The 142,237-nt window shown below is 47.3% G+C and overlaps 4 protein-coding genes and 1 pseudogene across 7 annotated transcripts; 1 reads left to right on the forward strand and 4 right to left on the reverse strand.

Moving 5' to 3' along the window:
* Positions 1–3,438: 3,438 nt before the first annotated feature.
* Positions 3,439–24,384, reverse strand: POLR1E (RNA polymerase I subunit E). 2 transcript variants are annotated; one of them, XM_004048040.5, is made up of 12 exons: positions 24,194–24,384; positions 23,523–23,626; positions 22,390–22,466; positions 20,935–21,020; positions 17,609–17,667; positions 16,620–16,764; positions 15,047–15,154; positions 14,332–14,428; positions 12,083–12,216; positions 9,416–9,497; positions 8,493–8,624; positions 3,439–7,294 (listed from the first exon to the last, which is right to left on the reverse strand). In XM_004048040.5, the coding sequence occupies exons 1-12, from the start codon at positions 24,267–24,269 to the stop codon at positions 7,135–7,137; spliced, it is 1,260 nt and encodes a 419-aa protein (XP_004048088.3). In that variant the 5' UTR covers positions 24,270–24,384; the 3' UTR covers positions 3,439–7,134. The 2 variants fall into 2 exon arrangements, with proteins under 2 accessions (XP_004048088.3, XP_018889643.3); XM_019034098.4 differs by lacking the exon at positions 24,194–24,384 and having other exon boundaries at positions 23,523–23,891.
* A 7,553-nt stretch (positions 24,385–31,937) lies between these two features.
* On the reverse strand, positions 31,938–45,804 carry LOC101135809 (BTB/POZ domain-containing protein KCTD9-like). Its single transcript, XM_055350952.2, is given in 6 exon segments — positions 31,938–32,358; positions 32,508–33,206; positions 43,423–43,508; positions 44,671–44,841; positions 45,196–45,356; positions 45,580–45,804. Coding segments are annotated over 6 exon segments (1,683 nt in total). The 3' UTR covers positions 31,938–32,017.
* ZBTB5 (zinc finger and BTB domain containing 5) lies at positions 45,178–72,566 on the forward strand. 2 transcript variants are annotated; one of them, XM_004048039.5, is made up of 2 exons: positions 45,178–45,426; positions 68,119–72,566. In XM_004048039.5, the coding sequence occupies exon 2, from the start codon at positions 68,123–68,125 to the stop codon at positions 70,154–70,156; it is 2,034 nt and encodes a 677-aa protein (XP_004048087.3). In that variant the 5' UTR covers positions 45,178–45,426; positions 68,119–68,122; the 3' UTR covers positions 70,157–72,566. The 2 variants fall into 2 exon arrangements, with proteins under 2 accessions (XP_004048087.3, XP_018889244.2); XM_019033699.4 differs by having other exon boundaries at positions 45,186–46,716.
* A 1,115-nt stretch (positions 72,567–73,681) lies between these two features.
* GRHPR (glyoxylate and hydroxypyruvate reductase) lies at positions 73,682–88,017 on the reverse strand. Of its 2 annotated transcripts, none has more exons than XM_004048038.5 (9): positions 87,833–88,017; positions 85,685–85,815; positions 84,665–84,737; positions 84,002–84,118; positions 82,087–82,175; positions 80,823–80,927; positions 80,023–80,158; positions 78,530–78,660; positions 73,682–74,011 (listed from the first exon to the last, which is right to left on the reverse strand). In XM_004048038.5, the coding sequence occupies exons 1-9, from the start codon at positions 87,913–87,915 to the stop codon at positions 73,890–73,892; spliced, it is 987 nt and encodes a 328-aa protein (XP_004048086.4). In that variant the 5' UTR covers positions 87,916–88,017; the 3' UTR covers positions 73,682–73,889. The 2 variants fall into 2 exon arrangements, 1 of the variants encoding a protein (XP_004048086.4); XR_010130151.1 differs by having other exon boundaries at positions 73,986–74,011; positions 79,935–80,158; positions 87,833–88,000.
* LOC129524735 (mitochondrial intermembrane space import and assembly protein 40-like) lies at positions 74,018–78,523 on the reverse strand (annotated as a pseudogene).
* Positions 88,018–142,237: the final 54,220 nt, after the last annotated feature.

Genomic DNA, 142,237 nt, shown 5'->3' on the forward strand with positions numbered 1-142,237 from the left:
CACACACTGAAAAGACTTTTTATATTACTATAAACATACATTAAAATATTAAAATGAAAATATTCACTGGTTTTGGTAGTTACTAATGTTTGCTGCCCCTCAGGGAGAGTAACATGCCCTCTCACGTTGCCATGGGACCTGATTTGCCCAGTGAATGTAGGCAGAAGTGGTTAATGGTCACTTCTGGGTAAAAGCTTTAAGGGCCAGCAGAACTTGCCCCGATCGTGTGTCCCTCTGCCAGTGGACCACCACGTGTCAGACATGGCAGCCCGAGTCCCGGGGTGAAGCTAACCCGGAGCAGGGTCCCAGGTGCCTGCTGGCTGACAGACATGTGCCACAAGCAAATGAACTTTTGTTGAAACCAGACATTTGAGGGCCACTTGTCACTTCAGCTTAGCCTAACCAGCAGAACACAAGTACTTTACTACATCCCTGAGCCACCTAAAATCATCGTAAGTTCTGTCAATAATGTATTAAACATTGACTTGGTGAGCTCATTGTCCCCATTTTGGAGGCTGGGAGTGCTGATGCTCCTGAGATCCGGCAGGGGAAAGTTCCCTATCAGATGTTAAGAGCTTGTAGGTGGAGAGGTGTGGGGAGGGCTATTACCTGGAGCAAAGGTGGCAGGGAAGGGAACAGCTGGGACACAATTTCCCTCCAGGTCATTTGGAGGCAGAAGTGGGAGGAACAGAACACCCACCTTAGCTCTTGTGTTTGGGGAAGAATCAGGGAGTGCGGGTGCTTTGCACAACAGGCCAGACTTGCCCAAGAAAACTGAGCCCATCTAACTTTTTACTTAATTGAGCCAAAGCCTCTCTCCCTGGCTAAATTCTACCCCTCCTTCAGAAGCTCCTTAGTCACTACTTCTATGGAACACCTTCCCCTGTCTCTGCAAATAACAGTTAACTGAGCCTTCTCCATGCTCCTGTGCCCACTCAGCCACATGCCACCTGCAGATGGCACTGAATCCTCTCTCTTTTCAGTCTGTTGGTTGAGGGCAGGAACTTTGCCCATCTTGTTCACTGTTGATTCTCTATGCCCAGCACAGAGCAAAGCTCACTAAGTGTTGGATGGATGGTGGACAGACAGGCAGACAAATGAGGAAACAAACCCAACCTCATTCCCAGAATCTCTACCTCCTGGGGCCCCCAAAGGACATCTCTTCACTCTGTTCTGTGACAACTCTTCAGAGATTTGCAGGCAGCACCCTCATCCCCCTGGGGTCTGCTGCCCTCCTGGGTTCCTCTCGTATGTGCCAGTTTGCAGGGTGTCTCTTCACCACCCTGGTCATTTCTCTAGACTCACTCCAGTGGCCTGGGTAGGTCTGGGAGAGCCCAAAGAAGCAGAGTTGAGGAGTCCTGTCCTGTATCTCAGGAGGAATGGCCCAGCTCCATGGGCAGCACTCACAGATCTAAAGAGAATTCTCTAAAGTACTGTGTTTCCTTGGAATCATTTGCTTTCAGTCTGCAGTAGCTTCCCTCCCACCCACAGGAATACTGCCATGGGTGAAGGCTTCACTCTGGTGCAGAGTTCACAAGAGGTTCCAGCTGACCTCTACCCAAGCAGCTTATACTGTGTCCTCCCTGGACTTCCCTGTTGGCCAGTCAGGCCCAAACATGGATGTCTGCTGATGGGAATGTACAAGCACAGCAAACACCAGTATAATTTCATCATCTAGGCCTCCAGGTCTTGGTGAGGCCACTGCCCTGGTGCCCAGAGGAAGTCCTAAGTACAGCGGATGTGGACATGGTATGGCCAGACCAGGCAAGAGCCAGAGTTGAGCCTTGGAACAGCACATGAGCCTATACTGTCAACAGCACCCCTGGGCCCACCTTCTTCAATCTCCCTTCTGACAACACAGAGCAAGCTTTCTCTCCAAATGCTTCCTCATGGTGGGCTCACGTGGGGCATGCTGGGCTTATTCCTACCCGGATCAGCCTCCCGACACAGGCATGCTCGCCCCATTGGTACCCTCTCACTACCCTCCAGACCTCTGCAGGGTGCCCTTCATGGCACTCCTGAGCCCGTCAGCTGTGGTTAGTGTGCTTTTTAAATGAAGTCAAACCTAGCATGGCCTCCTGGTGCAGCCTGAGCTCCCCATCGCAGAGCTGTCACCTCTACTCCGAGCCCAGTTCTTGCCTGAGTGCAGCTGAAGATCCCATCTGTCTGGTAGTCAGGATTGCATTTCACTTCCTGCTTCAGGCCCATCATTCATGTCATCCGCTATTCTCCGCTAAAAGGCCAGAGCTCCTTGGATAAAAGACGGATTCAAAGCTGGGCGTGGTGGTGCATGCCTATAGTCCTAGCTACTCAGGAGGCTGAGGCAGGAGGATGGCTTGAGCCCAGGAGTGGAGTGAGCTGACTGCACCACCGCTCTCCAGCCTGAGCGACAGAGCAAGACCCTGTCTCTAAAAAGCAAAACCACAACAAAAGACTGACTCCGGGGCTGCAGCAGGGAAAGTACAAGGTAGGCCTGGACATCTTATGCCAGAAAGTAAGGAAGCACCCTTAAAATGATGGGATCCAGGAGGTTTCCTGAAGGAACTCAAGATTGGCCAAATACATACAATCCGGACATCACAAGGAATCACAGTAACAGACTCCACATAGAACACAAGACTCTTGAGTCTATGCCAATAACTAAATGAACACAAAACTTCTAAGGTCGAGAAAACAAACTCTGCCGTATAAGAGCATGCCAATAATTAGAAGGAATGATAATGCTGCAAAATCACCATTTTGCAACCACCTTGGTAATTGATTCAGCAAGAATCATCAATTGAGGCTGAAACTAGTAGGTGAAAGTTTGATGAAGAACAGGATACTTAGTTTCAAAGTATCCCTCCACAAATTACTTATTAAAAGGAAAAACAGTATCTTCACAATGGGGAAAACACAACCTTAATAAAAGTTAACAGCAACAAGGAAAGCGCAGTCCCACATCATGTCCCACATCATGGGCCCCTAATGTGATGCACGTGGGTCTCAGCATCACTTCTGTGCTGTTCCTGCCAAAAATGTAAATCCTGAATCCGATCACGGGAAAGCCCCAAATGTAAACTGACAGACACCCTACAGAATAACACCTCTCTCTCCAAAATGTCAAAGCTGAGAAAGTCCAATAAAAATCTGAACTGTTTCAGATTAAGCAAGACCAAAGAGGCATGGTAATCGGTAAGATTTGAACATGAACTGCGGGCTAAGTCATAGTATTGTATTATTGTCTTATTTCCTGCATCTGATGGACTGTGGTTATGGAAGAGAAAGTCCTGATTCTTAGGATGTACACACTGAAAAAGTACTTATGGGTAGAAGGGTAGGATGTTTTCCTCAAATGGTTCAAAAACAGATCTCAAAATGTCTAAAGCAAATAGTAAATGGGACAAAGTATTAATAGTGGGAGAATCTGGGTAAAGGATATACAAGAGTTCTTGCAAGTTTTATCTGTGTGAAACTATATCAAAATACTTTATTTATTTATTATTATACTTTAAGTTTTAGGGTACATGTGCACATTGTGCAGGTTAGTTACATATGTATACATGTGCCATGCTGGTGTGCTGCACCCACTAACTCATCATCTAGCATTAGGTATATCTCCCAGTGCTATCCCTCCCCCCTCCCCCCACCCCACAACAGTCCCCAGAGTGTGATGTTCCCCTTCCTGTGTCCATGTGTTCTCATTGTTCAATTCCCACCTATGAGTGAGAATATGCGGTGTTTGGTTTTTTGTTCTTGCGATAGTTTACTGAGAATGACGGTTTCCAATTTCATCCATGTCCCTACTCAAAATACTTTTTTAAAAGAGGAGACACTTGAAAGAATGTTATGTAATTCACTATTTCCAGGTTAGGGTCTCCTGCAAATGTGGTAACTGCCTTCTTTGACCTCATCCCAATTAACAGGGTCCAACAGGTCAGGGCAGCAAGCAGAGACTTCCCTCCAAGGAACAGACTTCATTCTGTTAATCAAACCCTGCCAAGTTAAGACTATCCCACAAACTACAAATCTTCAGGGTACCAGCATCTGGCTCATAGTCCCCCTTTCTTCAATGAGGCCATCAGGAGACATTGTGGCAAATAGCTTGGTGAGATCAAGGTATCCTCTGGGAATTATTAGTAAACAAATGGGTTTCTACACCCAGAAGACACCCTAGTACAATCCCATTATTCTGCAGGTATTTACTACCTAATAACCCTGCCAAGGAAAGTACGGTTCATGCCGACTCATTCTGCAGACACTGACCACTTCTATGTCAGGTATTGTGCTAGGTGGAGCCCTCTTCTGAGCCTTTCCTAAGGACTCACAAATCTCCTAATGTACAGAAATTTGCTGTTTAGCCTCTTGGAATGTGTCCCCGACATTTAGCAAAATATACCTGTTGACACACATGACAAGTATTTGCCCACCTAGTCTTTCCCTATCCATACCTAGTCATTACCACCTGCTTCTCCACTAGGTCAGAGGTTGTTCAGAGGGTCCCAGCCACATGCTGTGTCCAGTCATTCCCAGAAATTAAGCCTCCAAGTGTCAAACCCATCTGAATTTTAAAAGTAATCACAAAAGGCCGGGCGTGGTGGCTCACGCCTATAATTCCAGCACTTTGGGAGGCCGAGGCGGGCGGATCACCTGAGGTCAGGAGATTGAGACCAGCCTAACATGGAGAAATGCTGTCTCTACTAAAAATACAAAATTAGCCGGGCATGGTGGTGCATGCCTGTAATCGGGAGGCTGAGGCAGGAGAAACACTTGAACCCGGGAGGCGGAGGTTGCAGTGAGCCGAGATCACGCCATTGCACTCCAGCCTGGGCAACAAGAGCGAAAGTCCGTCTCAAAAAAAAAAAAAAAAAAAAAGTAATCACGAAAACACATTCTATCCTGAGGACGTATTAGAAGTCCTTTTCTGAGAGATTATTTTTTCCAAGGAAGAGTCACATACTTGATTTTCACAATGGCTTAAAGAAAAACAAGAGACAAGTAGATTCCCTGCCCACACCTCTGCTGAAGGAAGACAAAGTATGCTCCAACTGCCTCCTACCCAGGGCCAGAGGCAGATGGGGACAAAGCAGAGGAGCACAGCTCTGAGGGCATCCCAGAGCACAAAGAAAATAAGGTGCACCTGCCCCAAAGCTCAGCCAAGACTCCTTTCCACCGTGACTCCCAAATGGAGGGCCCCAGGTGCTGTGTAAACTTCTCCTCTCAGAGGAGCTGAGTTCTGTCTCCCTCCCTTCACTGACCCGGCCTCCCAGGTGCTGAGTGTCACAGATCTCAACTGCTCCCACTTGAAGCAGGACCCTGAGATCTGAGACTGGGCCCAGGCCACGTACCTAAGGCTTCCTGTCACACTCCTGTCCTTATAGCACCCCTCTGGACACAGCTTCTCCATCTCCTCAGTGGCACATACAATTGGTTGGCAGTTATAATCCACTCATGTCCTTCTAGAATGCCTCCTGTAACTAGAGGCTGGTGAGCTGAAACCTATTTCAAAGACTCCCTTTCTGCTAGGATTCTACATGCAAATCAGGCTCCTATATATGCACACCAGAAGGAAGCAAGGTGGAGGCCAGCTGCTTGACCTTTTGGCTGTCTGTGGTGACAAGGTGGTGGAAATACAGGACCTTTGAAAGCACGGGTAGGCTGGGCACGGTGGCTCACACCTGTAATCCCAGCACCTTGGGAGGCCAAGGCGGGTGAATCATGAGGTCAGGAGTCCAAGACCAGCCTGGCCAACACAGTGAAACCCTGTCTCTACTAAAAATACAAAAAAATTAGCTGGGCATGGTGGCGCATGCCTGTAATCCCAGCTACTCGGGAGGCTGAGGCAGGAGGATTGCTTGAACCAGGCCATGGGAGGCGGAGGTAGCAGTGAGCAAGATCGTGCCACTGCACTCCAGCCTGGGCTATAGAGCAAGACTCTGTCTCAAAAAAATAAAAAAAAAAAGAAGAAAGCATGGGTAGCTGAAATCAGCAGCCCAGTGTTGAATCTTCAGCTTCATGAATTCCAGGAGCAGTTATGGAGCAGAAGTGGCTTCTGAGTCCCCGATGGCAACCCCGGCAGTGTGTTCTTGAATTCAGCAGTCCTGACGGCAACCTTCTGATTCCCAGTCCTCTGGCCCTTGTCACAGTTCTACGGCACCTTATCCATACATTAAAATCCTTTCTTCTTAAGATACCTAGAGCAATTGATTTTCTGAACTGAACACTGACTGATTCATCCTCTTCAAAGTGTGGCTTTCATAGCTGACCCCTGCCTTCTATGTGGCCTCCGCCAGACAGAGAAATTGGGTCACCACTTCCTCTGACTTGGCTCCACCCCATTACAACAGGCTGTATCCTACTGGCCTGTGGCAGCCCCCATCACACTGGTGACCCAGTTAGTTTCTGATAAAGCCTGAAGTGTCATTTCCCAGGTGTACTGGGCCAGATCCTCCTTCCTCACTGCGTACTCCACTGGCCCTTCCAGACCTAAGCACGCCACTTCACATTTCTCTTTGGAAACCTTCACCCATTAGATTTGACTCAGCCTGGTGAGTCAAATTTGGGAGGCAGGACCCATCCTCCCAAATCCCCACAGGTGAACCAACATGAGAAACATCTGCCATTTATAATCACAGCAATAATACCAAAGGAGAGAGATGAAGTCCAACCTGGCCATCGCTTTATATTTCTGCATAAGACAAGCACAATTGAGATGCTGGCTTCTGGCTTCATACCTGTGCTAAAGCAAGGCTTCTTTTTTCCTTATGTTACTTTTTTGAGACAAGGTCTCACTCTGTGACCCAAGATGGAGTGTGGCCACACAATCATAGCTCACTGCAACCTTGATTTCCCAAGCTCAAGTAATCGTCCTGCCTCAGCCTCCCAAGTAGCTGGGATTACAGGCGCACACCACCAGGCCTGACTCTTTTTTTTTTTTTCCTCCGGTAGAGATGGGGTCTCCCTATGTTGCCCAGACTGGTTTCAAACTCCTGAGCTCAATGATCTTCCTGCCTCGGCCTCCCAAAGTGCTGGGATTTCAGGTGTGAGCCACCATCCCTGGACCTTTTCTTTCCAAAACATACATAAAAATGGAAATGAATAGGACCAGCCAGTGGCTGTGATGCAGCCAAAATGCCCTGTCTGGAAAGCACGCGTCTAGGTAATCTTCCTCCGCTTTGCCAGGCGGTCTGAGGTCTGGGCTGGAGGCAGCGGGAGGGACAGGGTGCCCAGTTTGTGATCTTCTTCACTGCCGGCGGCCACAGACACCCTTCTTTTGGAGATCTTCAGCCTCATGGCTTTGGCTATCTCCATCATCCTAAGGAAGACATAAACAGAAGAACTGGAGAGACCCCTCAACATGACTGTTCAGGGAGGTTTGGCAAAACGTAGCAGCACATTCATGCTCCAGGCCATGAATACAGAATCCCAAAGGTTGCCAGCAGGCACAAAGCCCCTGGCAGAGAGGCAGGCAAGGTCCCCTCACCCGCTGGGAACCATCAGACAGCCAATTTCATTTTAATGCCCTTCAAAAGATCCATATGGGTGATGAAAAACCAGGGTATCTACAGCCCCGTGAGCAACTTTCTTTACCTCCCATAACCAAACTTTTAGCAACCAGGATTGAGCACTTGCTAGAATCTGACAGGTTCCAAGTACCTGTTCTCTTTTTTTCAGCCTCACTGCCTGTGGGAACACAGTTTGTGGACAGCCCTCAGAACAGTCCCTCCACGGACTGCTAGAGAGTCCAGACAGAGGTGTGTTCACAGGCTCTCCTAGACACCCTCTGGGCCCCTGGATGTCAGATGCCCCTAAATCACTGACAAAGATCAGCTGACCTCACAGTTCAGGTTCCTGGGCAGCTCTGCCCCTACTGTCTGAATCTCCTCTACAAGGCTAGGTGGAGCCTAAAAGGTCACCTCCACCACCAGCTCTCCCAGTCGGGTCAGAGAAGTGCAAACATAAAATCCCTGCCAAACAGCAGTTCCACCTGGCCTTGGAACCAGCGGTTCCCCTGGCAAACTCTTCCATCTGATGTGAGGAAGCTCTTCTTACTAAGCTCAAATTGGGTTGTCCTACAACTTCCACCCTGGGCTGCACTCCTCAGAACCATACAGAATCCCTCTCCCCTGTGACAGCAATTCAGAGAATGGAGGCTGCCTGGTTATTCAGGAACAGAATGTTATGGAAAGGCTCAGGTCTCAAGGCCAACTACTCCCCTCTTGGTTGTGTAACCTTGAGAATGTCATGTACTTTTCTGAGCCTGATTCTTCAATTGTTTTCTAGGAAAATCAGTGAGATAATGACATAATTTATCTAGCACAGAGAAGGCACTCAGTAATGTCTAGTTGCTCATTCAGTCAATGATTAATTCATTGAAAACAGTCCTTTAGTTCCAAGTTGTTCCCACATTTAAACATCCTCAGTTCCCTTGGTGGTGTCTCATGCTTTCCAGTGGTACCAGAAATAAGACATCGAGACACCCTGCAGGGAGCTCTTTATTCTGTTGTGCTCACCTTTTCTCACTGAGCTTCAAGTCCCTCTGTAACACTGTCAGGTCAATTTGGAAGTCATGTATGTGCAAGGCAAGTATGATCACATATGCAGTAATCTTCGCCTTCATAGAATCCGAAATTAAGTTCCGTAATCTAGAAAATCAGTGGCAATAAAGGAGAAACAAAATTAAACTCTCAGACAATTTCTCCAAAAGCAAAATAAGAACATCCAATCCTATTCTCATATGCACGGAATGTCTTCCCAACTTCAGGAAAGGAAAAGGAATGTGGGTGACTTTGCCCTTCCAAGGTTCCTGGGCCTCACACACAGTGGAGCAGTGTGCCAGTCCATGTTTCCCTCTGAGGCAGATAGAGAAAGCTGGGCCTACACTCTACCTGGGCACTGCTAGCGCTTTGAGCTGGTGAGGGCCCTGTGAGCCTGTCCCCGCCTGCCCAGCAGGGCTGCTGGGAAAACAATCATCCCGAAATCAGCTGTGCTGATTCTTCCAAGCACACTCAAGAGCAGAAAACATACTCCATGCAAATGGCAGGAAGGAAGCCCAGGGGCAGGGCTTGCGGGTCTTTCCCCAGAGTCACCGAGTTGGGCTGCCCTTTTCTGCAACGCTGCCTTTCCGCAGAACACCAGCTCTGTGAGACATCGGGAAGGGCTATTCAAAAGTATGTGAAGTAAAACAAGTCTTTATTGTAGGACTTCCCAGAGCTTCTAAGGTTCCCAAAAGGTAATACTTTTCTAAGAAGGGCAGAGTATGTCATATTTAGCATTTGCTAAACTTACTGGGGCCCCAGGAGCCTTCCAAATGGCAGCAGTCTTTTCAGCACTGCATCTCCGTGGACATGGAATTGAGTCCAAGCCCCTGCTCCTCACTCCCAACCCCCACCTACTTTCTCCTGCACAAGAAAAATCCCAGCAACCACCCACTGACCTGCCATTGTTGTAGGTCAAGCAGGTAAAGTGCTTCAGCAGTTTGGTGTTGATGATGTGGGGAACTCCAGGTCCCAGAGCACCTACAACACAAAGTTGAGTTTGATCATTTTCTCTCAAAACCCTCAGGCCACACCTCAACCATGAGCTAAGAGAAAAGGCCAACAGCTGGGCCACTGCAATGACCAGAACCAGGTGGTAAGAGAAGCAGGGCCCACACAAAGCAGAACAGCCACATCAAAATGAAAACATGCTTGGTGTGCTGCAGCCTGCAGTTTGCCCTGCACGAGAGATGCTGGTGATGGGGCAGTGACAAGAAAACACAGCCTGAGGCCTAAGGACCCAGAGTTAACATGACCTTAGAAAACAAAAATTGTGCTGAAAGCTCAGGGAGAGACGGGGAAAGGTGGAATTGGAATATGAAAATAAGAACTAAGTGGCCAGGCGCGGTGGCTCATGCCTGTAATCCCAACACTTTGGGAGGCCGAGGCAGGCAGAACACCTGAGGTCAGGAGTTCAAGACCAGCCTGACCAACATGGTGAAACCCCATCTCTACTAAAAATACAAAAATTAGCCAGGTATGGTGGCACAAACCTCTAATCCCAGCTACTTGGGAGGCTGAGGCAGGACAATTGCTTGAACCTGGGAGGCAGAGATTGCAGTGGGCGAAGATTGCGCCACTGCACCCTAGCCTGGGCAATAGAGTGAGACTCCATCTCAAAAAAAAAAAAAAAAAGAAAAAGAAAAAAACAACTGGCTGGGCATAGTGGCTCACGCTTGTAAACCCAGCACTTTAGGAGACCAAGGCGGGCAGATCATGAGGTTAGGAGTTCAAGACCAGCCTGACCAACATGGTGAAACCTCGTCTCTACTAAAAATACAAAAATTAGCCGGGTGTGGTGGCGGGCGCCTATAATCCCAGCTACTCAGGAGGCTGAGGCAGGAGAATCCCTTGAACCCAGTAGGCGGAGGTTGCAGGCAGCCGAGATCGAGCCACTGCACTCCAGCCTGGGCGACAGAGCGAGACTCTGTCTCAAAAAAAGAAAAAAAAAAAGAACTAAGCAAATACAAGCTGGGTGCAGTAGCTCACGCCTGTAATTCCAGCCAGCACTGTGGGAGGCCAAGGAGGGTGGATCACCTGAGGTCAGGTGTTCGAGACCAGCCTGGCCAACATGGAAAAACCCCGTCTCTACTAAAAACACAAAAATTAGCTGGGCGTGGTGGTGCCCGCCTGTAATCCCAGCTACTCGGGAGGCTGAGGCAGAATTGCTTGAACCCAGGAGACGGAGGTTGTAGTGAGCCAAGATCATGGGACTGCACTCCAGTCTGGGTGACAGAGCGAGATACTGTCTCAAAAAAAAAAAAACAAAACAAAAAAACAACAAAAAAAGCATGACTAAGCAAATACAGTCATGTCCCACATTACAGTGTTTTGGTCAGTGACAGGCCACATATGTGACAGTGGTCCCATAAGATTTTTTTCCCACAGGGTCTTGCTGTCACCAAGGCAGTGGTGCAATCATAGCTCACTGTAACCTTGAACTCCTAGGCTCAAACACTCTTCCTGCCTCAGCCTCCCAAACAGCTGGGAATACAGGCGTGCACCACCCCAGCTAATATTTTTATTTTTGTGTAGAGACAGTGTCTTGGTATGTTGCCCAGGCTGGTCTCAAACTCCTGCCCTGAAGTGATCCTCTCACCTTGGCGTCTCAAAGTGCTGAGATATAGGCATGACCCACCATGCCCAGCCAGTCCCATAAGATTATAATATCATAGTTTTACTGTTCCTTTTCTGTTTAGATATATTTAGATACACAAATACCATTGTGTTACAATTGCCTATAATATTCAGTATAGTAACATGCTGTATAGGTTTGCAGCCTAGGAACAGCAGCTTATAGCATATAGCCTAGGTGTGTGGTAGGCTATACCATCTAGGTTTATGTAAATATACTCTATGATGTTTGTACAATGACAAAATTGCCTAAGGATACATTTCTCAGAACATATCCCCATCACTAAGCGACACATGACTATACTGAAAAACAGGAGTATAGACTACTGGATGCCCAATCACAGTAACAACAACTAAACACACCTTGTGCCTAAAACAGACATCTTCTGGGTTTCCAACTCTGGGTAGGTATGAGGGTGTGACCCGCAAAGGGTCCTAGCTACAGGTGACACTGGGTTACCATCAGATTGACTCTCTCCTGTTAGAAATAAGCTGACACAACACAAACCTGCCACAAGCCTTCAAGATACATCTGTGTAACTCATAAGCTCTCTCTATACATACACACACACACACACACGTGGCTGATGTTTGTTCTAACAGTCCCTTAAAGTTTTCCTTTTATTTGACCTGGATATTCTACTTTGCCTCATGCAGAATAGAAGTAGCAAATGTTAGCTCTGGAAGGACCCTGAACTATCATATAATCCAACGTGGCCCCAATTTTCAGATGAGAAAATGGGAGATCCAGAGAGAAAAAGGGGCCTGGCAAGTCCCCTCGACATGTCAGCAGTACCAGCAGGAATCTCACAGTTGACAATAAAGACTTGGACAGACATATCCATTTTCTTCTCTCATTAGAACTCATCTAAGAATTACAGACAAATAATATACTGGAAACAATCAGAATAAAATGTTTATCATAGACTTACTTTTCCGCTTAACTACCCTATGAGCTCGAAATTTGATGAGGGTATCCAGAAACCATATGCATCGGGCCTGGCGGTCTCGGCTCTCCACATCTGATGGCAAAGACTTCAATGCTTCTATGACAAAGGTGCAATGGCTAAAACAAGGAAAAGAAAAGGAGGCCTGTGTCAGGGTAAGATGGGCTCTGTCAGGAACTACTTCCCTCTTACAACGAGAACAGCAGGCGCCTCTCACCCCGACGCACTCAACAGCTGATGAAACCCTGGGCAACAAGGCAAGACCCCATCTCTACAAAAACGTAGCCGGCATGGTGGCACACGCGTGTGGTCCCAGCTACTCGGAAGGCTGAGGCGGGAGGATCACTTGAGCCCAGGAGGTTGAGGCTCCAGTGAGCTGTCTGCGCCACCGTACTCCAGCCTAGGTGACAGAGCAAGACCCTGTCTCAGAAACAAACAAAAAAAAAGGAACAAAAGCAGCTGATGAAGGGCCAGTACACTCAACACTCCTTATAATAGGAGAACATGGTTCAGTGCAGGGATCAATAAAGGGCTAGACAGTAAATATTTTAGGCTTTGGAGGCCATACAACCTCTGTTGCAACTACTTGACTCTGCCATCGTAGTGCGAAAGCAGGCACAGATATTACTTACGTAAATGAACAGGGCTGTGCTCCAATAAAACTTTATTTATACTTTACTTACTCACAGGCAGCAGGCCAGACTTGGCATGTGGGCTGTAGTTTGCTGACCTCTGTTTTTGTAGTCAGGAGCATAGACTCTGTAGTCAGCCTGCCTGGGTTTCAATCCTTTCTCTGCCATTTAATGGTTTAGGCAAGTTTCTTTTTTGTTTGTTTGTTTGTTTGTTTGTTTGTTTGTGACTGAGTCTCACTCTGTTGCCCAGGCTGGAGTGCAATGGCGCAATCTTGGCTCACTGCAACCTCCGCTTCCTGGGTTCAAGCAATTCTCCTGCCTCAGTCTCCTGAGTAGCTGGGATTACAGGCATGCGCCACCACGCCCAGCTAACTTTGTATTTTTAGTAGAGATGAGGTTTCTCCACGTTGGTCACGCTCGTCTTGAACCCCCGACCTCAGGTGATCTGCCCGACTCAGTCTCCCAAAGTGCTGGGATTACAGGTGTGAGCCACCGTGCCCAGCCGGGCAAGTTTCTTGACATCTGGTGCCCTGGTTTCTCCATCTATAAATTGGGGCCAATGATAGTACAGGTATTCTCCTCCTAAGGATTTTTTCTGGATTAAAAGATGATGCCAGTAAAGCTGTTAGAACAGTGCTTGGCAAAAATGTTAAGGCTCAGTCAATGCTAACTATTATTTTCAGGCACTGCTCTACTGCTAGCAAGACCCTGGACTCACAGAGATAAAAAGGCTCTTCAAGATCATCTCATAGATGCCTCATTTTACAGATAGAAAAACTGAGGCTTCAAGAAGGGAAGGTAAGGGCAGAGTTCGGGGACTCAGTTTTCAGACTCCCCGCTCAGAGTTCGTTCCTACACCTGCCCCTGAGTCACAATCACATTGAGACAACTATGAACTAGTAATGAGCTCTTTTTTGGAAATAAATCTTTGAAGCAAAAAAAAAAAAAAAGTAATAATAATAATAATAATTCCAAGGCACTGGAAAGGCACTGGATTTCAATGACCAGTAAAATTTTAAAACAAAAACTGGAGGAACAAACCTCAGATTGACAACTCTTTATCAAAATAAAATTATTAAAAGAAAAAACTCAAAAGCAAAAAAAATCTCACTATCATAAAAGAAGCTGTTTTAATGGGAAAGGGGAGGGAGAAGGAAATAATCTCTGAATTATTTAAAGTATACAATATTTTAAATACATAAATTTAATGTTAGAAAAGTTTGCCTACCATATCATCACAGAGAAACCATCACTTTGGCCAGCACCCATTCCCAGGCCAGCATTTGGGCCCTGCCAGTGACAATCAGCACCAGCATGACACTGGGTGACACAGGCCAGCTCTAGTTCCCAGCCTAGAGTAGAAGGCCTCACCACCCTCTGCCCTGTCGCAGGTCCCACGGACTCAGAGACCAGCCCTCTCCCTTGAATGTGACCCACAGCTCCTGAAAGCCCAAACATTCAAGAAAACACTGGCTCATTCATGTTCAAATGCTCCAGACACACCTCCTCACTGACTGACGCCCAGAGGACCTGCACAGTGTCTGACTACTGTTGGGTCCCAACAGCACTCCCCAGAATCCCCATCTGCTTAAGTCGGGGTACCTGTTCTCCTCAATCATCTTCAGTATTTCTTCTGACGTGACGTTCCTGAAAGCTTCAGATGGGCTCTGAAGAGCTTCATACTCCGCAGGGGAAAGAACTAGTTACAGGTCAAGAATATAATCCAACCAAAACAGAAACATCCAACTAGCTAGATCATCTCATAGCAGGGGCATTTCACAGACAGGGAAACAGGCTCAGAGAGCCGAAGATCACACAGGGCAGATCACATAGGGGCAGAGCTTGGTGACTCAGTTCTCCGACTCCCAGCCCAGAGCCCCGTTCCCTGCCTAGGCTTTTCTGCCTTTTCTCATCACAAAGCCACTGCAGGCATTTTCCTTCTGACCGGACCCCTTGGGTGGTAAAATTCTAAGCTCCAACCCTTCCTTCAACAAAAGTGGTCTGCCCTAGACTTTGGGCATTTGGCTGGTTCAAAAGTCTTATTTTGACTCTACATGGAGAGTGAGCCCCACAGGTCTAAGCTGTGGGCATTTGGCATTTTGCTGAGGAATGGATTTGAATCCCAGGGGCCGGTCCCTCAGCTAGTGAGGAAGCCAAGTTAACCTCCTGGCAAGAGCACTGAGCAACTGCAAAGGTTTGGATGGAGCTCTTGTGAATGTCACAGAACACAGACACCCTCAGAGAACCTGACTGTGCACACACGTGCAAACATCTCAACTTGTGAAATAAGGCAGCTTTTCTACTGCAAGAAGGATACGATCTTCAAATTTATACACATCTTCAGGCTTGGCTGCATCATCATAGCAGGGAGGAAGGTAGAGGGAGTCATCTTGCAAGTCATTGTGGATAGCATCGCTGACCAGAGCTTTTCAATAAAGAAACAATCCATGTATCACCCTGTTTGTTTCCAGTTTCCCAACATTCTTTTCAGTCTGTGCACTTCAGACCACCAATGGTCCAGAAACCCCAAGTCTAAATGCTTCTGCCAAAATGACCTGGCCTCCCCATCAGGCTGACTGCTTCAGGACTGCCATGTTCACTCATGAACAAACACAAGATAGGCACTGGAGAAGGTGGAGGTGACAAGATTCCCCTCAGGTAACTTACAATAGAGTTGGGATAGACAGCTGTGCTAATACATAAACATTTACAATATAAAATTAGAGAAACTAAAAGTGAGGGATGTCCAAAATAGCCTTTAATGGCTTAACTTCTAGAAAAATTTGCCACACATTGTAGATGGAACAAAACTTTCAGAATATAACACTGTAACTGCCCTACAAGAATAACTCCGCAGCCAGGTGTGGTGGCTGACACCTGTAACCTCAACATTTTGGAAGGCCAAGGCGGGAGGATGGCTTGAGCCCAGAAGTTTGAGACCAGCCCAGGCAACATGGCAAGACCCTGTCTCTCCAAAAAACTAAAAAAATTAGCTGAGCATGGTGGCACACATCTGTCGTCCCAGCCACTTGGGAGGCTGAAGTAGGAGGATCACTTGAGCCCAGGAGGTTATGGCTGCAGTGAGCCATGTCTGCACCACTGCACTCTAGTCTGGGTGACAGAGCAAGACCCCATCTCCAATCAATCAATAAATAAATTTGTGAAAGTGTTGAAATCTATATAATCATAGGGTATGGAAAGATTTTCCAAAAATTACTAGAATTTCATTCTTAATAGAAAAACTGCTCTGCCCAGGGCACAGTGGTGTGCACCTATAATCCTAGCTACCTGGGAGGCTGAGGCGGGAGGACTGCTTGAAGCCAAGAGTTCAAGATCAGCCTGGGCAACATAGCAAGACCTCATCTCCAAAATCGGTAAAAAGAAAAGCTACTCTTACACAAACTTGCTCTTATGTTCTTATAATGTATTTGAACAATAGATACATTTTAAAATAATACAATTAAATACTCCAGCTGCTGAATACCGGAAACAGAGCCACTGATCCCAAAGTGAAATGCCACCTCTGGAGGCTCATTTTCATCAACGCATCAGCCTTTTTGACCAAAGCTTCCCTGCAACGCACAAGGAGAGACCTGAGGCCTTCTCCCTCCTCTGTGCCCTGCAGGCCATAACCCCAGCACCATGAGCACGGCAGGCATGTATCCATTGCATGCGTGTCCCTGTACTTGACTGTGGATCACTAGAAGACAAAGCCATGTCGGATGTTTCTTACTACTTCCAGAGCCTGTCCGTGAGAAGGCCTTCAGCAAGAGGCTGAAAGGAATCCAGCCCTAGCTCCCAGCATTCCATCTGTGGGTGGGTAAAAGATCTCAAGAGAAGACAAAGCTGTCATTATGGGCAGACTCTTAGCCCAAGTTCCAACTTCTTACCAGTCACACCCTTCGTATCAATGATCGTCTCTGCAGCTTTAGCCACTGCACGATTCAAAGATTCATTGCCAACTCTGTTCATTCTCCTGGTGTTCAGAGCTCGCTTCTGTTTGGTGGTACCAAAGGCTTCAATACAAGAATCCATCTGTTTACGAGATAAACCTGGTTACTGGGGACAGGACAGGTAGGTGCTGCCCCTCCTAGCTGTGTCACTATGGGGATACTCTCAGCATCCCAGAGTGATCACTACCTCACCTGTGAATAAGGCTGAATCGCACCTATTTACCTCACAGGACTGCTGTAAGCACCAAATGATATTAACAGATTGATCAATCAACAGCATCTCCATCAGTAAGATATAAAGACTTGACTAGGATTAGGGCTGGCAAATCTGTAGCACACAGCTTACCATTCTCCCATCCTATGCCCGTAACAGACAGGAATAGTAGAATGGTAATTCTCCCATCTTACACCCGTAACAGACAGGGCTAATAGATCACTGACTCCTTCCCCGCTGAATCAAAAAGTAGCCTCACAACCCTTCTCAATACAGTGCTCCACACAGCACCAGAGATTCAATCAGTTTGCCATCTTGGGGTGAGATGACCTTTGTAGGGACCTTCTACATTGAAAATCCCCAAGTTTACTTTGTTTTAACGTGAATGTTTTCAGGCTACAACCAATATATTCTAAAACTTGGACTAAATCCTAAAAACAAGCATTATGCTACACTTGTATCAGCCCAGAGAACCGACTCCAAACGTCGGCACACAGCTGTGTTCAGCTGCCCCAGATGGGAGCCAGACTGTTCTCTGTGGGACCAAGGAGGCTTCTGCAGGTACAAACTAATTGTCCAGAGAAACAGACTGAATGAGCGGGGAGCAGCCAGGGAGACCCCTGAGTTCAACAAGCTCATTTCACTGATGGAGAAACCCGAGGTGTAGAAGGAACTTGCTTAAGGTCCCACATCTTAATTCTATCACACTCACCTTTTCTCTGTAAGTTTTGGTCTGACTCTCTAGCGCTAGTTCACTCTCAACTGATACATCTATCAAAACACACAAAAATAGAGAGAAAGAAAAGTCAATTGGGAGGCCTACAAATAGTAATAGTGTTTAATATTCATTTGTCTATCTAAGGATAATAGATTTCTTTACTATAGGACTTCCCTGAGCCTAACATGAGTGTATACTGTGAATATTTAATATGTAGCTTTAGTATACAGTTAAAGAACTTGCAGAATAAATTAGCCAAGTCAAGCGGTCATCCAGCCCAACCTCTTCATTTTAGAAATTAAAAAACAGAAGGCCCACAGATGAAATGACTTGCCCCAGGTCAGTTCACCAGGTAGTGGCAGAGACAGGATTAGAAAACAAGTCCTTGGCTCTTTCCAGAAAATAATTTTGCTTTCTTGGTGAAAGACCTAAAAGCAGGCATAAACATGAGGTATGTGCTACTTACACGATGCTCTCCAGTCATCTACAAAGTACTCAAATAAGGGCAGTATAACTTAGTACACAACAGTACAAGCTCTGGAGTGGCCTTGCCTGTTATCTCAGACATCACCCCTGATAAGGTCATCTAACCTCTGTGCCAGTTTCATCACTGGTAAAAAAAAGAACAACAGTACTTACTCCAGAAGGTTGGTATATGCATGGAAAGTGCTTAGAACAGTGACTAGCAGATAGTAAGGACTTAACTGTTATCTCTGTGTGTGTGCTAGCTAGAATAAACTCATATTTACAAACTTCTTACATATAACAACAAAAATATGTTTAATCAACACGTTAAATTACAATTTTCCTTGCCTCCTTGGATTTTACAAGAACAGTTGGAAGATGATTTAAATATAGTTATATATGTTTGCAAAGCAGGGGGACACCTAGGAAATTCACAGATGGGTGTCCGGACTCAAGAGACCTTTAAAATTACGTGTAAAATTTGGCCAGGCACGGTGGCTCACACCTGTAATACTAGCACTTTGAGAGACCAAGGTGGGTGAATCACTTGAGGCCACGAGTTTGAGACCAGCCTGGCCAACATGGTGAAACCCCATCTCTCCTAAAAATACAAAAATTAGCCGAGTGTGGTAGCGCACACCTATAACCCCAGCTACTCAAGAGGCTGAGGCAGGAAAATCGCTTGAACCCGGGAGGCAGAGTCTTCTGTGAGCCCAGATTGCACCACTACACTCCAGCCTGGGTGATAAAGCGAGACTGGGTCTCAAAAAAAAAAAAATTATGTATAAAATCCCATATTAAAAAAAATCCCATATATATGTATTTGTGTATCATATATGTTTCTCAGAAGTAGGTGCAGGTCCTTAGCAGATTCTCAAAAGGGATGGAAGCACTGCTTTGAGGGAATAAAGCTGGAACTAATGCCTCTGAGGTATCAGGCAGATTCACAATGCTCCCAGTGGTTCTTTCTTGTCTACCGCCCTATCCTGCCATGGTTCCCAGTGTTTAAGGGCATCACTAAGGATTCAAGTTCTGAGATTTAAGGAACAGAAGCCCCTTGAGTGTGACCCTCTTATTTATTATTTTGGAAGATCTCACTCTAGCCCTGAGCATTCTAAGATGACAAAGCAGAGAAACAATGTAAATTCTTCCACTGGATTAGGGAAAAAAAACAGATCTTCCTCAAATTAGTGTAGAGACTTGTCCTCAACATGAAAGTTACTATACAACTTAATAAGCAATTTCCTTTGTCTACCAGAAATTCTAAAACCTCTTTACCCCAACTGTAACAGTTAAGAATTAAGAAAGAACCCTTTCGGCCACAACTGCCATCTTGCAGTAATTCATCAAAATGACAAACACAAAGGGAAAGAAGAGAGGCACCCAATATATGTTCTCTAGACCTTTTAGAAAACATGGAGTTGTTCCTTTGGCCACATATATGTGAATCCATAAGAAAGGTGATATCGTAGACATCAAGGGAATGGGTACTGTTCAAAAAGGAATGCCCCTCAAGTATTACCATGGCTAAACTGGAAGAGTCTACAGTTTAGCATGCTGCTGGCATTGCTGTAAACAAACAAGGGCAAGATTCTTGCCAAGAGAATTAATGTGCGTATTGAGCACATCAAGCACTCTAAGAGCCGAGAAAGCTTCCTGAAACGCGTGAAGAAAGATGATTAGAAAAAGAAAGAAGCAAAAGAGAAAGGTACCTGGGTCCAACTGAAGCACCAGCCTGCTCCACCCAGAGAAGCACACTTTGTGAGAAGCAATGGGAAGCAGCCTGAGCTGCTGGAACCTATTCCCTATGAATTCATGGCGTGACAGGTGTTTAAAAAATGAAAGACCTCTGGACTGTAAAAATGTTTCTCTTCATTGAGTAGAAGTGTGGTGTCCTCTCCCCCAAAGAAATATTTAAAGCAAATTTTAATCATGTCCTAGTTCATTATGTAATGTCTTTACTCTTCAAATTTAATGTATTTCTTGCTGAAAGACGTGAGGTAGCTTATTGTGCAACAAACTCCTCGATTGTTTAGAAAATGGCCAGGTATTACGTGTGAAATATTTGTACTGGTTTGAAGATAGTCCCTCGAAATGATCAAGGAAGAAATAAAGTAATTTACAAAAATAAAAAATAAAAATAAAAAGAATGAAGGAAGTTCTTTTATGGAAAAGATTTTATATCAGACATGTCCTCTAATATTCTGCTCTGATCATTGCTCAGATTGCTTTTATGAACCTCTGACCTCAAGTCTCTAAACACTATGGGGACAAGATCTGTGTCTGTCTTGCTTACTGCCACATCCACAGCCCCAGCTTGGTGCCTGGTACATTAGGTTATCAATAAGTGTGTGCTGAATAAAAAACTCTAGGCCGGGCGCAGTGGCTAGCGCCTGTAATCCTAGCACTTTGGGAGGCCGAGGCAGGTGGATCACCTGAGGTCAAGAGTTTGAGACCAGCCTGGCCAACATGGTAAAATGCTGTCTCTATTAAAAATACAAAAATTAGCCGGGTGTGGTGATGTGCACCTGTAATCCCAGCTACTCGGGAGGCTGAGGTAGGAGAATCACTTGAACCCGGGAGGTGGAAGTTGCAGTGAGCCAATATCACACCACTGCACTCTAGCCTGGGTGACAGAGTGGGACTCCATCTCAAAAAAAAAAAAAAACAAAAAAACAAAAAAAAACAGTATGTATATAAAAAACCATTTTCTCAACACAGACAAAGCAGAAAAAACAGAATAAATAAATTAAAATAACTACAAAATGTGTTTTATAAATCGAAAACTCAAGCCAACTCATCCAGCAAACCCAAACTATGCATTATTTCTGTCAGCTTTCATGACTGGGACCTACCTGAAAATAGTGGCTGCATGTTGAACAATTCAGCATCATATACTTCCATTTGGCCAGAGGTCTTGTTCAAAATTCCCACAAAGTGCCTGAATAAAGAAGGAATAATACAAATAACAATGGATTATTCAAAAGCATTATTTGTACAGCTTTCTTTTTTTTTTTTGAAACAGAGTCTTGCTGTCACCCAGGCTGGAGTGGAGTGGCATGATCTCGGCTCACTGCAACCTCCACCTCCCGGATTCAAGCAATTCTCCTGTCTCAGCCTGCTGAGTAGCTGGGGTTACAGGCGCACACCACCATCCCCGGCTAATTTTTGTATTTTTAATAGAGACGGCTTTCACCATGTTGTCCAGGCTGGTCTCAAACTCCTGACCTCAGGTGATCTGCCCCTATCAGCCTCCCAAAGTGCTGGGATTACAGGCGTGAGCCACTGCGCCTGGCCCTGTTTCCTGTTCAAAAGTTCTCAACCTTCTCTCTGCCCACACACCTGAGGAATGCATCATCTACTCATGGGTAACAATAATCTCCCCTACCCCTACCCCACAGCAATTCTCTGCATAGAGAGGGAAAAGGAAAGGATAGGATGGGATGGGAGGATATGAGGTGGTTCTGGGAAAAAAAAAAAAAGCTACTAGGTGATTCTGATAGTTGATCACATTTGGGCTCACTGCTGTAGTGTAATGGAAAACTCTTTTGGGGTGTATGAACCTAGAATTACATTACAATTTATGGCACAACAGTTTTATGGAGGCAAAATCAAGTAAACGGGGAGGAGACCAATTGGAACTAGGGCATCTTTGAGAGGGGACAGTGCAGGGTTAAAAGTTCTCAGCACCTATACACCAATCTGACCTCTATCCGAGTATGGTCCACCAGGGCTCAGAAAGGGCCTAGTTTGTAGTTCATTGTTGGGTACCATCACAGGGCCCTGTCTGCATCATGCCAGCCCCCGAGAGTGATACAGTTCAGGCTGGACAATCTTCACTGTACAGAGGGGGAGGCTGGGGGTCAGTGATGCGCAGAGTTACCCAGCCACTCAGTCAATCAGCAACACAGCTGGATGGGAATCCCAGGCTCCTCTTTCCCAGTCCAGAGCCTTCAACACTACCAAGTTCTTTACCTGTCGTTAGTTCCCAGGTAAACTTCATGCAAGCTTTGACCTACTAGTCACACATTCCAAATTAATGGAGAGAGCTGCCTTTTGGAATAAGACAGCTATAAATAAACAAGATTATAAATGAATGACGTTTTTAGGAAATTCAAGTTATCTTTCCTTTCCAGCAATGTCTACACGTGCAGGGAAGGGCTCTGGGTCTAATAGGAACACAGGGATCACCTAGTAAACCTCTCTAGATGGCTCCTGCTACCCTTAAAACAGATAGGAAACAGCAGTGCCAGTGCTGCCACCACTCCCAACCCCATCACACTTCCCACTGTCCCTTCCCCTGCCATTACCTGCACAAAGTGTTGCATTTGAGGGCTCCAGTCCCAAAATTGTTTCCCACATAGGAGAGCCTATCTGTTTCAGCTGCCTAAAATGCAGAGAGGGGAAACTCCATTTACAACCAATGTTGAAAGGTATTAAGCATCATTTCTCTTTTCTACATTTGCTGAGGCTTTTGAATCCAGACTCACAATGGATTAGAACTAGTTCATCTCTGGCAGATGATCCAGCCCCACTATCTCTAAGGGAATATGGGGTGTCCCTGCGGGGGAAGCAAGACAACTTCTGGAAGAGAAGCCTCAGATGGTGCTAGCTTCTAAATGGTATGAAAAGCTCTTGGGGGAATTCTGCCACAAGACTTGAGAGAGAGGCCCTGAGCTTCTGGCACTTAAAGGTATGCAACAAAGTGATTCTGTAAGCACTCTCTCTTTGGCCTGTTCTTTGTATACTCTCAGGACCATGGCTGATTCACTCCCCAATCATAAGCAAGCTTTCCTGCTTCTCTGCATTTGTCCTCACTATCCTTTTCACTCGAAACACCAAACGTTGACTGCCAAACCCTCATTCCAGCCTTCAAGGCTCAGCTCCAACATGACCTCACCAAGGAAGGCATTCTGGCAGAGACCTCTCCTCCCACTGAGCTCACTCTGTCCTGTACTCTTCCCCACGTGGCCTCAGAGCTTTGTGTAAAAGTGTCCCTCACAGCCAGTTCTCATCTCTCTAGAGCAGAGGTTCTCAATCCAGGGAAATCCACTCTGGTGCTACTGGCATCTAATGAGTAGAGACTAGGGATGCTGCCCCCACAGCAAAGAATTATTGGCCCGAGAAGTCAATAGTCCTGAGGTTGAGAAACCCTGCTCTAGAGTATGAACTCTGAGTGGGGCTAGGCCTGATTTGGCTGTTTTCCTAGAAGCTTGCAGCCCAGGGATGCAGAGGGGCAGGTTCCATAAATGCTTGTTGAAAGAACAAATGAATGAAAGATGGAGCCTGTCCCCACATTCCAAGCTGCTGGGCATCAGAGTTCTTCAAAGGTCCATTTGCTACTACTCCCCTTTTTCTCCCCTCACTCCCTCCCACATCCACCCACTCCCAGGGGCCTTCTGAGCCCTGCAGAGTGGAGACAGCTGGCAACTGCTTCACTTACCAGGATCCGTTGATTCCTCTTCCTGGGGTTGGTGGAATCTTTGTTCTCATACAAGGTAAAGCTCATGTTGCCTGGACTCTGTAGCTTCCCGTTGGAGAACTGGACTGTAAGAGTGCAGCCCAAGAATGAGATGAGAGCAGAAGGCCACACAATGTACGGTGGGACTAGACTGTCACTGGGAGGGAGTGTCAGAACGGGGACGGCAAGGAAGCTCGGGTCCTGACCCAAAGGGAACTGGAGGAGATCCGGGGCCATCTGAGAAGAGGAGGTAGGGAGGTTGGAGAACCCTGGGGAGGGGCTGTGACAGGAGGGAATGTCTCGCGGAAGCAGACTGACAGCAGAGGCCTGGTACATATCTAAAGTGACAGAAGGAACCCCTGCCCAGTGAAGAGAGGGAAATGGGGGAGGTGGGAGACCTGGTGGGTGAGGGGGTCAGCAGGGTCCTGGACACAGCCCTGGGGAGCGGGTGAGTGGGATGTCCCAATCTGGCTGGGAGGTAGTGACAGAAAGACGGACAGGGGAGCCCTGACCGAGCCCAGGGGAGTGGTGGAGACTAGAGGGGTCCCGGCCCCGCTGGGGAGAAGCCTAACGGAGGGCGAGAGGACAGCTGAGGTACCGAGACGGAAGGGGAGAGGGTTAGAGGAGCACTGCTCCAGCTCCGCAGTCTTTACCCAGTACAGCTCTCTGGCTCCCGTCGGGCGCCCCACAATACTGCCACCTCGCACTCGGCAACATCTCCGCCGCCATCTCGCCTGTCTGTCCGCCAAGCACAGGAGTTAAGACAGCAGCAGCCACAAGCGCACTTTTAAACACGCGGGAGCCCAGGCCGAGCCGCCGGCCGGAAAAGGCGTGGCCCCGCCGGGCACCGCCCGCAGCGCGCGAGCCGCGTGTCCCCGCCCCCCCGCGTAGAGAGGCGTGGTCTCCGCCCACAAGGTGCCACACACCCGCTTGACTGGCCGAGGCGCAGCACCTGATTGGCTCAGCGCTCGCGTGCACTCTGGGTTTTGTAGGTCCAGAGCCCGAGGCGCCAAAGGGTCCTACAGTTTCAGCCTAAGCTTGCTATGAGCCTTCTTCCGGCTCAGCACCTTCTAGAGAGAGTGTCGTCTCTCTCTCCTACCGTGACAAACTCATCTTCCCAAGACCTGAAAGACCAAGTTCAAATTTAGAATTCTCTGACAGGAACTGCTTGAGCCCCAACTAAATGTGGCCGCTGGCGAAGAGCCGCCCCTCTCTAGGACTTCCTACCCACCCACGTGGACATCCAGCTCTAGGTACAAACTTTGTCCACAGTCCGACAAACAGCTCCCCGCCATGGGCTGTGGCGTGCACAACTGTGGCCCAATCAACCCTGAGGTGATGGAACAGAAGCCCAGCCAACCCCGGAGCCTTTGGGCAGGAGATTCTGGACTGGAATAGAAGAGGGAGTCCGAGCTGATGGACATGTCCCTTTTTCACTGCGGATTCAACCCTTCTTCTGCACGGGGAGTTTTCAGAGCAGAAAGAAGGCGAAAGCAGGGCCTTTAAGCATGGACGCTGGCCGAGGCCCCCTTTGCCCAAAGATGCGTACTATTGAAGGGCAAGAACTCCGGTTGACTCCCCTCTGTCTTCCAAATCACCTTCTTTCAAGACTCTTTTCCTTCCACACACCCTCAACACCCGCCTCCAACACCCAGGATCCTAGGAATAACCCTAAAGCCTGCATGCCCCTTTGCCTGAGCACTTGTCACGCTTTTCTAATTACCCAATCTCAAACGTAAAGAAACACTGCAAGAAATGTTTTTGCCCTGAACCATTTAGAGTAAGTTGTCAACCTGATACCCTTTCAACCCTGAAGACTATAGTATTTCCTGCAGACAAGGACATTCCCTAAATAACAACACAGCCATCAGAATCAGCAAATTGCCGGGCGCAGTGGTTCACGCCTGTAATCCCAGCACTTTGGGAGGGAGAGGCAGTTCTATCCCTTGATTCCAGGAGTTTGAGACCAGGCTGGGCAACATAACAAGACCCTGTCTCTACAAAAAATAATATTAGCCATGTGTGGTGGCGCACGCGTGTCGTCCCAGCTACTCGGGAGGCTGAGGTGGGAGGATTGCTTGAGCCTAGGAGGCAGAGGCTGCAGTGAGCTGTGATGGTGCCACTGCACTCTAGCCTGGGCGACAAAAAAAAAAAAAAAAAAAAAATTAAACAGAAAAGAATCAGGAAATTAGCACTGGTACATTACCACCATGTAATCCTCACATCCCATTTAAGTTCACCCATTGTCCCAACGTTTGTTGTTAGTTTGTTTTTTGAGACAGGGTCTCACTCTGTCACCCAGGCTGGAGTGCAGTGTTGCAAACAGGGCTCACTGCAGCCTTGACCTTCCAGGCTCAAGTGATCCTCTCACCACAACCTGGGAATACAAGTGTGTGCCACCACACTCAGTTTTGTTTGTTTTTTTTTTCTTAATTAAAAAAATTTTTTGTAGAGACTAGGTCTCACTGTGTTGCCAGGGCTGGTCTCAGACTCCTGGGCTCAAGTGATCCTCCCACCTTGGCATCCCAAAGTTCTGGGATTACAGGCGTGAGCCATTGCAGCTGGCCCAATCATGTTTTTATAGCAAAAATGTCCTGTCAAGAATCATGTGTTGCATTTAGCTCTCATAGCCCTTCCTCCCTTGGAAGGCTACCTTGCTTGACCCCACCTCATGATTTTGGATTGAATTGTTCAGGAAAGGAAAAGGGAAGAAGAAGAAAGAAGAAAGAAGGATGAAGAAAGAACAGCTTAATTGTGTGATTGTCTCACCCATTGATTGTTTTCTCACTAAACTTATTTGGGGTTCACAATAAACACTTTGGAGGTTAATAAACAAATTTATGTTTGTTTTGATCACTGCTTTATCTCCAACTCCTGAACATAGTAGACCCTCAATAAATATGGAATGAATTAATGAATGACAGGGCAAAGAATGGGACTGAATTATCACTAATCTTGGAAGCCTAGCACAGGGACTGGAACTCAAAGATGTTTGGTAATATTGGTTGAAATCAACTAGCGTAGGGTTTACACATAACAGACTCTATAAATGTTTTTTGGTTGAGTGAAAATATGAACAGTGAAATCAAAGTTAAAGGTGACCAAGATAACAGTGGCTACAATGAGCCAAGTATAGTTCTTAAGAGAAGTATCTTGTGATATAGGAACACATTATATGGCCTTGTTACTCGTGATATAGGAACACATTATATGGCCTTGTTACTCAAAGTGTGGTCCATGGAAACAGCAGCCTCGACAGCATCTGGGAACTTGTTAGAAATATAGGATCTCCAACCCTATCAAATCTTCTGCAACAGGATCTGCAGGTGATTCATGTGCACTTGAAGTTTAGGAATCACTGTTATACCGGACTGATTCCCCTTTAAGGCACATATTTGCCAGTCAGACAAATTATGTGCAAGTCCCCTGGATTGACTGTTTTGTAGCGAGGACAAAGAGTGAAGAGTACAACACACCCACTGAAACAAAAACTCCTAGAATTACCAACAGGCAAGAATTCCAAATGACAGAGATTCTATCCATGGAAGCAAAGTGTTGATGGTCAGGCAGCTGGGAAGGGGATCATAGTATACCCCTGTGTTGTTTAATTATTTAACAGTTATTCAAAAGACACACCTATACACACCATGTACATATACATACGTGCCTGTGTAACTGGGATGGGGCAGGATGGAGGTGGGATGGGGCAGGATGGAGGGAGCGCTACATAGGCATTAACCAAAATGCAGAAACCTATAGTGGCCTCTTTTATTTTTTTATTTTATTTAATTATTTATTTATTTTTTTGAGACGGAGTCTCACTCTTGTCGCCCAGGCTGGAGTGCAGTGGTGTGATCTGGGCTCACTGCAACCTCCGCCTCCTGGGTCCAAGCAGTTCTCCTGCCTCAGCCTCCTGAGTAGCCGGGATTACAGGTGCCCACCACCACGCCCGGCTAATTTTTGTAGTTTTGTTAGAGACAGGGTTTCACCATGTTGGCCAGGCTGGTCTCGAACTCCTGACCTCAAGTGATCCACCCGCCTCAGCCTCCCTAGGTGTTGGGATTACAGGCGTGAGCCACCACACCTGGCCAGGTGGCCTCTTTTATATTCAAATCGTGGATAATCACAGGCAAAATTTACTACATAATTTTTTTTGAAAATTTAGTTTGGAAATAATTCAGAGACACCTGGAGTTCTCTTTTAGTATCATTTTTCAGAGAAGGAAAATGGTTTTCCAGAGGGCGAAAGGACAGGGAGAAAAGCAAAGTCCTCCTTTCCTGGGGTAATAGCTCCATCTGCTGGTGTTTCAGGATAACAGTAATAAAGACCTGAAAAGGCGAGTCAGATTCCATACTGTTTGCAGTGACTCGCCTTGTACTCTGGGGAATGGCTTCTCTCTTTTTTTTTTTTTTTTTTTTTTTTTTTTTTTTTGAGACAGAGTCTCGCTCTGTCATCCAGGCTGGAGTGTAGTGGCGCGATCTCAGCTAACTACAACCTCTGCCTCCCGGATTCAAGCAATTCTCCTGCCTCAGCCTCCTGAGTAGCTGGGATTACAGGCGTGCATCATCATGCCCGGCTAATTTTTGTATTTTTAGTAGAGACGGGGCTTCACCATGTTGGTCGGGCTGCTCTTGAACTCCTGACCTCGTGATCCCCTGCCTCAGCTTCCCAAAGTGTTGGTATTACAGGCGTGAGCCACCGCGCCCAGCCGAGAATAGCTTCTTCTGTCTCACCTCTTCTCTTCCTTTCTTGTCCCTCTGCTTCTCTTTTTCCTCCCTTCCTTTCTTCTGTGTTTGTCTCACTCTCCTGTTCTCTCCTCTGGTCATTCCCATTCCCTTCCTTCATATCCCTGATGCAGACTCTCTTTGCATACCTACACACATGGATGACTCACTCCTTATAAGGTGGACTTCTCACCTTGAACAGGTTTTTTCCTTACATAGAGCTGACTCTACCTTCTGTAGCTTCTCCCTATAGCTCCAGTTCTTCACTCCAGGGTCATGCAGAACACAACCAGCTCTTCTTGCCTGCGCCCTTCAAAAGCCTGGAGATGTCTATCATGCTTTCCATGTATCTGTTCCTCTCCTCTCCCAGCCAAAATTATCCCTCACGTACCAAAGTTTCTAGGTCCCTCCTCTTCCTGGTCACCTCTGCTAGACATATGCCAGTATATCTGGATCCTTCAGGGTCCCATACAGATCAGTACTTCAGCACTGGGCTGGGTAGCACAGAACAAGGAGAATTCATCACATCCCCTGTGCATTTGTTGTAAACATCTATACTGCTCAGTTAACTTACTGGGGTTAAGAATAAACAAAAGTTCTTAGCTTTGCTTCTGCTAAGTTATATCATCCTTGTAACTTTTTTGAAAAACAAAAATTCAGAGCTTTGTATTAAGGGCTGTTAAATTTACTCAGCCTGTTTATATATTTAAAATTTTCTGAATATGTATTAGATAAAAAACTTATCAAAGAAATACATATTTGATGTTGAAAATACAGAAACATATTAATAAAATTACAGTAATCTATGATATCTTCCCCACAAAAAGGCAAAAATTATTCAATTTGGTTGTATTTCTTTCTAGTTTTTTTCTCTGTGCATATGCACATTTATACAATTGATATAATACTGTATTCAATTTTGTACCTCCCTTTAAAAAAATTTCACCCAGCGCTTTGGGAGGCCAAGGTGAGCGGATTGCTTGAGGCTGGGAGCTCAAGATCAGCCTGGGCAACATAGACTCTGCCTCCACAAAAAATAAAAATATTAGCTGGGTGTGGTACATGTGCCTGTGGTCCCAGCTACTGGGGGGCTTAGGCAAGGCAATTGCTTGAGCCCAGGAGTTCAAGGATGCAGTGAGCTATGACTGCACCACTGCAGTCCAGTCTGGGCAACAGAGCGAGACCCTGTCCCAAGGGAAAACAAACAAACAAACAAACACTGTGCCTGCTATTTTGGATGAAACTCTAGGATTTGAATTGAACATGAACATTTTTAAAAGATTATTTTTTGTTTTAAGTTCAGGGGTACATGTGTAGGTTTGTTACATAGGCAAACTCATCTCATGGGGGTTTGTTGTACAGATTATTTCATCACCCACATATTAAGCCTAATATCCATTAGTTATTTTTCCTGACCCTCTCTCTCCTCCCACCCTCCACCCTTCGATAGGCCCCAGTGTGTGTTGTTCCCCTCTGTGTGTCCCTGTGTTCTCATCATTTAGCTCCCACTTATAAGTGAGAACAGTATTTCATTTTCTGTTCCTGTGTTAGTTTGCTAAGGATAATGGCCTCCAGCTTCATCCATGTCCCTGAAAAGGACATGATCTTGTTCTTTTAAAAATATTCTTTTTTTAAAACACTTTATATCATTTATACATTGGATCTAAAATCTGCAGTTTCTAAGCACAACATGTTTAGATCTTTCAGATCCTTCTGCAGTTTTAGGTTATTTCTACAGAAGTACCTTTAAGTGAATGAATAACACATTCTATAATTCCTAAAAATATAGTACAGAGTGAAATGATTTAAATATAATTTAGGCACATATTGATTATGAAAATAGATTATCTCCCCATACAATACTTCACTGTCTTGGTAAAAATAGTAAAGCAAAGAAAATAATTCATTTCTGAAGTTGCTTTCCTTCACTCGTAAAGGTCTGATCTTCTCCCACTATGCATATGTACCCTTTACTGTTAAGGAAAGCTTTGCATATGTAGATATAGAAGAATAAGCTACATAAATACTAAAGATATGTCATTCTCCCAAAGGAGACAAAAGTGGTTTTCAATGACTTCTTGCCTCGTGTTGATGAGTCCGTAGAATTTAGAACCCATTTGGACACAGCTAATATCCCTGCTCTTGGGGTAGACATAAGGACACCAGGCCATTGGTAGGGAATACAGGCCCTTCCTCTGCTGCTGCGGAGAGATAATGACTCAAGAAAATTGGGCTAAAATTTGTTTTTAAAAAAGTAAAAAATATAAGTGAAAGAATCACAGGTACTGACTGATTGGTATTACATCTTGGACCAGCCAAATGCCTTTATTTTTACTTTATATATATATTTTTGGTGGCTGTAATCAAATGTCTGTTTAAAATTCCTCATTCCCCACTGTAGGATTCTAGCTGCAATTATATTACATTGCCTTTTAACAGGCAACTCTACCATCTTCATTCATATAGTATAAGCTTTGATTGCAGTAGATCTGGATTTAATGTCTATTTCTAAGCTGGCCCTATGTAAACTATTTGGTATTTGAATTAAACGAATATTAATGATGTACCTTGGATTTTTGGTTTTGAAGTATCTTCCTATGCTTGTGATGATTGTATTAGAAAACTAGGGTAAGGCCAGGTACAGTGGCTCAGGCCTGTAATCCCAGCACTTTGGGAAGCTGAGGTGGGCAGATCACGAGGTCAGGAGATCAAGACCATCCTGGCTAACACGGTGAAACCCCGTCTCTACTAAAAATACAAAAAAAATTAGCCAGGCGTGGTGGTAGGCGCCTGTAGTCCCAGCTACTTGGGAGGCTGAGGCAGGAGAATGGCGTGAACCCAGGAGGCGGAGCTTGCAGTGAGCTGAGATCGCGCCACTGCACTCCAGCCTGAGTGACAGAGCGAGACTCCGTCTCAAAAAAAAAGAAAGAAAACTAGGCTAATAGTATAAATAGATAGAATTTCTTGGTCTGGTGTTGAGTGGAACTTCCCTAGAATGAAATTCTGAGAAATGCTCATTTACAAGTGTTGTAGTGATAGGTAAGTTCTTCCTCCATCTGGAGTTCCACTGTACCTTTGGAATGACAGTGATGTACAACGATGTCTTTCTTTCCACTCTGTCTCAATCAGTAAGAACTGGATATTACTTTAATTTAGCTACATTTTGTTCTAAAAAGTAAACATAAAAATGAACCTGAAAAGAGTTTTAGGGAGTCTGATCTCACCATATTCATACGATGTGACAGGTATGTAAAGAGGGGAGGCATCACTGAAGCTATTTATAAACCTGAGCAACCTTTTCCAAGTTTTCATAAAGTTTTCACAATTTAAATATCCATACTGCATCTAGGTATTCAATAAATATAATTGCATATGTTGTGCTTTCCATAAATTAAAATCCTCAAATGCGTCTCAAACCAAGAGGGCATTTCCACATCATGCCTATTTAAAAGCAAATACAATAGATACTATTCGTGGTCATAAAACCAGGCGAACTCCCCTGCCCCATTCAAAAGGCAGCAATATCTAGTTTCCCTACATCTATTGAATGAGTGCTTTTGTGTTAAAAATCAGAATATGGAAAAAAAGTCAGTTTTTTCCCTTATGCATGCTGAGAACAAGCATAATCCTCTAAATGATTTTTTAAAATTTCCTGACAGTGTTATTTCTTCTAGACAACTGAGTGGGTGGAGAAAGAAAAGTGATAAGGAAAACATTTTCATCTTGCACATCTTCATTCAGCCCCTAAAATTCTCATCTGACACTTTGTGTCATGTGTAGTGGTGTCAGCATCTCTTCAAATATAGCTCCCCTCACGTTGGACCCTCTCAGGTTGGCTTCTTGAAGATCACACCCAGACAGATCACAATTCTCTAAATCAGTTCCTGTCAGAGTTGCTCCTCTGAGGTTACAGTTCTTCAACTTTGCATTCTCTAAGGTAGCCACTCTCAGGTTAATTCCTGTCATCTGACTTCCTTCCATATCCACACCTTTCAGATTAGCACCTTCTAAATTGGCTTTAAGACCAGAAGGATCCTCAAAATTACACAGTTTCAGAGATGCTCCTTCTGCATTAGAACAGAGCATTTGACTCCCTGGAGATTTGCACAGTCAAGCACTGATCCAGAGAGATCAGCTCATTCAAGATTTGCACAGCAAAGATTTGCATGTGCAAGATTGCAGCAGTTTAAATTGGTGATTTTGAAGTTAATGTATCGAAGATCCAAATGAGAAAGATCAGCACCACTGAAGTTCAAACCCTGGCATCACATTTCTGACTTGGTTGGAGTTGCTAGCAAACATCAGACAAATTCCTTTCGGGATATTGGTAAATGATCCTCTGGTAGTTGAGAATTCTTTATTGCCACTTTTAGGTGTTCAATCAATGAGTCAGTACCAAAAAATCTTGCTTCTTCTAACACACCCAATAAATCAATGCCATCATTTACAATGAGCTGTCCATGACACAAGTAGTTCAAAATGGGTTCAAAGTACTCAGGACTTTGGTCAATTAAGAAAGCTCCTCTATGATCTTGCTTATTTCCCCAGACACCTTTGTCCTTAGACATGTGGGCCAGCATAATGTCAGGTTCTTTATTCACTAAAGTGCTCCAGGTAGTTGTAAAGTACTGCCCTCCAACATTTAATGTTAGCCAGTCTGTGTGGAATCCTAGCAATCCTTCAGGAGGCTTAGAATCTGTCTGAGGATCAATAAATGGCTCTCCCTCACACACAAATAAAACATCATCATCCCTGATCAAAACAGTATCATCATTCAGTCCACCTTTCCCATTATACACACTGGTGGCTTTTATGCCGAATTTACTGCTGGCCACAGACAGCAAATCAGATAAAGTTCCATATGCAGCAACCACCTTTCCGTTCTTGGGGCTGCCATTCAGGAACAGGGTCACCCACCTCACTGCGCTGCCCCCGCGGGTTCCTGAGTGAGCCGCCACCCTCCCACCTGGTCCTCTTCTCACCTTTTTCTCCTCCCACCCTTCCCCTCCCTCCACCCACTCTGATTCACCTCACTTTGCCAAATTCCTGCCCTTGGGGACACACCACACATGCACTCTGTCCCACACGAGGGTTCGGCTGGTCCTTCTTCCCACCCCTAAAAAGGATTCTTAATACACAGTCAAATTTATCGCTGAACAATTTTCAGATGTTTTAAAATCCTCATGCTGTCTTCTAACATTGTACAAGACATTTCAAAAGATATAAGAATTAAAATATACGATCCTTGGCTTCAGGAACTAACTTCCTAGGAAGAACACAGAAAATGGAAAAAGCATACTATAGGGTGGATACTGCTGAGTCTCTAGAATTGCCCTTTTAGGTTCTGTCAGGTTTTTTTGTTTTTGTTTCTTTGGAGGCAGGGTCTCACTCTGTCACCCAGGCTGGAGTGCAATGGTGCGATCTCAGCTCACTGCAACCTCCGTCTCCCGGGTTCAAGCGATTCTCCTGCCTCAGCCTCCTGAGTAGCTGGGATTACAGGCACCTGCCACCACGCTTGGCTAATTTTTTTGTATTTTTAGTAGAGATGAGGTTTCACCATGTTGGCCAGGCTGGTCTTGAACTCCTGACCTCAAGTGATCTGCCTGCCTTGGCCTCCCAAAGTGCTGGGATTACAGGTGTGAGCCACCGCACCCGGCCTGGTTCTGTCAGTTTTGTTGGCTTCACATATTGCTGTGGTTTGAATGTCCCCTCCAAAATTCATGTTGAAATGTAATTGCCATTGTGATAGTATTAAGAGGTGGGGCCTTTAATAAGTGACTAGGAGTGGGGCATGGTGGTTCACACCTGTAATCCTAGCACTTTGGGAGGCTGAGGTGAAAGAATTGCTCAGGAATTCGAGACCAGCCTGGGCAACATAGTGAGACCTTGTCTCTACCAAAAAATAAACAAGGCTGGGTGCAGTGGCTCACGCCTGTAATCTTGGCACTTTGGGAGGCTGAGGCGGTTGGATCACCTGAGGTTGGGAGTTCCAGACCAGCCTGGCCAACATGGTGAAAACCCTGTCTCTACTAAAAATACAAAAAAAATAGCTGGGCGTGGTGGCAGGTGCCTGTATCCCAGCTACTTGGGAGGCTGAGGCAGGAGAATCGCTTGAACATGGGGGCAGAGGTTGCAGTGAGCTGAAATTGTGCCACTTCACTCCAGCCTGGGCAAAAGAGCAAGACTCCGTCTCAATATAAACAAACAAACAAACAAAATTAGCTGGGTGTGATGGCATTCACCTGTGCTCCCAACTACATGGGAAGCTGGGGTGGGAGGAATGCTTGAGTTGGTGAGGCTGAGGCTGCAGTGAGCTGAGATCTTGCTACTGCACTCCAGGATGGGCAACAGAGTAAGACTCTCTCTCTCACACACACACATACATGCGCGTGCACACACACACACGAAGTAATTAGGTCATAAGGGCTCTGCCTTCATGAATTAATTAATGCCATTATCATGGGAGTGGGTTAGTTATCAGAGTAGTGGTTTTCTGATTTTAAAAAAGACTAGTTCAGCCCAATTTCTCTCTCCCTTTGTCTCATACACTGGCTTGCCTTTTCAGGCTGGAATCACCAGATTCCAATGCCATGCTCTTTGATTTCCTGGACTCCAGAACCATGAGCCAACTAATTCCCTGTCTTTATGAGTTACCCAGTGATATGGTTTGGCTCTGTGTCCTTACCCAAATCTCATGTTGAATTGTAATCCCCAGTGTTGGAGGTGGGGCCTGGTGGGAGGTGATTGGATCATGGTGGTGGTTTCTGATGGTTTAGCACCATTCCCCTAGTGCTATCTCATGATAGAGCTCCCATGAGATCTGGTTGTTTGAAAGTGTATAGCACCTCCCCCTTCAGTTTCTTCTTCTTGCACCCACCATGTAAGATATGCCTGCTTTCCCTTCACCATCCGCAATGATTGTAAGTTTTCTGAGGCCTCCCCAGCCATGCTTCCTGTAGAGCCTATGGAACTGTGAGCCAATTAAATTTCTTTTATTTATAAATTACCCAAGTTTCAGGTATTTCTTTATACCAGTGTGAGAATGGGCTAATACACCCAGCCTGTGCTGGTGATCTGTTATAGCAACAGATAATGGGCTAAGATGTGTTTTGAAGCTTTGTTACTAGAAACATGTTCATTCAGGGGAATTATCTCTTCTTGATTAATTCACCCTTTTATCATTAGAATTGTCTTTCTTAATCTCTTGCAGTATAACTTATCCTAAAATCCACTTTACCAAATATTAATATAGTCACTCCGGTTTTCTTATGATTGTCGTTTATATGATATATCTTTTTCCATATTTTTTACTCTCAACCTATTTATGTCTTTATATTTAAAACAGGTTTTCTATGCACTGCATATAGTTGGGTCTTATTTTTTTATTCAGTCTAACAATCACTGCCTTTTAATTGAAGCTTTTAGAGCATTTACATTTAGTGTAATTATCAACATGGTTGGGTTTAAATCTACCATTCAGTTACTGTTTTCTATTTGTCCCATTCCTTTTTTATTCCTTTTTCCTGCATTCTTTTGGATTATTAGAATTTTTTTAGTATTTATTTTATTTCCACTATTGGTTATTAGATATACCTCTTTAGTGTTTTCAGTGGTTGATCTAGAGAAGGGGGTGGCAAATATGACTGTCTTAGTCAGCTTGGGTTGCTATAACAAAATACCACAGAGCGAGTGACTTAAACAACAGACCTTTATTTTTCACAGTTCTTGAGGCTGTAATGTCCAAGATCAAGGTGCCAGCAGATTCAGTTCCTGGTGAGGGCCCCCTTTCTGCCTTGTAGACAGCCACCTTCTTGCTGTATCCTCACATGACAGAGAGAGAAGCTCTAGTGTCTCTTTCTCTTATTTACTTATTTTATTTTATTTTTTTTTGAGGCAGAGTCTTGCTCTGTTGCCCAGGCTGGAGTGCAGTGGCACTATCTCAGCTCACTGCAACCTCCACATCCCGGGTTCAAGTGATTCTCTTGCCTCAGCCTCCTGAGTAGCTGGGATTACAGGTGTGCACCACCACACCTGGCTAATTTTTGGGTTTTTAGCAGAGACGGGGTTTCACAATGTTGGTCAGGCTGGTCTTAAACTCCTGACCTCATGATCTGCCCGCCTCAGCCTCCCAAAGTGCTGGGATTACAGGTGTGAGGCACCACTCCATCTTCCTCTTCTTTTACAGCTACCAATCCCATCCTGGGTGCTCTACCCTCAAGATCTCATTTAAAGCTAATTACCTCCCAAAGGTCCCACCTCCTAATACCATCACATTGGGGGTTAGGGCTGCAACACATCAATCCAGGTGGAGGAGACACAAACATTCAGTTTGTAACAATGTCCCAATGGCTAAATTTGGCCTATTTTTATATAATCCTTGGGCTAAGAATGTTTATACATTTCTTAAGAGTTGCAAAAACAAAACAAAACAAAAACAAAAGGAGGAAGAAAAATATGTGATGAATATGCAACAGAGACCACTTGCAGTTTGCAAAGCCCAAAATATTTACTGTCTGTCCCTTTATAGAAAATATTTGCTGACCCCTGCTCTAGGGTTTATAACATGCATCTTTGGCCAGGCATGGTGGCTCATGCCTGCAATCCCAGCACTTTGGGAGGCCGAGGTGGGTGGATCATCTGAGGTCAGGAGTTTGAGACCAGCCTGACCAACGTGGTGAAACCCCATCTCTACTAAAAATACAAAATTAGCTGGGCATGGTGGCCCACGCCTGTAATCCCAGCTACTAGGGAGGCTGAGGCAGGAGAATCGCTTGAACCTGGGAGGCGGAGGTTGCAGTGAGCCGAGATTGAGCCATTGCACTCCAGCCTGGGCAACAAGAGTGAAACTCCATCTCAAAAAAAAAAAAAAAAAGAAAGAAATGCATCTTTAAAATATCCGTGTACATAGAGATAATATTACAGCGTTTCACATACAATGTAAAAGCCTTCCTTTTTTTTTTTTTTTTTTTTTTTTTGAGACGGAGTCTCGCCCTGTTGCCCAGACTGGGGTGCAGTGGCACAATCTCGGCTCACCACGGCCTCTGCCTCCCAGGTTCAAGTGATTCTCTTGCCTCAGCCTCCTGAGTAGCTGGGACTACAGGTGCCTGCCACCACTCCTGGCTAATTTTTTTGTATTTTTAGTAGAGACGGGGTTTCGCCACATTCGCCAGGCTGGTCTTGAACTCCTGACCTTGTGATCCGCCCACCTCAGCCTCCCAAAGGACTGGGATTACAGGCGTGAGTCACCGTGCCCGGCCAAAAGCCTTTCTTTTAAAGAAATTGAAAAACAAACAAAATCTTATTTTTATTATTCAGCTTTAGTCAGAATTTGAATGTTTCCCATCTCTGTGTGATTTTTCAGAATTGTTCTTTGCCTGGTCTTTTAGAGTTTCATCTTACTCATACACAGTTTGGTAATCAATAACAGACTGTGGAAGGCTCCTAGGAAGAATTTCTGGAAGGCTTTTTATGCCTAGGTGCCTCTTCTCCAGTAATTTACCCTGCAAATTCCTGCTGACTCACTCTCTTGGAATTCCAATCTCTCTCCTCAAATCAGTGGGGGACTACCACGCTCTGTTTGAACTCTCCCTCCTGTTTTGTTGTCCAGAAAGTGTCTCCGGGAAGAAAACTGGAACAATTGTAAGGCTCCCTTGCTTTTGTTCCCCCCTCTCTCAGGAATCACTTGTTTTGTGCTGCCTATTGTCCAATGTCTAAAAACATTATTTCACCTTTTTTTTTTTTTTCTAGTTTTCTAGGTGTTTACTCACGGAGGACAAGTACGGGAGCAGTTAGTTACTCTGTTATAGCAAAAGTGAAAGTCTCCTCATTCTTTTTTTTTTTTTTCTTTCCTCAATTTTTTTTTTTCTTTTTGAGACAGGATCTCACTTTGTCGCCCAGGCTGGAGTGCAGTGGCATGATCATGGCTCACTGCACCCTTGATGTCCCAGGCTTAAGTGATCCTTGCACCCCAGGCTCCCAAGTAGCTTGGACTACAGGGGCACGCCACCAAACCTGGCTAATTTCTGTATTTTTTGCAGAGATGGGGCCTCCCTATGTTGCCCAGGGTGGTCTTGAACACTTGGACTCCAGTGATCCTTCTGCCTTGGCCTCCAAAAGTGCTGGAATTACAGGCGTGAGCCACTGCGCCCAGCCTCCCTCAATATTTTAACGACTTCATAGATTCAATTGTATGGATGTACTCTAATTTATTTAGTTAGTCCTCACTGATGAATTGTTTGTTTTGGATTGTTTTTTAATACAAATAATGCTGCAATAAATAACTGTGCATATGTGATTTTATACTTGTGTATATGTGTGGGATAAAATTCTAAAAGTGTGATCTCACTGAGTATGAGGTTATTTGTAGATGAATTTTTACCCACTTAAGATTCAATGATTGGAGCCCTACAGATTAACTGAAAAAAGACAGATTGACAGAAGAAAAGACAAGTTTATTCATGTATGTGGAAGTGTACAGAAAAAGTGACGCTCCCTACAGTTAGAGTTAAGGATTTATGTATCATCTTAATAAGGAGAGACAGGACCTTCAAGGAAGAGAGTTCGGACTTCAAGGGAAAGCAAATGGTGAGAAACTAGTGAGAAACAAGTGAGAGCAAAGAAGTGGAAGGTACAGACAATTCTGATAACCTTTTGTTTATGTAATTTCTCATCCAGGTGCAAATGAGCTATCTCCTTTCTGGTTGTAAACCACCTGGAAAGGGGATTTGTGATGGTTGTATTTTCAGGAAGCTTTGGATAAATCAAGGAGAAGCTTAGATAAGATTTTTTCTTTATGGCTGCTGTTTGTTAGATGTTTTCAGCTTAAAATAATCTCCATAGCACATCAGTAGTTCTGAGTGGATTCCATTAGTAGATACTGCCAAATTGACTTCTGTAGAATCTGTACCAATTTCTACTCCCACTAGCTATGAATAAGAATGGCTGCTTATACCTAAACCCTTGCAAACATGACGTGTTATAAAATATTTTGATTTTTTTCTGATCCAGATAGTTGAATAATGATATCTCATTGTATTATATTTAGTATTTCTTTTGTATGAGGTAGATTGAGAATCTTTTCATGTTTATCAGCCATTTTCTTTTTTCTTTTTCTTTTTTTTTTTTTAAGACGGAGTCTTGCTCTGTCACCCAGGCTGGTGTGCAGTGGCGCCATCTGGGCTCACCACAACCTCTGCCTCTGGGGTTCAAGCAATTCTCCTGCCTCAGCCTCCTGAGTAGCTGGGATTACAGGCGCGTGCCACCACGCCTGGCTGATTTTTCCATTTTTAGTCAAGACGGGGTTTCACCATGTGTGTCAGGCTGGTCTCGAACTCCTGACCTCATGATCCGCCAGCCTCGGCCTCCTAAAGTGCTGGGATTACAGGCGTGAGCCATTTTTATGTCTTGTTCTATGAATTCTCTATTTGTGTCCTTTGCTTATTTTTACAGTTGGTTGTTGGTCTTACTGAGATACAGGAACTCTTTATATGTTAAGGAACCTAGCCTTTTAAATCTATGTTATGGCCGGGCACATTGGCTCATGCCTGTGATCCTAGCACTTTGGGAGGCTGAGGCAGGAGGACTGCTTGAGGCCAGGAATTTGAGACCATCCTGGGCAACACAGTGAGACCCCATCTCTACAAAAAATAAAAACTTGCCAGGCATGATGGCACATGCCTGTAATCCCAACTACTAGGGAGGCTGAGGCAGGAGGATTGCTTAAGCCCAGAAGGTTCAGACTGTAGTGAGTTGATCATGCCACCGTACTCCAGATTGGATGACAGAGTGAGACTCTGTCTCTAAAAAATTTTTTTAGAATCTATGTTATGTGTTGCAAATAGTTTTCTCTATTCTTTGTCTTTCAATTATGGAATTTTTTGCACAATAGAAAAATGTAAATTATTATTTAGCTTCATTTATCAGACTCACTCTCTACCTCTCAGGCTTTGTATTTTGTTTAAAAAGGTCTACTTTACTTCAAGATTATAAAATATATTGTTTGGCCAAGTGCAGTGGCTCATGCCTGTAATCCCAGCTCTTTGGGAGGCCAAGGTGGGCAGATCACCTGAGGTCAGGAGTTCAAGACTAGCCTGGTCAAAATAGCAAAACCCCATCTCTACGAAAAAATACAAAAATTATCCGGACACGGTGGTGTGAGCCTGTAGTTCCAGCTCCTTGGGAGGCTGAGGCAGGAAAATTCCTTGAACCTGGGAGGTGGAGGTTGCAGCGAGCTGAGATCGTGCCACTGCCCTAGCCTGGGCGACAGAGCAAGACTCTATCTTAAAAAAAAAAAAAAAAAAAAAAAAAAAAAAAAAATTCTTTCCAGGTTTTCTTCTTTTGCTATTATAGTTTGGTTTAAAAATATTATATTTGATTAAACTGATAATAAATTTGTTGTAAAAAGTCAGGTATTACCACTTGAAGGTAGTTGTCCATGTTCTCTGGCATTTTGAAGAATTGGACAAAACACACAAACAAAGCAAGGAAGTGAAAGCAGAAATTTATTTATTTATCTATTTATCGAGACGGAGTTTTGCTCTTGTTGCCCAACCTGTAGCACCATGGCGCGATCTCGGCTCACCGCAGCCTCCGCCTCCTGGGTTCAAGCGATTCTCCTGCCTCAGCCTCCCGAGTAGCTGGGATCACAGGCGTGTGCCACCATGCCTGGCTAATTTTTTTTTGTTTTGTTTTGAGACAGAGTCTCGCTCTGTCACCCAGGCTGGAGTGCAGTGGCTCGATCTCGGCTCACTGCAAGCTCCGCTTTCTGGGTTCACGCCATTCTCCTGCCTCAGCTTCCCAAGTAGGTGGGACTACAGGCGCCCGACACCATGCCTGGCTAATTTTTTTGTATTTTTAGTAGAGACGGGGTTTCACCGTGTTAGCCAGGATGACCTCGATCTCCTGACCTCGTGATCTGCCCGCCTCTGCCTCCCAAAGTGCTGGGATTACAGGCGTGAGCCACAGCGCCCAGCCGCAGAAATTTATTTTAAACAAAAGTACACGCCACAGGGTGGGAGCAGGGTTGAACAAGCCTCAAAAGCGTGGGATACAGAATTTTTTGGAGTTTAAATACCTCTAGAGGTTTCCCATTGGCCCTCTATCAGTCTGATTGGTTGCGGGAGGGGACCAGTCAGAATGAAGAGTAGGCCAGTAACCAGTCTGATTGGTTGCAGGAAGGGACCAATCAGCATGAAGAGTGGGCCCATGATCAGTCTGATTGTTTGCAGGAGAGGAGCTATCAGAGGCCTTGCCCTGCCCTGCCCCTGCCCCTGCCCCTGCCCTGCCTTTCTTTCTTTCTTTTTTTTTTTTTTTTTTTGAGACCAAGTCTCGCTCTTGTCGCCCAGGCTGGAGTGCAGTGGCGTGCGATCTCGGCTCACTGCAACCTCCGCCTCCCAGGTTGAAGCTATTCTCCTGCCTCAGCCTCCTGAGTAGCTGGGATTACAGGCGCCCACCACCTCGCCCGGCTAATTTTTGTCCTTTTAGTAGAGACGGGGTTTCACCATGTTGGCCAGGCTGGTCTCGAACTCCTGATCTCAGGGATCCGCCCGCCTCGGCCTCCCAAAGTGCTAGGATTACAGGCGTGAGCCACTGCGCCCGGCCGATATTTTCATTTTTCAACTGCCAGACAGAAAAAGGAGGGCTTGCAACTGCCACGGAGCAACTGCCACGCAGAAAAAGGCGTGGGTGAAAAGAGAGTGGCTTCTGATATCCAGTCAGCAGGAGTCGGCCTGAGGGTCCCCGCCTCCAGACCTTGTTATCCTGCCTCACAGGTAGATATCCAACTTATTTTTTCCATGACTGTCTTGCCTATTCTTTCAATATTATCTCCCCTTATGAATCTTAGAACTTATTTGTCTAATTTCAGGAAGTATCTAATTGATACATTTTTGGGGAAATGTATAGGTTACTTTAGGAATAATTTTGTCAGTGATTAGAAAATCTAAGCAACCTGAAATTCCAGGTTTTCCTAAATACTATTAAAGTAACAACACCTGTCTGTAAAAGTAAAAATTAAGGAGACCCGCTCTTTTTATTTTTTTGAAACGGAGTCTCTCTCTGTCACCCAGGCTGGAGTGAAGTGGCGCAATCTCGGCTCACTGCAACCTCCGCCTCCCGGGTTCAAGCGATTCTCCTGCCTCAGCCTCCTGAGAAGCTGGGATTACAGGCATGCGCCACCAAGCCCGGCTAATTGTTTGTATTTTTAGTAGAGACCGGGTTTCGCCATATTGTTCAGGCTGGTCTCGAACTCCTGACCTCTGGCAATCCACCGGCCTCGACCTCCCAAAATGCTGGAATTACAGGCGTGAGCCACCGCGCCCGGCCTAATGACACCCCCACTCTCCTTCCCTGAATGACATTATGAATATTTGATAGTAACCTTTCACACTCAGTCATACATTCACAAACTTTTACGTGTACCTCCGCATGTAGGTATGCATGTATGTATTTTTCTGAGACGGAGTCTTGCTCTGTCGCCCAGGCTGGAGTGCAATGGCGAGATCTCGGCTCACTGCAACCTCTTTCTCCCGAGTTCAAGCGATTCTCCTGCCTCAGCCTCCCGAGTAGCTGGGGTTACAGGCGCCCGCCACTATGCCCAGCTAATTTTTGTACTTTTTTAATATAGATGGGGTTTCGCCATGTTGGACAGGCTGGCCTCGAACTCCTGACCTCGTGATCCACTCTCCTCGGCCTCCGAAAGTGTTGGGATTACAGGCGTGAGCCACCGCGCCTGGCCGCAGGGTTTTATTACTTTCGTTTTGTATCTATAGGAGCCTTAGTCATGAAGGAGCCATGATACATATTTATCAAATTTTTGTAATCTTCTTTAGTTACACATTTAGGTTTGTTGTCCACTCACCCCCCCTCCCCCCGCCCCTTGTACTAACAAAGGTGTGGTAAACAGCCTTGGGTTTATTATTCCACATCTTTGTATTTCGGTAGCATATATTTCTAGAAAGGAATTACCATCTAGAAGGGAACAAATGCATATTTTAAATTTTGATAGATACTACGAAGTGAGCGTCAAACAGGGCATCAGTGACACTCCCGTCCACAATATAGCGGGTGTCCACTTCCACACACTCCTAAATTCTGAATATACAATTTTTAAAACTTTTGCCAGCCTGTAAATCTGAGGCAATCTAGGTCATGGCATTTACCGTTGAGAGACAGATACGCAAAAGAATCTCTCCTATTGCCTGGCTTACTGTCATCATTCCATATTTTCCTTATTTTACCGATCAATCTGGCAGTAAAATATGTGTGATGGCTATAGTGTCAGCGAATCTTAAGGAAAAGAATTAAACATCAGACTCCACCGAGCCCTTAAAGAAATCCACGCAAACAGGTTGCTTTTTGAAATCAACACTTCCGACCAGTAACTGAAGGGATGGAATCTGCTGTAGGGGTATTCGGTGTGTTCCATTCTTAAAGCGGGGAGTTCCTTTTTTTCCCCCCCAGACGAAATCTCACTCTGTTGCCTAGGCTGGAGTGCAGCAGCACGATCTCGGCTCACTGCAACCTCCGCCTCCCGGGTTCAAGCGATTCTCCTGCCTCAGCCTCCCGAGTAGTTATTACAGGCGCCCGCCACCACGCCCGGCTAATTTTTGTATTTTTAGTAGAGACAGGGTTTCACCATGTTGGCCAGGCTGGTCTCGAACTCTTGATCTCGGGCGATCTGCCCGCCTCAGCCTTCCCAATTGCTGCGATTATAGGCGTGAGCCATCGCGCCCGGCTGGGAATTCCATTTTTATGGGAGCTCCTCCAAGACCCTTACCCCCACCCCCAGAAGAACCCAGCTGAGATCGCGGGCCTGCCTTTGTCTCCAGAGCCACGCAGCGCTCCCAGACACGCTGCGCCGGAGAAGGCAGCTTTCTTCTGCCGTCCTCACCCTAGGAAAGGGGCTTTCTTCCCTAGCCCCAGTGTCCGATGCTCAGGGATCGGGTTCTCCCTCCGAGGGTGCACCTGGAAACCCGAGCGTCGCCCCAGGGCTCGCTTTTTTCAGACCGCGTCCCATACAAGTCCGCGACCCTTCCACGTTTGGGACATGAGTGGGAGAGCTTAGCGCTTCTTATTTTTGGGGGGTGGGGGTGTGCAGGTGATTATAAATCTGGACATGCAGACTACAGGCTTATTTGACCTGCAGCCGAGTGCGGGGCCAAGCGCCGGGCTCCTGGGGCGCCACCGTTTCCAGACGCGCAGCCACCCGGACTGGACGAGGGGAGGGGTCCGACCTAACTGCCATCCGATGGACAGCGTTTTTTATTCGCGGTTTTTACCCTGGACTTTGGCTTAGTTAAACCTAAAGAGCTTCTTGGAATCTTATCTTTCCCAACGTCTATGAAGTGGGAACTCAATCTCCAACCCTCTACGTGTGTGTGTGTGTGTGTTCAGCGAAGGGAATTCACCCCGGAGAAGAGCCCTGGGTCACTAAAGGGCCGAGCACCACGAGGGTGGAAAAATCCTTCAGGACCAGCCAATGGCGGTACGGCCTGCCCTGAGGGCCCGCCTCTCCGGCGCCCTCAGACCTCACGCAGTCGTTGTTGTGATTGGCGGATTTAGGCGGAAAGCCCGCTAGCCTAAACCACAGAGGGTTTTGATTGGTTGCAGCGAACAGCTGCATTTCTGTAGTCCAAACCTGGAGCAGTTTAGTGATAAATCCCACCCTAAAAGGCATTTGATAACCGTTTTACGTATTGTAAGGCAAAGGGTGATTGGTCAGGGAGCTCACGGATTCGGTCGGTAGTAAACACAACCAGACTCCAGGGACCGTGGATTGGTCAGTTTTTCCGGGGGCTAAGTAAATTCCTCCAGGTTCCGCGCGCCGGTTGGCTGCACTCCTACCCCGGCCCCGCCCTTCCCATTGCTGATTGGTTGCAGCCCAACTGGGGGAGGAGGAATGGGGCGGAGTAGGCGCTCTTGCATTACGTCACTTCCGTTTATCCTCGGGCGCCGCCGCCGTGTTCTCAGAGTGCCGCGGCGAACTGGCTGGAGGAGCTAGGGGACTAGAGGCGGGGTGGGAGGGGGGCGGGTGGAAGGGGGAGGAAGTCCTGTAACGGAGACACTGGTCTGGACGTTCCCACCTCCTCTGACACTGCCGAGTCCGATCGGAGAGGGGTCACCGCCTCCTTCAGCGAGGAAGAGGGGGGCGGAGCCCGACTCAGGTGAGGAGACCCCGTCAGCGAGTATCGTGATGGCGGGCGCGCTCACGTAGGGAAGGTTCAGCACCAGGGGCGCGCCAAGGCGTCGGGGAGCGCGCAGACGTGTACTGGTGCCCCCGGACTACCCTGGCTGTCTTTCGGAGGGAGCATTGTTACCGTTGGAGCCAAGGGGCCAGGCGGGTTCTTCTGCGCAGGCGTCCCCGGTGTCCCGACGCCAGGCTGTCTGCGGGGTGGGGCGGGGGCTGGTACCCCTGCGGATCCCCGGCTGGCGACGTAGGTTCTCGAATGGGGTGAGAAAGGCCTCAGGCCCAGCGGCCTGGCGGGATGAAGAGAGGATCTGCTGCCCTGCGGGATGTGGTCGGACGGCTCCCTTGCCCCCATCCTGGGTCTTGAGCGACGAGGTTTCATTTCACCAGAGCAAGGCCATAGGCAGACTGCCGTCGGGAGCCAGCGGCCGACCCTGGAGGGGTGGAGCCAGTGTTTCGGAATGCCCCAACTTGTTGTGAGAGGACTGAAGTGTTTAATAGGCATTTATTGAATGCCCACTACTGCCAGGCTTCGTGCGAGGAGCTGTGGGGGATGCGGTGGTAAGACACTGCCGTCCCATCTTCTCCTGTTTGGAGGACAGATTTGTATGTAAATAATAAAAGGCAGTGAATTAAGGGGAGTTGAAGGTTAGTTTTTTCCTTTCATAATGGTCATTTTTTTTTAAGTCAGTCAGCATTCTGGCATAGTGAAGGATATTGTGGAAACTAATTTTCTGAACAGAAGGCAAATCCTAAATAATTTGGAGGAAAAATTTTAGGTGAAAGCACAGTAAAGTTGATTACTAAGTAGTATCTTCTGACTCTAGTTAACTTGAATTAATAGAAGAAACTCTTCACCTTGAAAAATTGAAGCAAAAATATTCCAAAACATGTTCTCACATTTTTCACTTGTATTAAGTAGAAGACATTACGGGCTTTTCTTTAGAGGTTGAAGAGAATGCTGTGCCTTAGTCATTAAGTCATTGGTAATTTGTTGTCCTAGTATGGGCTGTTGTGCTTAGATGTAAAAGGCTGGGCAGAACGTGCTTTTCATTTGCCTAAACTCTTGTGATTTCTGTGGGGACGGTGGTTGGCAGTAAGCTAATAGTTCAGAGGGAAAAGACCAGATGGGAAGAAGACAAGGAATTTTAGAGAAAAGCCCCTAAGCCAAAGGAAACCGTTCACTCTTCCTTTTAACCCTCCTGGAAATCTCATCAAATTTGGGAAGATTGACCTGGCCACCACAGCCAGCTTGGTGACCTTTCAGGTAAGACTACTTGGGTGGGGACCTGTTCTGGGCCCTTGGGTTTTGCTGAATAAACAGACTCTTTTTTTTGAAGAGTCCTGAAGTCAACTCGTTTACTAGAGATTTGCCCCTTTTCCCTAAAAGTTGTGTCAAAACATAACTTTTAGTTAGCTGAGGATGCTGGCAAGCTGGATTTTGGTTAATTGATATGTCTCTAGCAGAATTCTGAAAATGGTAAGATTTGGAGGAAAGGCATCTTACAAACTTAGGAGCGAACGCTCTCAAAAGAGACTCACAAGACTGTCCCCAAAGTGGAAGTAATAAAAAATCACTGGGATATCAAATAGTCCTTAAAGAACTCAGCATGAATTATATCGAATTGGAGACTTTAAAATATCTTGTGTTCAGTGAAATTGACAAAACCTGGTGTAGTGCTGACAGAGAATCTTGAATCTGGCTCACATTCGTTTTGGAAATGGAAAAAAGAACCCAAGGTATTGATTCTATGTTAGCTTTCAACTTTTTTTTTTTAATATAAATTAATTTTAAATACTTTCCCCCTCTGTCAGTTTTAAGCGTGTGATTTTTCTTTTACTGTACGTAATATTTCTCAAATATGGATGTTGTCTAGTAGAGCCAGTTTTGTTTGTGTAGCAGGTGGGATGGAATGTAGCACTACACTATGCCTTTTGTCTAAGTATGAAGTGAACTTCTCATCTCCTAAAAGACCAGCTGTTGCTGAGTGAACTATTGCTCTTTGCATATGTTCTCATCATTTTCACTACTGAATAGTAGCTTTTAATTTCAAGATCCAGTTTTAGAGGTGCCTTTCATTTTATTAGTTATACATGTATTTCCTAAAAGCTTTGATTTATCTTGACATCCCAAACAGATTAGGTTACTCTGACAATTCGAAGGGTGAGGAGGGCAGAGAAGAATTTTATTGAGTGATGGAACAGCTCTCAGAGAAGAGGGCATGCAGGGGGTGGTCTCTTTCCCAGTGTGGCTGGTTCCGGAGCTTCTTAGGGACTCAGAATGGGGAGTGTGTGCTGATTGGTTTCTGATGCAAAAAGTTTAAAGGGAAGGCCGGGTGTGGTGGCTCACGCCTGTAATTACTGCAATTGGGGAGGCTGAGGCGGGCAGATTGCCTGAGCTCAGGAGTTCAAGACCAATCTGGCCAACATGGTGAAACCCTGTCTCTACTAAAAATACAAAAATTAACCCGGCATGGTGACGTGCGCCTGTAATCCCAGCTACTCAGGAGGCTGAGGCGGAAGAATCGCTTGAGCCTGGGAGGCAGAAGTTGCATTGAGCTGAGAGCGTGCCACTGCACACTTGGAGTTTTGGAGACAGAGTGAGACCCTGTCTCAAAAAAAAAAAAAAAAAAAAAAACGGTTAAAGCAAAGACACCACTCAAAGGTGGGCACGACAGTGTAGAAAACCAATTAGGAAAGGGGTAGATATATGTAAAATAGGTGAAGGGTGGGGATCAATCAGAGGAAAGCATGCCAAATAGGAACACAGGTTCTCAATCTGGTCCGTGGATTTGACTTGTAGCTTGGCTTTCAGGCTTTTAAACTGTCTTCGGCTTGGAGGTGGGGTTTCACTGGGGATGTGCCCCTGTCTGCCTAGGCATTTGTCTGTCTCCTGCCTCTATCATAGTAGTCATTGGCAGACAGTTTTCCTTCTTCCTTGAAGACAGGATACCATAAGTAAGCATTATGCCATAGCTTAATTGGCAGTTTTTTTCCTAGTGTTACATGAAATAGTGCATTTTATAATCACAGACATCTTAGATTTAATGAAATTTGGTAAAATTAATAGATTTTTAGCTCAGGTGGCACACACCTGTAGTCCCAACTACTTGGGAGTCTGAGGCAGGAGGATCACTTGAGTTCAAACCAGCCCAGGCAACATAGTAAAATCCTGGCTGCCTACCCCGCATAAAGAGACTTTTGTACCCAACTAAGTCCTTGTAATTGTAACCAATGAATTTTCCTAATTCATTTTCCTGCTCTGGAAAATGTTTGTTACTGAAAAGAAGCCTATCGAGCGTGATATTTTTCCTTATATAAATGGAAATTAACAAATAAAATTTTCATTTTACAAATTTTAAAGGATGATTAAGTGATAGGTCTACTTTTTGGAAATTATACTTGGTAATCTGTTACTTTGTATGGTAACAGGTTTACAAATGCCTTTATTCCTAATTTACTTTTTTTTTTGAGACAGGGTCTCACTCTGTCACCCAGGCTTGAGTGCAATGGCATAATCTGATCTCGGGTCACTGCAACCTCCGCCTCCTGGGTTCAAATGATTCTTGTATCTCAGCCTCCTGAGTAGCTGGGACTACAGCTCGTGCCACCATGCCCGACTAATTTTTGTACTTTTTGGTAGAGACAGGGTTTCGCCGTGTTGGCCAGGCTGGTCTTGAACTCCTGACCTCAGGTGATCCGCCTGCCTTGGCCTCCCAAAGTGCGTGATTACAGGCATGAGAGCCACTGCACCTGGCTGATTGCCATTTTCTTAAGTTTAAAATGTTTAGGGTGAGTTGCTCCCCTTTTTTTCTATGCATGATATTGTTGACATGGTATAATTAATTTTTCAGTACATCTTAGTCAATTATAATTTAAAATCCACTCAACCATCTTCCTCTAAAAATACAAGGCTTTCACCTTTATAGTCCTTATGGTTTAGTCTTTTTTGCGAAGAGGATTTGAGGAAGGAAGACCGGGAAAACAAAATCCAGTGTTTGGGCATTCGGTTGTGGGAGGAGCCCAGAAATGCTACAAAAATCTAAACACATTTAAGTTACTTACATTGTACTTATTTTGAATAGATGATCAAAAGCAACTCTGCAGGTCAAGTGGAGGTCACTTGCTGAGCATTATTGACTTGATAAATGATTGAGAAGTGAAGGCATATACTGCTTTGAAAGTAAACTAGGTGTAAGAAATGGATTAAGTCCATGTTCATCTTCTCTGTTGAAAAGGCACCATAATAATAGTGTCTCCAAAGCTTTGTCATAGTTTTCATCTTGATGAAAGTTTAGTTTTTTTTTTCTTTCTACTTTGTTCTGTTTTGCTTTTGAGATAGGGTCTTGCTCTGTCACCTGGGCTGGAGTGTAGTGGGATGGTCATAACTCACTGCAGCCCCAATCTCCTGGGCTCAAGCAACCCTCCCCCACCCAACCTCCCAAGTAGCTGGGACTACAGGCATGCACCACCACGCCCAGCTAATTTTTGTATTTTTTGTGGAGGTGGGGGTCTCCCTATGTTTTCCAGGCTGGTCTTAGACTCCTGGACTCAAGCATTTCTCCCACCTTGGCTTCCCAACATGTTGAGATTATAGGCGTGAGCCACCATGCCCAGCACCCAGCTAATTAAAAAAAATTTTTTTTGTAGAGAAAAGGTTTTGCTGTGTTAACCAAGCAGGTCTCAAATGAGCCTCCCGCTTCAGCCTCCCAAAGTACTGGGATTACAGGTGTGAGCCCCGCATCTGGCCTAATTTTTTGAGGGGGGGAGTGTTCACTCTTATTGCCCAGGCTGGATCCAGCGCAATGGCGCGATCTTGGCTCACTGCAACCTCCACCTCCCGGGTTCAAGCAATTCTCCTGCCTCAGCCCCCGAGTAGCTGGGATTACAGGCATGCACCACCATGCCCGGCTAATTTTTTATTTTTGGCAGAGACAGGGTTTCTCCATGTTGGTCAGGCTGGTTTCGAACTTCCGACCTCAGTTGATCCACCCGCCTCGGCCTCCCAAAGTGCTGGGATTACAGGCGTGAGCCACCATGCCTAGCTGGACTAATTTTTTTCATTAAGAAAGAAGTTTCTTGGCCAGGCCCAGCATTTTGGGAGGCTGAGGTAGGCATATCACAAGGTCAGTAGCTTGAGACTAGCCTGGCCAATATGATGAAACCCGGTCTTTACTAAAAATTAAAAAAAATGGCCTGGCGCAGTGGCTCACGCCTGTAATCCTAGCACTTTGGGAGGCCGAGACGGACGGATCATGAGGTCAGGAGATCGAGACCATCCTGACTAACAAGGTGAAACCCCGTCTCTACTAAAAATACAAAAAATTAGCCGGACATGGTGGCGGGCGCCCGTAGTCCCAGCTACTCGGGAGGCTAAGGCAGGAGAATGGCATGAACCTGGGAGGCAGAGCTTGCAGTGAGCCGAGATCACGCCACTGCACTCCAGCCTGGGCAACAGAGCAAGACTCATCTCAAAAAAAAAAAAAAAAATTAGCTGGGCATGGTGGTGCACGCCTGTAATCCCAGCTATTCGGGAGGCTGAGGCAGGAGGATTGCTTGAACTGGAGGTTGCAGTGAGCTGAGATTGTGCCACTGCACTCCAGCCTGGGTGACAGAGTGAGGCTCTGCCTGAAAAAAAAAAAAAAGTTTCTTGATTTGTCAGGGGTAAAAGACATGTTTAAAAGTTGTTTATGCTACACATCAGTTGGGATTGGAAAGAAAAGAAAACTTTTTTTTTTTTTTTTTTGAGATAGAGTTTTGCTCTTGTTGCCCAGACTGGAGTACAATGGTGCGATCTTGGCTCACTGCAACCTCTGCCTCCCAGGTTCAAGCAATTCTCCTGCCTCAGCCTCCCGAGTAGCTGGGATTACAGGCATGTGTCACCACGCCCCACCAATTTTTTGTATTTTTAGTAGAGACGGCTTTTCTCCATGTTGGTCAGGCTGGTCTCAAACTCCTGACCTCAGGTGATCCACCTGCCTCGGCCTCCCAAAGTGCTGGGAGTACAGGCTGAGAAGCAGGGGCTGGCATGCCCATGCCCTGTTTTACATTTTTTGTAAATCTCTTTAATATGTAGTTTAATAGAAGACAGCTGGATTCTATTAAATGCTTCTGCGTTCATTTTGCCGTGATACACTATTTTGATTAAAATATACCAAAAAACTCCAGCATCACACAAATATGTAGTTGGAAAGGGAGGATTATTTCAGTAGATTTTTCAGATAATTTTGGATATTCTTACTCTGATACTGTACCAAAACTCCACAAGTGGTATTTTCTTAAGTGATTAGTGTAATGTGGAATCTGAAATTATGTCAATGAACTTTTCATATTCTGTTGCATTAAAATACATTAGCTTATGTTTTGTACCTTGAATGAATTTTTATCCATACCTTGTTTTATAGCATTATTGTTACATGGCTACATGGTCATTTGGAAAATACTGATTTCAGAGTTATGCAGATCTTCCAAATGTTGACACATTTATTATACAATGTAAAAAAAAATCACATTTCATTAATATCACCAATGATCTGTCAGAAGAATTTGAGCATGTGGGAAGCTGTCAAGCTCACAGTGACAGATACAAGTTTTCCAAAATACTAATTTTCACCTGAATTCTCAAACTTTTTTATTGGCAATAAGTACTAAGTTATTTTATTTAAAATAACAGGCTTGTTTCATTCATTTTTTCATTCATTTTCAAGAAAATGGCAAATACTTCTAAATAACCATAGTTTGTCATTCGTTCTTTCAAGTAAAAATAGTGTCCCATGAGAAAAGCAGTTAGTTGAGCCACCTCAAAAACTGCACAAGTGCTTTTTCTTGAGGCAACTTGTATTTCAGAATGCAGGAGGAAAACTTCAGGTGTACTTCCCATTTTATCACACATATTGAAAACAGGTGCTCAAGAGTCGAGACTTAATAACAGATGTAGGGAAGGGGAGGCTGGGTCTCCATTGGAGTGAGCATTTGGTTAGTAGTAGCTGTGTTCAGCACAGATGTTTGGCATTTTGACCTGATTGTTCCTGCTGCCTAGCTTAATTTCGTCCCAGTTCAATCTTGTGTATCCAGCCTTCCCATCAATTCCATGATCAAACTAATAGCCTTTCAGTAAATTACTTTTATGTTTAGGATCAATTTTTGTTGCTGCAACCAATGACTCTGGCTGATGTGCTGCTTAAACTTAAGAAAAAAACCCTAAAATACTTTTTAAGAAAGTAATCTCAAAAGTGATGATAGCCTTTAGTTCAAAAGTATGTGCCTCATGGTTAACCTTTCTGATGACTTGTAATTATTAACATCAGTTATGAGCAGTCACTATCCAATACCTACCTTTCTAGCCATACTATTTTCCAGCCAAATCGAATACATTGCTTTACCCACCTCAACCCCTTCTCCACCTTTACCTCTGTCTAGGGGTTTGTCCAAATCCAACCACAACCTAGCTCTGTTGTCAACGCTACCATGAAGCTAGAAATAACCTTTGCCTTCTCCAAACCGTTGAGAGGTTCTTTCACCTCTTATGTGGCACTTAGTGCCTTCTACTTTGTAATATCGTTATTCATGTATATCTTATTTCCACTAAACACCTGTGACAGTTAGTACTGTCCCATACAAATCTATGCTCCACAGCGCTTAACCTTGAACAAGTAAGCACTTTAAAACATTAGATGATGCTGGCATGGTGGCTCACACTTGTAATCTCAGCACTTTGGGAGGCCAAGGTAGGAGGAATACCTGAGCCCAGGAGTTCGAGACCAGCCAGAGCAACATAGTGAGACCCGTCTCTACAAAGAATAAAAAATTAGCTGGGCATGGTGACGTGCCTGTAGTACCAGTATTTGGGAGGCTGTGGTGGGAGAGTCACTTGAGCTAGGGAAGTGGAGGCTACAGTGAGCTGTGATTGCACCACCACACTCCAGCCTGGGTGGCAAAGCAAGACTCTGTCTCAAAAACAAAACAAAACAAAAAACATATTACATGAATGAACTTGTATACAAAAAATACACAAGTACCTTTATGGGCTGTTGAGGTCCCTTGAGCTGTATACTACCTAGCTCCAAGCTGCTGGGCCTCTTTTCCCCCTTAGTGGGTCAGCTGTCTCTTTCTGCAGCTATCAACTTAACTTCATTTAAGCAGCCACTCCTTGCTCTCATTCTGGAGTTGCTGCTTCAGTTAGTTAGGGAACTAGAAAAACTTGAATTTTGTTTCGAACAAAAGACTGTGTGAGGGCATGAGGGACTTTCCTATGAGAAAATCTTTCATCCATAGTCTTTGATCTTTATTTTGGATATTCTGAGACTTTTTCTTCTGGTTTTTGGCTGATTTTAGAGATAGTTGTGATTCTCAGAAAAGTGATTTTTGGGTAATACATTATACTTCATCCGTATATAGCAAAAGTTGATTCAGCAAATAATTTACTGAGTATTTTATGTCAGGTACTTTGAGAGAGAGAAAATACAGTTCCTGCCCTCAATAAGCTGTTTTAGTAGAAAAAGCATTTGAGCTTGTACTAGGAACCTAAGTAGGGCACTAATACCTTTTCTTATTCAAACTGAGTTATAGAGCTCTAGGTCAATTCATCCCTAGGGATTTTGGCCTGGAAAACAAGGTGGCAATGTGGGGAGAATTGGAGAGTTAGGTGAGATGGTCAGGGCTTCCAGCTCGCCTTCCTCAGTCATGCTCATCTTTAGTCACTAGTGGAATTTTCCTGTTTTATAGAACTAATCTGTTCAGTTTCTGAGCCAACCCTGACAGAGCAGAACCAGAGATATTATGACATTAGTCATGCTGACAGGTCTGGTTTCTTGGGGTTAACCCAGGCATCATTGTGCCCACCTAGTTCCAGCCTTCCCCTACTCCCACTTTGCTGGTCAAATTAGAACAATGGATGGATGTTCCAGTACTCCGCTCTGTCTGACTTGGAGCCCTGTCAAAATTCCTAGCCTGGGCCAGGTGGGTGGGTGGTTCACGGCTGTAATCCCAGCACTTTGGGAGGCTGAGGCAGGTGGATTGCTTGAGCCCAGGAGTTTGAAACCAGCCTGGGCAACATGGCAAAACCCCCTATCTACAAAAAATACAAAAATTAGCCAGGCATGGTGACACGCACCTGTAGTCCCAGCTACCCAGGAGGCTGAGGTGGGAGGATCACCTTGAGCCTGGGAGGTCAAGGCTGCAGTGAACCGTGATCAGGCCACTGTACTCCAGCCTGAGTGAGAGAGTGAGATCCTGTCTCAAGAAAAAAAAAAAATCCTAGCCTGCACTTCCGGAGCCTGTGGTAGGAGGATTGCTTGAGCCCTGGAGTTCAAAAGCAGCCTGGGCATATTGAGACCCCACCTGTATTTAAAAAAAAAAAAAATCCTAGCCTACTTGAGTGGGTCCTTGCTTTGTTCTGCTCTCTGACATTTGTTTTCATCTATATCGTCTCTACAAGTGGAGGAAATGTTCTGTCTAGTTATTTTTCTGCTGATGAAATGGGAGAGTTCTCTGAACCCCCCTCGCAGGACGCGTGACAATGATGTGGCTCATCTGTTTGGCTGCCACCACTGCTAAAACCCTTTACAGGAGGAGGAGCACAGAGACAGGCAGGGGCAGGAGCTGGGGCAAGCTCTTTTAGGCTCTGGCCCCATGGTGGCATCTAGGGGTGGGTGCCTGCAGCTTCCGAAGCCCCATTGGGCATGCTGCAGTGCTCTTTTAGCTTGCCATATGCAGATGGGTTAAGTGTTAACCAGCTCAGTACCTTCTTGGTATTTGGGTTCTTGTCCAGCATCCAGGAAGAATCGGGTCACACATGGACTTGAAGGATGGTGTATTTGGGATTTTATTGGATGATGGAGGTGGCTCTCAGTGGGATGGATGGGGAGCTGGAAAGGGGATGAAGTGGGAAGATGATCTTCCCCTGGAGTTCGACTGTCCTGTGGCCGATCTCTCTGACCATCCCCAGCTGAATGGCTCTTGACATTCAGATGCTCCTTCTCTTCTCTCCTTGGCCACGCTGCTCTTATGCTCCTCTGCACATTCTGTTTGCTCATCTGCCTGTGGAACCTGGGGTTTGGGGTTTATATGTGTACAGGATAGCATGGTATGGCAGGCCAAAAGGCAACATTTGGGTGCAAAAACAGGAATGCCTGTTCCCATTTAGGGCCACAGGTTTCCAGGCTTGAGGGTGGGGCCTTAGCTGGGGTACTGCCTTCTTCTACCCAGCATTTCCCTGTCTCGTGTCCATATCACTAGGGTTTTTGTTTTTGCTCAGCCCACACAGAAGTAGGATCTGCTAGGGTTTTATCTAGATTGGGCTACTGAATGTTAAGGATTCCTTAGAATGTTAATTTGCTTTCTGCAGGTGACAACTGTGTGGATCCTGCCTGGCAGGCAAGCAGCAAATTACTTGATATGGTAGTAGATGATGTTTGAGTATGGGTGCGGTTTTTGTTATGAATGAAGTATATTATTGAGAAGCATGTGGGTATATCAGTATATAAATTAAATAGTTTAAAATGTGCTGGCTTGTTCTCCGAAGACAGAAAGGAACTTTATTAGCCTAAGTAAAGCATTATTAGAAAAGTAAATCTATTGAGAAAAGTCATCTTTTGATTATTCATGTTAATGTAATGGACAGTAATGAGAGTGTATTTTCTTAATTATATTTAGTTTTGAAATTCCTAAATATTTGTTCCTGCAGATAACAAATACTGAACTTTACACTTGCTTTGGGTTAGACACAGTTATACATCAGTAGATTGCTTGCCACACTCTCCTCCAGCTATGTTGACTCATATTGTCACATTTTGGAGCCTTTTAAAGAGACCTGAAGCATTTTTCCTTGGTTAGAAGGCTTCAGACAGGCAGCTTTGGGTAAAACTCTTATTTACTCAGCCTGAGCTCTGTTAAGGCTTTTAGACTGGCCCTCTGACTTTGCTAGAATTACTTGAGAGTTCTGAGTAAGAATGATCTTGATTCATGATTCCCTTCCATCAGAGCAGATAATAGCAAATTTTATATCCCCCAAACGAACTGAATTTTTAAAATATTCCCTCTAGATCCAAAAAAGTTCTAAAGGTTTTGAGATAGCTGTATTATATAGGTTTTCCTGGGAGATGTAATTTGAACTTCATGTTTGACTGTGTGGCAGAGATCCAACACAAACCAGGTTAAGGTAAAAGGGGAGTTCACTGGCTCATGAAACAAGTCCTAGGGTGGTGCCAACTTTAGTCATGCCTGGATTCCAGAGTCTTGATACCTTCTGGACACTGTTTTTGGTATCACTTTCTTCTGTATTGGATTCATTCTCAAACAGGCAAAAATGGTCACTCTCAGTGCTGGATTTATAACTCCCTCACAGTTTGTAATCTGGGTGGAGATAGTCTCTTTCTTGATATACCAGCAAAAGCCCACAGGCAGACTCCATTGGCAGAACTTGGGTCACATACCCATGTCTGAAACAATCACTGTAATCAAGGAGAGTGGGTACCAAGTTGACTGGGTCTCCCTGGATCCTCCGTCTCCTGGTGAACTCAGGTGTTTGGGGCAGTTCGATCTGTACTACATGGACTCATGGACTAAGAATGGGTGAGAAGTGATTTTCTCCAGTGACATAGAGGGACCCCCTCTCCCCGAAAAGGTGGAGATAGTATTTGAATGTTGATTTGTGGGGAAATGGTAAAAAGTTTCACACCGTTACAGTTACTTAGTGCTGTGTAACAGATCTGAAAACTTCATGGTGCTCACACCTGTAATCCCAACACTTTGGAAGGCTGAGGCGGAAGGATCCCTTGAGCACAGGAGTTCAAGACCAGCCTGGCCATCATAGGGAACCCTGTCTCTACAAAAAAAAAAGCTGCGTGTGGTGGTCTGTGCCTGTAATCCCAGCTAACGGAGGCTGAGGTGGGAGGATTGCTTAAGCTCAGGAGTTCAAGGCTGTAGTGAGCTATAGCTGTGCCAGCACTCCAGCCTGGATGACAGAGCAAGACCCTGTCACTATTTAAAGAGAGAGAGAGACAGACAGACAGACATGTGGCGTCTTAGAATCCAATGATGGAATAGAGATTTCTTGTTCACCTAATGGTTATGGGACAGGGGTAGGGGATTGACAGTGCAACATATATGATGTAAATATACAAGAATATTCCTTACTAATAGACAGTAGCATCTGTTTATCCATATGGTTACATGTTACTTTATTTTTTAGTATCACCAGGTGTGTAGCAGATACTGTGTAGCTCTGACCAGATCCCCTTGATCCCTATTACCGGTTCTGTGCACCCATCCTATAGCTATTGTGTGCTTAACAGCTTGCATCTGTGACTCTTGAGGACTATCTTTGGGTGACTGGCATCACTTTGTGCATGGGCCCAGAGAACCAGAAGTGCCTGGCAGTTTACATTGCCCTAAGGAGGCTTTTAGTCATTGACTGAGTGACTGCAGGGCTATGAAAGACCAGCACCTTTGCCTTGAGGTGGCTCAAACTCAGAGGCATTGTTTATACTCCAGAGCACCCCTGCTAGAACACACTAAGGCTGGGATTTTGCCCCATATTATACCTTTACTTGGCTGCTGCTTCCTTCTCCTGCTCCTTACTCCCATTTTCTCCTGGGAACTTCTTGATAAATCACTTGCACTTGAATCTTTCTCTTATGATTTGCCTCTGGGGAACCCTAATTAAAACAGTATGAATCTAAGCCTCCTTTGTATTCATAGTCTTTGGAATCACTTTTGAGCTTCATATTAATAGTGATATACACTGCTATTTCCAACTAATTCTTGGAATATTGACTTCTGGGTTTTGGGGATGGCCAAAACATATCAAAAATGATGCTAGTATTTGGTTTAACTCATGCTGCATTTGGTTTAACTCATGACCCCATTTTTACTGTGAGTTATGCTTCTGTTACTAGATATTTTAAATAGCTTATCTTAAAATTCAATCAGTGCAATTGAAACTGCCTTTGCAAAATCACAACTGAGAAAATTAATGACAGCGAAAGATATCAGACCTAACCGACCCCATCTTGCTTCTAACCTCTAAACTGTTCTTGTTCATTCCTGTGCGTAGGCCAAACTAGCCTTGGGAAGGAATTTTGTTTACAGTTTAAAGCTAAACTGTTCTTGTAAAACAAATGAAAGGCCACCAGCCACCAAGTTAGAATGAGAGGGGTTGGAATTCTAAATATTACCAGCCATCATTAGGTAGGTCATAAGAGTTGCAACTTCCCCAGTTACTCTTGAAGGTAACATCACTATTGTGAACCTCAGATCGGCCTTTTGAGATGTCTTTTCAGGCTTTTGCATTTCTGACAACTGGATGGCCCCACCTGGACCTGCCAACCAGTTCTGTATCCCCCACCCAGGAACTGACTCAGCATAAGAGGACAACTTCGACTCCCTAGATTTCATCCCTAAGCCAACCAATCAGCACTCCTAACTGACTGGCCCCCTACCCACCAAATTATCCTTAAAAACTCTTTTAAGGATAAAAAGCTTTTTAGGGGGTGATAATGACAGTTTTTTCTAATCGTATGTGTGTGGTTATAGTCTATTCAGGCTTTCTTTATACATTTATCATCTTACCAAAAGTGTATTTGTAAATTTGCTAAGTGCACGTCTGTCTTTTTTGTTTTTGTTTTTGTTTTTGTTTTTGTTTTGAGACAGTCTCACTCTGTCACCCAGGCTGGAGTGCAGTGGCACTACCTTGGCTCAGTGCAATCTCCATCTCCCAGGTTCAAGCGATTGTTGTGCCTCAGCCTCCCAAATAACTGGGATTACAGGCCTGCGCCACCACACCCAGCTAATTTTTGTACTTTTGTAGAGACAGGGTTTCGCCATGTTGGTCAGGCTGGTCTCAAACTCCTGGCCTCAAGTGATCCACCCACCTCGGCCTCCCAAAATGCTGGGATTGTAGTCGTGAGCCACCGTGCCTAGCCAGTGAACATCATTTAACGAATCAGTAGTTCTACAAGATTTAAGACAAACACCAGGCCTTACCTTCCCTGCTTTCCATTTTCTTTTTAAATTTTTTTTTGGAGATAGGGTCTCACTCTGTCACCCAAGCTGGAGTGCAGTGGTATGATCTCAGCTCACTGCAACCTCCACCCCTGCAGGCTCAAGCTATCCTCCCACCTCAGTCTCTTGAGTAGCTGGTACTATAGGTGTGCATCACCACACCTGGCTATTTTTTTGTATTTTTAGTAGAGACGGGGGTCTCACCATGTTGCCCAGGTTCCTGTTTTCCATTTTCTCTTCTCCAAGACTACCATTTTCAACTCTTAGCTAATTCTTTTGGTAATTACATGTATATATTAAATAATATGCTTGGAGCTAATTCTTTTTTTTTTTTTTTTTTTTGAGATGGAGTTTTGCTCTGTTGCCCAGGCTGGGGTGCAGTGGTGCGATCTCGGCTCACTGCAACCTCCACCTCCCAGGTTCAAGTGATTCTCCTGCCTCAGCCTCCTGAGTAGCTGGGATTACAGGTACATGCCACCACGCCTGGCTAATTTTTGTATTTTTAGTAGAGACGGGGTTTCACCATGCTGGCCAGGCTGGTCTTGAACTCTTGACCTCAGGTGATCTCCCAAAGTGCTGGGATTATAAGTGTGAGCCACCGCGCCTGGCAGGAGCTAATTCTTAATTTCAGTTTAGGCATTATCTATTGACATCTCCTTGGTTAAAGGTAATACTGTTCTTTATGAATTTGTTAATTTCTCCTTGTAATTCTGCCAGTTTTGCTCAATGCATATTACTCATTCTTCTATCTTCCAAATATAATTAAAATTTTTGTTAGATCAGCAATTCGCAAAGTATAGTCCAGTGACCTATATGGGCCCCCCAGACTTTTTCAAGGGGTCTGTGAGGTCAGAACTTTTTATAATGATACAAAGACTTACTTGCTTTTTTTTTGAAGCAGCTTCGTTGTCTGGGGTAAATACCTGGGGTTCGTTGTCTCGGGCCAAGAAAATTTGGGACACAGACACACTCGAGTTTAGGAATGGAGGTTTAATAGGCCAAAGAAAGAAACAAAGAGAAAGGAAAACAGCTCTCTCTCTAGTGAGACAGAGGAGCTTCTGAAAGGAAACGACCAGCCGGTGGCAGAATTTGCCAGATTTTATAGGCAGGCTTGAGGAGGTGGTGTCTGATTTACGTAGGGCCCACAGATTGGTTTGATCACGTGTGAGGTTTATATAGCACATGGGGAAGGCTGGCCATTCCACCCTAATCTTATTATGCAAATGGACTTTCCCCTTGGCCTGCCCCATTGTCTGCTGCTTACGGTACACATTGCTGAAAAAGAGAAGGGAAGATGAAGCCACCATTTTGAATGTGATTGGCACCACTGCTGGCATCTATGTCTGCAGCTCGATTTTACAGGCTGCTCTTTGTTAGAAAGAAAAATCACTTGGGGCTGCTTTTTATTAAAAGGAAAACCTTACCGAGGGCTTACTTACCCTCACTATCTGCTTAATTTGTCTTTAATTCCTGTATCATTTTTACTCATTTTTTTTTTTTTTTTGAGAGTCTCATACTATCGTGCAGACTAGAGTTCAGTGGTACAGTCTTGGCTTACTGCAACCTCCACCTCCTGGGTTCAAGCAATTCTCATATGCCTCGCCTCCCGAGTAGCTGAGACTACAGGCATGTGCCACCACACCTGACTAATTTTTGCATTTTTAGTAGAGGCAGGGTTTCACCATGTTGGCCAAGCTGGTCGCAAACTCCTGGCCTCAAGTGATCTGCCCACCTGGACCTCCAAAAGTGCTGAGATTACAGGAGTGAGCTACCGCACCAGGCCTTTTTTTACTCATTCTTTCATGCATGTAGAGTGGAGTGCATGGAGTAGGCCGTGCAATCTGTGATATCACAAGCCTGAATGCAGAAGCAAATATGAGAATCCAGTTGTCTTCTCTTAATGCCAAAATATAAAACAATACCCCTCTTATGTTTTTGGAAACTATTTATTTTTTAAATAACTTTTTTCTTTTTGTTATAGAGATAGAATCTCACTGTGTTGCCCAGGCTGGTCTTGAACTCCTGGGCTCAACTGATCCTCCCACCTAGGCCTCCCAAGGTGCTAGTTTTACAGGTGTGAGCCACCGTGCCCGGCCCAGTTATTTATTAAAATGTTATGTTAACATGTAATTGTTTATTATTTATTTATTTATTTTGAAATGGAGTCTCGCTCTGTCACCAGGCTGGAGTACAGTGGCGTGATCTTGGCTCACTGCACTCTCCGCCTTCTGGGTTCAAGCTATTCTCCTGCCTCAGCCTCCCGAGTAGCTGGGACTACAGGCACACGCCACCAGGCCCAGCTAATTTTTGTATTTTTAGTAGAGTCGGGGTTTCGCCATGTTGGCCAGGATGGTCTCTCTCTTGACCTCGTGTTTGCCCACCTCGGCCTTCCAAAGTGCTGGGATTACAGGCGTGAGCCACTGTGCCCGGCTGTAATAGTTTATTACTATTTTTAAATAAGTTGACAAATAGTTCTAAATTTTCTGTTTTAATTTCTTTAGAGTTCCTTTTTTAAGAAAATCTACTCTACTTCCTTAGCTGTCCATGGCAGAGTAATCAGGACTTAATAAATTGCTAGTTGAAGATGTTACAGTGTAACACCAACTCATCTGTCCTTCTGTTGTTTGGTTCTTTCTTTCATTTCCAGGAAGATCACCTCTTACTCAGTAAAACTATGCATTTCCAAAGTCACATGGATTAATATGTAGAGGGGCCCTATTTGTCAGAGGGATACTATGGTGGACATCTGTCATTTGCAGCTCCCCAGAATCTTCTGAGCACCCCTTCCCCCCTTCACATTTGGATAGTCTGCAAATTGTGAGTCCCACTTTCCCAAGGTGGAATCATAGTTATGATGCAGACATTAGCCTCTGTATTGCCTGAAGATGGTCTGCCAACAAGGTATAACAGGAAGTTCCAAGCATCCCTAAAGTGTTTTGAGAGGAGTGTGGAGAACTTGAGTTGGTCTCAAGGCCTATGATGGGGGATCTAGTGTAGAGCTGAGGATCTCTAGGCTGATGGGAAGTTAAAAGATTGTAGGTACTGTTTGCCTGTCTTCCAGTATTACTTAAACCTTTTATCTTTGTTGGGGTTGTGTTTAGCTACCTCAGTAGCCTCTTTTCAAAGATCCCCTGGCTCTTGGAAAATTTCCTCAAAATGGTGTTTCTGGGACCACAATTTTAAAAAATTGTTTATTTATTTATTTTAGAGATGAGGGCTTGCCATATTGCCTAGGCTGTTCTTGAACTCCTAGGCTCAGGTAATCTTCCCATCTTGGCCTTCCAAAGTACTGGGAATTACAGATATGAGCCACCATGCCCAGCCCCGTAATTTTTAAGTAAGCTATTTTTCTCATATAAGTTCTGTTGCTTATCTAAAAAAAAAAAAAAAAGAAGCATTGAGCAGAATATTACTGTCCTTTTAAATCAGTATGCCTAGTTGAAATACTATTTATTTGTGAAGTCAGTCTTTTATGGCCCCCCTCACCTATTAACTCAGGAAAATAATTCCCACCTGCCACTGTTGTTTTGAAGGTTAGAAATAATGTAAATTAAAAGTACTTAGCATAATGACTGTCAAGCTCTCAGTAATTACTGTTATTATACCTGTAATCCCAGGCTGGCAGGAGGATTGCTTGAAGCCAGGAGTTCAAAGCTGCAGTGAGCTATGATCATGCCACTGTACTCTAGCCTGGGCAACAGGGTGAAACCCTGTCTCAAAAAAAAAGCACAGTAAAAAATATATATTTTATTACCACTACCATTACCTCTGTTACTGTCACCAGTGAGACTGTTACTACAGTGCTGGGTGATACGGCTTGGCTCTGTCCCAACCCAAATCTCATCTCAAATTGAATCCCCACATGGAGGGAAGGAGGTGATTGGATCCTGGGGGTGGTTTCCCCCATGCTGTTCTCCTGATAGTGAGTTCTCACAACATCTGGTGGTTTTATAAGTGACAGTTTCTCCTTCGCACACTCACACTCTTCTGCCACCATGTGAAGAAGGTCCTTGCTTTCCCTTTGCCTTCCACCATGATTGTAAGTTTCCTGAGGCCACCTTAGCCATGCAGAACTGTGAGTCAATTAAACCTCTTTCCTTTATAAATCACCCAGTCTTGGGTATTTCTTTATAGCAGTTGAAAACAGACTAATACACTGGGTCTATTCCCCACTGTAGGAGAGAAAGCAATAGCGCTGAGTGTCTAGTGTTCCTTGTTTTTGCCTGTTGAGCCCAAGCTTCCATGGTCGCTTAGAAGAGCAACTCTGAGTCTTGTACAACTTCCCACCACAATTCCCTGTTTATTTTATTTCTCAAACCAGAATGTTTCTTCCCTGTTACTGCTACAAAATAATTACCCCTCTGGAACTTGGCACTTATTCATATATGAGTGTACTTTCTAAGGCAGGGCTATAGACTTAATGAGCAGTAATTGCATTTCGTTTAATCTCCCCAAAGCCTTAAGCTCTGTGGGCCCTGAGTGAGTCGGGTGGGGACCCGGGATGTGTGTGCTGCTGCCTGCCACTGCTGGCTCTCTGCTTTCTGCCGGAAAGCTTGGTAAAGCAAGAAGGGATGTGGCAGTGGCTGCATCTTTGGAGATCTGATCTCTCATACATGATAGCAAAGAACAGACACCTCAGTGGGAAAGTATGTGTTTCAGTGATCTATTTTGTTGTTGAAAGTTCATCAAAGCTCAACCAACATAGGCAAAACAATATGGCCAACATGTGTCTGCTGTTTGAGGCATTTGCTTTTCCGATAGTTAACTTTCCAAGTATAGCTGAATAGCATAATAGTCTCAGTCGCCACAGTAGACCCTTGAATTTTGTGGACTTAGTTTGCCATTTCAGTTATTTCCCAGGATCCTGACCAACTTTGGCCTGTAAGGCTGTACAGCTGGGACATCAGAGCAAGTGGTTGGGCCTGGGGAGCCACTTGGCACCCATGCTGCCTTCTTATGAAATGCCATGATGGTATTTGTGAATTTTGGAGATTTGCAAAGATCTCAGGTATATCCCTTTAGAATATCACAGATCTACCTTTTTTAAATTTAATTTTATAAATATATGTGTATACATTTTTATGTATTTATTTATTTGAGACAGAGACTTGCTCTGTCGCCCAGGTTGCAGTGCAGTGCAGCGATCTTCGCTGTCTATAACCTCTGCCCCCTGGGCTGAAACAATCTTCCCACCTTAGCCTCCCAAGTACACTGGGACTACATGGTGGGCACTCGCCACCATGGCCGGCTACTTTTTGTATTTTTAGTTGAGATGGGGTTTTGCCATGTTGCCTAAGGTGGTCTCGAACTCCTGAGCTCAAACAATCCGCCCGCCTCAGTCTCCCAAAGGGTTAGGATTACAGCCATGAGCTACCACACCCAGCCTATAGTTCCATAAGGCTTATAGGTAAAAAGAAACAAAAAGAACAACAAAACAGCAGTCCCCTGTCCCATCCTTTTCCCCATCAATTACCCACTCCTTAGAGGCAACCACTTTCAATTATTTCAGCTGTTTCTTCCACTATTGACTTCCATATTTCTTTTTTCTTTTTTTTCTTTTTTTTTTTTTTTTTGACAGGGTCTCACTCTGTCTCCCAGATTAGGGTGCAGTGACGTGATCTCTGCTCACTGCAAGTTCTGACTCCGGGCTCAAGTGATCCCCCTCAGCCTCCCAAGTAGCTGGGACTGCAGGCACATACCACCATGCCTGGCTAATTGTTTTTGTATTTTTAGTAAGAGATGGGGTTTTGCGCCATGTTACCCAGGCTGGTCTTGAACTCCTGGGGGCTCAAGGGACCCACCTACCTCGGTCTCCCAAAGCGCTGGGATTACAGGCGTGAACCACCCAGTTAGTTAACTTCTGTACTTCTAAATAACATGCCAAATTACTATTTTTTGAGATAACCTATTTCAGACTGTATTTCTAGATTAATAAGGAAAGTGAAGATTTAACTTTATTATACCTCATCTCCTCTACCGTCTTCCCCCATGCAAAGTTGCTTTCTCTCATCCTCCCAATATCTCACATTCGGTTTAGTGTACATATTTTATGACTGTGTAAATATTGTCTATGAATGAACTACATATTGTGTCCTATAAGTAAACAACCTTTTTTTTTTTTCCTGGAGTTAATTATTGATCCATTTAAAAACTTCTTGTTTTTTTTAATGACCTATCTTCACACTTGGATAGAACTGGTAAATTATAAGCACTCCCAGTCACATCAGGTTATCTATCCATTCCTTTTTTTCCCACCCCCCTTGGAGACCCACTCCTTGGAGTCCTTCCTGCTCCAGTCTGACTGCTTTTGCTCTCCAGGCCTGCTGCCTAGTTGTCATCTGGAGCTTCATCATCATCCTTGGGATTCCCTTTGCCTGTCTTCTCTGGTGGGTCTCCTGTTTCCTACAATCTTAGTCGCCTCCTGAGAAAGGATAAACCTTTGGGTTCTTATCTGAAGATGCCTTAGTTTATCCTAATTGATTAATAGTTTAGCTGGGTGTGGCATTCTAAGTTGGAAATCATTTTCTTGGATAATTTTGAAGGAACTGTCATCTTCTAGCTTTTAGTGCTGCTGTGGCAAAGACGAATGCCAGTTTTATTCCTGATATCAGCCTAGTTTGGGGATTTGTATCTTCATATTTTGAGTACTTGTTGGGCCTTTTTAGTCTTAATAAGCAAATTTCTTCAGTTCTCAAAATTTTAAAAATACCATTTTTTGGCCGGGCGCAGTGGCTCATACCTGTAATCCCAGCACTTTGGGATGCCAGGGTGGGCCGATCACCTGAGGTCAGGAGTTCAAAACCAGCCTGACTAACATGGTAAAACCCGTCTCTACTAAAAATACAAAAATTAGCCGGGTGTGGTGGCATGCACCTATAATCCCAGCTAGTCAGGAGGCTGAGGCAGGAGAATCACTTGAACCCGGGAGGCAGAGGTTGCAGTGAGCCGACATTGCGCCACTGTACTCCAGCCTGGGGGAACAGAGCGAAACTCTGTCTCAAAAACAAAACAAAAAACCATTTCTTACATCATTTTCACCCTCTGTATTCTTCCTTTTCTCTTTCTGTAGTCAAGATATTGGACCTGATTAATTCCTTCTCTTATTCATTCACTTATTTTTGTTTTATTTTATTTTCTGAGACAGGGCCTTGCTCTGTTGCTTAGGCTGGAGTGCAGTGGCCCAGTGACAGTTCACAGAAGGCTTGACTTCCCAGGCTCAAGTGATCCTCCCACCTCAGCCTCCCAAGTAGCTGGGACCACAGGTGCACACCACCATGCTCGGCTAATTTTTTTTTGCGACAGGTTTCACTCTGTCACCCAGGTTGGAGAGCAGCAGTGCGATCTCTGCTCACTGCAGCCTCTGCCTCCCAGGCTCAAGTGATCCTCCCCCTTCAGCCTCCTGAGTAGCTGAGACCAGAGGCACATACCAGCATGCCCGGCTAATTTTTTGTATTTTTGGTAGAGACAGGGTTTCACCTTGTTGCCCAGGCTTGTCTCAAACTCCTAAGCTCAGGCAATCCTCCCACCTCAGCCTCCAAAAGTGCTATAGGATTACAGGCATGCGCCACCACATCCTGGTGTTTTTTTGTTTTTGTTTTTTTTAATTGGATAGATTTTCAGCCAGGCCTCCTGCCTTAGCCACACCTTCATTCCATTTCCCCTGGCAAGGGCAACCAGTTCCTTGGCCTTTGGGAATGAGATTTATATATGTTAGGTTGTTTTATCCGCTGCCCAGTTTAGGATTTTCGCTTTTGGGATGTGCTGAGTCAGTTAGCACTCATTTACCTCTCCCCAGCTTCCAAAATGCTATTGAAGGCCTTCTCATTCTCTTTTTCCTTGTGGGTTTACACCTTTAAAGTTTAAACAAAAACTTTAGTGTTTTTTTTTTTTTCTTTGAGATGAAGTCTCGCTCTGTCGCCCAGGCTGGGAGTGCAGTGGCGTGATCTCAGCTCACTGCAACCTCCGCCTCCTCAGCCTCCTGAGTACCTGGGATTACAAGCATGCACCACCATGCCTGGCTAATTTTTTGTATTTTTAGTAGAGACAGGGTTTCATCATGTTGGTCAGGCTCGTCTTGAACTCCTGACCTCAGGTGATCTGCCCGTCTCAGCCTCCCAAAGTGCTGAGATTACAGGCATGAGCCTCCATGCCGGGCTTCGTGTCATTTTAGTGGGGTTTCAGGAAAGAGCACGGGGCAAATGCGTGTGTGCAATCTGCTACCATCTATAACTGGAAATCTTCCACACTAATATTGATTTGCCCTTTTCACTTATTTAGGGTTCCTAAGACTTTGGAATTTCTTGGTATTCATTCCTCATCCTTAGGGAATGCAGAACTCTAACAAACTTCTGTGGGATAGATATGCCATCACTCACACACTGGTCTTTATTAACTTAGACCCTTAGTGTTATACATGGCTCATATGAAGAGTAAAGGGGAGCCTGTCGGTAGCTAGGCCCACATGTGTGCATGCCTCCTGGGCTGATGGCTGAATTGCCATTTGCTTCTTATATGACAAGCTCTTAGTGTATGTGCCCATTATCAGAGATATCACGGGCTTCAAAGGTCCAAGCTTGGCCATCCATTCCACTCTTTTCATCATACCCTTTGTGTTCTGACTTTGAAGCTTTTCTAGGTCTTAACATTTTCTTTCTTTGTTTTTCTGTAGGATCATGGATTTTCCTGGTCACTTTGAACAAATCTTCCAGCAGCTGAACTACCAGAGACTTCATGGCCAGCTCTGTGATTGTGTCATTGTAGTGGGGAATAGACACTTTAAAGCCCACCGCTCCGTGCTGGCAGCATGCAGCACGCATTTCCGAGCCCTGTTCTCAGTGGCAGAAGGAGATCAGACCATGAACATGATCCAGCTGGATAGCGAGGTGGTGACAGCAGAGGCCTTTGCTGCACTGATTGACATGATGTATACCTCCACCCTCATGCTGGGGGAGAGCAATGTAATGGATGTCTTATTGGCAGCCTCTCACCTGCATTTGAACTCTGTTGTTAAGGCATGTAAACATTACTTAACGACAAGGACACTGCCCATGTCTCCCCCCAGTGAGCGCGTTCAGGAGCAGAGCGCCCGCATGCAGCGCTCCTTTATGCTACAGCAGCTGGGACTAAGCATCGTGAGCTCAGCCCTCAATTCCAGCCAGAATGGCGAGGAGCAGCCAGCCCCCATGAGCTCTTCCATGCGCAGTAACCTGGATCAGCGCACGCCCTTCCCCATGAGACGCCTTCATAAGCGCAAGCAGTCTGCAGAGGAGCGGGCCAGGCAGCGCCTCCGACCCTCCATGGATGAGTCTGCCATTTCAGATGTTACACCGGAGAATGGGCCTTCAGGGGTTCATTCTCGGGAGGAGTTCTTTTCACCAGATTCTCTGAAAATTGTGGATAATCCTAAAGCTGACGGAATGACTGATAACCAGGAAGATAGTGCGATCATGTTTGATCAGTCTTTTGGCACTCAAGAAGATGCCCAGGTGCCCAGCCAGTCTGATAACAGTGCTGGCAACATGGCACAGTTGTCCATGGCCTCTCGTGCAACTCAGGTTGAGACTAGTTTTGATCAGGAAGCTGCACCTGAGAAAAGTAGTTTTCAGTGTGAAAATCCTGAGGTTGGCCTTGGTGAGAAGGAGCACATGAGAGTGGTGGTTAAATCTGAGCCCCTGAGCTCACCTGAGCCTCAGGATGAAGTGAGCGATGTGACCTCACAAGCAGAAGGCAGCGAGTCTGTGGAAGTGGAAGGAGTTGTGGTCAGTGCCGAGAAGATAGACCTCAGCCCTGAAAGCAGTGATCGGAGTTTTTCAGATCCCCAGTCTAGCACAGACAGGGTAGGTGATATCCATATTTTGGAAGTCACAAATAACCTAGAGCATAAGTCCACTTTTAGTATTTCGAATTTTCTTAACAAGAGCAGAGGAAATAACTTTACTGCAAATCAGAACAATGATGATAATATTCCAAACACCACTAGTGACTGCAGGCTGGAGAGTGAGGCCCCCTATTTGTTGAGTCCAGAGGCTGGGCCTGCAGGTGGGCCCTCCTCTGCCCCTGGCTCCCATGTAGAGAACCCATTTAGTGAACCTGCAGACTCCCACTTCGTCAGGCCTATGCAGGAGGTGATGGGCCTGCCGTGTGTGCAGACTTCAGGCTACCAAGGAGGAGAACAGTTTGGGATGGACTTTTCCAGGTCTGGTTTGGGCCTCCACTCCTCCTTCTCCAGGGTAATGATAGGTTCCCCAAGGGGAGGAGCCAGTAACTTTCCTTACTACCGCCGCATAGCTCCCAAAATGCCAGTTGTAACTTCCGTCAGGAGCTCACAGATCCCAGAAAACTCTACCAGTTCCCAGCTAATGATGAATGGAGCTACGTCCTCATTTGAAAATGGCCATCCTTCCCAGCCTGGCCCTCCACAGTTGACCAGGGCATCTGCAGATGTTCTGTCAAAGTGCAAGAAGGCCTTATCAGAGCACAATGTTTTGGTTGTAGAGGGAGCTCGCAAGTATGCCTGCAAAATCTGCTGCAAAACTTTTCTGACTTTGACAGATTGCAAGAAGCACATCCGTGTTCACACAGGTGAAAAGCCTTACGCCTGCCTGAAGTGTGGCAAGAGGTTTAGTCAGTCCAGCCACCTGTATAAGCACTCAAAGACTACCTGCCTGCGCTGGCAGAGCAGCAATCTTCCCAGCACTTTGCTCTAGCTGTTTGTCCTTACAAGACAACGCTGAGGCCAGTTGTCGGACTGAATTTCTTTTGGTAAGCAGTTAATGCCTTTGGGTTCGAGGCTTCCAGCTGCCCAGTGGCTCTTAAACACTTTAGCAACTAATAACCGGAGAACTAACATGTAGTATTTGTGCTGCTGCATTTCTGAGTGAAGTGCACGTCTTGGGAAAGGGATGCAATCCCTGAAACCAGGTGCTTCCTTGGGGTTGAGTAATGCAGTCAGAAAGTAGTTTGTAATTGATATTAAAAGTGGCACATTTAAAAATTTAAAAATTGAAGTGCAAAAAAAATTTTTTAGCAATTTTTGTAAAACTGTGTAGCATTTAAATTTCCTATACCTTCTGATGGGAATATTATATCCCTGTATAGTGATACAAAATGCACTTATGTGTAACCAGTGGTGATTTGGTGCCTGTCTTAAAGGAAGGCCTTTGAGGACACACCTGTCTGCCACAAATGCTTTAAAGTGTATCATGAGCTAGTCCTAGGCCTCAAAGTACTGTATTTTTTATTTTTACCTGATTTGCAGTCATAAACACTGCACTTTGGTGCTGACACTGGGTCCAGAGTGAGCATTCTCTTGGACTATTAGATGTATATACTTTTGAATACATCACTGTTGGATAGATGTTTTAACAGTTTTTTCTGGTTTAAAAACCAAATTGTAAATGGAGTATGTACTTGTAGAGAGTGACAAGGTATTGTTTCCCTCTGTGCTGTTTGAGCAGTATTTTAACCAACTTGTATTACAGATGTTACAGTTCCATGTTAGGAAGTCAGAAAAGAGCTTGTGTTTGTCTTTGTTCTGATGATGTGGAGTCATGTTTTGTGGGGTCTTCCATGGCACATTTACCTGTTGCTCCATCCAGATGTTGAGGGCCAGTCTAGGCTGACACATCCTACCCGAGGACAAGCCCGTTCTCCATTTCTTCACTCTCCCCTCCCCACATAGCAACTCTCCCAGGTTTAGATTACCGTTTTCGACGACAGATTAACCAAAAATGCCCCACACGGGTTTTATTACTGTTATATACTATACTTTTAACAGTACAGACCCTAAATTTTATTATTTGTTGCTCCCCCAATCTGATACCAAATGTTTAAAATTGTTTGAAATCCAAACATGGTAGTATACATGGGTAAATATTTTCTAGGCTATGTAAGAGTTAGCAGCCCATAGCATAGAAGTAATCAAGTAGCATCTGAGACTGTTGGAGGCACTAGGGCCTCTCTGGGCTCTACAGCCTCACTTCCCCAGCCTCACCTTGGTGTCCTCTGACACTGTGCCATCAGGGCTGTTAGTGGCACCTGTATGAGGCCAAGTGTGCGTCCAGGGGAACAGCACAGGTTAATGCGTCTCCCTAGAACTCATGAAGTCAGTTTAATTCATGCATGAACATGAGTTCATTTTATGTTTTATATAGCTTTCTTAGACATACCAAACCATCATGCATAAATCAGATAAATTATTCAGTTTTTGTGTTTAGAAAGCTAAGTATGTGTAGCTGGAAACAAAAATGGGCGTGTTTTCTCTCCTGTTAATCTAGAGTGTGCAGTTACACATGTGTGGATAATTTCATGTTCCAGGGGCACTTGGCATCTCCCATGGACTGATTCCCAGGAAGAAAAGCCCAAAGGGAAACCCACGATTCCTTTCGAGTAGATGTGGGAAAGAGCCCACTGGAGGATATGAGGTCCTGTGAAATTCAGTTGTGTGTGTGGCTCCTTGTTAGCAGTCATGTTGACATGGTATTAGGAGGCTCCCCATCCACCCTTTACATGATGTAGGGACCAGTGTCTTGTGAGATTAACCTTGGGACACAGTGGGTTAGCCTGGAGAAAACGAGAGGCCCCGCCTGGACCCAGGGAGAGGGAGGAGCCAGTGACACAGGCAGAGCGGTGCAGCCCTCCTTCCCTTCCATTTGGAGGAGGTGGTGCCAGGAGCCTGCCCACTTACCTCTGCTGAAGCATAAGTGGACTTTGCTTTTGGGGCTTATCTCTGATACATGCTGGAGCCCTGCCTCTCCACTGCTAGATGGAACCTGGAATCTCTCATCTACCTCTTAGTCTGTCAGTTTCTACGTGTGAGAAGCAAGCTTGTGGGCCAGTGTCCTTGTACATGCTGTAGCACTTAAAAAATAATTCCAGGGTTCCCTGGAAAACCAGTCCCAGGGTTCCTATGATCTGTAGTTTCTACCTGGATTATAACTGGTTTTGGGTACCTGAATTTTGATTGGTTAGCCTTAATTATAGTCTGGCGTGATCATGTAGAATCTTTTCTGGTGAACAGATCATAAAGTTCTATCAAGGCATCCATGTCAGTGGTGCTATGCTGGTTACAACTTGAGATTTTTGAAATAAAAAATTTGTCATATTCATGCCTCTAAATATGTGTTCTTTTTCTTTACGTTATTAAGGTTGAAACCAAAGAGGGTAATATCTCTTTGCCAGCCCTTCTTTGACTAGTACTTTGTTTTAAACCAGACCTTCTATTAACAGTTAATTGGTCGTTCCCCTCAAATCATTCCCTTCTGCCTTCCCCCGCCTTCCTTTTCTGTCTTTGAGCTACGCACATGCATGAGATTTTGCTTTTCAGTCTACCCAGTTGCGAGAGAGGGCCTGCGTAATCTTGTGCTGCTCCCTGGACCTGCCTCCCAAGCTGGAAACTCCATCTGCCAGTTTGGCTTGGCTGCTGGGAAGAGCTGGAAGCTGATTCCTTGAGCACAGAGCAAGGCATTGGCAATGGCAGTGCTGTGACCTGACCTTGGAGAGAAGTGGGTAAGGTGGTGATTTAAAAAAAAAAAAAAATCCACCTGGGGGCAGGGAGGGGCTGGGGGACAGAATGGGCAAAGGGAACAATATGTGTAGGTGCTGAAACTAATTTTAAAATTAAACCCACCTACCTCTAATCGTTCTGACCAAAATAAGAGTTACGTCCTTACCTAGTTCTCATTTCTTCCAGTTAACTCCTTTTCTGGAAGTGCTCCTTAATTTTCCTGATGGTCTAGGTATCAAGATTGAAGTGCCATGGTCACAACTGGGTTCTGTTTGTCCCGTCCTTGGTGAGGGACAAGTGAAGGAATCTGGGCAGAGAAGATGAGGGGTAAGGTGGTTTGGACACGTTCCAATAAGGAAAATGCCGAGGGCTGAGGGCTGGGGTGGGAAGCAGAGCCAGGCAGATCATTGGATGCTGTGACTTTGAGACATGCTCTTTGTATTTTTAAAGTTTTTTTTGAAACGGTGTCTTGCTACATTGCCCAGGTTAAGTGTAGTGGTGATTTAAAGAGTGATCATAGCACACTGCAGGAAACGGTGTCTTGCTACGTTGCCCAGGTTAAGTGTAGTGGCGATTTAAAAAGAGTGGTCATAGCACACTGCAGCCTTGAACTGGCCTCAAAGGATCCTTCCCGCTCAGCCTCCTGAGTTGCTGGGACTATAGGGGTGCGTCACCACGCCCAGCCATATCCACTTGTTAGCTTCCCCATTTACAGGCCAAGACGGTCTCTCAGAGAATTATTTAATAATAGAATTACCATACTTTTGGCGCAAGTGTGTCCAACACCAATGTGACAAGTACATATATCAGAATCACTCTTTCCTCAGAGAATCACACCTTCCCTTGGCTCTGCCTGTGGATCCAAATCAAGCCTGGGTGTGTCTGACAATACCGGGGCACGGTGTGCTTCCCAGCCCTCCATCTCTACTGTTTGGCTACAGCTTGAGTTCACTAGGCATCGGCTCCCCTCTCAGGCCAGCCAGCAAGTTGTTAGCTGCCAACAAGGACATGGTGTTGCGGGTTCTGTGGGTGGCACTGCCAATGTGGGGCAGGATCACTGGAAAGGAGAGAGAGAGAGAGAGGGAGATAAGAAGGGTGGTTCAGCAGCCTTCAACTGGGCTGTTTTCATGGCTTGGGTTTGCCGGTAAGAAGAATAAAGAGAGACTACCTCATGGTTCCATGCTTTGCCTTCTCTCCCACCTTCACTAAGCTTGACACTCCCCCAGAGCTGAGGTTCAGACTAACAGAGTGAAGGGCCTCCAGGCTACTAAAACCCAGTCACAATGTGATGAAAGATTTGTATTCTAGGGCTGGGCACAGTGGCTCATGCCTGTAATCCCAGCACTTTGGGAGGCCAAGGCAGGCAGATAACTTGAGCTGAGGAGTTTGAGACCAGCCTGGGCAACATGGCAAAACCCCATCTCTACAAAAAATACAAAAATTCAGCCAGGCGTAGTGGCCCACACCTATAGTCCCCGCTACTTGGGAGGTTGAGGCAGGAGGATTGTTTGGGCCTGGGAGGCAGAGGTTGTAATAAGCTGAGATTGCACCATTGCACTCTAGCCTGGATGACTGACAGAGGGAGACTGTCTCAAACAAAAAAATGGTGAACGCATAGGAGTTTAGCACTGGCCACCTGTACCATGTGCCCTTGAAAATGATGCCACATGACCACAAGGTTTCTGATCTACAGAAATAACTCCAAAATGAAATGCTGAACAGCACAGTTATCTCTGATCCCACCCCAGAGCAAGTGAACTTACTTGCCCCCAAAGAACCGTCAGCTGGGTGCAGTGGCATATTCCTGTAGTCCCAGCTACTCCAGATGCCGAGATGCAAGGTTCGCTTGAGCCCAAGAGTTCGAGGCCAGCCTGGACCACATAGCGAGACATCATCTTTACCAAATAAACCCTATAAAACTGCTTTTGGGTTTTTTCCAGGTAGAAATCATGTTTCCTTTTAATTGAGTACATTTTCTTCTTTAAATTTTATCATTATTGTAATAGGGTCTTTGTTGCCCAGGCTGGTCTTGAACTCCTGGCCTCAAGTGATTCTCCTGTCTTAGCCTCCCAAAGGGCTGCGATTACAGGTGTGAGCCACTGCGCCCAGCCATAATTCAGTACTTAATTCACAGAGTTTCTTCTCCTCTCTGGTAACAATTAGGTCCCCTCCTCTCAAGAACATTGCATCTAATCAAACTGAGAGCCAGCATGAACATGGACCCCAAACCAGAGCTTTCAGAATAACAATGAACAGCAAAAACCAGCCTTTCCCTACACTTAGGAAGGGACTGTGAATGGCAGGGTCCAAATTTTCACCATCCAAATAGAAAACCCAGAGCTGAATGCCAACATGGAAACCAAAATATGTCAGGAATGAAGTATAGTACCCCTTTACATACTCAAGGTCAGGATGGGTTTGGAGAAATTTGCATCTGACTATTTGGCCTCTTCTAGTAGAGAAGAGTTTTTGAGACAGGGTCTTGCTTTGTTGCCCAGGCTGAAGTGCCATGGCACAGTCAGCTTACTACAGCCTCAACCTCCTAGGCTCAAGTGATCCTCCCACTTCAGCCTCCTGAGCAGCTAGGACTAGAGGTACATACCATTACACATGGCTACTTTTTTATTTTTTATAGGGATGGGGTTTCACTATGTTGCCCAGGCTGGATTCAAACTCTTGGTCTTAGGTGATCCTCCCGCCTTGGCCTCCTAAAGTGCTGGGATTATAGGTGTGAGCCACCCTAATCAGCCCCACCCCAACGTTTCAGACATATAATGAATCAGAATAAATCCGCTCACTCACAAGAAACATTCCTGGATAATGGTTTTTGGTTGCTGAGATTGAGTAGCACATTATTTCAAAGTGGCAAAATTCAGGGCCATCTAGGAGAATTCAAAAGTGGTGGCTATATTTGCCGACAGGTTTACACAGGACACATATAAACAACCCCCATTTTTTTCAGCGTATATGTCAAGAGGCCAAGACCCCTGATCATCAAAATATGTTATTTCATACATTACAGTTTACAGGACAACAGAGGGAAAGACACTTTGTTGGAGGGTGACTAAATGGCATTTTGCAAAAGGTCCGTTCACTCTGAAGGGGTGGAAGGACTGGAGTCCTATGGCCTTCATTAACTTGACCCCTCCTCTTTGGTTGCAGTGGCCTCAGTGGGAGCTGCTACTTCTACATGTTCTGCGGGCTTTTCCTCTACCTCTGCCTCACCTTCTTGGGGACAAAGATCTGGGTATTTCTGCATGCATTCCTGCATGGCCCCAATTGGTCTACACAGTCTGACCCCTTGACATTCTCCATACTATAGTGGAAGCAGGAAAAGTCCAGCTTGAATTGTTCCCCACAGGGGCCGCTGGCCCTTCCCCCAAGGCACAGGCAGTTCCAGTTAATGTCTCCATTTGGCAGCCTCAATCCGTGCTCCCCCTATAGGGATCACTGGGGTCATCAGCTGTGTTGCTTGGAGCTGCATGGTCTTTTTACATCACAAATGATTGGATCCTTCCCTTCCTGCTGGCAGTAGGACATGGCTGCAGCCCAGTGCTTAGATTTTGCAGAAGCAGCGGTGGCGACTGCAGCTTCATGCCCTGACTGCCCTCTCCTCAGACCAAGACCTGCCTTTTGAAGCAGTCCCCGGGCCCTGAGCTGAATTCCAGGACCTGGGGTGGGGGTGGGAGGGCAGTTTTCCTGGCTGTGGGCGACAGCCCTGACATCACACCCAGTGCTCCTTGCAGGCTGGGGTGGGGGGAGGGACGGGAGAGTTTCCAAGGGCTGCAATAATGGGAGCATTCACTGGGGAAGGCAGCTGAAGACCTTTTGTTTAGGTTTCCATTCCAGAATCCAAATTAAGGGCAGAGACTGGCCCCGACAACCTAAGGCCCTGATCACTCTTACTCTGGAGGCATAAACTCCACCAGCTACCTGAACAGATCTTAATATAAAGAATCATTAACTACGCATCAAGTTGTTAACTCACTGAGCAGGTAACAAAAACCCAAACCACAAAGTGTGGTCCCAGGACCAGCAGCATCAGTGGCATCTGGGAGCCGTGAGGCGCACACTCTGTCAGACCCCACCCCAGACCTGCTGAAATAGAAACTCTCGGGATGGGGCTAGCAGCCTGTGTTTGATCGGTCACTCCTCCAGGCGGTTCTGACGAACGCAAAAGTATGAGAATTGGCCGGACACTCACGCCTGTAATCCCAGCACTTTGGGAGGCCGAGGCAGGTGGATCATCTGAGGTCAGGAATTCGAGACCAGCCTGGCCAACATGGACAAACCCCATCTCTACTGAAAATACAAAAATTGGCTGGGCCTGGTGGTGCACGCCTGTAATCCCAGCTACTCGGGAAGCTGAGGCAGGAGAATCGCTTGAACCCAGGAGGCAGGGATTGCAGTGAGTTCAGATTGCACCACTGCACTCCAGCTTGGGTGACAGAGCGAGACTCTGTCTCAAAAAAAAAAAAAAAAATGTGAGAACCACTGCACTGTGGTAGCACAGAGGTAGCAACTGCCAGAGGCACTTCTGGTGCTGCAACTCAGACTTCTGTGGCACGGGCACTGACTGGCTGTTGCTCTTGTCTCTGAGCAGGGATCAATGGGGCTGGTCCACCAAGTATTGGAAAAACTGCAAACTGGATTCCCCAGCCACTATGGGAAGGAACTGGTGCTGCTAGATGAAGAAGTGCTGCTGCCACTCCCTCAAAGACAGGAAGGGAGGGCAGGAGGGAGCAGGCCCTTCCATACCCACACTGACAGGGCCTGCCAGTGCAGCTAGCACAGCAGAAATGGGGTGTGCAGAGGCCTGGCTCCAGCCCCACAAAGCAGAAGAGAGAAGGGGGCTTTGTTATGAAACAACAGCTTGAAAAACTGGCACGAGTTATATTGGCATTGTCATTACACTTTTAATTTTTCACAGCTAAACTGGTAATAGCGATTTATAGTAACAGGTTTTACACGTGAGTCACTGTGGTGTAACACATGGAGACATGTAGTCAGCCCACTTTGTTGTTGTTGTTGTTTTGGAGATGGAGTCTCACTCTGCCACCCAGGCTGGAGTGCAGTGGCACAATCTCGGCCTACTGCAACCTGTGCCTCCTGGGTTCAAGCGATTCTTCTGCCTCAGCCTCCCAAACAGCTGGGACTATAGGCATGCACCACCATACCCGGCTAATTTTTGTATTTTTAGTAGAGATGGGGTTTCACCATATTGGCCAGGTTGGTCTCGAACCCCTGACCTCGTGATCCACCCACCTCAGCCTCCCAAAGTGCTGGGATTACAGGCATGAGCCACCACGCCCGGCCCACTCTTTTTTTTTAAACAAATCCACTCACACCTACATTCTGTTCCTTTAGGGACAGAGACCCAGCAGAGCATGTGCAAGAGGACTGCTCCTGTCATACACCCATGTCACTGACAACATAAACATTTACGGTCCCTGGTGTGTCCCTTTGGGTTCAGCACCTGCTCACACTAGCTCCACACCCGGCCCCTTGGGACCCCCTCAAAAACACTGGTCCTGCAGGGCAGCAGGGAGTTTGCATCAGAAAGTGCAGTTCTTACCACAGTTCTTCAGGGTCAGGAGAGGGTGGTTTGTAGGCAGTGGTTCTGGGCTTGTCACGTCCAGTCCAGCAGCTGCAATCTTACCACTGGCCAAGGCCTGGTACAGGTCGTCCTGGTTTACGACGTCGCCCCTGGGAATGACAGTGGTGACATGGGTACCCCGAAGATCCCTCCGCCCAGGCCGCCTTTGAGGCAGAACAACCTACAGAATGAATGTTTCCACTCACTTGGCACTGACTTTTAAAGCAGTAAGTCTTAGGTATACTTACAGTATGTCTGTAAGTCTTATATACTCAGAGAACTCCAGCCCTGCCTCCTTCTAGCTGTGTGACCTTGGGCAAGTGTCTCAAATTCTCTGTGCCTCGAATTATCTGTGTCTCAAATTATCGACTCTGTGAGATAAGGAGAATACCACCTAACTCCCAGGCATGTCGGGAGGATTAAAGCTTTCTTACATGCTCTACTGCATGAACAGGGCCCAGAAGGGCATCTGTGTTAGGCCCCATCCAAGTGTTTCTGATCTGGTTGACCCCCAGACCCCCCACTGAGAAGCACCACAGTGTGCTATCAGGTACCTGTCTAAACCAGGGCAGAGGAACGAGCACACCCCTAACCACAGCCATCAAAGGGAGCGGCGACTGAAGGCAAGAAGTCATCTTCTAGAGACTGTATATTGTACACTAAGTAATACTTGTGCACTAATGAGTAATACAGGGTCCTGGGCTGTCCTGGGTACACGCAGGCACCCAGTACACGGCAGCTGTGACTGCTGCCAGCCAGCAGTGCGAGCCCTGTGGTCCTGCATGTTTCACTCTTCCATTCCCAGGTCACCTGTTTTGTAGCTAAATGTTGGTAATTACAGGTACCTTTGGGGTGGACGAGTCCTCGGGATGACCTCACCCAATCCCCCTTCCCCAAAACTGATGTAAACAGGCTCAAGGGGCACCAGCTAGGAAGGGCTTGGAGTGGCAGAGAAGGAAGGTCTGACCTCCATACATGCCCAGTGGCCTGAAGGCACCCCTAGGAACAGTGTGAGGAGCTACGACCACGTGAGTTTTAGGGTCTGTCCGCCCAGGAGCATAAGGTTCAAAGTATCACTGAACCACAGCCAGACAAAGCCAGGCTCAGCAGTGTGGGAGGCAGCCTCCAGAGGGCCCTTCAGATCCTGAAGTCCAGCCCTTTGTGGTGGAGGATAATGGGCCCGCCAAGGCTCCCTGGGAACACTCCCTGAAGCCACGCTGCTGTGTGCCAGGCCCCGCCGGGTGGGGGCCACTGCTGAGAAGCAGACAGGCCAGGCCCACTCTGACAGCTCTTCTTCCCTGTATGGAGGTCTCGTGTATTCCCACGAATTTCTGAGTTGGTTGTTTGGTTTATGGAAACCAGCAAGCTCGGCCTGGGGTCTCACCAACAACCCACGGGGAAGAAAATCTCCAGATGGCAGCAGTGGGGACGGCTCCTCTCCAGGCTTGCTGGGTAAGGTGGCCCTAGGATACCTGCTGATGTTGATGAACACAGCTGTTTCCTTCATCTTCTGGAAGAAGTCCTTGTTGCAGAGTCCCTCAGTTGCAGGTGTTAAGGAGCAGGTCACGACGATGAAATCAGATTGGGCAGCCAGCTCAGGGGTAGACACTGAGGGAGGGCAAGACTCCATCAGGCACTGAGTCCCAGGCTAGGGACAACCAGATGGCGGGAGACCAGCCCCTTGCTCCCGACTCCCTAACAGAAACTCCCAAGATGCTTCCTGAAGGCCAAGTCTCTACCTGGACAACTCTCATGAGTGCACAAAGTCAAATCACACACAGTGGGATCTGGACCACTCTGGCTTTAACTACCTTCAGGGCCCAAAGTGCCCAGGGGCGTGGGGAATGCTTGAGATCCAGCCTGCCATCTGCTCACCAGGCTGTGGACCCGCCAGGCCCTGGACTAAGGGGCGCACACAAAGGCTAGGGTACTGCTTGCCAGTTTATGAAGGAAAAGACAGTGAAAGTGCCCAGCCCTTCCTCACACCCACCACCATCCCCACTGCTCCGCCCACAATGGGGAATGGTAACAAAGGACTCTGAAAGACGGGAGCCCTGGACTGCTCTGCTGGCTCGGAGAGGACCTGGGTAAGTCCCTGTGCCCCCTGAGTGGGCCCGTGTCCAGGGGCAGGTAGATTAAACATCTACCAGACACAGCAGCCCCTGGACATGCCTGGAGCTCCTGCCCTCTGCCCGAAAATGCCACCATTGAGAGAAAATACAGCCTCTCAACTGGGCAGATAGGCTCCTGTGGAAATCAAGGCTTCACTTACCAAACTCTGCCTGGAATTCCGCTGCTTCCTCAGGCCTGGGCTGGCGCCCTGTGTACAGAAATCTCTGGACACCGAATGGTTTCAGACGCCGAGCAATGGCCTGGCCTAGAGCAAGGAGAGTCCATGTCTCGTTCCCAGTCCCCCAAAGGGTAGGGACACCACCCAGCATCTCCGGAACAGCGGCCCTCAGGGCAGACCCTTTTCATCAGCACAGCCCGAGTTGCCTGCTCCTGTCTCCTCCAAAGCAGGTGGGGGGCTGGCTGCCCCACTGTAACTAGCCCCCAGCCAGCCCACACTGCCCCAGGGATCTGGAGACAGCACCTCAGCTCCCCTGAGGCTGTGACTGGCTGATGCTGTCCTCACATGGTCCAAGCCATCTGGAAAGCCACTCAGGTTTTTCCTAACCTCTGAGAACTGGAGAGGTTTTCACAAAGGAGATGCCTGGTCAAGCAGTCCCCTCCTTTGTCCTGGACCCTCTGCTTCTGTGAATGCAGTCTCAGACCCCATTTGACTTTTTGGTGGCACTGCCAAACTGCCAGCTCACCCCAAACTTACAATTTTCATGGAAGCTGCTGCTGAGACAGATTTATATAGTTGGATTTTCAGGCTCAGAACGTGCCCCAAAGCTGTTGGGTTCCTCCAAGCAACTCTCTAGTGAGAGGCAGGGCTATTCGTTGGCTAGACAGGTTCTCCACACTCTCCACCCTCACCCGCACCCCTGCACCAGGCAGGATGACAGAGAACCACCAATAGATAGCTGCTTGGCTAGGCCCAAGCCCTTCTGCCAGGCTTCTCCAAATAAGGGCCACTGGAAGAAAAGTGCCTCTGCCTCATCTGCAGAACTGCAGATCAACTCTGCCCACTGAGCCCTCCGGCCCGAGTTAGGGCTTTGTGAGTCACATACCTTCCAGAATGCAAGCCGGAGTAGGTGTCGGGGGAATGGGCTCTCTCACGGTAACCACTCCTAACGGCCCCAACACATTTGTAGTCTTCATCTGTTCTTCATGGAGCCGGAATCATGAAGCCCCCTGACCCTTAGGCAACTTGCTTTTATCACCTGGTGAGCTCTTAAGGAATCCTGCTTTGGTTTATTTATGTATTTGCCTGTGTTTTACAAAGCTGTATCCCTCACTAGAGATACCTCCACTGCAAGCAAAGTGTCCTGACAGCATGTGGGTCTGCTCAGCCTTCAGACACGTGGTGCCAGGGATGCAAACCAAGCTGTGAGAGCCAGGGCGGGCAAGCGGGCAGGTGGGAGCCTCACCTATGCGCCCCAGCCCGACGATGCCGACAGTGCTCTGCGTGAGTCCATAGCCACACAGCCAGAGGGGCTTCCACGAGGTCCAGCCACCACTGAGGGGAGAGAGAGGGGCAGGTGAGAGGCCCAGCCTTGGACCAAGATGGGGGCCGCTGAGAACCCGGCACCTCTGACTGTGGTCCAAGGTATAAACCCACCCTCCAGGTCAGGGACTGAGAGTGGGATGAGGCACTGCCACTCGGCGCTGCAGATGAGCAGCAGAAACGACTCCACCTTTAAAGCCACCAGAGACATAGAACTTGAGGGCGGGAAGGGGCCTTACTGGCTCTCATCCTGTTTTGCAGATGGGAAAACAAACCAGAAAGGGTGACTTGCCTGAGGTCACATAACCAGGGAAGAGTTGAGAGCAACAGGCTGCAAACTCAGGATTTACGATTCCAAAACAAGTTCTCTTGGCATTTTAGGGCAGCAACAAAGAGTACAGCCACAGGGCCCACCCTGCTGCCCTGGGCAAGAGAGGGAGCCTGCCCTGAGCCACCTCCAGTAGATGTGCTGACTGCCCAGACAGGACAGTGAGCAGTACTCAGCACTGTCTACTCTGCTCCATGCCCCGTGCCGGGGCCCACGCTGCTGGCCATGCACTGTGAGAGCCTGCATTTGCACGCCTCCCACCTTGACTCAGGCCAGTCCCTCCATCTGCACATGGAATGCTTCCCCCAACTTTTTTTTTTTTTTTTTTTTTGAGACAGGGTCTTGCTCTGTCGCCCAGATTGGAGTACAGTGACATGATCTCGGTTCACTGCAGCCTCTGCCTCCCAGGTTCAAGCAATCCTCCCACCTCAGCCTCCCAAGTAGTTGGGACTACAGGCGTGTAACACCACGCCTGCCTAATTTTTGTATTTTTTGTAGAGACAGACTTTTGCCATGTTGCCCAAGCTGTTCTCCAACTCCTGAGGCTCAAACAATCTGCCCACCTCGGCCTCCCAAAGTGCTGGGATTACAGGTGCGAGCCACCGTGCCCGGCCAACTCTAACTCTTGATATACAGGCCGAAATCCCTGATCTGAAACCTTCAGGCTAGATTTTAAAACTGGCCTTTAGAAAGGCAGCATGGTGCACGTGGTAGATTCCACACTATCCTCTGCAGTGTCTGGGCAGCAGCCTGTTTTAAAAGTGTTACATCTGCAGCAAAACTTAGGAAAGTCACATTAAATGGGAGAAATAAAAGCCTTAAATAGTCTCCTGTTAGTATGAAAGAACTTTCAGCTGTCCGAGCTTTTTAGATTTTGGGATCTAAGGGATGGTGGACCTGCAGCTTTCAGGACTCAAGCGGACGCCCACCTGCTACTTATTCTGTGAAGCCCTCCCTGATCCACACTCTCCCTGCCAGCCCTCACCCACCAGCAGAACTTGTTTGTCCTCCCTCATCCTCTTCTCTCACCACTTCCCTTTCTGCCCTTATTGCAGCTCTGCTTTGTGCTTTATTTTAGCTGAGTCTCACTCAGTGGGGCACACCTGGGGTCAGGGACTATGCGTGGGCTGGACTGGCACAGTGATCAGGGTCCAGTGCTGAGCAGAGCCAACGTTCCTGCCAGGCATTCACTTATTTTTCTTTTTTTTTTTTTTGAGACGGAGTCTCACACCGTCACCTGGGCTGGAGTGCAATGGTGTGATCTCAGCTCACTGCAACCTCTGTCTCCTGGGTTCACATGATTCTCCTGCCTCAGCCTCCCAAGTAGCTGGGATTACAGGGACCCACCACCACAACCGGCTAATTTTTTTTGTATTTTTACTAGAGACGGAGTTTCACTATGTTGGCCAGACTGGTCTCGAACTCCTAACCTCATGATCCGCTCACTTTGGCCTCCCAAAGTGCTGGGATTACAGCCGTGAGCCACCGCACCTGGTCTGCGTTCACTTACTTCTTCACTTCCTCGATGGCCTCCGGCAACCGGCGGCAGGTGGTAAGTAGCAGGGAGACTGCGAGTTCGGCGGTGGTATCTGTCAGGACATCTGGGGTGTAGCCAACTCGGATCCCACTACGAATCAAACATCTGGTGGTAACATCAGCCTCAACCACATTTACCAATGTCTACTGCTGGGACATTTCCATGGAGTTACTTTGCTCCCTCTTTGATCTGCCTGCCAGGAAGCTCAGAACTATAAATGAGCACTCAAAAACGGGCAGTCCTCATTCCTATTTAGATTATCTCCCACTTTGGAAGGATACGAAGATGGAAGATCAGGGTTCAGGGACTGAACAAGTAACTTAACCTTTCTGAATTTCCTCATCTGAAACAGAAAGAATAATACCTGCCTTTGCTACTTCAAGGTATTGTTGTGGGGATCAAAAAAGATAATGAATGTGAAAGGTGCCACCTACACAGAAGTTACCCACTGTTTCTGACTGCTGGGGTTTATTGTAACTGACCTGTGCACATGTGGACAGATTCTATCATCAGCCACCTCACATTCTCCCCGAATGGCCGAGGGATATGAAGTAAAAACAAATCAACAGCTCTTCTTTCTTTCTCTCATAGCCACCCCTCTCTCTAGGCCCCCTCCGGATCCCAAGCTGCAGTTACCGCTTCTTGATTTCATCCAAAGCCAAGTGGTCGACGCCCACAGACATGGTGCTGATGACTTTGAGATTGGCCCCTGTTGTGCAGAAAGTGCATTGTTAGTATCTTTCCTCGAGGAACTCAAAGCCACAGCACTGGGGACTATCATGGGGACACCGCTTATTATTGTTTTCTTAGAAAAAGAGGCTGACATCTCTGTTCTTCAGTTAAAACTCTGAATAATCCCCTTTGACAGCCTCAGACATTGCAGTTCAGGGAGGTTAAGTGGCCTGGCTCAGTCACAGGCAGAGCCGGGTTCACCTCAGGGCCTCTGCCACCAAGGCCCCGCTCTTACCCACTGGACTGTCCACCCAGCGAGGCCTCTGGTCTTCTTCAGCCACGCTGGGGCCTCCCCCATGGGCACCTCTGAGAGTGCCAAGAAGGTGGCTGGGACGTGACCCTCTCTACCCTCTCCTGCAAGCGGGACACCAGAAAGCTTCCAGGTCAAGGCCAGGGCATGGGGCGGCTCAGCACTGACTCACAAGGGTCCCTTCCCATCTGGCAGCCTCTGAGTCTGAACCTTTTCTCAAAACTGTCACAACAGCCTCACAGGGGGAGGTTTACCCTTCCATGGGCTGAGACCCATGGCTGCGGTTGCGGAAAGACAACCTGCTGGGGCTTGGCACTGAGCTAGTTCCTCCCTCATACTACGCACACACCCAGAAGGGGCAGGGTCTTGCTAGAGGTCACAGAGCAAGGTTGTGGCAGGGCTGGAGAACCCAGGGCCTTGGATGCACTTCCCGACACCCACAGTCTCCACACCGCGGTCTTTGCCCTCCCAGGGTCCCCCGCCAAGGGGTTCACAGCAGGAGGGAGGGGCAGTGCCTGTGCCAGAGCAAGCTATCTGCCCGCTCGGGCCTGGTATCGCAGGAAACGCCCTCAGAACCCAGACAGCACTGCAGAGCAGCCCAGGAGCCAGCAGCACAGGCTGAGGGGCCCACAGGGCCAAGCCACCCTCAAGTCCCCTGCCCACCCAGTGTGCACCTGCAGCATCCAGGATCCTCTTGTCCACGTGGTCGGAGAGGAGACAGAGCAGGCCGTGGGCCCCCGCCACACCTCGCTCTAGCTCCTTGGCGGGGATGGGCTCATCCGAGTCCCACTGCTCCACCTCACAGCTGCGGGGAAAGGGAGGCCCTCAGGAGAAGCAGGAGCCGCACACCTGTCCCCGCCCCTCCCAGCTGGGAATCCTGGCCTCTGATGGCCCTGGCCTCAGGCTGCCCGGGGCTGGCTGAGGGGAGGCAGGGTCAGGCAGGGGTGGTCTCAGAACTGTCCCGAGACAGCAGGTGACAGGTGAAGGGCTGAGAGGCCCCCGAGCAGAGCCTAAGCTGCAAGGGGGAAGGCATGGGGACAGCTCTCAGGTCAGCACAGAGAAGAGCTTTCCCACATTCACAGGGGCTGGGCGGCCAAGCAGGCAGCCAACTGCAGGGAAGGCCCGTGGGGGACAGGGTGTGCCTCAGGTGGGGGGCCTGGATTCAATGGCCTGTTGCATCTCTTCCTGTCCGTGGAGTCCATGAGATAGAAAACTCTCATAGTTGGACTGGGCCAGGAAAGATAAGGTCAAGGCCACCCAACGCTTCCACGGCAGCTCACAGCAACGGGATATTTGTCCCAGTGATGTACGGTGCCTCCTGGCCCTTGCCGTGGAATTCAGTACAGCCAGCACATGTGGAGCCTCTATGTGGCAGGACACAGGGTAGCTACTCGCACCTCCTGACTGAGCCCAGGGCACCGACCACCTTTCATCCACCTCCCCATGAGCAGGGTATAGTGTGAGCTACTGTTACCACGGGCGCGGTTGCTGCCTTCCACCTTCTCCTGCTCAGTACAAAGTGGGTCCTTGGCAAAGGTTTTGTTGCAGTGAACAAAATTTGAAAATCTCATATGCCCCTAGAACTGGCTGCTGAGGCTGGATTGCATCCTCTTCCTATCTAACACTGGAAACACAAACCTGATCAAATGCAGTGATCAGACAGCAGTCAGACACTTCTGAGTACAAGCCCCAGCTCCTCCACCTGGGAGCTGCGTGGCTTTGGGAAGAAACTTAACCCTAAGTCCAGCCTCCAGTTTTTAATCTGTGCAATGGGAATTATAATACTGACTTCACAGTGCTACCAGGATTAAAAGTTTATGTATATGAAGCACCTGGCAAGGTTGGCCCATAAAAAGGGTTCCATTTAGCAAGGGTGGGCCAGGTGCAGTGGTTCATGCCTGTAATCACAGCACTTTGGGAGGCTGAGGTGGGAGGATCCCTTCATACAGGAGTTCAAGACCAGCCTGGGCAACACAGTGAGACCCTCGTCTCTGAAAAAAATTAAAAATTAGCCAGGCATGGTGGTGCATGCCTGTAGTAGTCCCAGCTACTTGGGAGGCTGAGGTGGAAGTATCTCTTGAGTCCAGGAGGTTGAGGCTGCAGTGAGGTATAATGGTGCCACTGCACTCCAGCCTGGATGAGAGTGAGACCCTGTCTTAAAAATTAAAGGGTCCTCAGGCCAGTCATGGTGACTCACACCTGTAATCCCAACACTTTGGGAGGCTGAGGCAAGAGGATTGCTTGAGCCCAGGAATTTGAGACCAGCCTGAGCAACAGAGTGAGACCCCCATCTCTACAAAAAAAAAATCAGAAAATTAGCCGGTGGTGATTGTTTGCGACTGTAGTCCCAGCTACTCGGGAGGCTCAGGTGGGAGAACTGATTGGGCCCAAGAAGTCGAGGCTGCAGTAAGCCACGATCGATCGAGCCACTGCACTCCAGCCTGTGCAGCAGAGTGAGACTGTCTCAAAAAAAAAAAAAAAAAAAAAAGATAAGTAAATATAAAGAAGAAGAGTCATCAAAGCCCCCTGCCAAACGTCCAAGGGGCCTGGTCAGTGACCGCCATGTCCCTGACCCCACATGTCCTGTGGGAGCGTGGAGAATTAGCCTGGACCTTGCCTCAGGGGCAATCTCCCCTCTCCGAAGCCGGAACTGCAGGTCCCAGCGTCGTCTTAAGAGGAGAAATGGGCCCCAGAGAACTTTCTCCGAGCCTCCCCAAAACTCCAAGCCTGCCCCAGCCTGCCACAAGGCCCAAACGCCCCGCCCGGCTCTCCGGTCCCCGGGACTGCCCTGCTCCCTCCTCCACGGGGCGCGAGGCTCTTACTCTGCCGCCCGGGCGAGCGCGACCCTACCCTCGGCGGGTATCCTGCGGGTGACGAACACCTTCATGAGTCGCACCGGTCTCATCCGCAGTGCAGCCGCCGACCCGGACCTGGCAGGACAGAAACTGGCCCGGGAATGTAGCTGGGCCGGGGCGGGGCCAGTCTGGAGTGGGCGGGGGAGACGTCGCGCGCGGCGTGCGCAGGGGGTGCGGCTTCGCGTGAGGGAGCGCGGGGTTGCGGCTGGGCGGTGACTGTGCGTGCTCGGGGAGTGACAGTGACAGTGACCCTACACAGTGTCCTTGTGTGTGTGTGTGTGTGGGGGGGGTGCGCCTCGTGCCACTGGGGAATCAGGGCCCCGGGGGAGAGGGGGCAGTATCCCGTCCAAGGCCTCATGGGAGCCCTGCCTTCTCTACACGCTCAGGGTCCTGTTTCCACAGGCTCAGGCCTTAAGAGACTGAAAGCCCCCACCTTCTGTCTCTTGGGTTGGCCCAGGGTAGAAACCCAGGTTCCAGGCTGTGAGGAAGTCCAGGACACACAGAGAGGTCATGTGTAGGTGTTCAGGCCAACAGCACAGCCAGGGGCCCAGCTGACAGCCACCGTCAATGACCAGAGGTATGAGTGAGGAAGCCTTCCGGTGACTCCAGGCCAACTCCCACCTGACTACAGCTAAAACCGCAAGAAAGAGCCTTTAGGAGAATCACTGGCTGAGCCCAGTCAACCCCGGAACCATAAGAGATGATAATGCACTGACTGCTGTTGCTCTAAGCCGTTCAATTTTGGAGTAATTCTTTATGCAGCAATAAATAAGTGATACGCTATGTGTGCGAAAGCCAGAAGCCATAAGAGTACAACTAATTCTCCATTGAAAAATTAACCGTACCATCCTGAATGCATCTGATCTTGGAAACTAAGCCTGGTTAGGGCTCGTATGGGAGACTGCCTGGAAATACCAGGTGCCTGGAAATACCAGGCTTATGTTTATCTTTAAAAAAATTAAAAAATTAACAAAATCATAAGACAACAAACCGGGAAAAATACCATATATTTGCAACTCATTTTATAGACAAGGGGTTAATTTCCTTATTGCACAAATAGTTCCTAAGACAAAGATGCCCAGCTTATCTGAATAAGCAAAGGATATCAAAGGACAGTTTATAGAAAAGGAAATGGCCTTTAAATGTATGGCTGGGCGCGGTGGCTCATGCCTGTAATGCCAGCACTTTCGGAGACCGAGGCAGGCTGATCACTTGAGGTCAGAAGTTTGAGAGCAGCCTGGCCAACATGGTGAAACTCTGTCTGTACTGAATATACAAACATTAGGTGGGCGTGGTGGCACATGCCTGTAATTCCAACTACTCAGGAGGCTGAGGCAGGAGAATTGCTCGTGAGTCCAGGAGATGGAGGTTGCAGTGAGCCGAGATCCCATCACTACACTCCAGCCTGGGTGACAGAGTGAGACTCCATCTAAAACAAACAAAAAAAACAAAACAAACAAACAAACAAACAAACAAAAGATGAAAAGTGCTCAACTTGACTCACAAAAGAACTGCATATTAAAATTACAGCAAGATACCAATGTAAAAAATAATACATTGGGGAAACAGGTGCTTTCATACGTTGCTGGTAGGAGTGTAAATCAGCAACTTCAATAAAAAAGTTTGGCAGTAGCTATCAAAATTTAGACTGCACATCTTTTTTGACCCAGAAATTTTGCTTTTAGGAATTTACCTTACAGACGTATTCACACATGTGCAAAATGCCATCTGCCAAAGGCTCTTCATTGTGGCATTGTTGGAATAGTAAAATATGGGAAACAACCTAAAGGTCCACTCACAGGGGACTGTTCATTACGTATGCTTCATTCCCGCAGTGAAATACTCTGCATCAATCAAAAGAGTGAGGCAGCCCTGTGCGTACCAATGTGGAATGATCTCCAAGATGTACTGTCCAGTGAGAAAACAGGGTGATGCAAAGTGCATATGTTACCATTTATAGGAGAAAGTATATGCCTATTCTTTTTTTTTTTTTTTGAGACAGGATCTCAGTCTGTTATCTAGGCTGGAGTGCAATGGTGCAATCTTGGCTCACTGCAACCTCCACCTCCTGTGCTCCAATGATCCTCCCACCTCAGCTTCCCAAGCAGCTGGGACCACAGGCATGCGCCACCACACCCAGCTAATTTTTTGTATTTTTTGTAGAGACAGGGTTTCATTATGTTGACCGGGCTTGTCTCGAACTCCTGGCCTCAAAGCGATCCACTTCCAAAGTTCTGGGATTACAGGCGTGAGCCACGACACCTGGCCACCTATTTCTGTGTGTTAAATATCCCTGGAAAGATGTACAAGAAACATCTTTCTTGTTTCTTTGGGAACAGGCCAGGTGCAGTGGCTCATGGTTTGTAATTCCAGCACTTTGGGAGGCTGAGTCAGGAGCATTGCTTGAGCCCAGGAGTTTGAGACAAGCCTGGGCAACATAGCGAGACCCTGTCTCTACAAAAAAAAAAATTTTTTTTAATTACCCAGGCGTACTGGTGTACACCTGTAGTCCCAGTTACTTGGGAAACTGAAGTAGGAAGATTGCTTGAGCCTGGGAGGCTGGGGCTGCAGTGAACTGTGATTGTGCCACTGCACTCCAGCCTGGGCAACAGACTGAGTGAGACCCTGTCTCTAACAAAAAAAGAAAAAGAAAAAGAAAAAAGAAGAAACTGGGGACAGTGGCTGCCTCTGGGGAGAAGACCTGGTGAAGTGGGACAGAGTAAGAGAGACACAATTTTCACCCTTTGGGAATTTGTATCTTGTGCATTTATTATCTACTCTCAAAATAAAGAAAACATTCATTTAAAAATAGCACTTGGCCAGGCACAGTGGCTCACGCCTGTAATCCCAGCACTTTGGGAGGCTGAGGCGGGTGGATCACCTGAGCTTAGGAGTTCGAGACCAGCCTGGCCAACATGGTAAAGCCCCGTCTCTACTAAAAATACAAAAAAATTAACCAGGCTTGGTGGCAGGTGCCCATAATCCAAACTACTCAGGAGGCTGAGGCAGGATAATTGCTTGAACCCAGGGGGTGGAGGTTGCAGCGAGCCAAGATCACGCCACTTTACTCCAGCCTGGGCGACAGAGCGAGACTCCGTCTCAAAAGAAAACAAAAGACAAACAAACAAAAAAACTCTGTCTCAAAAATAAATAAATAAAATAAAATAAATAAAAATAGCATTTGGCGAGGTTTGGTGGCTGATTCCTGTAATCCCAGCACTTTGGGAGGCTAAAGCAGGAGGACTGCTTGAGGTCAGGAGTTCAAGGCCAGCATGGGCAATATAGGGAGGCTCCCCCACCCTGTCTTTACAGAAAAATTTAAAAATTAGCTGGTTGTGGTGGCTGAGTCCCGGAAGGCTGAGGCAGGAGGATCACTTCAGCTCAGGAGTTCAAGGTTACAGTAAGCTATGATTGCACCACTGCACTCCAGCCTGGGCAACAGAGTAAGAAGACTCTGTCTCAATAATAATAATAACAGTCTCCAAAACACTTCTTTTCTTGCTGTCGTTTTGAGTCCTTGCACACTAAATATCAATTCCCCTGCCTTAGCTGTGGTCTTGCCCCTTCATCGCTCAGGTGTCTCCCAGGCGCGCTTCTATGCTGATGACTCTGGAGTGAGCAGCTCCAGCCCCCATCACCCAGCTTCAGAGCCATAAGCCGCCTCTCTCCTGCCTCCTCCACCTGAGCATCCTCAGGTATCTGGAACTCAACACCTGCCAAACCCAATTCATCCATCTTCTCCCCAATACCTCACCTGACACCTGCACCCCTCCCACATATCCATCAAAGGGACAGCCACCTCAAGCCAATGCCTAGAAGTCACCCCTCACTCATGTATTTCACCCCTCCCACTCCACAGGCTTGTATTGTGGTTGAGAGCTTGGGTCTGGAGCCAGGGTGCTGGGTGTGAATCCAAGCTCGGCCTCTTGGTAATGGTGTGACTCAAGCAAATGACTTCATCGTTCTTGCCTTCAGCTTCCTGTCTGTAGACTGGGGAGAGCAACATATGCACCCCACAGATAGTGAAACATGGAAACGTTAGTGAGTGACCATGTCCAGTGCTCAGGGCAGTCAGTGTCTGGAACTAACTAAGAGCTCCTGAAATGCCAGCTACTTATTATGATGACTGGTTTTACCCAGTGAAGCCCAGGTCAGGCCTCCTCTGCTTAGCAGATCCCTCTTCCTGTGCCCTCAGCTGGCTCTGTTCCTACCACCCAGTAGCACTTATTGAGCCCCAGCTGTGTGCATTGCTTTGGGGGAGGGGACCCATTAACCTTCTGTGTCCCCTCCTGGCCCTGGTGGACAGGTTTCTCCCATGCCCAATGCCCTTGTTTGTACTTGTGTGTGGGAGGAGCTGGGCTCAGGATTAACAGAGAACACTCACTGGTTAACAGAGGCCGAAGGGCCTGGCCTGGGGACAGAAAAACACCTCTTTTTCTCAATGTTTGATGTGTTTCAGAAATATTCCCTGGCCTGGGAACACAGATAATGGCCTGAGGGTAAGATACTTATTAATGTGTTACTTAAGAGAGGGAGGTAGCAGGGTGGAGCTGTGGCTGGGATCCAGGTGGCCCAGGGACTTGCTGTGTGATCTTCAGCGGGTGATGTCACCTCTCTGTGAATATCATACCAGTTCCCTCATTTGGGCCCTCATGGGGCAGAATGTATTCAGATCAAATCAGTGGAGAAGAGGTCACTCTGTCGTCCACTGGGCCTCCCAGGCCTAGGAGCAGGTAACTGAACATCCCTGGAACAGAAGTGAGGCCAGCGGAACCGAGGGGCAGGCCTGGGCCCCTCCGCTTGTCCTAAGCTGGCTTCGGCTTCTGTGTCTCTGACCAACAGCCATCCCAGGGCACCAGGGTTGGTTTCCTTGAATGGATTTGTATTTGTGAAGTACCCATATGTGTGTGTTGTGCTGTTGTAAGCACTACATATATCCTCTCAACAAGCCAGGAGGCAGGTGCTGTTATTATCCCCATGTTACAGATGAGGAAATGGAGGCGCACAGAAGTTTTTAATAATGTCTTGTTAGTGGTAGAGTGGAGTTTAAACCCACTGGCTCCAGAGCCTGGGCCCCTCACTTCTCTCCCCCATAGCTTCAGTGCCTGATGAATGTCTAGCATGGCCCAGGGCCCATGCAAATGCTGCCTTGTGTGACAATGGCAGTAACCCTCAAGGGTAAGCATTATACCCATTGTGTGGCTGAAGAAACTGAAGCTTAGGAAGATGATCTAACCTCACCAAGGTCAAACAGCTTGTAAGCGGGGGAGCCAGGATGCAGACGACCTGCAAACCCTGGGGCTGCCGTGACCTCACATGGTCCCATGCACTTCCTCCAGCCAGTCAGCAGGTGACCGAGGCCTGGGTGGCTCATAATATTGGGCGTTTCATATAGGGAACTACACCAAGTATTGAAGAGGTCATTTCTGAATTGAGACTGCCCCTGTCCAGGCTCCTGAGAGTACACACATCAGACCAGTCTCAGAGACCAGTCCGTGTAACCAAAGGCGCTTGCCTGGAACAGTGTGGCCAACGTGGAACAGACCTAGCATGGATGGTCAGGACACCCAGGCCCTGGGAATGGGAGTGGTCCCTGACCGCATCCCCCAGCCCATTCTGACAGCCCATCCACATGGACACAGACACCTTAACACACTCAAAAAGGACTCTCCTCAGGATGAACTTCACTCCCACCCCCAAACCCTAAGATACACCTGCCAGTCCCCCAGCCTCTGGGGCAGTGGGTGTCATCCTTGGCTGCGTCACCCTCCAAACAAGTCTCAGGGCTGGATGGCATTACCATCTCTTCTGGTTCCAGGGTTGACTGGGCTCAGCCAGTGTTTCTCATGCAGGCTCTTTTGTGCGGTTGTAGCTGTAGTCAGATAGGAGTTGGCCTGGAGTCATCCGAAGACCTCCTCACGCATACATCTGGTCATTGATGCTGGCTGTCAGCTGAGCCCCTGGCTGTGCCATTGGCCCGAACACCTACACATGACCTCTCAGTGTGTCCTGGACTTCCTCACAGCCTGGAACCTGGGTTTCAACCCTGGGCCAACCCAAGAGACAGAAAAAGTGGGGGCTTTCAGTCTCTTAAGGCCTGAGCCTGTGGAAACAGGACCCTGAGCGTGTAGAGAAAGCAGGGCTCCCATGAGGCCTTGAACAAGACACTGCCCCTCTCCCCCGGGGCCCTGATTCTTCATTCATAAAGTGTGAGGAAGATGTACTAGAGCAGGGACTAGCCAACTTTTTCTTCAAAGGGCCAGGGAGTCAATATTTTAACACTGTGGCCCATACTGTCTTTGTTGCCGCTCCTTAACGTCACCATTCTGGTACAAGAGCAGCCACAGACAATACATAAACAAAGGGTGCAGCCGGCTTCCAATAAAACTTTATGCATGGCCATTAAAATTTGAATTCGCATGTCTTTTATGTATCACAAAATATTCTTTAGATTTTTTTTTTGAGCAGGACCCATTCTTAGCATGGGATTCATACGAAAATAGGTGGACAGATTTGGCTTGTGGGTGTCATTGGTCCCTAAGCCTCTGGACTTGGGCAGAGCTTCTCACTTTAACTTGAAAAGGAATTACCTGGGGATCTTGTTAAAATGCAGATTCTGATTCAGTGCATTCGGCAGAGGCCAGAGAACCTGCATTTCCTTTGAGTTCCCGGGTGATGCTGCTGCTGGTGGTGCTGCTGCTGGTCCGCAGAGCGCACTTTGAGAATCATCCAGCTCAGCCAGTCTCTCAGGTTCAAAGTGTGGCTCTGCACTGAAAGAATGCTCAGTCAGAAGCCTGGACACACTCAGGGGCCTGGAATTTTTTTTTTTCCTTTCCTTTCCTTTTCTTTCCTTTCTTTCTTTTTTTTTTTCTTTTCTTTTTTTTTTTTTTTTTTTTTTTTGACAGGGGTCTCACTCTGTCACCCAGGCTGGAGTGCTGTGGTGAAATCTCAGCTCACTGCAACCTCTGCCGCCCAGTCTCAAGGGATCCTCCCACCTCAGCCTCCCAAATAGCTGGGATTACCAGCGCACGCCACCACACCTGGCTAATTTTTGTATTTTTTGTAGAGATGGGGTTTCACCATGTTGGCCAGGCTGGTCTCGAACTCCTGGTCTCAAGTGATCCTGGGCCAGCATTTTCTGTGTAACCTTCATCTCTGTCCCATGTTTTTCCTGCTTTATTTATTTCCTTGTTTTTTGTGTCTCCCGCCAGTCCAGCCTCCCCCAGCCAGAACACAAGCTCCTTGAGAGTCGGGCCTTGTTGCTGGGTTGCCCCACAGTCTGGCACCATGCAGGTGCTCAGTCAATATTCGTTAAATAAACGAATGAGTGATGCAGGCGGTGCCTGGTTGGCCTCCCTTATCGCCCATCCCCACGGGGACTTCGTCATTCTATCACCACCTAGTGGGCACTTTGGTGTACTGCGAGGTGGGGGAGAAAAATGTCCCTGTTTGAGCCTGATCCAGGCCGAAAGTAGAGAGATGTGGGCAGAGAGATGCCCCTTCTGGTGCCCCTGTATCCGTGTTTTTGTCTGCTTGCACAGAGCTCCTCGGAGAGCCTTCCTGGAGAAGGCAGCATTTGAGCTGAGCAATGAAGACAATATGCTTTGGAATGGTAGGAATGCGAGAGGGAGAAAAGGCATCTCTGGCAGAACAAACGGTGAGCAAAGGCCTGGAGGCTGGAGTGCGTCGGCATCGCCAAAGGGAGGAGAAGCAGCAGCAGCTGAGATGGGCAGTGGAAGGTGAGGTCAGATCAGGGTGTAAGGAGGCGGAGAGCGGCCCCAACGGAAGGGAACTTGCGCTGAGAGTGAGTGATCCGTGCCAGGCACTCCACACACAAGAGTTTGTTTAATCCCCACAAAGGCCAGTGAAGTTGATTTTAGGACCCCCAAGTTACAGATGAAGAAACTGAGGCTCAGGTCAGTGGAGGGACTTGCCCACGGTCACACAGCTGGTAAGGAGCAGAACTGGGTTTGAATAGAGATCATCTGACTGACTCTCTCCTCTCTGAGGGGGCCCTGCCTCTGGTCTGTGCTTGGTGAGGGGTGGGGCAGGGCACCTGCTGGAAGCCCATTATACAGATATGGAAACTGAAGCCCAGACGGGGAGAACATTTTCCGATGGCGCGCAGCAGGCAGGGCGCAGTGTGGCTTTCACCCCGGCCCTGCCTGGGCTTTTGCCTGACTGCTGGAAGCTGATGCTCTCGTACAAGAGACATGAGCAGCTGGCCACAGAGGGTAGCAGAGAGCCCAGTCGGGACCCCTTGGCCAGCCCAGACCCCTGGGAAATGTGCTCAGGCTTCAGCTCCCAGTGAGGTGTGGCCCTGGGGGGCAGGGTAACAGCTCATCAGCAGACCTGGGTTGCCCCCAGACTCAGCCTGCTGCAGCCTTGCACCCCACACGGGAAGCCACTTGCCCCTTTCTCAGCCCCTCAGTCTGCTCTTCTGGGGAGCAGAGGGCCCCAGCCTGGAAGATTCAGAGGGGTGAGAGAGCCACCGCTACTCAGACAGGATCGGGCTTCAAACTATGTGATGTTCACCCCACAACAAGCCTTCAAGTGGGCACTGTTAGGATTCTCACTTTCAAGTCAAGATAACTGCGGCTCAGAGAGCCTCAAGTCCTTCTGCCTGAAGGACCTGCCCAAGGTCACCACGCTTGAGCTGGACTCAAATCCAGGTGAAGGTAACTGCTGTGGTTTGAACGTCCTCTCCAAAATGCCTGTTGAAATTTAATTGTGGCTGGGCGTGGTGGCACATGCCTGTAATCTCAGCTACTCAGGAGGCCGAGGCAGGAGAATCGCTTGAACCCAGGAGGCAGAGGTTGCGGTGAGCCGAAATGGTGCCACTGCACTCCAGGCTGGGTGATAAGAATGAAACTCCATCTCAAAAAATAAAAATAAAATAAAATTTAATTGCTATTGTGACAGTGTTGAGAAATGGGTCCTTTAGGGGTGATTGGGTCATGAGGTGCTCTGCCCTCATGAAGAGATTAATGCAGTTATTGTAGGAGTGGATTACTTATGGCAGGAGTGAGCTTCTGATAAAAGGATAAGTTTGGCCCCATTTCTCTCTCTGTCTTGTGTGCATGCTGGCCATGTGATGCCTTCTGCCACAGGATGACTCTCTCCAGATGCTGGCACTATTTTTCTAGACTTCCCATCCTCCAGAACCATGAGCCAAATAAAGTTATTTTCTGTATAAGTTACCCAGTCTGCGGTATTCTGTGATAGCAGCGGAAAATAGATTAAGACAGTAACACTGAGGCATGTGACCACAACCCTCATGGCTGCCCTGTCCTGACCTGCCAGCCAACCCCAGTGGCTCCTTCAGCTACATCTGCTTATTCATCCATAGCCTCAAGGCATCATGGTTGCAGGCCTCTGGCTTTGTGCTAATGTGGCCCCCACATACATACCCCACTTCTCCCTCGGACCCTCTCCTTTTACCTTCCCAGCTTCAAGCCTGGGAGCGACACAGGGCAAGGACAGGGTAGGGTCCAAGCCTTTTCATGGTTCCAGTGCCCAACCTGGGTCCCCACAGGATGAACACTCTATAGACATATTCTGTGTAAGTGAGTACATCCCTGTAAATGGGGATACCATTCCCAGTTTTTAAGTAGGAAAGCTGAGAGTTAACAGGGGACAGTGCCCTGCCTGGGTCACCAGCAAGTTCGAGGCAGAGCAGCGCCCTGTCCAGGCTTCTTGCCATCCAGCCTCAGGTTTCCTCCCTGGGGCGATGCAGCCTAACGAAGCTCCCTCAGCAGCTGGCATTACCTGAAGTCCTGCCCGTGAATCAGAAAGCTAGCACCCTGGGCTGCTTTTCTGCCAGGCATTGGCCGATCGCGCAGATGCCCAGCTGGCCCCTCTGGCACGCAAACACCCGGAATGTGCATTGGTTGGAGACCGCCAGGAGAAGATGACCGTGGCCAGATTTCTAGGGCTCCCTGGGAGGGAGTGCATTCTTTCTGTTGGGGATTTTTTACTGGAGCAGTTTCCTTAATCCTCCTCAGGGCATAGCTGGGATTTAGTAATGAGTTGTAACAGCCAGAATGGTTGATTCTCTGAGCCGGGACCCAGCTGTTCATTCTTGAACAAGCTGGGCTCCTCTTTTCCAGAGGTCCTGGCTCAGCTACCGCAGGGTGAGGTTGGGAGCAGGAATCCAGAACCAGCGTCACACCACCACTCACAGGGGCAGAGCCTGTGCCCTCATTGTACAGATGGAGCCACGGAGGCCCAGAGAGGCTGTGAGGTGGGGTGGAGTCAAGAGCCAAGGTGGGCAGAACAACTTTGTGTGCTAAGACTCAACTGCGGGTGGAGCCAAGGGGAGGGGCTACCTCCCAGGACCGAGGGCACCAGGAACAGGGCCCATCAAGGTGTCATGGGACCTCAGGGCAGGACTTCCCACTGGGAAGCTTCCCCCCAGGAGATGAGCTCTGCGTTGCATTCTGTTTTATAGGGGTGCAGTCAAGGAGGATCCGTCCAAGCTGAGAAACAGCAGGAGTGACCCCTGGAAGCTGTGTCTTGGGTCGGGTCCCCAGAAGCAGGCTCTCTGCTGAGGATTTGTGAGCGAGTGATTGATTAAGGAAGTGCCCCCAGAATAAACCAGGAAAGGAGTGGGAAGCAGGAGAGGGGAGGGAAGGAAGACGAACAGTGCCATGTCTGGCCAAGTCCAGCAGGCAGTTGCTTCATTGCGATCCTGAGGGCCGCTCTGGAATGTAAGTTACATCTCAGGGTTATTGAAACCCCAGGCAAGGAAGCTGGGCTTCCACACTCCCCACACCCCATGAGTTAGCATCATCCAAGGAGATCTGGGCAGAGTGCAGCTTCCTGGAGGAGGAGGCATGGGCCTTGCTATGTGACGACCCAGTGGGGCGTGTAGGTTCTGAGGAAAAAGGGTTTGAGCAGAACCTGAGGGAGGAGCTCAGGCATGCTGCTTGAAGGCCAAGGTTGCCCTGGATAAGGACCAAGGTCCCATCCCTGATTTAGGACAGGCCAAGGAGGAGCAAGGGGATGGAGGCAGGGGATGGCTCCCTGCAGGCCCAGGTGAAGTTCATGCTACCATTTCAGCAAAAGTCCCATAAACCACCTCAGGAAATCCCTCTGTCATCTGCCGCTGTTTGGGGCCAAAAGCTTGAACTGTGATGAATTTTGTGAAAGGGAGAACTGCCTCATTCTGCCAAAGCCGTTCAGAAGTGAGTCACTAGCCCAGAACAGGCCCCACATAGCTGCGCCAGCTCAGACCCCATCTAGCTGCACCTGCAGGAGCTCAGGCCCAAGGTGGACATCGGGCCTGGGCCCCAGGGCAGAGCCACGACCAACAAGGGGCAGCCCAGGGAGCTACTCCCCAGCCTTCAGTGGGCCCCACTTCCCTTCCCTCCTCCCCTCCTTGAAGGCCCCGCCCAGACCTCTTGGCCTCCGGCCTTGCCTCCTCCAACCTGATCTCCAGGGGTTGCTCAAGGGTCTCCTCTGAAAAGCAAATCCGGTCTTGTCTTTCCCCTGCCTGCCACATTCCATGGCTCCTCACTGCTCTCAGGAGAAAGACCAAACAAAGTCCCTGTGTGTTCCCAAGCCCTCTCCTGATGATGCAGAGGCGTGGCCCATAGGGACTGAGAGCTGCTCACTTCAGGCAGAAGCCAGGCATCCTGGCAGCCCCTGAGAGCCGCCCAGCTGGCCAGGAGGAGCTGCCCCAGACCTGCTCCCAGGCCTTCCTTTCCCTGTAATTCATATATAGAAAGCATCTAAATCAGGAGCCAACCCTCCACCAGAGGGAGCGGCGCCCTGGAGGTGGAAGTGGAGCTTTTCTTAGTCATTACATTTGGTTTTGTTTTGGGGGAAAAAAACAAAATGAAACAATTAAGGTCTTATTTTCACAATCACCTGTGGAATGAGGAGGCTTCCAGATGGTATTTGGTGAGAGCACCAGGAACCTTGTGGTCCTGTGAGGGCATTCAGGGGTAGGGAGTCTAACTCATCACCAAATCCTCATGGCTCCAACTTTAAACACACCCAGAAGCCGATCTCGTCCCCCAGCCCAGCTCTGTCGCCTGCACCTGGTCCAAGCTGAGGGCCCTCTGCCCCAACCTCCTGGTTGCCCCACTGTTTCTGCCCTGGGCCTGCTCCAGTCTCTTCTTGCGGACAGCCAGAGCCAAGCCTCTGCTCCAGTAAGGGATCTCTCCAAAGGCTCCTGTCTCCCTCCGAGTAAGGCCAGGGTCCTAATCACGGCCCACAGAGGCCAACACCACCGCCTCTGACCTCCCTCCCTCTGTCTCCAGCTTTCCTGGGATCCCGCCTGGGATCCCCTCTGCCCAGCACTCAGACCTCCTGCACCAGCTGTTCCCCTGCCTGGAACATTCTCCACTCCCCCCAGGTCCACAGGGTCTGAGCCTCATGTCCTACAGATCTCACTCAAAAGGTGGCCCTTCACTGGCGTCCCTGATGGCACCACTTCCTGTCCACTGGTCCTTCTCTCCCTCCCTCACTCTGCCTCATCTAGCCCTGGACACTCCACCAATCTGATACATCTTTATTTCTCTGTTAATTGTCTAGTTTCCCTCCATGCCCACCAGGATGTAAGCTCTGAGAGCAGGGGCTTTGTTTCATTCGCTGCCATAATTCCAGTACCAAGAACAATGGCTGGCACCTCCTAGTAGGTGCTCAATAAATATTTATTGCATGAATGAATGATTGAATTATGTCTGTCATTGACGGAGGGAAGTCTGAGCAACATAGTGAGACCCCATCTCTACCAAAACTAAACAATTAGCCAGGTATGGTGGTGCATGCCTGTAATCCCAGCTACTCCAGAGGCTGATACAGGAGGATTGCTTGGTCCCAGGAGGTAGAGGCCACAGTGAGCCATGATCACACTGCTGCACTCCAGCCTAGGCAACAGAGAGAGATATAGTCTCAAAAAAAAAAAAAAAAAAAAAGGAAAAGAAAAAAAGAAAAGAAAATACATAGGGGTGGGCAGATTTCCCCTAAGATGCTCTAAGGATGCCCTCTCTAGGTGCAGGAGTCAGTCAGTCTGAAGTTACCTCCTGGGGGAAGTCTTCTGTCCAGTTTTTAAATGGAAGTTCTAGCTGCAGGCAGCAAGTCTCATCACTGAATAGAACCGGTTTTCATTTGGTGCAAACACTATCTCCTCCAGGAAGCCCTCCCAGGACCCTTCCCAGCCCCTAGTGAAAGTGCCTCCCTCCTGCTAGCCTGCCACTTTCTCCCTTGTGGTCCATTCTGGATGTCAGTGCCGGAACAGTGAGCATCCTAGCGGGCGCCTGAGTCATACCCGGAGTGCACCTGGAGAGCCCCTTTCTGCTCACACTTTACAGGGCCCCATGCTGGCCTCAGCCACGCCCATCTTCTCATTTAAGCCTTACAACAACCTTCCGAGGTAGTCATCACTACCCCCATCTTACAGATAACGAAACTGCGGTCAGAGGCCACAGAGGTGACTTACCCGAGCCCCACACCTGGTGTCACAGTGGAGTGGAGCCTGGCTCCTTGGCCCTAAGTTCAGCCCCCATCACAGCTGCCACATTCACAGTCAGTGCTCAACACGTGTTCACGTGTTTGGAGGATGAACCAAACCCGAGTTCTCGGGGCTCCCCAGCCAGCATGAAGACCGTGTAACCACAGCACGGATGGGCGGGCCGCTTGGCAATGGCCAGGCTCATGCTCTACTGAGCCCCTGGAGGTCAAGACTCCCCTGCTGCTCTGTGCAGAGAAAGAAAAGGCAGTCACCTCTCTCTTCCCTCACTGGAAGGTGAGGCCCAGGGGGTCCGGCCTGTGGGATGTGAAGAAGCCACACATTGATGCCCATCACCTGGTCCTCAGCCTCTCCTTAGGGCAGAGTCGAGGCCCAGAAGGTTGAAAGAGCTGGAAGCTGGGGACAGAGCCCGCACCAGTGCCTTTGCCTCTTATCAGTCAGTCTGATTTTTGTTCTCTGACTCCCCCTGCTACATACCAGAATGGTGCTCTCTCTCTCCCCCTCTCTGGGATCTGCACCTCAGTTTCCTTGTCTGTAATATGGGGGTAACTGAACCCCCATATTAAAAGGATCCAAGGATAAATGAGATAACACAAGTGCTTGGCATAGGGCCTGGAAGAAAGAAAGTAAATTCCTTTTTTTTTTTTTCACTCTGTCGCCCAGGCTGGAGTGCAGTGGTGTGATCTCAGCTTACTACAACCTCCGCCTCCCGGGTTCAAGCGATTCTCCTGCCTCAGCCTCTTGAGTAGCTGGGATTACAGGTGCGTGCCACCACGCCTGGCTAATTTTTGTATTTTTAGTAGAGACGGGGTTTCACCATGTTGGCCAGGCTGGTCTCGAACTCAGGTGATCCACCTGCTTCAGCCTCCCAAAGTGCTGGGATTATAGGCACTGTAATCCGCGGTGAGCCACCGCGCCCGGCCCAAAAGAAAGTAAATTCTTAATAAGCAGAACATATAATTATTAGCTAGCACATATATTACTTTGCCTCCTTCTTCCCCACTCTTACAAATGGATCTCAAGGCCTGGAGCTACAAACTTGGTTGTTAGACATCCTATTTGTTTAGGATGAAAAACAAAACAAAATAATAGTGCCCAATGCTGGAGAATGCCGTGCAGAAATAGTACAGTGTCAGCCGGGCATGGTGGCTCATGCCTGTAATCCCAGCACTTTGGGAGGCAAAGGTGGGTGGATCACCTGAGGTCAGGAGTTTGAGACCAGCCTGGGCAACATGGCGAAACTCCACCTCTACTAAAAATACAAAAATTAGCCGGGTGTGGTGGCACATGCCTGTAGTCCCAGTTACTCGGGAGACTGAGGTGGGAGGATTGCTTGACCCAGGAAGTTGAGGCTGCAGTAGGCTGTGATCATGCCACTGCACTCCAGCCTAAGCAACAGAAGAGATCCTGTCTCAAAATATAAAATAAATAAAATAAAGCACAGTATAATAGCATTTTATGAGCATTTTAAATATTCAAGGTATTTTATCAAATGTTAAATACTAATAAATTCTCATTTTTGTCTCAGCTCTCCTGACTTTTAAAATGTATACCAAAACATAAGTCATTTTGAAGCTGTCCAGTTAAGTGAGCTGTAAACTGGATTTACAATATTGCCAAGTAAGGCATTTCCTCAAACTGGCAAACTAATATAAATGTCTCCCCCTGTCTTCTGTCAGGTGTAGTCTTTCCTTCTTCTTCTTTTTTCTTTTTTCTTTTCAGACCTGGTGAGCAGGAAGTACAGGATCATTTTGAATTCAGCAGATTTTGAATAATGCCAGATCAGGAGTGGATCTCTGGGGTAAGATGCAATGGTCCCACACACTTATATGTCACCAGAGTCCACTCTTTGGGGAACAGCAATTTGACGGAACACGTCAAGAGCTTGTGAAAATAAGTAATTCACATTCAACCTGTTACCCAGAAAAAAACCGGGGTTCATTCACCTGGTGAATCTCAAACGGCTCTCCACGAGAACGCAGGTTTGGATCAGTAGGAGTTTTATGACTCGCCACAGGTAAGAAGAGCCCTGGGAGGATTCTCCAAAGCAGTGTCTCCCTGAGGGAAAGTGACAGGAGGGTTTTATGCAGTGATGGAGGGGACAAGGGGCCCCGCTGCTGCAGACGCAGGGCACCATCGTGCCAGCCCACAGGTTGCCTGTGATGGTGATGAAGGTGTAGCCCCTCCTGAGGTGGAGCTCATGGTCAGCATGGTCATGAGGAATGTGTACTCAGGTTCATCTAGAACAGGGGTGTCCAATCTTTTGGCTTCCCTGGGCCACACTAGAAGAAGAAGAATTGTCTTGAGCCACACATAAAATACACTAATACTAACTGTATCTAATGAGCTAAAAAAATCGCAAAAAAAAAATCTCATCATGTTCAAAGAAGGTTTATGAATTTGTGTTGGGTCACATTCAAAGCCGTCCTGGGCCGCCGGTTGGACAAGCTTGATCTAGAAGTTGCCTGGGTCTGTCAGGAGCTGGTGCCAGCAACTAGGTGACCACATTCAACACAGGGTTTGGGAAAAAACAAGCTGCAAAGCAGGAGGCTGTCAAACAGGCTTATTGCGCCAGTTGACTAAATGCCTATAGTCCCTGGAGACCCTCCCTGTCTGCTTACAAACCTGTTGGAATTTTATTTGAAGCCTTGAAGGAAATGTGACTGTGGGACCTGAGTCACATAACAGGCAGCCACAACCTCTGTTTCTCTGATTATAGATCAACTTTTTCCATACCTACATTCTTTTGTAAAATGTTGTAAAAGACTAAAGGGCACTGGAGGAAAGACCCCTTTTTCCTCATTACTGACTCTCCTTGTAGGTTAACTTCCTTCTTTCCTCTCTTGCACCTGACTCCGACCAGATAGCACAATAGGCTCTGTGACAATCAATTTACTCAAGATAGATGTTGACTATACCTTTCCTGACAAAAAACAAGCTGCAACCAATCAGATTGCTGTAATTCATACATCCGCCTCGTATGGAAAAGGCTGCTAAACTTTAGTAATCCTGCTAAACTTCTTTGTTTCTACCTATGCAAGTAAAACCTTAACTTCTCCATTTCAGAGCATTGATTCTATTCCTCTGGAGTCTGTGTTTCCCGGACAGTCATCCTTAAACTTTGCACTTGCATTAACTCTTTTTTTTTTTTTTTTTGAGATGGAGTCTTGCTCTGTTGCCCAGGCTGGAATGTAGTTGTGCAATCTCAGCTCACTGCAAACTCCACCTCCCAGGTTCAACCAATTCTCCTGCCTCAGCCTCCTGAATAGCTGGGATTACAGGCGTCGTGCCACCAGGCCTGGTTAATTTTTGTATTTTTAGTAGAGACAGAGGTTCACCATGTTGGCTGGGCTCGTCTCGAACTCCTGACCTCAGGTGATCCACCACCACCCCCGCTGCGGCTTCCCAAAGTGTACAAGCATGAGCCACTGCGCCCAGCCGCATGAACTCTTTAGAACAGTATTCTGATCCTTTTGATTATCAGGTTGAAAAGCCATAGAAACAATGTATATGCTTTAACCAATTATTTCCTCTGGGATTTATCCCAGAGAAATAATTTTTTTAAAGCAAACCAAAAATATAAGTGTTGGGGTACAGAAAATGATTCCCCAAAATGTGGCACTTGGGCATGCTGAGTGCTTTTGAAAACTGAAAGGCCTCACAAATAAGCCTCAGCATCAAGTCCTCTCTAACCTTGTCTCGTTCTCTCCCTCTCACCCCTCAAGTCCTTGGAGGGACTCTCTGGAATTTCCTTATCTGACCTAGAAAGTGTCTTGCCAAAAGAAACACATTTGCCTTCTGTCCGTCTGTTACCCCATTATCCACTGCAGAAAAGAAGCCGGAAGAAAAGAAGTCAGAAGTCCAACCACAGCTGGATGGACTTTTCCACAAGATAACGTCTGCCTCTCAGACTCATTCCATTCACAAGTTAATTTCTGTCTCCCTGATCCATTCATTCTCCTTAATAATCATTTACTGCTCCTCAAAACAATGCTCTATATTTCCCATCTCCTCGCTCCCCTGGGAAAAAGAGTACATAAGCTTCTGTACCCCATTGGGGGATTGGGGTAATCACACTGTAATTCTCTCCCATGAATGCTAATAAGTGTGTATGCTTTTTCTCCTACTAATCTGCCTTTTGTCAGGTGATTTTCAGTGAACCTTCAGAGGGAAAAGGGGAAGTTTTCCCTTCACCCATATGCAGGCATGTAAAGATGTTCATTGCAGTGCTGTTTATAGCAGAGAAAATGGCAAACACAATCAAACAATAGGGGGATGGTTAAGAAAAAATGCACAATTGCAGTTAGACTGGTCTCTACCGGCAGGGAGGTTTTTTTTTCACCCTTTTTGATTCTCACAGCAGCCCTATGATGTAGACAAAACCGGGTTCACATTTATTCTCCCCATTATTCATGGGGGTGGGGGCCAGGATGCAGACTGAGTTTCGAGAAATTCTGGGCAGAGCTTCCAACAGGGAATCAGATTCTGAACTGGGACAGCTCCCAGGTGTCCTAAAGCAGAATCCAGAGCTGACTCACAGCAGCATGTGTCTGACAGGGGGATCCAGCGGCAAGTCCCCACTCTTGGATAAAGATGAAACCACCTTTGCGAAAATTATGACAGAGGCCGGGCGCGGTGGCTCACACCTGTAATCCCAGCACTTTGGGAGTCCAAGGCAGGCAGATCACCTGAGGTCAGGAGTTTGATACCAGCCTGGCCAATATGGTGAAACCCCGTCTCTACTAAAAATATGAACAAATTAGCTGGGCAGGTGTCTGTAATCCCAGCTACTTGGGAAGCTGAGGCAGGAGAATCGCTTGAACCTGGGAGGCAGAGGTTGCAGTGAGCCAAGATCGCACCACTGCACTCCAGCCTGGGCGACAAGAGCGAAGCTCCATCTCAAAAAAAAAAAAAAAAAATTATGACAGAGAAAGAGATCTGACCTAACCAACTCCATCTTGCCTTTAACCTCCAAGCTGCCCTGTTCATTCCTGGGCATAGGCTGAACTTAGTTTATAGTTTAACTTTGAAACAAAGATGCTAACAGCCCTTTCCCTAAACAAACCCCTTCCTGCCTGAGGACCAGACTGTCTTTGTAAGACTAACAAGCTAGCCATAAGAATAGAAATTATGGTTTAGGAGTCACGCAGCTGGCTACAAGATTCTGAACCTTCCCAGTTCCTCCTAGGGATAACATCGCGATTGTAAAACCTAAGATTGGCACTTGAGGTATTTCTCAGACCCTGCACTGCTGATGCACTCTGATGCACAAACTGGTGCCACCCAGGCCTGTAATCTGGCTCAACCAGTTCTGCGATCCTACCCAGGAACAGAAGACAGCAAGAATCCACTTCAGGCCAGGTGCAGTGGTTCACGCCTGTAATCCCAGCACTTTGGGAGGCCGAGGTGGGTGGATCATTTGAGGTCAGGAGTTCGACACCAGCCTGGCCAACATGGTGAAACCTCATCTTTACTAAAAATACAAAAATTAGCCGGGCATGGTAGCGCATGTCTGTAATCCCAGCTACTTGGGAGGCTGAGGCAGGAGAATTGCTTGAACCCGGGAGGCAGAGGCTGCAGTGAGCCGAGAACACACCACCACACTCTAGCCTGGGTGACACAGGGAGACTCTATCTCCAAAAAAAAAAAAAAAAAAAAAAAATCTACTTCAACCCCCGTATGACTTCATCTTCAATCTGACCAATACGCACTCCCCACTCCCTGGTCCCAGACCTGCTGAATTATCCTTAAAAGACCCATTTTTGAATTTTCGAGGGGCTGATTTAAGTAATAATACATTCCAGTCTCCTGTTTAGCTGGCTCTACATGTATTAAACTCTTTCTATTGCAATTCCCCTGTCTTGATAAATCAGCTCTACCTGGGCAACGGGCTAAAACTTGTTGGGCTGTTACTAAGACAGTGTAAGATCAAGCTTCATTCTGGCCCACTCTCCCCATCTCACCCAGAAGAGGTGGCCTCCTAGGCTGCCCCTTCCTCTCTTGATCTGACTGGGATTTCCCCCCGGTTAGGGAGCTCTGGAAGAACCCCCAGTCCCAGGCCCCACCTGGCTCTGAGCTGGGCTTACAGGAAGCCTCCTGTGCACCCCTGTCCCATGAGGTCACGTGGAAAAACCCTGGGAAACTCTAACACCTGCTGCAGGTGCTGGCTGTTCCTTTTTTTTTTTTTTTTTTTTTCAAGCTGTAGAATTTCTCTACCATGCAAAACTTGTTGATAATAATATAACAAACATTTCCATCTCTATTGCCCTGCTTAGGAAATAAATCTTACAGGGACACTGGAAGACTCTTGGGTGCCCCTTCCTGATCCTGTTCCCCACCTCTGTCACCAGGGATAACCCAAACCTGAACTGCGTGTTTATCCATAAATGATAAGTGGTATTGCTTTGCATGGTTTTAAACTTTCAGTAGCGGTTTCTGTCTTTTATTCATTCATAAACTCACAAACATATACGTATTGAGAACCTACTGTATGTGAGGCACCATCCTAAGCCCTGGGCACATCCGTAAACAACAGAGAGGATTACTGCTCTCATGGGACACACATTCTGGTGGGGCGAGCCAAACCATAAACAAAAGGTATGAAACTGAGATACATTCTTAATATGTTAGAACGTGAGAAGTACAGAGGGAAAAAATAAGGGAAGCTGGAGAGGCAGGGGTGGAATATTGCAATTTTAAGTAGGATTGCAATTTTTTCCCCCTTTTTCTTTTTTGAGATGGGGTCTTGCTCTGTCCCGCAGGCTAGAGTGCAGTGGTGCAATCATAGCTTGCTGCAGCCTCAAATTCCTCAGGCTCAAGCAACCCTCCCATCTCAGCCTCCTGAGTGGCCAGGACTACAGGTGCACACCACCAAGCCTAGTTAATTTTTTTTTTTTTTTTGAGACGGAGTCTCGCTCTGTTGCCCAGGCTGGAGTGCAGTGGTGTAATCTCCACTCACTGCAAGCTCCGACTCCCGGGTTCACGCCATTCTCCTGCCTCAGCCTCCCGAGTAGCTAGGACTATAGGCGCCCGCCACCACGCCCAGCTAATTTTTTTGTTTTTTTGTTTTTGGTAGAGATGGGGTTTCACCGTGTTATCCAGGATGGTCTTGATCTCCTGACCTTGTGATCTGCCCGCCTTGGCCTCCCAAAGTGCTGGGATTACAGGCGTAAGCCACTGCGCCTGGCCAATTTTTTTTTTTTTTTTTAAGTAGAGACAAGGTCTCGCGATGTTGCTCAGGCTGGTCTTGAACTCCTGAGCTCAAGTGATCCTCTTGCCTCAGCCTTCCAAAGTGCTGGGATTACAGGTGTGAGCTACCATGGCTGGCTTGTGTATGTCTTGTGTATGTCATGGCATCCTTGTATGTCTTGTGTATTTACTCAATATTGTATATGTTTTGTATAACTGTGCCATCTTTATTCATTCCCCTGTCAATAAGTATTTATTATATCTTTCTCTTTTATTTGTCCTTATAAACAACGTTGCCATAGCATTCTTGTAAATGTCTTTTTTTTTTTTTTTAAAGTCAGTGTCTTATTCTGTCACCCAGGCTGGAATACAGCAGCACGATCATAGTTACTGTAACCTCAAACTCTTGGGCTCATGTGATCCTCCCACCTCAGCCTCCTGAGTGCCAAGACTACAGGTGCATGCCTCTATGCCCGGCTCATTTTTAATTTTTTTTGTAAAAACAGTGTCTTGTTATGTTGCCCAGGCTGGTCTCAAACTTCTTACCTCAAGTGATCGTTCTGCCTCGGCCTCCCAAAGCACTGGGATTACAGGCATCAATATCTTTTTGTGCACGCACGGGAGAGATGTTCTAGGGCATGTATCCTAATGTAGAATTGTCAAATCCAAAGTATCTTCAACCTAGCTTAGCTAGATGGTATCAATGGCTTCTGCAAAAATAAATAAAATAAAATAAAATTAAAAATTAGCCAGGCATAGTGGCACACACCTGCTGGGTCAATAGGCATAAGTGTTTTCAAAAAAAAAATTATAAAAAATTAGCCAGGAATGGTGGCACACACCTGTAGTCCTAGCTACCTGGGGGGCTGAGGTGGGAGAATCACTGGAGCCTAGGGGTTTGAGGCGGCAATGAGCCAGGATCACACCACTGCACTCTAGCCTGGGCGACGGAGTGAGACTCTGTCCTAAAAAAAAAAGAAAGAAGAAAGTAATTTTAAAAATATTTTGTTTTCAAAAACCCAGAATTGAAGAACACAAGTATCTGGCATGAAGAAAATATCCTACAAGTTTGCAGAGAAAAAGTGGATTTCATACAAAGGATCATGGATCTGAGTGGCACTGGATTCTTTAACAGCGTCAGTGGGAACCGGAACATGATGGAGGAATATGTTCAAAATTCTGAAAGAAAGAGTTTGTAGTTAAATTAGTGGTGAAAATTAGTAAACCAAGCCAATGGTAAAAACGAGACAATTGGGCCGGGCAGAGTGGCTCGCACCTGTAATTTCAGCACTCTGGGAGGCTGAGGCTGTGGATCACCTGAGGTCAGGAGTTTGAGACCAGTGTGGCCAACATGGCAAAACCCCATCTCTACTGAAAGTAGAAAAATTAGCTGGGCTTGGTGGTGCGTGCCTGTAGCCCCAGCTACTCAGGAGGCTGAGATAGGAGAATCACTTGAACTTGGGAGGTGGAGGCTTCAGTGAGCCAAGACTGTGCCATTAAACTCCTGTCTGGGGGACAGAGAGAGATTCTGTCTCAAAAAAAAAAAAAAAAAAGCAGCACAATTATTAACTCTAAAAATCTTGAAAACAGATTTGCAGTCAGAATAAAGCAAATAATGAATATTGATCTGATCAGAATGACAAATAACTATATTGGGAGGCTGTGGGGGGTGGGAATACATGTATTAATATGTGTTTTGTTCCAGGGTGGGGGGTATTGTGAGTGAGTGATTGATGAGAGCCAAATTCTCCCCTTCCATAAGGAAAAATCACTATATAATGTATAAACCTGAAAAATCAAGAAGTAGCAATATAAGCATGGTATTTAGAGAAAATACACTAAATACTTAAAGGATTGAAATAGTATCTCTGAGGCTGTGTATGGTGGCTCATGCTTGTAATCCCAACAGTTTGGGAGGCCAAGGCAGGAGGACTGCTTGAGCCTAGGAGTTCAAGACCAGCTTGGGCAACACAGGGAGACCCCTGTCTACGATAAATGATAAAAGTTAGCTGGGCATGGTGGCACATGCCTGTGGTTCCCACTACTCAGGAGGCCGAGAAGGGAAAATCACTTGTACCCTGGAGGTCGAAGCTGCAGTGAGCCGAGATCATGCCACTGCACTCCAGCCTGGGAGACAGAGTGAGACCCTGTCTCAAAAAAGAAAAAAAAAAAAAGTATCTCTGGGACTGAAAAAGCAGAGCAGGGCCATGACTGGGGGAGTGGCTTCAGGGAATCGCTGATTTTTGTAACAAATCTTGTAGAATTTTTTGACCTTTGAAATCATGTGCATGTATAACTTGATACAAATTAAAGTTAAATTTAAAAGCTCCCCTGAGATTAGCAGCCTTGAACATATGTCTTTCAGATCTCTTCATTTGTTTCCTTAGGATAAATTCCAGAGGTGGGACTGCTGGGTCAACAGGCATAAGTGTTTTCAAGACCGTATCACCCACAGTGGTAAACAGGGCACCCATCTTTCCCTTTCCAGAAGGTTAATAGCCTTTACTTGCCAGTCTTTGCAAACACCATTATCAATTTTCACATCTCTGCCAATCTGATGGTAAAACATGGTATTACATGGTAGTTTCAATTTGTGCTTCTTTGACTACTAAATAGTTTTACATAGTTAACATATTTAACCATTTTTAGTTCTTCTTTTATTAATTTCCTGTTACTGTTCTTTGTCCATTTTGTTCACCTTTTTCACTCTTGATTTGTAAGCGCTCTTTAAATAGCAAGCCTGCTCATTCTCTATCACACATTGCAAATATTTCCCCCACAGTGGGCCCTTCTCCTTTCAATGTTCTTTTTTGATATAAGGGATTTTTTTGTTTTTATATAGTTAGTCTATCATTTACGTTTTTGGCCTTGGGGTTATGCCCGGAAAGCCCTGGCTCATCCGTGGGCCTTTTACAAGCGCAGCATCTCCTACAGCTTCACCTACTATTCCTATCGAGTATTTCATCAACTCCAGGTTTTTCACATTTTTAATCTCTGAAACTGGGATGGTGCTCAGGTAGCAGTCACTGCCTGCTGCAAATCAGGATGTGCAGAAAACATCAGTGATTTGTCAACAAAAGTCCCAGAGATGACAGTGGGGTATTCTGCAAGAAATGCTGCAACGTCACCTGTTTCTTTTTCCTGCTGGGCACGGAAGGAGGTAACATTTCTCAGCCTCCCTTGCAGTTAGGAGTGGCTGCGTGACCAGGTTCTAGCCACTAGACTGTGGGTGGAGGTGATACAGGTGCCTTGCCCGGTTGGCCCATACAACCTTCCACAAGATCCTCTACTGTCTTTCTTCCTGTTTGCCGTCAGAGGAGCTGGCAGTGGCTCTGGGGGATGGCACAAGCAGTGGAGGTCCCTGAATGGCCACATGGGAGGCAGCTGGCTAACCAGGGATTCTCACTGCTCTTTGTGTAAATAAGTAATATACTTCCATTGTGTTCAGCCATTGAGGTTTGGAGTTATGTTCCTCACAGCAGCTAGCATTGCTGATACCTAACCGACACCGTTGTCTTCATTCTGACTCTAATCCAAACTCCTCTAGACAGGGTGTAGTGTTTTATCATTAGTATGATGTTGATTCTTGATTTTAGATAGATACACTTTATCTTGTGCTCTTTTAAAAATCAAGTCTTAGTATTGGAGTTATGCAAAGTGTGTAAAATTAATTGGAAAATTTTTAACTTTTTTCTAAGCTCTGGGAAAGGTTGCATAGCACAGAAATTAACTGTTGGGTTGAAACTGACAAAATTCATCCTAAGAACTGTGTGTGTCCTTTTGTAAGAGCACTGCTTTAACAAGCTTTACTTTTTTTAAGACAGAGTCTTGCTCTGTCGCCCAAGCTGGAGTGCAGTGGTACCATATCAGCTCACAGCAACCTCCACCCCCTTGGTTCAAGCAATTCTCATGCCTCAGCCTCTTGAGTAGCTGGGACTACAGGTACTCACTACCATGCCTGGCTTATTTATTTATTTATTTATTTATTTATTTATTTATTTATTTATTTAGTAGAGATGGGGTTTCACTATGTTGGCCAGGATGGTCTTGAACTCCTGACCTCAAGTGATCAGCCCGCCTTGGCCTCCCAAATTCCTGGGATTACAGGCATGAGCCACCATGCCCGGCCTACTTTCTTTTTCTTTTCAAACTAACTTTTGTTATAGACTAAATTGTGTTTCCCCAAAATTCATAGGTTGAAGCCCTAAACCCCAATGTGACTGTATATGGAAACAAGGTCTTTAAGGAGGTAATTAAGGTAAAATGAGGTCACAAGGGTGGGACCCTCATGCAATATGACTGATGTCCTTAAAAGAAGAAAGACACCAGGGACACATGTGCACAGGGCAAAGGCCGTGGGAAGACATAGCAAGAAGGTGGCTGTCGGCAGGCCAAGGAGAGAGGCCTCAGGAGAACTAAGCCTGCCAGCACCTTGAACTTGGACTTCCAGCCTCCAGAACTGTGAGAAAATAAATTTCTATTGTTTAAGCCACCCAGTCCAGTCTGTGGTATTTTGTTATGGTAGCCCTAGCAGGACAACTTTTATTTTATTCGTTTTTCATTAAAAAAAGAAAATAGAAAAAGAAAGCCATCCATAATTCTACTACTCAGGAATAACCATTGGTCAAATTGTGGTAAATATCCTTGCAAATACCCACTGACATTTACATATTTACTCATGTAAGTGGGAGCCATTCTCTATATATACCAACTTGCGACCTGCTTTTTACAAAATTTAATTAATTATTATTATTATTTTTTAGAGACAAGGTCTTATTCTGTCACCCAGGCTGGAGTGCAGTAGTGCGATCACGGCTCACTGCAGCATAAGACTTCTGGGCTAAGTGATCCTCCTGCCTCAGTCTCCAGAGTAGCTGGGACTATAGACATGTGCCATTATACCTGGCTAATTTTTAGATATTTTGTAGATATCAAGTCTTGCTATGTTGCCCAGGCTGGTCTTGAACTCCTGGCCTCAAGTGATCCTCCCACCTTGGCCTCTCAAAGTGCTGGGATTACAGGTGTGTGCTACCATACCTGGCTATGCAATCTGCTTTTTTTTTTTTTGGAGACAGAGTCTCGCTGTGTCACCCAGGCTGGAGTGCGGTGGCACGATTTTGGCTCACTGCAACTTCCACCTCCCGGGTTCAAGCGATTCTCCTGCCTCAGCCTCTCAAGTAGCTGGGATTACAGGCATGCACCCCGATGCCCAGCTAATTTTTTTGTATCTTTAGTAGAGACAGGGTTTCACCATGTTGGCCAGGCTGGTCTTGAACTCCTGACCTCGTGATCCACCCGCCTTGGCCTCCCAAAGTGCTGGGATTACAGGCGTGAGCCACCGTGCCCAGCCACAATCGGCTTTTTATACTTAATATCATAAATATTTCCCACGTGGCCAGGCGCAGTGGCTCATGCCTGTAATCCCAGCACTTTGGGAGACCAAGGCAGGTGGATTACCTGAGGTCGGGAATTTGCGACCAGCCTGGCCAACATGGTGAAATCCCATCTCTACTAAAAATACAAAAAATTAGCAGTGAGCGGTGGCGAGTGCCTGTAATCCCAGCTACTTGGGAGGCTGAGGCAGGAGAATCTCTTGAACCCAGAAGGCGGAGGTTGCAGTGAACCGAGATCGTGTCATTGCACTCCAGCCTGGGCAACAAGAGCAAAATTTCATCTCAAAAAAAAAAAAAAAACAAACAAACGAAGGTTAAGATGTAGATTTTTTGTTATGTGTATTTTACCACAATTAGAAAAAAATGCTCTGAGGTTTTGTAGTTACCGGGCTGCGGCACCACCTAGAGAACGGTGCCCACTGGGCATGGAGGGCATAGAGCCCTGACTCCAGAATTCCTGGTGTGCCCCCAGCTGCCCTGAGGGGTCCTGGCCCATGCCTTCTCTTTGGGCCTCACCTGTCAAATGCTAAACAGATCCATGGAATGGAAGATGTCCACGCTTCCTCCTGGCCCTGATGAGCTAAGATGAGAATTAGAACAAAAGTGTGTGCTTTTAAAAAAGTAGAGAATTAAAAATACAATCAAAAATCACACTCACTATTCCAAGATTAAAAACATTCTTTAGAAACTGGGCTTATTAGATGACATACTTCCTGCATCGTGTGGGAGGGGAGGGGGCCGGGTCACCGGCGCTCTCCATAGGGGGCAAGCAGGTGAAATGATTATGAAATATGTCAAGAAAATGGTCCTTTTTTCTCGCCAGGAGATAAGGAAAGGTAATTTGGTCTGTCAGTCGCGCACACAGAATACGTCATGGTCAACTGCATTAATACTGAATACTTTGTCCAGAGTCATAGAGCTCAAAGAAATTACAGAATCTTTCTCCTGTGAATTCTGGCACTACTCTCAGCAGGCCTTTTCCCACCTGAATTCACAAGAGAGATTAATAATAAAAGGCAGGGCCGACGGTGGGACCAGAGCTGCTTTTCCTGGGACCCCCTCCTCCAGCCCACTGGTTCAGCCTCATCTCTTGCCACACCCTCCCCGGTCCGGCTTCAGCCCAACTCAATCCCAGCTGTCCTGCTCTCTCCTCTTCCTATGGGCTCCTCTCCCATAGACACCAGTCAAAGCCCACCTGCCCAAGCCATCTCCTCTGGGACATCTCTCTCCAGTCCCGATCACCTCCCGTCTGACTGACGCTCCCTCTGCCCCCACGTACTCACACTTCTTTTTGCAGTTGTTGTGAGGATTGTGTGTCCCTATCTCCCTTCCCCAAACACCCCAGACCTCCCCGAAGGACAGACTTGCCCAGCTGGCCTCTCCCACAGTGTCCAGCCCAGGGTCTGGCACTTCGCAGTGGAAGGGGTGAGTTCACGAGGCGTCTACAAGCTTTCTCTCTTCTGATCTAATAAAAGGGTATCTGTGGTAGATTCTTTCTTTTCTGTATTTTTTGACCTGGCAGGGGTGAAGATGTGTGGTTAGGGTTGGGAGTAGACATTGGGATGCTCTCTAAACCCGTTGTTAAGCTGTTAAATTGCAAGAAACCATCTTCCTCTCCACCCTCCATTCCCACCCTGTTCCCACAGGGTGAACAGGAAGCGCCCACTCAGAGCCCTTATTCCAAAGGTGGAAAAACCTCTTCCCTTTGCTGCTTGTGGGGACTCATCAGTCTCTGGAACAATTAAACCTCTTTCAATGCAGTTATATTCCCTCATGTAATAAGTACTGCATTATTTTTAGACTGTTTTACCCGATTAATTTTATTATCAGTTAATTATGTATTACCATCTTAAGAAAATGAATATTTGCCCAGTTGCTTAAGCTAAATCATTAAATATGTATGAATTCTTTCTTCAAATGCACACCTGTTATCTTTTACAGATGCAGAAGACGTGTTTGGAGCCATCTGTGCCTCTGAAACAGACCCCCATACAAAAGTGCTGTCTTGGCCCTACGAGACAGCTCATGTGGGGCTGGGAGGCACCTGGGAAGTGAGGCCCACAAACATGTCAGAGATCTCGGCCTCAGCGTAAGTGGGAGGGCCACTGTCCTAAGCACCAGCTTGGCAGAATCTGGGGTGAGGGGAGGTGGGTAGAGCCCAGAGCCAAATGCATGAAGGTGCATGAATACGGAGCAGCCCCCGGAGGGTGATAGTTTAAGAAACAAACCTCAAGGCTGGGTGCAGTGGCTCACATCTGTAGCCCACAGATTTGGGGGCCAAGGTGGGAGGATCATTTGAGGCCAGAAGTTTGAGACCAAGCTGGGCAACATAGTGAGACCCTGTCTCTGCAAAACAAAACAAAAGAAACAAAATTTAGCCAGGCCTGATGGTGCACACCTGTAGTCCAAGTTACTCAGGAGGCTGAGGTAGGAGGATCCCTTGAGCCCAGGAGGTAGAGGCTGCAGTGAGCCAAGATCATGCCACTGTACACTGCACTCCAGCTTGGGCAACAGAGTGAGATCCTATCTCAATAAAAAAAGAAAAGAAACAAATCTTGATTGAGGTGGGCATGGTGGCTTACATGTGTAACCCCAGCACTTTGGGAGGCCAAAGTGGGAGGATCTCTTGAGCCCAGGAGTTCAAGACCAGCCTGGGCAATAATATAGTGAGACCCCCATCTCTAATTAAAAAAAATTAGTCAGGCATAGTGGCACACAACTGTAGTGCCAGCCACTTGGAAGGCTGAGGTGGGAGGATCTCCTGAGCTCAGGAGATTGAGGCTGCAGTGACCTATGATTGTGCCACTGCACTCTGAACTCAGCAACAGAGCAAGACCCTGTCTCAAACAAAATAAAACAAAAAAGAAACTCCTCCTGCTGCCTCTGGGTGATTGGGCGCAAAGCTCCACAGAGGTCAGCACGTCCAGTCCCTGTGGGACCCAGACTCACTGTGTGTGACCTGGGGCCAGTCAGCAGACTTAAGCAGCCTCAGTCCCCTGGCCTGCCAAAATATTGAGATTACAGGCATAAGCCACAGTGCTCAGCTGAGAATTTTCTTTTCTTTTCTTTTTATTTTTGAGACAGGGTCTCTGTCTGTTGCCCAGGCTGGAGTGCAGTGGTGTGATCACGGCTCACTGCAACCTCCACCTCCTGGGCTCAAGGCATCTTCTCACCTCAGCCTCTCGAGTAGCTGGGGCCGCAGGTGCGTGCCACCATGACCAACTAATTTTTTTATTTTTTTTTTATTTTTAGTAGAGACAGGGTCTCCCTATGTTGCCAGTATGGTCTCAAATTCCTGAGCTCAGGTGATCCTCCCACACTGGCCTCCCAAAGTGTTGGGATTACAGGTGTGAGCCACTCACTCAGGTGAGAATTTTCTTAATAACAAATTAGATGAGACATCCCAATTGTCTGTTGTAGTGAGATTTGATTATAATTCACTCAATAAACACCTAAGCACTTTCTTGGTTGGGTACTGGGGAAACAGTGATAAATCAGATTTAGTCTCTACCCCAAGGATCTCCCACTCTGATGGGGAGATAAGCATGTGTGTAAGAATATAAATTGAATATTCAATTTATATTCTCATAAATACACAGAGGGACTTGGGCCACAGTGTATATTTTTACAAGATTCCTGGAAGCATAGATTAGGGAGTGACTGGTTCTGTATAGGGAAATCAAGGAAGGCTTCTGAGAGGAGGTGATGACTGAACAATTCATTCATCTGAAAAGACTGAGTACTGTGTAAGCGAAGGGGTGTCACTGTATATGGCAGCCCTGTTGAGTGGGCCTTAAAGGACTCTTGGTTGCAAGTGAGAGATACCTAACTCATTGTAGCTTAGGCAACCAAGGAATTCATTGGCTCCTGAAGTGTGGAAGTCTGAGGGGAAGCAGGCATAGCTGGATGCAGGGGCTCAAGCAGCCTTGTCAGTTCTCTCTCTCTCTCCCCCCCCGCCTCTCCCCACCACCCCCCATCTCTTGCCTCTCTGCTTTGCTTTCTTCTATGAGTTAGGAAAGATGGTGGTGGGCAGACAGATAGAGAACATCCCAGCAAGACAGCTCTATCCAGGGGAGTCCTCCTTTCACCCAGGGACTAAAGTAACAATCCCAGAAAAGAATTCTTATTGGCTTCTTGAGTCACATGCCTGCCTCTGAACCAATCACGTGCTGAGGGGTGGGGCAGAGTGCTCCTCAGAGGGCCTGGGTTGGAGGAAGAAGCCACCAGGATTGACAGCCTCATGCTGTGGGAGGAGTGGTTCTCCCAAGGACACTTGCAAACAAAATCATACATCCACTACAAAGAGCGGGAAAGACCTGTCCAGGCGACTCGGAAGGAGGTCTGTAACCCAAACATTGCCAAAAATGCTACTCCCAGGGTCTCTGCCATGCAGGATGCCATTATGACCAGTGACCCCTAAGCTACTGGGCAACCCTGCCCATGTCCAGCTGTGAGGACTGTTGACCTCTGAACTCAGGTGGGGAAGAGAAAAGAGGCACCCCCTTCCCACCTCTTCTCTAGGCTGTCAGAGCTCAAAGGGTGCTTGGAGTCCACCCATTTGTTCCATGGAGCTCTTTAAAAATAACAGCAAGAGCTCATGAACTAGAATGCACACAACTTTCTTTTGAAACCTCCTTTGCTCAGCCACAAACCATGGGAATTAAATTTGTGTAGTGCATTTAACAGACAATGAACATTGAGCGAGGTCACAAATACATGTTGGGATTACAAGACAAGACACTGAACAGAGACCAGCCATCATCCTCAGCCTTGTTATGATAGCTGCCTCATGTGCTGCCCGTGCCTGGATTCCCGAGTCTGACATCGCCCTCGTAGGTGCCGGACGGGCAGCCTCTCACGCCGTGCCCCCTGCTCCTAGCACGACACCATTTCTAAAAGGTGGATCACCGCCGAGCAGTTAGAATGATATGGAACTGCTTTGTCTTTTTCTTATGCATTTAAAAATACTTTCAGGCCAGGCGTGGTTGCTCACGCCTATAATCCTAACAGTTTGGGAGGCCAAGGCAGAAGGATCGCTTGGGCCAAGTAGTTCAAGACTGGGCAACATGGTGAAACCCCATCTCTACAAATACAGAAAGAATAAAAAAAAATTAGCCAGGTATAGTAGTGCTTGCCTATCGCCCCAGCTACTTGGAAGGCTGAGGTGGAAGGATTGCTTGAGCCCAGGGAGGTCAAGGCTGCAGTGAGCCATGATTGCACCACTGCACTCCAGCCTGGGTGACAGAGTGAGACCCTGTCTCAAAATAAATAGGCAGGCACGAGGGCTCTGACCTGTAATCCCAGCACTTTGGGAGGCCAAAGTGGGAGAATCATTTGAGGTCAGGAATTCAAGACCAGCCTGGTTAACACGGTGCAACCCCATCTCCACTAAAAATACAAAAAATTAGCCAGGTGTGGTGGCACGTACCTGTAATCCCAGTTACTTGGGAGGCTGAGGCATGAGAATCACTTGAACCTGAGAGGCAGAGGTTGCAGTGAGCTGAGATCTCACCACTGCACTCCATCCTGGGCGACAGAGCAAGACTCTGTCTCAATCAATCAATCAATCAATAAAAATTCTTTCAAGAAGGCGGTCACTGGCATCTTTTTGGCTTTTAGACCAGAGTGACATCATTTGAGAAAGACTGTTCTAGTCCAACCCTGCAGTTTTATAGATGGAGAAACTGAAGCCCAGAGACGGAAAGTGATTTCAACAGCTGGACTCAGAGTTGGTCTGAGACTCCTGGTCTGACACCTTTGAATTCGGTCAGGTGAGGAACTCGGGAAGGTCTGCAGGTGGCGCTGCTTCTAAAGGGCCTTCGGGACACTTGGGCTCAATTTTCTCACTTAGCCTTGGGTTTCTGATTGAGAGTGGGAAACGCTGCTTTTCCGGATCTCAAAGGCGAAGGTTCCACCAAAGTTGTTCACACAAGTGTTATAAGAGAAAAATTTTAAACAAATTAAAATGTGGTACATCCTATTTAATGGTAATCTATGAAATGTACATCTATGAAAAACTGTATTGCTACCAAAAATGGCAGGTATGAAAATTAGGGATTATGGTAGATTAAGAGCAGTGATTGACACTACGATTACTGGCTTCCATGTATGCATGCCCTTGACCCTGAAATTTGTAGTCCCTCCCACTCTGACTCTGGGCCGGTCTTGCGACTTGCTTTGACCAGTCGAATGTGATGGAGGGTGAGACACTTTGTGGCCTGGTCACCCCAGTTGCCCAGGCCATGACCAGTCAGCCAAGACATGTGAACAATGCCAGCTTAGACCAACCAGGGGACCCAGCAACTGGTCACAGATGCATAAACAAGACTAGCTGAGCCAGGCCCAGACCAGTAGAACTGTTCCCCTGACCATAGACTCTTGGGCAATAATAAATCTTGTATTTTTTTAAATTTTTAATTAATTAATTAATTTTTTGAAATGGAGACTGTTCTGTTGCCCAGGCTGGAGTGCAGTGGCTCAATCTCAGCTCACTGCAACCTCTGCTTCCCAGGTTCAAGCGATTCTCCTGCCTCAGCCTCCTGAGTAGCTGGGATTACAGGCATGTGCCACCATGCCCGGCTAATTTTTTTGTATTTTGTATTTTGTATTTTTAATAGAGACAGGGTTTCACCAGTCCAGACTGGACTCGAACTCCTGACCTCAAGTGATCTGCCCGCCTCGGCCTCCCAAAGTGCTGGGATTACAGGCGTGAACCACCGCACCTGGCCAAATCTTGTTATTTTAAGCCGTTGAATGTTGAGTGTTAGATTATTATGTAGCAATAGCTGCTGGATATGGAGGTACTATTGAGCCTGGAGAGGGAAGCACGTGGAGACAGCAGGGCAGACGTGTCCATGAGCAGCGTGACCTCCACCATGCGCCACAGAGAGGAGATGAGCAGCAGTAGCCCGTGCCCCTCATACCAGGGAAAATTCTGGAGGGAAACACACCGAATAGCTCAGGGATGGTATTAAGGGATGAATGGGGTAATTATGTTTTTCCTTTTTCTCTTCTCCAAATTTCCTGTGATATTCTTTTTTTTGTCTGTTTTTTGGTTTGAGGATTTTTTTTTTTTTTTTTTTTTTTTTTGAGACAGGGTCTCACTCTGTCGCCCAGGTTGGAGTGCAGTAGCGTGATCATGGCTCATCACAGCTTCGATTTCCTGGGCTTAAGTGATCCTCTAGTCTCAGCCTCCTGAGTAGCTGGGACTGCAGGTGCCTGCTACCACGCCTGGCTACTTTTTGTACTTTTAGTAGAGATGGGGTTTTGCCGTGTTGGCCAGGATGGTCTCGAACTCCTGACCTCAAGTGATTCGCCCACCTCAGCCTCCCAAAGTGCTGGGATTACAAGTGTGAGCCTCCGCACCCGCCCTTGGAAATAATCACTTCTAACCTGTGAGTTTCTAAATGGGGAGAGTGAGGATGAGAGTCCACATTTGGTGGCAAAGCCAGAACTAGAACTTACTTCTCCTGAGTTGGGTCTAATATTCCTCCTAGCGGATGCTAAGCCTTTCCAGCAAGGTTGAGGCTCTGGGCTGGGACTAGGGTGAGGCATGCTGCCATCAGGGTGAGAAGTTTCAGGAGGCACTTGCTCCCAGGGCCCAGCCTGCACTCAGCCAGGAGAGCTGGTGCCTCCCAGCCTGCTGTGGGCAGAGCCCGTGAATGGGTTTTGTGTGGCTGCCGGTGCTGCTGGAAGTACACTGTCCCAGTGTGAGAAGCACGGGGTGAAAATATGTGGACTCAGCACCTGGCACAGCTGCCTTAGGAGACGTTGAGGAGTCGAAGAGCTGTGCAGAGTGGTCACCACTTGTTTTCCACTAAAGTGTGATTTTGTCTTATTTGCTTTCTTTTTTTTTGAGTCGCAGTTTCGCTCTGTCCCCCAGGCTGGAGTGCAATGGCCTGATCTCAGCTCACTGCAACCTCTGCCTCCAGGGTTCAAGCGATTCTCCTGCCTCAGCCTCCCAAACAGCTGGGACTACAGGCATGCGTCACCATGCCTGGCTAATTTTTGTATTTTTAGTAGAGATGGAGTTTCACCATGTTGGCCAGGCTGGTCTCGAACTCCTTCCTGACCTCATGATCCACCCGCCTCGGCCTCCCAAAGTGCTGGGATTACAGGCATGAGCCACCGCATCTGGCTGTCTTATTTTATTTGTTGTTGGTGGTGATGTCCCTTCTCCCACCACCACCATCCCATGGGGAGGATTTAATAAAGGTAGAAATGTCTCAGGACAGTAAAATCAGGAACCTTCAGAAATGGTGAAGAGATGCAGTGTTAATCCCTTCAAGAACTGAGGTGAGGGCTGGGCGCGGTGACTCACACCTGCAATCCCAGCACTTTGGGAAGCTGAGGCAGGAGGATCATTGAGGTCAGGAGTTCGAGACCAGCCTGGCCAACACAGTGAAACCCTGTCTCTACTAAAAATACAAAAATTAGCTGGGTGTGGTGGTGTGCACCTGTAATCCCAGCTACTCTGGAGGCTGAGGCAGGAGAAAGGCGGAGGCTGCAGTGAGCTGAGATCCTGCCACTGCACTCCTGGGCAGCAGAGTGAGACTGTGTCTCAAAAACAAACAAAAAAAAAAACAGAATTGAAGTTAGATACTTTTAAAGATTTTTGAATATCAAAGCAACTTTTGGTCTGATCTGGTAAACTGACTGAGCAAAGCGACAACTTTGAATCTGTGTCACCTCTTCAAGCGTGTCAAGTGCCTTCAGAGTTTCCTAGGAGAGTACTCCTGGTCACAGATTACTTTCGCCTGTTGGTAGGGTGATGCCCTGAGGAGAGGAGACGGGCAGGAAGGCTGGGGGAAGTTGAGGGCCCCGCTGGAGGGGAGTGTGGGCAGGAGGGCCTGGGTTTCCTTCCAAGTGCCAGGTGAGCTTGCTCCTGACTCTGAGACCCCATTCCCGCTCCCCCTGGGGGGGTTCCTCAAGAGAAAATGCCACTGCACTTCTGTGAAGTGGGCAGTCGGGGCCCTGGGCACTGGAATGGGTGACGTGCCCAGAGCAGAGGGCTCAGCGGGGCTCCTGAGTTGGCATCAAGACTCAACAGAGGCCGGGCACGGGGGCTCACACCTGTAATCCCAGCATTTTGGGAGGCCAAGGTGGGCAGATTGCCTGAGTGCAGGAATTCAAGATCAGCATGGACAACATAGTGAGACTCCGTCTCTATGAAAAAAACCATAGCTGGGTGTGGTGGCACTCAACTGTGGTCTCAGCTACTCAGGAGGCTGAGGTGGGAGGATTGCTTGAGCCCAGGCGTTCGAGGCTGCTGTGAGCTGTGATCGCACCACCACACTCTAGCCTGGGCAACAGAACTAGACCTTGTCTCAAAAAAAAAAAAAAAAAAAAAAGAAAAAGAAAAAAAAGACTCAGCAGGGCTGTCCCCAGGGCAAAGCCAAGGGCCAGTGAGGACGTCATGGGAATGCAGCGTGATGGAAGAGAACGTTTTCTCTCAGAGCTGCTCGAGAAACATGGTGCAGCCACTGTGGGAAACCAGATGGCAGTTCCTCAAAAAATTAAATGTAGAACTGCCATATGGTCCAGTAGCTCTGCCTCTGCATACCCAAAATAATTGAAAGCAGTGGCCGGTGTGGCTCATCACTGTAATCCCAGCATTTTTGGGAGGCTGAGGTGGGGGGATCACTTAAAGCCAGGAGTTCGAGACAAGCCTGGGCAACATAGCAAGACCCTGTCTCTACAAGAAATAAAAAGATTAGCTGGGTGTGGTGGTGCCCACCTGTAGTCCCAGCTATTCAGGAAGCTGAGGTGGGAAGATTGCTTGAACCCAGGAGATTGAGGCTGCAGTGAGCTATGATCGCACCTTCTCCAACCTGGGTGACAGAGCGAGACCCTATCAAAAAAAAACCCCCCAAAACAAAAAACAAAAACAAAAACAAAAAAAGAAAGCAGGTTTTTTTTTTTTCTAATACAGAGTCTCACTCTGTCGCCCACGCTGGCATGCAGTGGCATGATCTTGGCTCACTGCAGCCTCCGCCTCCTGGATTCAAGCAATTTTCCTGCCTCAGCCTCCTGAGTAGCTAGGATTACAGGCTCCCGCCACCATGCCCAGCTAATTTTTGTATTTTTAGTAGAGATGGGGTTTCACCATGTTGGCCAGGCTGGTCTCAAACTCCTGACCTCCAGTGATCCGCCCGCCTCAGCCTCCCAGAGTGATGGGATTACAGGCATGAGCCACATGCCCTGCTAAAGCGGGGCTTACATAGGCGCTTGTACACCAGTGTTCACAGCAGCATCACTCACAATAGCCACAAGGTGGAAGCCACCCAACTATCCATCCACGGCCAGATAAATGGATAAGCAAAATGTGGTGTGTACAAGCAACGGACTATTATTCAGCCTTAAAGAAAAATGGGAATCCGGACATATGCTGTCACAGGGATGAACCTTGAGGACATTATGTTAAGTGAAATAAGCCAGACACAAGGAAAATAAAATACTGTGTGATTCCACTCATATGAGATGCTTATAGCAGTCCAGTCCAATTCATAGAGACAGAAATGGGAGTGGTGGTTTCCAGGGGTTCAGGGGAGAGGAGGAATGAGGGAATATTGTTTAATGGGTAAAGAGTATCAGTTTGGGAAAAAAGTTCTGGAAATGGATGGTGCTGATAGTTGTCCAACAATGTGAATGTGCCTAATGCCACTGAACTGTACACTTAAAAATGATTAAAGTGGTAAAATGTAGGTTATGTATATTTTACCACAGGAAAAAAAAAAGCTGTTCAACAGTGACTTGGGCTGCCTTGGGAAGTAGTGACCTGTCCATTAGTGGAGGTGTGGAAGTGAGGCTTGGACACTTGCTGGACGCTGGGGAGGGATGCGAGGATGAGGGAGAAGAGCAGAGGGTCATCCTGTGATTCGGGTCAGGATGGGGGTAACAAGAGTGGTTGACGTTTTTTGAGCTCTTATTTGTGTGCTGTGCCCTGAGCTAAACAATTCACGTAGATGGTCTCTTTTTCCCCTAGAGCCACTGAGGCAGGGTCTGTGTTATCCCACAGACTGACAAGGCCACAGCCCTGGTGGGCATCAGTCATTGCCACCTGCCCAGATCCCCTTCCAAGAAGGACGTGCTGCCCAGCAGCTGGGCAGGCGGTCAGCATACGGCCTTAAGTGACCAGCCCTGTAGGACAGCCTCAGCTGCCGAGATCACCCAGCCCGAGATCACCCAGCCTGAGGTCACACCCTTCCCAGGGCAGCCCACATCCAGCCACTGATCTGCATGGGGGTACAAAGGCCTGGCCGTCTCTGCATGAAACTCCACATTCAGAACTTTTTTTTTTTTTTTTGAGACAAGGCCTTGCCCTGTCGCCTAGGCTGGAGTGCAGTGGTGCAATCTTGGCTCACTACAACCTCTGCCTCCCGGGTTCAAGTGATTCTTCCATCTCAGCCTCCCAAGTAGCTGGGATTACAGGTGCACACCACCATGCCAGGCTAATTTTTGTATTTTTTGGTAGAGGCGGAGTTTCACCATGTTGGCCAGGCTGGTCTCGAACTCCTGACCTCAAGTGATCCGCCTGCCTTGGCCTCCCAAAGTATTGGGATTATTACAGGCATCAGCCACCACACCCAGCCCACATTCAGAACTTTTGAAAGGACATTCAGGCTTCCAGGTGTCCCCTGAGGTTGGCCCCATTGTTGCTTAGCCCGCGTGGCAGCTAGACTTTCCCATTTGCCCACTCCTGCCTCTACCCACCTTGCCCAGGTGCTGATGCCAAGAGTCCTCTTCCATAAACATCCATGTCAGGGGCTCGGGAGCCTCACCTGCAGCGTTTGTTTAGGCCACTCCTCTGAGTGACAGTGGAGCTGGGGCCAGGGGAGAGGGCCTGACCTGTCTTGGACAGAGAGAAGCTCTGCTAACCCTCAAGAGGGCCAGTCAGGGCTTCTTGGGTGACCCTGGTCCCCAGTACTCAGCCAGTCTGAGGACCCAGAGCCTTGGAGACCAGGGGCAAGTGTGCCTTGCGCTTCTATTATCCCCATTGCGCCTGCCTAATAGCAGAACCACACCACAGTGACACTGGAGCTAAATTCTAATAGCTAGCCCCACCCGTTAATGGCCTCTTATACATTTAAATTGGGTGTGATCCTTTGGGAACTGTAATGTTATTCATGGAGATTGTGTCGCCTAATTTGAATACAGAAAACTGTACTTAAGAGATACGGCAGCTCAGATGGTTTCTTCTTTCCCTCCTCCTGTCCAGCTTCTCAGTTTGGCTTGGCTGAGGGTACACTGTGTGCCAGAGAAGCATAAGGGCCGCTGCCACCATCAAGTAGAGAAAAGAATGTGGAACAGCAGGGCATGGTGGCTCACACCTGTTCTCCCAGCACCGTGGGAGGCCCAGGTGAGGATCGCTTGAGTCCAGGAGGTCGACCAGCCTGGACAATGTAGTGGGACCCTGTCTCAAAAAAAAGGAAGGAAGGAAGGGAGGGAAGGAGGAAGGAAGGAAGGAGGGAAAGAAGGAAGGAAGGAAGGAGGGAAAGAAGGAAGGAAGGAAGGAGGGAAAGAAGGAAGGAAGGAAGGAAAGAAGGAAAAAATGCAGTGTGGAAGTCAATTGAAACCAACAAAAAGTCAGAATTCCACTGTGTGACTTCAGCAAATTACTCAGCCTCTCTGAGCCTCGGTTTTCTTGTCTGTAAGTGACAAGAGTTTTAGTTCTCCTGCTGTGGGAGGACTGCATGTCAGTGAATACACAGAGAGCACACAGCATGGGGTACTCAAGTATCAAATATTTGAAGTAGTGGCTGCAAAAATTCACAAGAGTTATTTGGACCACCTCGATCCTCATGTTTTTCAATGTAAATAACAATAGAAAGATTGGCAGGCAGGTTGTTTTTCATTCTTCTTTCTTGCGTTTTTGAGACAGGGTCTGCTCTTGAATACACCAGCAGCCTTGAACAAGATGTTCACGGCGGCTCGACTGGTGGGGAGGGCGTTTGCCCAGATGTGCAACAGTAGGGAAGGCTGTGGAGGAAAGTAAGGAACTCCAGTTGCCTGCAGAGAATGTGACACTGCCATAAGACCAGGAGAGTGGCGGGGCCCCTGTGAGGCTCCAGAACTCAGCGCCTGCTCCCTCTTTCCTGGTGGAGGAGCATCCCTGCCCCGACAACACACACATCACACAGGAAGTGGGGCTTTTCCCTACAGAAAACCTGGCTTCGGACCTAGGTAGCTCTGGATAACCAGGACAGAATCACATCTGAGCTGGAACTGTCCCCATCTAATCCCACTGCTCCCCACACAGAGGGGACACTGAGGCCCAGTGGGGGATGACTTGTCCAGGGACACACGACTGGCCCAGAACTTGGGTCCTGGCCTCTGTCTTGGGCCCTTCTCTGACCAGCTGCCTTTTCCACTTCCTTGCAGCTGGCAGGAGGTGCCTCCTTCTTTGTCCAGAAAGAAGAAAGAGTGGCTGCATGGCCCAGGGGGTTTTCAAAGGGCAAACCAGGTCAATGGTCCCACCCGGCCCACAGCGTCAGAGGTCCCCCACGAACGACTTGGCTGAGGCATCCCTCCAGGGGTGGGGATTGGCCCCTCCATCCTCATGGCAAGCATGCTAATAGGCCTCCTCCTATCACTGCCTCCTGTTTCTTGGATGGGATAAACTGTTTGGCCTTTGGACAAGATTACTTTTGCACCAAACAGGATTGTTATCACTTAATTGAAAATAATTATCCAATGCAAATTGAGTTCAACTTATCTAGCTGGAAATAAAGAAGTGAGTATTTTGGGTGGTTTCACTGCTGCAAAGGCAGGTATTTTAAGCAAATGAAAGTAACGAGATGCAGGCTGTGTTTTCTGCAGGAGGCCCTGGGAAATCTGGGGGCCTTTCTTGAGTTGGCCCCTATGGCCGGGAAGTCTGGCTCACCCCCTTGTCCACATCAGCGGTTGTTCTAATGAGTCTGTACTGGAGGAGAAGCTCTGACAGAGCCGGAGGCCGTGGGGGTGGCTGACTGTGGCAGGGGTGCCTATAATCCCACACTGTGGTTCTGTCCCTGTGGAGCTTATCTCTTCAGACACAGGCCCTGGCCTCCTCCAGAAACAAGAAAAAAGTGTAGGGGGAAGGAGAGAGTGCTCTTAATGTAGGTCGACTGTGGGCGGCCACGTCTCCTCCTCTGTGTCCTTTACCACAGGCACTGTGCCCTTCAACCATCCAGGTACCTGAGCCAAACCAAGTTCTCTGAGGCTCTCTCCATCTTGCCCACTCACTCGACTGGCCACTAACTCCATTTGCTTACTTAAGTATTTCTTGGCTTTGTTAATTTCTTTCCACGCCCACTGTATCAGTTGCCCATTGCTGCAGCAATACTGCGTAACAAACAGCCCCAGAATCTCAGTGGTCTGCAACAACAGGCATTCCTTCTCAGGGCCTGCAGCTCTACTGACCTTGGCTGGGCTCACTCAGGGGTTGGCAAGCTGGTGGGCATCTCTGCTGTACGTGTCCCTCATCCTCCTAGGGTCCACGGGCAAGCTGGACAGGTTCTTCTCATGGTGACGGCAGATGCATGAGAAGAAAAGTAGAAATATGTAAGGTCTCTTACCATCAGCTCTCAGACCTGGTATCAAGACTCATCTGCCCCATTCCATTGATCAAAGTAAGTCACAAGACCAAGCCCAAAGTCTCATATAGCCAGAGTGTGGATGCAGGGAGGTGGAAGAATTGGGACTAAAATTCACACCTACTACTGCCACCACTGACCTTCCTGGGACCTCCAGTCCTGACGTCCCCACTGGAGTCCTCACCTCTGGTCTCAAACTCTCTGATCTATTCTCCATACAGTAGTTAGTTTGGTCCTTCTAAAATGCAGACCTGAGCATATTACCTTTCAGCTTAAAAATCCTTACAATCCTTCCTTCATGTGGGGGTCTTATTCCTGTTTTCTGAGAATAATTGAAATTCAATTGTAAAATTACTCTTTTTAGCAATACCCTAAGGAGCCTATGAAAGATGCCAACAGTACAGTTATCATGGTGGCCCCTGTAATTGAGTGGCTCTGGTTCTCCTTGTTTCTAGGGGCAGCCCTGGCCGTGCGTGCTCACACACGGCAATGCACGGGAGATCTGCAGCCTGGACAGGAGCCGGAGCACCTGGGAAGGACATGAGGCAAATGCTCAAGAACTCGAGAACAGCAGGCCCCAGTGGTGGGAGGGGCACCCTTTGAGCACTGTTACATGGGAAGGCCATGGCACGGTGCCAGGCTCATGGCAGGGACTTTATTCTCTTCCAAACTCCAACCATGAATCCACCCAGGTGTAAACCTTCTACAGTAAGCCAATTGTGCCTATTGAAGCTCTGTAGACAAGTGCTGCTCAAAATGTCACCTGCAGACCTGTGCTGCTCTGCAAACGCTTGGTTAGATGTCCATGAAGGGGAATAAGAAGCTGTCACTGGAATGTACGTTACTGTCACTCAGCAGGCTGTTTAGTCCCGCTGACTTTTTCCACAGCAAGACTTTCTCAATAAAGGAAGCAGGGCACTGATTTACTCTCTGGGGCAAAAGCTGCTTAACTCATGGTAACAAAGTTTGTGGCCCAGCTACTTTCAGGCTGCTTCTGGGGACACTAACCTGAGGTGTCCAGGCATCTCTGAGTGGTACCCAGGGAAAATTATGAAGGCATTAGGCAAAAGCTAGTAGTTTAAAAAATCATAAATGCTATAATAATAAAAAATGAGAGGTTACCTCAATATAAAAAGAGATAACTGGTTAAATAAGTTATATATGTCCTCTTAATGTAGTTGACAGCACTTATAAAATAAGAGGTTGAGGACTTTATAACGGGATGAAGAAAGGCTTAGGATATGACAGGAAGTTACAACAGAAGTATGATATAAAATGGTGTGAGCAGCCCCCACGAACACGTAGAGAAGATATATGTGCTCACACTCACATACTCGGAAGGAAATGCACACAAATACAAATAGGGGATTTGTTAGGGCGACGTAACGATTAAGTTTTCTTTTCTTTTCTTTTCTTTTTAATTTGAGACAGTGTCTCACTCTGTCGCCCAGGCTGGGGAGCACTGGCGCCATCTCAGCTCACTGCAACCTCTGCCTCCCAGGTTCAAGCGATTCTCCTGCCTCAGCCACCTGAATGGCTGAGACTACAGGTGCCCGCCACCACGCCCGGCTAATTTTTTTCATATTTTTAGTAGAAACGGGGTTTCACCATGTTGGCCAGGCTGGTCTTGAATTCTTGACCTTAGGTCATCCACCTGCCTCGGCCTCCCAAAGTGCTGGGATTATGGCCATGAGCCACCTTGCCCAGCCTATTTTTCATACTTTTGGGATACAGTTCTGTTACTTTAAAATGAAAACAATTGTACGCCTAGTAATAAAATATTTCCACCATCCATCCAGTTGGTACCCTGTATTTCAGTGTTTCATTAGATTCCCACATTTATACATTAAACAGTCATTAATTCAGATACACAAATTCAGGGTTTATGATCACTCATACCCCTTCTTCCCTCCCTTCTTCTCTTTCTCCCTCCCTCCCCCCTTCCCTGCCTCCCTTTATCCTTTCCTTCTCTCCCTCCTTTCCTCCCTCCCTTCCTTCCTCCCTTCCTTCTCTCCCTGCCCTCCTTCTCTGCCTCCCTCCTTCCTTCCTTCTTCGTTCAGTAAACCTTTAGGGAGCACTCCCTAAGTGCCGGTCCAGGCACTGCAGGGCAGCAGTGAGAAGCCATCACTCCCGGGCCTCACTGGAGGCAGCTGGGGCTCATCCTTGCACTCTCTGTAATTCATCTCACAAACATCTGCCCACTTTGCTCTGTGACCCAGCCTAGAGGACAGAGGCAGGTTCCCACTGTCCAGCAAGAGAGAAGACAGATGCATATCCAGGACACTTTTCTTCTTCAGAAATATTGGCTAAGAGCTTAAAAACTTAATACATTCCTGTAACAAATTCAAACACTGCTTCGTATGAAAGCAGAATCAACTTGCCAGAGATAAGCAAGAGGAACAGTTTGGTGTGTATTCTTCCAGATTTCTTTCTATGAATATGCAAAGACATATTTCTTTATATAAATATTTATAAATTTATATTATGTAATATAGAATATATCAACATTTATATATTTATATTAGGTAATATAGAATATATAAATATAGGACGGGTGTGGTGGCTCACGCCTGTAATCCCAGCCCTTTGGGAGGCTGAGGCAAGCGGATCGCTTGAGGTCAGGAGTTCGAGACCAGCCTGGGCAACATGGTGAAACCCCGCCTCTACTAAAAATACAAAAAATTAGCCAGGCGTGGTGGCCAACACCTGTAATCCTAGCTACTCAAGAGGCTGAGGCACGAGAATCGCTTGAACCAAGGAGACAGAGGATGCAGTGAGCCGAGAGCGTGCCACTGTACTCCAGCCTGGGTGACAGAGAAAGACTCTGTCTCAAAAAAAAAAAAAAAAAAAAAAATATATATATATATATATATATATAAATTTATTTATATGCTCTGTCTCTACATATGTATACACACATACATTCCCAAACATCTATACACGTGTCTATATAAATCACGCAGTTTTATTTTCATTTTTAAATAAAGTTCTGCAACTTTAGTGTTTGTTGTTCTGAAGCAAAGCATACAAGTGTGTGAAGTGCTGGGGGCCACAGAGGACAGTGCCGGTGCCAGTGCCGGGATGAGGTGGCCCTGAGGGTGGGGTGACTGTGGCATCCTTACTGTACCCCTCGCTGGGACGGCATGGTCTCCCCCAAGGCTTCACTGAGGTGGCGCTGCAGCCGGCCGCTGACCATGACAGGATTTGGCTGGGCAGAGACGGGAGAAAGGGGTACTGGGGGAAGACAGGGCAGAGTGAAGGCCTCGGGTGGGAGAGGCGGCCGTGCCCTCGGTGGCGCATCCTGCACGTGAAAACCTCCCCGGATGGTGGACGGGCCAGTGGCGCCCAGACTCATGGCTTGATTCAGGCACATCCCTTTCTCCTGCCTTCCTTTGGAGGTCCCACGCAGGGGCCCGAAAGCATCCGGAACCAGCCACATTGTGGGGAGAGAAATAATCTTTGGGGTCCCGATTCATCATGGAAACAAATGCTGTACTTGAACACTAAGGAGAGAGTTGCATTTGCAGAGCCCGTGTTTTTTATGCCGTGAGAAATGACTTCATAGGCTGAAGGGTGGGGCTGGATGGGGCTGGATGGGGCTGGCCGGGTCTCAGTGTCCTCTGCCTATTCATTGTCTAGGGGGCAAGCCAGCCACAAGTCCACTTCCACATTGACAACTGGTTTCAGAAGATGAGACGTCTTTACATGTGGGACTTTACCTAATGTTAATCTGGATAATTAAGAAAAACCCAGCCAAAATACCCCGAAAAGATTCAGAAGGAACTACTGCTGATCTTCGTAAACACAATGGCACATTTCTGTATCTTATTCAGATGGCACTCCCAAAATAACTGGTTCAAGGGCCTCCCGGGTGGCCGGTGGCAGGGAGCAGATGTCTTATGAGGTCCTGGTCCTGACAGCCCAGCCTCGGGCACAGACTAAGCTGCAGACACCCTCAAACCCTTGCATGCTTGGTCCATGGAGATTTAGCCACATTCCCTTCCCTTATGACTCTCTTCCCTTCTCTGGGTCTCAGTGTTGCCCTTTGTAAAATGAGGTGAGGGTAGGGGGCAAGAAAAGGCCATTACAAAACAAATCATAAAGTAAGGAAAAGAATCACCGAGAATCCTTTCCAATCTGATCTTATTTAAAAGCAAAAAACACACTCTAGTCCCAGCTACTCAGGAGGCTGTAGGGGGAGGATTGTTTGAGCCCAGGAGCTCAAGGCCAGCCTGGGCAACGTAACAAGACCCCATTTCTTCCTTTCCTTCCTTTTTCTTTCTTTTCTTTTCTTTTTTTTTTTTTTTTTGACAGAGTTTCACTCTTATCGCCCAGGCAGGAGTGCAGTGGTGTGATCTCAGCTCACTGCAACCTCCGCCTCCTGGGTTCAAGCAATTCTCCTGTCTCGGGCTCCCGAGCAGTTGGGATTACAGGCACCTGCCACCATGCCCGGTTAATTTTTTGTATTTTTAGTAGAGACGGGGTTTTGCCATGTTGGGTATGCTGGTCTCGAACTCCTGACCTCAGGTGATCTGCCCACCTCAGCCTCCCAAAGTGCTGGGATTACACGTGTGAGCCACTGCACCGGGCCTCAAGGCTCCATTTCTAAACACGCACACTCACAAAACAAAACGAAACAAAACCCAAGGGGAAACCAGATCAGCTAAGAACCCCTAAGCTGCCCTAGGTTCCAAGCCTCAACTCATGACCTTGTCCTGATATCCCCTCACTCTATCCCAGGACACTGTGTCTACCTACCTGTGTATTTTACCTTCTCTCCTACACACACACACACACACACACACACACACACACACACACACACACACAGAGTCTTGAGCTCTCCAGCTTGTACCTTGGTTTACCCATCAATATTCTCACGTACAGTGACTTGGGACCTCAACCACATCATCTAGACTGTGGTACATCATATCTTCTCCCTCGTGCCCCAAGCTGGCATGGCTACCCGACCCTGCTTTGAGATCATCGACAGCACAGACCACCCTTGGTCAGCCATGCTGGGATCATTCCTGGAATCAGACAACTTCATCTGCAGTTGGGTATCCCTGTCTCTGTCCTATCCATCTCCTCTCCCACCACAACCACGTTCTGACCCTGACCAGTGCTCTCAGCCTGGATGACTCCTCCACTGGCCTGCCTATGAGCCTTTGAACAAGCCTGTCTGAGATGCTTTTCCCCCCATTCATTCTGCTTTCATCTAAGAGCCACTTCCTTAGGGGAAGCCTGCCCAGATTCCACTCTTCCAACCCAAGTCAGAACTGAGCCGCCTGTCCCACCCCTAACCAGTCCCACAGACCCTGTACCAGCCCCAGATGAATGCCATGGCCATCTGTGTACATACTAACTTCCAGCTCTTTTACACTGCCTTTTAAAACACTTAAAAAAAACTGACAATAACCTACATAAAGTACAATTACAACTCAATACATTTTTCTATATTTATACATCCTTGTATGGGTTTAGGATGCAGATGGGTAGGTCAAGGCACCAATTGTGAAGCTAAAGACTCTCTGTGGGTGTCCCCATATGTGTTGGAGAGGCAGGACTACCTATAGGTAACCTAGACATTGGGGGCAAAGAAAGTAGACACATACTCAGTGTCCTGGTATGGGGTTAGGAGGTCTCAGGACGAGGGTCTTGATCTCCTAGATGAAGACACAGAACGTTTTCTGCACCCCAGAAGGTTCCCTTGTACCCCATTCTGGTCTCCCCAAGGGAACTGCTATCCTGACTACTAACAGCACAGATTTAGTTTTGGCTGTTTTGAATTTTAGGGAAATGGAATCTTTTGTGTCTGACTTCTTTTCCCTGCAGCTCAATGTTTGTAAGATTCCTCCATGTTGTTGCAGGTGGTGTGGGATTCTGTTTTGTGAATACCTCAGAACTTACCTACCCATCCGCTTACTGAAGGGCATTTTCAATGCGTTTTTGCGTAGGTGAGAGATCATGCTGAAAGTGCAACTTTAAAAATCTTTTTTTTTTTTTTTTTTTTGAGACGAACTCTCATTCTATTGCCCAGGCTGGAGTGCAGTGGTGTGATCTTGGCTCACTGCAACCTCCACCTCCTGGGTTCAAGCGATTCTCCCACCTCAGCCTCCTGAGTAGCTGGGATTACAGGCGCCCACCACCACGCCCGGCTAATTTTTGTGTTTTTAATAGAGACGGGGTTTCACCATGTTGATCAGGCTGGTCTCGAACTCCTGACCTCAGGTGATCTGCCCACCTCAGTCTCCCAAAGTGCTGGGATTACAGGCATGAGCCACTGCGCCAGGCCTTCTATTGAGATTTTTTTAAGTCGGCCGGGCAAGGCGGCTCATGCCTATAATCCCAGCACTTTTGAGGCCGAGGTGGGTGGATCACCTTAGGTCAGGGGTTCAACACCAGCCTAGCCAAATGGTGAAAGCCTGGCCAAATGGTGAAAACCAGTCTATACTAAAAAAAAAAAAAAAATTAACTGGGCATGGTGGCACATGCCTGTAATCCCAGCTGAGGCACGAGAATGACTTGAACAGGAAGACAGAGGTTGCAGTGAGCCAAGATTGTGCCACTGCACTCCAGCCTGGATGATGGGAGTGAGACTGTCTCAAAAACAAAAAAACAAAAAAACAAAAAAAAAACCTTGTTAGAAGACAAGGGAAGAGGCTTAAAAAATCTTGATAACTTAATGGCTTCTTCATGCTCTATTGAACTGACTGCTATCATTTACTTCTCCATTCTCTCATTGTCAAACATTTCCACTATCCATAATTATCAGGAATATTCTGTGAACATCTTAGTGGATCAGTATTTAAGGGGATCCTCATTAGTTGTTAGGGAAGAGTCCGAGAAGTGGCTGAAGAAGTAACCTTGTGAGAAGACTCTTTAGACATAAGACCAAAGTGCTGAAATGAAGCTTGCATTGGTTTGCGAGGGCTGCTACACCAAAATAACACTGAGTGACGTCATCCACAGATGTCTAAGACCAAAGCATCGGCAGGGTTGCTTTCCGCTGAGGCCTCCTCCTTGGCTTGCAGGTGGCTGCCCTCTGGCTGCCTCTTCATGTGGTCCCTGTGCACCCCTGGGTCTCTTTGTGTGTTCCGGTCTCCTCTTCTTATGTAGTAAGAACACCTGTCAGATTGGACTGAGGCTCTCCATAGTGACCTCGGACTGAGGCTCTCCATAGTGACCTCACGTTAACTTAATCACCCCTCTATAGGGCCAGCCTCAAATACAGTCACATTCTGAGGTACTGGGATTTAGTACTTCAACATATGAATTTTGGGGAAACATAATTTAGCCCATAACAGAACTCCTTCCTCAGAGGTTGGAAATGTCCCCTGGTGTCACGAGGCTTGGGTGTAGCCCTCTCGGTTCCTTCCAAAGCTGAGCTGTATTTTGGTGTGAAGACCTCTCTCTTTCAGCTTCACCCGTTTTCCTTTATCAGTTTCTCATCACTTCACTGTCAATCAATCCAGAAACTCTTAACCTTGGATGCACATTGGAATCACGTGAGTGCTTAAGAGATAATTGTGGTGTCTGTGTCCCCATCCAACAGATTCCGATGCCATTGGTCTGGGGGTGCAGGCTGGGCACAGGAGACTTTAAATCTCAGGTGGGCCGGGCGCGGTGGCTCACGCCTGTAATCCCAGCACTTTGGGAAGCCGAGGTGGGTGGATCACGAGGTCAGGAGATTGAGACCATCCTGGCTAACGTGGTGAAACCCTGTCTCCACTAAAAATACAAAAAACTAGCCAGGAGTGGTGGCAGGCACCTGTAGTCCCAGCTACTTGGGAGGCTGAGGCAGGAGAATGGCATGAACCCAGGAGGCGGAGCTTGCAGTGAGCAGAGATCGTGCCACTGCACTCCAACCTGGGCGACAGAGAGACTCCGTCTCAAAAAAAAAAAAAATATCTCCTCAGGTGGTTCCAGTGGTTCCGAAGCGAACACCTCCAGTCTTTGATCTCTCTGTTCCTTGCCTTTTGTAAAGCATGAGACAGGGCACAGTGGCTGTTTAATTACTGTCTTCCAATATTCATTAAAGCTTCATATTCCAAAGCCTGTTTTTAACTCCTCTAAAGTTCATTTCAAAGCTTGGTGGTAATTTGGCTCTTTTGTTAAAATTAAGTCCTTAAAGTAAAAATTAAAAGACAAAATGGAAAACCACTGGGCATAGAAAATCCACCCTGGGTTTAATAGAACATCTTAAGTTGTGGACTAGAGTGAGACTCTTGCTGCTCAGTGCAGGCGGCGGGGGAGCTTGCTATACATTGTGCTCCTTGAGGCTTAGGTTCTGTGGAAGCTTTTACAAGAAGAGGATAAAAGCTAATTTTCATGAGAGCCCTGCTTCTGTGGTGGGGTGATTAGGAAACTATTGTGTTGAGTTTGGGCTCCTCCAAGTTAGCACCCCAATTCTCAATGTTTGAAACAAAGCTTTAGAGTATTCTCCCCATGGGTGAATCTTACAGACTCACTAAGCTAAGGAAGTCAGAGACAAGAGTACCCACTGGATGATTCCATTTATATGAAGCTCAAGAATAGGTGAGGCACTCCTGTGTCCTTGCACATGCTGCTCCTCCTACTTGAGATGACCTTCCTAGTCTTGCTCACCTGGAAAGTTGACTGTCCTTCATATCACAGCAGAAAAGCTGTTTCTCTACCTCTAGGAGGGCCTCAGTCACATCCTTCACTTGTCACTATTCGTTTTGTTTTTTGGGACAAAGTCTTGCTCTGTCACCCAGGCTAGAGTGCAGTGGCATGAGTATGGCTCACTGCAGCCCTGACCTTCCAGGCTCAAGACATCCTCCTACCTCAGCCTCTTGAGTAGCTGGGACTACAGGTATGGGCCACCATGCGTGCTTTTTTGTTTGTTTGTTTTTTAATAGATGGGGTCTATGTTGCCCTGGCTGATCTCCAACTCCTGGGCTCAAGTGATCCTCCCACCTTGGCCTCTCAAAGTGCTGGAATTACAGATGTGAACCACTGTGCCCAGCCTAGTGTTTGCTTATGTGTGTGTGTTTGCTATTAGGCACTGTGGTGCTTTCTTGGGGGAGCTACTGTCTCTGTATTTGCAGTGTCTGGCACAGTGCCAGGCACTGAGTAGGGCCCAAAACACGAGATTTGTCACTGAATTGTGTTTATTCCTTTTTTTCTTTTATTTAAAAAAACTGGGACGGGGGTTTCACTATGTTGCCCAGGCTGGTCTTGAACTCTGGGGTTCAAACAATCCTCCCACCTCAGCCTTCCAAAGTGCTGGGATTATAGTCATGAGCCATTATGTCTGGCCAGAATTGTGCTAGTTTAGAATGGGAAATGGAGAGCTGTGACAAGACATTCTTCTGTTACAGCCATTCATTTGTTCATAATGATACTAAGCAAGACGGAGAAACATGTGATTCAAATGCCTGTTTGGGAAACACTCCCTTGTTTGGGATCTGCAGGCACAGGTATGGACAGTTCCCAACTCCAGAGCAGACAGTAGAATGGCTCTATAAAACAGAGGGATGAGAATTTGGGACCGAGGTGGGGCAGTGCTGGAACAATGGAGGGAATTGAGGGGGAGAGGACAGAGAGAGTGGGTAGGGGGAGCTGCAAGGACAGTGGGAAGCCATGCCCAGTGTCATGTAACCTGTCCTCGTAGCCCCCAAATCTTCACTGAAACTCCTGAATCCCATAAAACATTTGATGGGAGTGTATTTGTGTGTGTGTGCAAGTGTGAGCAAGCATGTGCATGTGTTACTGTGTATGTGGCAGCATGGGTGGTGCAAGTGTGCATATGTGCATGTGTACATACTTGCATGTGTATGAGTGTGAATATCGAGTGTGAGTATAGAACTGAGAGGAGTTCTGTGCTTCCTGCCTGGACTGTCTCAGGAGTGAAGCTGAGGCAGCATGCGGGCATCATGAGGAAGTAAGCCTTGGTATCTCAGAAATCACACACCAGAGGGCTGGCATCAAACCTCTGAGGGGCCAGGAGCTTCCAGCTGAACTGAGTCTCACATTTCTGGAGCGCCCCTTTGGGAGAGCAGGTACTGGCTGACAGGCAGGGCCTACCCACGTTGAGAAGCCTGAGTCTCCAAGGGAACGGTGTTCAGGACTGATTAGCAACATCTCCCCCAGGATTTGACAGGAGGTTTGCCCTTCCTGGCCTCTAATGGGTGCCAAGCAAAACGCTGGGCTTTTGGGATACAGAGATGAATCAGATACCTGCCCTCGAGGAGCTCCCAGGCTTCTGTGGGAGGCTGAGAACGTAAAGAGACAATGACAAGCCAGTAGCTAAGGGCTAGGATAAGGTGGTACTCAGAGGCTGGGGGGCAGAGCTGAGAGACACAGTGACGGTGCCTGCAGTAGAAGGGAAGGGAGTTTCCCCGTGGAATTTCTGACGGGGTTTGGGGAAACAGTAGAAGGAGGGCATTTCCAGCGGGCCCACAGCATGAGTAAATTTTCACAGAATAAAAAGATAGGGGTGCCTTGGGGGTAGATCAAAAGGAGGCATGGCAGATGAGCAGGACAGGAAATCCGGGGTGATTGGGAACGGCCCTGAGTGCTGTCCCTAGGAGGGTAGTCCCTAATGGGGTCACCTTGGCCAGGTTTGCCCGTTCTCATCCTGGCAGGCCCTTGGGAGGGCAGACACCCTACAGGTGCAGCTCAGGCATCTCAGGACACCCCCACAGCTGGAGGGAGACTTTCTCTGCCCCTGTGCTTCTGCTGTGTTTGGAGCTGGAAGACCCAGTTCAGACTCTGCGGGACCCTGAGCCCTGTCTGAGCCCTGGTGTTGTGTATGTTGTGAGCCGCTGCAGGTGCAGGACAAAAGGCCACAGATAATTTGCATGGGATGGAGAACACATTTGCAGTTTCCTCCTCTCACAAATTGGAAATTTCACTTTCACAGCCTTTCTTTCCTCATCACAACCACACCAGTTTCTTCATAGCACCACAAGAGTCTGTTGTCACAGAGAAACCCCAGCTTTCCTCTGTGGTGTTTCTGCCTCACTGGCCTCTAGGGCTCCAAAAAGTTCAACACCCAACCATAGATGTCCCCTCCTTCAGGTCTCCTGCAAACCCTGCTCCCACACCCTGGTTCCCCACCTTGTGGAAAGAGTCTCACACTGGGGCCAGGCCTGGGCAGTAGTCCTGGCTCTGCCCCCAACTCAGTATCGGATGTGAGGCTCTCTCTGGGCCTCAGTTTCCCCATAGGTACCAAGAGCATTCTAGACTTCATTATCTCTGAAAGTCCTCCAAGACAACAGTGACTTTCTGATCTTGAGAGTTTCTTTCTCCTGGGAACCCCAAGATAATTTATAGCACGTGCTGGGGGCTTGGCCCCTGGTGGCCTAGGAACTCGCTTCCTTCGGGCATCTTTTCTGTTTGCTCTGCTGCTGCTCCCCGCTCCCTTCCCAGTTTCCTCCTGTCCTCAGGTCTAGTTCCTGCATCTCAGAGTTCATTTGCTCCCTGACTCATCGTAACTCCATGGGAGGTGTTGTTTTAGAGGTGCTCAGTCCACGGTGCTAAAGGAGGGGATGGGAGTCGGCTTCCTGGCCCAGGAGGGAGGCCTCTTCTCCGTCCAGCCCCTCACTCCCATGCCACAGCCCGGCTCATGCTATGCCCAGAGATTCTTGCAAACAGCTGAAGGTGCCTAGAAGTAACAAGGCTGTTGAAGCTCAATATTTAAACACATTTTTCACTCCCTCCTAACTTGATGAAGTTTGCAAATTGTTTTCTGTTGACAAAATGTGGCAGAGAGAGTGTGAGGGGGTTGAGGGGGCACCAAGGCCTGGGTCTGGCCATTATTCTGACTTGATGTATGATCACCGCAAGCCTTTTCTCAGTTCTTGCCTCAATTTCCCATCTGTGAAGTGAGGAGAGGAGGCAAAGTCGGGTGGGCTAGAGTGGACTAGACAGTCCTTTGGCCCTTTGCAGCTCTGACACCCACCAGAACTTCAAAAATCCTGCCATGGCCGAGACTCCCTTGCAAGATGTTGCTGTGTGCACAACCTGGCTTGCAGATGGGAAGGGAGGGCTCGTGAAAAGACAAGAATCCTCTGGAGCATATAGGCAGGCTTCCACAGCCAGGTCTGCAGTGGGAAATCCAGAGTGACCCAGGAGGCCAAAGTTAATTGAGGAGATAAAACCAGAAAACTCCCCTGAGCAGCCAAGTGCAGGAAGGTTGTCAATGCAAATTAGCAGGAAGCGATGGTTAGTTGGGTGCAGGCACAGGAGACAGGTGGCTGGCGACCCATGACTTCTCCAGGATGATGGTGGGTCCTGCAGGCCCCCTGAGACTTGGTGGGGAAGATGAGGCAGGGTTATGAAAGGAGGCTGAGGCGGAGGCGACTTTGACAAGCTCTCCTCCCAGGAAGGTTAACCAGGGTAGGCTGGCAGGCAAGAGGGCGCCAGTGGAGGAAGAGTGAGTGGGGCCTGCAGATGGCTTCCATCTCAGGGAGGTTCCCCGTTCTGCTCCAATCTCTGCAGGCTCCCTCGTGGTGGAGAAGGGGTGGGGAGAGGAGCAAGGACTTTTCTGAAGGATGCAGTTAATTGTGAGGGACATTTCTAGTATCTGGGGTTATCAGAATTCATACAGGCTCGGAGGGAGGCTCTTCTCAGCCCCTGGTCCATGCTGGCTGGATGTTTGGATCTCCTTCACAGCACCATGTTAAGTGGCTCAGCTTTTTGTTGCTCGCCTCTGGGGACCAAGAGCTGTGTGTGTCCCAGGCAGCCTGTCCCATTGGTGGAAACTCCAGTCTGGAAGTGTTTCTTCGCACCAAGCCAAAGTCTGTGTCTCTACCTGTGGGCCTGACCTGATGTCAGTCCTCTCTTTCCTCCCCAAAAATAGAGTGGTTTGCATCAGCATTCGGCACAATCTACCCATAGATATTCAGTCTGGTTATGTCTATGGTAAATTTTATGTAAAAAGCAGGAATAAATAATATAAAACTATAAGGCACAAGAGTTACCTGGTAGGCCTGGTACCGGGTTCTAGGAATTCTAATTTGGCCAAGCTTCTACGTCAGTTTGCCAGTCTGTGTCTCAGTTTCCATATTCGAGATAAAGACCACTGTGATGCCTAATTCTATATGTCAACTTGGCTAGGCTATGATGCCCAGTTGGTTGGTCAAATGCTAGTCTAGATGATGCTGGGAAAGTATTTCGTACATGTGATTTATCAGCTGACTTGAAATAAAGGAGACTGACATTGATAATGTGGGTGGGCCTCATTCAATCAGATGAAGGCCTTAGGAGCAAAAGCTGAAGTTTCCCAAAGAAGGAATTCTGCCTTAAGACAGAAATCCTGCCTGAGCTGCCTGCCCTACAGATCTTAGACTGGCTAGCCTACACAACTGTGCAAGCTTGAATAAATCTCTACTATTGGTTCCGTTTCTCGAGAGAACCCTGACTGATGTAACCACCTACCATGTCTGTTCATGTCTTTTAATTCCTTGGAAAGAAAAGCAATTTATGAGTACTAATATTACAAAAGTGCTAATTGCTAATTTGTGCAGTGCTGTGTTAATCTAAAACACATCTCCACACAAGTGACTCATCTCCCCTAGTCAAAATCTTCGATGGTTCTCCACTGCCACCACTGCCATTGTGTCAGCTGCCTTTTTTTTTTTTTTTGAGATGGAGTCTCGCTCTGTCACCCAGACGGGAGTGCAGTGGTGCGACCTCGGCTCACTGCAAGCTCTGCCTTCCAGGTTCACACCATTCTCCTGCCTCGGCCTCCCAAGTAGCTGGGACTACAGGC

Source organism: Gorilla gorilla, chromosome 13 (genome assembly GCF_029281585.2).
Source record: "Gorilla gorilla gorilla isolate KB3781 chromosome 13, NHGRI_mGorGor1-v2.1_pri, whole genome shotgun sequence".
Classification (NCBI taxonomy): Eukaryota; Metazoa; Chordata; class Mammalia; order Primates; family Hominidae; genus Gorilla; species Gorilla gorilla.

Excerpts from the sequence above, each read along its gene's own strand:
- POLR1E (XM_019034098.4), bottom strand. The coding sequence starts at position 23,876 with ATGTACCAGGCCTCTGCTGTCAGTCTGCTTCCGCGAGACATTCCCTCC. Across the intron at positions 17,668-20,934 it reads CATGCAGCCACTATTTTCAG|ATGTATCAGTTGAGAGTGAA; the intron begins GTAGGTCCCAGT and ends GTGTTTTGATAG. Across the intron at positions 16,765-17,608 it reads CCAAAACTTACAGAGAAAAG|ATGGATTCTTGTATTGAAGC; the intron begins GTGAGTGTGATA and ends TCTCGTAAACAG.
- GRHPR (XM_004048038.5), bottom strand. The coding sequence starts at position 87,915 with ATGAGACCGGTGCGACTCATGAAGGTGTTCGTCACCCGCAGGATACCC. Across the intron at positions 84,738-85,684 it reads GAGGATCCTGGATGCTGCAG|GGGCCAATCTCAAAGTCATC; the intron begins GTGCACACTGGG and ends TCTGCACAACAG. Across the intron at positions 82,176-84,001 it reads GCCATCGAGGAAGTGAAGAA|TGGTGGCTGGACCTCGTGGA; the intron begins GTAAGTGAACGC and ends CTCTCCCCTCAG.
- ZBTB5 (XM_004048039.5), top strand. The coding sequence starts at position 68,123 with ATGGATTTTCCTGGTCACTTTGAACAAATCTTCCAGCAGCTGAACTAC.